The sequence below is a fragment of the Varanus komodoensis genome, unplaced genomic scaffold (assembly GCF_004798865.1).
Source record: "Varanus komodoensis strain SLA01 unplaced genomic scaffold, ASM479886v1 scaffold3, whole genome shotgun sequence".
NCBI classification, from domain to species: Eukaryota; Metazoa; Chordata; class Lepidosauria; order Squamata; family Varanidae; genus Varanus; species Varanus komodoensis.
Window position 1 is genome coordinate 20,365,092 of NW_025335761.1, and position 144,179 is coordinate 20,509,270.

Here is a 144,179-nt window from a genome sequence, read left to right on the forward strand (position 1 = left end):
CTTGCTTATTCCGGCACCAACGGAGTCAACTGGATAAAAGTGATCAGGATAGGATTTTGACCCTCTTTCCACTGGAGATACCACTTGAGCAACGCTCACCACTTTAAGTGCTAAACTGTATGTGAAAGAACTAGATTTTTAAAAACCAAACAAATGGGGTGGGGGTGTTCTTAAACCATAAACCTTGCCTCAGGGTGGTCTGCTCTTCCAAACGTACAATTAAGCATGAATGTTAATAGAATATTTGGTTCATTTGTGTGGCCTGCAGTGGCCAAATTGTTCTGTTTTGGTGTTTTTCCTCTTGCAGTTATTACTGGTTGCATCCTGTTGCTATGCATAATCAGTACAGAAACCTTCACTATGCTTCACTCAATACCTTCCCCTGATGCAGTGGGGACAGAAATAAATGGAAGTCTCTTGAGCCGCTTTGCAGCTTTTCTCAGTGGCCCTTTTGACACCCACCCTCAGTGTCCTGGGAATCACCTCTGTGTAGTGTGGTCCCATTTAGCAGTAGGATGCATGTGAAGACCAGAATCACATGGATGGGGCAAATTGCAAGGGCCCTTTTTCACCCCACGGCCACCTTGCCCAAAGGGAAGCCCGACTCTGCTTTGTGCTCTGATTCTGTGAAGGTGCAGCAGTCCAAAATAAAGGGACATGTAGCATTTGGTATCCCCCTTTTACAGTCTCTGAAGTTGCAGCACAGAGTCTGTTACTGGTAAATGGCAACTGAATGAGGAGATGTAAGTAACTTGGAAGCAGTACAACAGGGCCTGTCCTTGCAGAAATGACCCACTTAGGTAATGCTTGGAGGTTTTCTTGAAGTGCTTTTTATGGTGCCCACTTAAGATTCAGGATCACTAGCTTCCGCCTTATCAGTGTCTGCTCTTTCAAAAGAGATATTGCGGCAAGAAACTGCCTTCTGACTTGCACTGGACCTGAGCGAGTGGCCAAAATCGGGGACTTTGGAATGGCTCGAGATATCTACAGGTAAGAAAGAAAAGCAATAAGGGGAAGGGGGACTGAATGGAGTTCCATTCCATTCATATGGTGCAGGAAATGTATTGCTTAATTGGCCTGCATCTCTGAAAATGTAAATTAGAAATGGCATCAGGTAGACTTTGCAGTGAAAAATGCTGCAATGTAGGAAAGATGAGGCCTTGTATTTTCATACAACCTCCTTCTCGCAGACTTCTCTTGCTTCTGTTGGTGACATACAGGTATGTGAGGGGATGTCACATGGAGGTGGGTAGAGACCTGTTCTTCCCCGCAGAGGAAGGCAGGATGTGCTCCAACAGAGCAAAGCTCAGGGAGCCAAGGTTCCATTTAGATGCCAGGAAGCACTTCCTGACAGTTGGGACCCCGAGGGTATGGAATGGGCTTCCATGGTGAGGCCCCATCAGTGAGGGTGTTCAAGGCTAGGCTGGACATGTACATGGTGGGCATGTCGTGAGCAGAGTAGGCTGGAGCCTGCGGTCAGACTAGATGGCCTGGGAGACCCCTTCTGACTTGCTCTGTTTTTATGTTTCTACGTTAATTCTCCTCTCTCTTTGGCCCGAGCAGAGCAAGCTACTATCGCAAAGGAGGAAGAGCCATGCTCCCAGTCAAGTGGATGCCCCCAGAAGCTTTCCTGGAAGGAATCTTCACATCCAAAACTGACACCTGGTAAAAAAAAGTTAACAGCACAATCCTGTGTGCAACTACTCAGAAATAAGCCCCACTGAGTTCAGTAAGGCTCACTCCCAGACAAATGTGCATAGGATTTTTAGCTTAAGTCACAATTGTGGGTTGAACAATGCTTGTTTTAAAAATAGTGATTTTAAATTTGAACATAAGTACCTTTTTCTTAGGGATACAGGTGGCACAGTGGATTAAACCGCTGTGCTGCTGGGCTGGTTGATCGAAAGGTCACCGGTTCGAATCTGCACAACGGAGTGAGTTCCCGTTGCTCCGTCCCAGCTCCTGCCAACCTTGCAGTTCGAAAGCATGCAAATGCAAGTAGATAAAAAGGTACCACTTCGGTGGGCAGGTAACAGCGTTCCGTGCACTTCAGTGTTTAGTCATGCTGGCCACATGACCATGGAGACTGTCTGCAGACAAACGCTGTCTCCCTCGGCTAGGAAACGGAGATGAGCACCGCCCCCTAGAGTCAGGCATGACTGGACTTTAATGTCAAGGGGAAACCTTTACCTTTTTCACCTTTTCCTTTGAGTGCTTTTGGTAAATATTTTAATCTTGTTAAGTAGGCAAATGAGTGCAAATACTTGAAAACTCAGTTTTCAGTTTGAAATATTTGAAAACTCAGTAAAGTGGAAATAAGCGTGCTGCTAAAAAGGCACTGAGCAGATAGTCTTAATGAAGATGGGCCAAGCTGAAGAGGCGAGAAGGTTCCGCTGGCCCACATCAGCACCCTGCCTCTTCGAAGCGAGTGCTGAGCTGGTCTGCCCCTTGGGAAGGTGTTGTTGCTAGTCTAGTCTTTCTCAAGAAGTCATTTTGCGATGCACTCAGGGGAGCAGAAGCCGCACGGGGGGTGGGGGGCACATACTGGAACAGCAGCTTGAAAGCTGCATCATTTAGATCCTCAAAAGCAAAAACAAAGGGCACCCATTCTGGAGCAAACTGCAGTGCAGGAACACAGCCGAGCTTTCTAGGCAGGAAAAGGGGGCGTGTGGCCGCTTTCAGGGGACTGTCAGAACCGCACTCTGCTCCCCTGCTGCTTAAGGGAGGGCAATGGCTCGCCGGGACGGCACGAGCTTTGCACACCGGAGGACTTGGGTCCCGTGCTGTGCTTCTCCAGAGAACGTGACAAAAGCGGAAACCCGCCAGTCAGTGCAGACAGTTCTTGAGCTAGAAAGACCAGTGGTCAGCCAGAATGTGGAGCTAGTTAAGTACGTTAAAGCGTGCCCAGTGAGTTCCAACTGTTGCCAGCCTTAGTGAGAAGTGCCAGGTTGTTGCTGAGGAAACAGCATTTCACCAGCTGTCTTTCTGTGAACTCTGAGTTGGAATTTCAGAGAATTTCAGCAGCGCTTTGCAATCACTGGACCCAAGAAGAGCCCTCCTGAGTCAGACCAAAGGTCTGCCGAGTCCAGCCCTCTGTTCTGGAAGGGGCAAAACAGATGCCTCCAAAGGCCCACAGAAGGATACGGGTGCAAGTGCAGCCTCCCGGTAATGAGTCCTGAGGAGTGTGCAAGTCCTTAAGGCTAGTCGCCGTGGGCAGCCTTATGCTACATACATCTGTCTGTTCCCCTTCTGAAGCAATGCAGGGGGACAGCCAGCACCCCATCCTGAGGAAGCAAATGTCATAACTCAAGTTTTTGCCGGGTGAAGAAGCCTCTCTGGCCTTTGTCCTGAATCCCCCACTATTCAGCCTCTGGTTGTATGAGAACAGAAGAAACCCCTCTGCACATCTGCTTCCCCCACTGTGTGCGTCACAAGCCCCGAATCACCTGGCTGCGTATCCCCTTCAAGTGGTGCTCCCACAGGGTTTCTCTCCCTCGGGCTTCCACTGAGGGAGACCCAGCCCGGCCAGGGTGGTGGTCGCCGGAGCAGCAGCATGTGCCCATGGTTCTCCTTCAGTCACGCTACCAAGCAGGGGCTAATGGGTTCTCTTCGCTGGTTCCCTGCTAGGTCCTTTGGAGTGCTGCTCTGGGAGATCTTCTCCTTGGGCTACATGCCGTACCCTTGCAAAACCAACCAGGAAGTGCTAGAGTTTGTTACCAGTGGAGGGCGAATGGATCCACCAAAGAACTGCCCTGGGCCAGTGTGAGTATAGTTGCTTCTTAAAGAGAAGACAGAAATATTTGCAGAGACTTGGGGATGAGGACTGCACTGAGGAGACAACATCCACAGGCTTCAGACAGCCCACTCAGATTAGAAAAACCTGGTAACTGTTAAATGTTGCATTTACCACCTACATACATTGCAGAAATTGCAGATCATACTGATTTATGCCAGTTTGCAGAGTGTGAGGGAACGAAGACGAGCTTTGGTTTCTTTAATAGTGTTTCTCCTTTACAAGGACGCTAGCAAGGCAAAATAGGATAGACTGCCTTACAGGTGCTGTAATGAAATTGCTCCAACAGTTTTCTGCACCTCCCTTTTTTAATTAATGGCAAATATTTGGCATGTGAGTTGGCCACTTGACCACCAGCTGGGAATTTGTCTACCATAAAAGAGAGCCTCTGTGATTTCTGCCTCTTTGCACACAGGTCGCTCCAGACATCTCCACTGAGAAACAGATTCTGAGCAATCTGTACTCTCCTGAACCCATCGTGGTTCAAGTCATTGCTTTGAGGGGCAAACTCCAGCCTCCTGAGGGAAAGGGGAAATGCAACTTGGCCATTTTCCTCCCTCTTATTTTTGATGTTGAGTTGTTGCTTTAATTTCTTCTCCTAAGTTACCGGATCATGACACAGTGCTGGCAGCATAGTCCTGAGTACCGACCCAACTTCTCCACCATTCTGGAAAGAATCAAATACTGCACACAGGTGAGCTCTCTGCTTGTGAAATGCAGCCGCCTTTAAACGGGCCCATTGCTGGGCTCCCAAGGGTCTCATCAGCCATCCCTCATGTACACGTGGCATCTTGCCTTCTCCTGCCCCATAAGAATGTAGGAAGGTGACTAGAATCCCACAGATGAGCGTTCCCTAGAAGTGACTCTTCCTTGCTGCAGCCTGCTTTTCACCTGCCTGACATAGGTGGAGGTGAGCAGGAGGAAGCAGAGGTGTCTCTGCCTGCCTGTCTGGCAAGTGGCAGTGAGGAAGAGAAAGAGGCTGAGGAGTAAGAGCAGCTGGTGGTGGTGGTGGTGAGAAGGTCGGTAGCCTGAGGTCCTGGGCCCTGAGGGTGTCTTGCACTTAGAATCCTGGAGCTGGCACTGAGTGGCACTGCAGGTCAGCATTTGACAGCACAAGAGGTCTCGGCAGCATTCTGGGATTAATATCTCCTTTGGGCTTCTATATGTAAAACCATGTAATTCGTTAATATTGCCTGAGGAATCCAACACGCTTGCTTATCTTTCAGGATCCTGATGTGATCAATACAGAGCTGCCCATCGAATGCAGCCCAACAGCAGAGGATGAGGGAAACGCCGTGCTGCATGCAAGCGGTTCCACTGGGATGGTTCCTTTGCGCGGGAGCCCTTCCGTCACACCTCCAGCGAACCCCACGGCACTGGAAGGCTGTAATTCAGGGAACAAACCTGGGCAATGCCCGCAGGAGCTGCTGGTGGAGAACCTGGGTGACTGGGCCACCAAAGGACCAGGCGTGCCTTGCTGCAGCAACCCCAGCAGCGAAGCATGGGCTCAGCCAGCCCTAAGCCAGAAACTCGATTCCACCAGTCAGCCTGCACACAAGTTGAAGAATAAAACCAAAAACCTTTGGAACCCAACGTATGGGTCCTGGGTCCTAGAGAGCATTTGCCAGCCCAGTTCCAGCTCCAAACTTAACCCAGCACAAGAGCGAGAAGATTCGGGGTTTGATGGGACCTGCAGCTCCTCTCCTAGTTCTCGGGCGTCACCTTCATCTCCAAGCCAAAGCCATTCTCCTCACATCGATATTGCTGGGATTGAACTGGTGAAGCTACAGACTTTCCCCTGTGGCAATGTGAACTACGCTTACGATGATCTCTGCTACGAAACAGGTCAGCCTTTGCCTTTGGCAGCCGAGTCCGGCCCAGTCTTGAGGAGTGCCAGTCTGCACAGAAATGGCAAGCTTCCCTCTAAGCCAGAAAAAACCTCGAGAGAGAGAGACTCTGGCCTCTCTTTGTCCGATGACCTGAGCGTTACACCTGTATAACAGGAAATGCTCTTCCGAAGGGTCAGGCCTTCGCTCTGGGAGTGAGTATGTCCGCAAGAGCAATTAAAATGACCTTTGCTGTCTTCCTCCCACCCTCCACGCTCTAGAACAAAGGGATTCATGTTATCTTGCTCTGGCCTCCGGTAACAAGAGTGGTCTGGGAAGTACTTCAGAAGGATACAAGTGGTTTCAAACTCTTGAGCCGGTGCTTACAGGCTGCACTGGTGTCCTTGCTAGAATGTTCAGGGCCCGTGGAGAGAGTCACACCCATTTACCGCCAGTGAAAAGTTGTAATTGGGATTCACTAGGATAGGTCAGACATGGCAAAACTATGAGCTAGCACAGAGGCCAGTATCCTCTAAAATATTGTAGCTCCATCAATTAGGCTGGTGTATTGAGTAAAAAATCGACTCAGCTGGGTTTGTGTTGGACACGAGATCCAAAAACAAAAGGAAGACCAGTGTATTCCGAACAAAAAGGAGTCAAAGTTAAGGAAGGCACAAAGCATAAAAACCTCAGAAACTGATTCTCCTGCAAAAGAATTGGAAGGAGTAAATGGTATTTCTTTTAACTTTACTGAAAGCAGCAGGACAGTCCAGTTCACTTCCCAATGCCTGGCCCAGCGGTCTCAGGAATTGCACTGCATTATTCATAATGAACTGGACTTCTTGTAATGAACTTTACTTACATGGAACTGTTCTTAAAAGCACTCTTTATTCCACAGTAGGAATTCACACTCTGGTAATAGTACTTTTTAAACTGAAGATTTAGGATGCATTTTTTATATGTGTGTAACATGAGGGTACTTCTAAGGTGAGAAGTAACAACGGCTATTGCTTGGAGAAAGAATGACGCATTTTGATGTTTAGGGAGCTAAGAGGTGAAGAAAGATGTTTGTTCCAATTGCATTACCAGGTAGCTATTAGGAGTGGGTCTTGTGACATATACTTTCCACTGGCAAGTTGAGCTGTGGCACAGGACGTGAAAAGATACATTGACATCACGTTGATTTATTTCAGAGCCAGAGTAGAGCTCTCTGCAAGGATGCTTGCTAACTATCGCATCTTTTCCTCCTTTTTTTCTTTTTCTTGTGCAAAGAAAAAAAGGGATGGAAAAAATGGGACTGGGCAGATGTTATCATGCGGACCCCTTAAAACAGTCCATGAATCAGGCAGAGCCACTGCATGTTAGAAGCTCTGGCTAGTATCTAAAGTCAGTGGAACATGGAGACCCACTGAAATTAATGAGACATCTAGTCACAATTTGGAAGTGGTAGTTCTTTGCATGGCTATGGGACTAGTGTTGATACTGCCCTTTGCTTGGAAACAGCCTCGGATCTTAATGGAAAGCCTCATTGTTGCAGTATCCACTTATTGCAGGGACACTTCCTCATCTCTCCCCCCTCCCATTTACACAAGGAAAAAAACCTTCCTATGTCTCATTCATTTGAAGAGCAGGTGTTGTTGGTATTAGTTGCGAAGTCGTGTCCGACCCATCACAACCCCATGGACAACATTCCTCCAGGCCTTCCCGCCCTCCGTCATCCCCCGGAGTCTACTGAAGCTCACACCAACTGCTTCAGTGACTCCATCCAGCCACCTCATTCTCTGCCATCCCCTTCTTCTTTTGGCATCAATTGTTCCCAGCATTAGGCTCCTCTCCAGGGAGTCCTTCCTTCTCATTAGGTGGCCAGAGTATTTGAGTTTTCTAAAGAGCAGTCAGGGTTGATCTCCTCTAGGACTGACCGGTTTGATCGCCTTGCGGTCCAAGGGACTCACAGGAGTCTCCTCCAGCACCACAATTCAAAGGTCTCGATTCTTCGGTGCTCAGCCTTCCTTATGGTCCAGCTTTCACAGCCGTACATTGCAACTGGGAAAACCATAGCCTTGACTATACGCACTTTTGTTGGCAAGGTGATGTCTCTGCTTTTTAGTAGAAGAGCAGGTAGTGTTTTTCAAATGCAGAATGTTCTTTGACACAGATTACTAAAACACCTGTCCTGAATCCAGTGACTTGGAGACAAAGTTGCCTAAAGGTACAATCCTAGGCAAATAGCTGGTGCATGCTGAGAGTTGCAGGCCATTTTTCTGCCTAAACTTGCATAGGATTGTGCCCTGGCTACACCCTAAGTTTTCTTACCCACATAACAGAAGAACTGTAGCTTGTGTCTGTCAGTAAAAAGGTAGCCTCAGTGCGCAAGAGAAGCTCTGCTGTTTCTGCGGTGCCAGAATATGTTGGTGGGAATGTGGAGAACTGAAGAAATTGATGGGTCACACCGACAAAAAGCAAGTTCCATTGTGCCAGTTTCTCTACAGATGAAAAGGTATCTTTTATTAGCATCATTTGTTTTATGTATCTGCTTATTTGGTATCATCCAGTGGTACAGGAAGATCTCTTGCTTCAACGTGACTATTTGAATCCTCATTCAGTATAGTAGTTCCGCATCTGAAAAAGGAGTTTGTGTTGAGAGGTCACATACATACAAAGGATATATATGCATGCCATGACCATTATGTGGAACTAGATGCACTAGGGGGAAAGACAATTGAGGACTTCAGTCATGCAGTTTCCTAGCTACTACACGGTACTTTCTCCTGACCTTGGACTACCTTAACCTCCAGAAGAAGGCCATTACATTTTATAATGGTATTCCAGTTCATGCAAGCAGGGCTTGGAAGCAGGTAATTAAAGCCCATACAAAGCCCCTAGCATCACAATGCCTATTATCCTGCAGATCAGAATAGTCTATGTCTCCTTGACCTTCTCCCTCACGCTATATATAAGTTGCATTCCTGTTAAGCCAGACTCTGAATGGAAATACATTTAAGACAAATCCTGCAGTTCCTGGGAACCTGTCCCAGGGCCCCAGGACAGAGCAGATCTTTCCCTCTCTCTGCAGAAATCAAACCCAGTAGGGAAAGGACACTTGCTCTCACAAAGGATGCCAACATGCCCTCCTTCTCACTCCAGTGGCAGTAATAGTGAAAAGGGTGCATGCTATGTGCTGAGGAAATTTTGGATCCAAAGCCCTCTTGTTCCCCTCAACATGCCCCAAGAATGGCAGGAGAAAGGAATTGAGGGGGGGAGGGAACCTCAGACAAAAAATGCCACTCACCATGCCCAGAGGTGCAAGCCACTAGCCACCACTTTAAGTGTGGTGGTTCCTCTCCCTCAGATGTGCATGCTCGTGCTTGCTCTCTCTCTCTCTCTCACCCTCTCACCCCATAAGAAACACGATCCAGTAGAATCAAATGGATTGATTCTTGAAACTGTCAGCTTCTTACTGCAGTGATGTGACAGCTTTCCAAATCAGGAGACTTGCTTTTTTAAAAACAAAAGAGCTTTGCTATTTTGTATGAAGTTTCCTAAAACTACGGAAGACAGACTCTTTGCACAATGTTGCTTCAGAACCACACAAGGAAGAACTATCAGTTAAGAACCTTTGAGATCTCTATCCTCTTATAATTTGGTATAAAGTAGAATATTTGTGTGCCATTTTCATCATAGAAGAGTAGATCTTACATCACCCTTGTGAACTAATAAGCCTCTTTCTATTGGCTCTCAGAAGGAGATATATTGGGCCCAAATGCAATACATGAGTAAGATTGGTCATGTGTTGGTTCAGGGAAAGAGATGATAGAACAGAGAGTGCAAAAACAGTGGGATTCTTACAAATGTCTTTCTTTCCTAAGCTCAATTAAGGACCACTTTCCCACACTCTTGCTTTCATATTGTTGTTCTGGGAAAATAAGGCCTTGATATTTCACCATATTTTCCATATTCTGTTTGTGTAATTGAAGCTTTAAACTCTCTCTCTCCAAAGAAGGGGCTTTGTAACTACTAAGCTACTAAATACTAACCAAGACACACCAAGCTTTGCAGTTTTCTGTGCAATTCCTTCTAAAATTCCTGGTTGCACTTTGACTTCAGTACTTCTCATGCAAACCATTTCCTCTTTTCCCAATTTTCCCTTTCTACTATGTCCTGTACTGTTCTCTTTCACATTTACTTTATCTAGTCCCCATTTGATCTACCACCTTGATTCATCACTCTTCCAAGTTAAAAACACTTACCCCTCTGCTCAGTTCAGCTGCTGTCAGCCCCATTTCCCTTTCCCCCTTTTTTGTGCTAGCACAGAAACCTCAGAGCTTTTCTACATGAGGCAGATATTGATCATCTGTATCTACTAAAGGTTTTGACACAGAATTGAACATGAAAAAGTATGTCTTTTCCTGCTTTTCCCCTACATGGTACGTATGTAGGTGGCACTGTAGAATAGCAGGATAATGCAAAAGAAAGGTTTGCTTTCTTTCAGTTTCACAGTTAAATGCTACATCTTTCTGCTGCGATAGAAAATTGCTGAGAGTGCTGGTTAGAGAAAGAAGAAAAATTGGCATCTAGAGAACATGTAAACACTGAGTAGGGAATGACAAGGACACAAGAAAAGCCCCCAAACAACAGCATCCTGCGATGAAGCTGAGAGTGAGTCCACCCTCTTCACTTTTATACTTACATGAATTGCTTTTGATCTTAGAGGTGATTACCTCTAAGAATGGTAAGATGGCTTGTCATCTTGCCCTTTCGGGGTCATTGTAAATATGTGAGTAACAAGCCTGCTTCTATGCAATTTCAAATCAGATAAGATGTATACGTCTATATTTTGCAACACAGAAATAAAGACATCCTAACACAACTCTTTACTCTTCTCTGTTAACAATCAACTGCATAGAGTCAAGAAGAGGAATGTCATTTCTGAAAAGAAAGATTTCATCTCTGATTCAGCTGTAATGCTCAAACATAACATTTGTATTTAGCATTTAGGAAAATGCTTGTATTGTTCAACTACTGTTAATGTTCACATACTGCTGACCAATGTTTCTGTCACTTCAAATAAAAGGGAATAAGCCCAAAAGCATTACTAAACACCTTTACACGCTTAACTAGCAAAACCAATTCTCTGCATTCAGCTTGTCGTTATAAAACAGTAGCCAAGCCATTAATGTTCAACTGTTGAGGACACAATCCTATGCATGTTAGACAGAAAGACCTCTCCATCTAAACATGCATAAGACATAGAAACAGAGCAAGTCAGAAGGGGCCTCCCAGGCCATCTACTCTGACCCCTGGCTCAGCCAGCTCTGCTCACAACCTGTTCACCATGTGCATGTCCAGCCTATCCTTGAACACCCTCACCGATGGGGCCTCCACCACCTCCCATGGAAGCCCATTCCATACCCTCGGAGTCCCTAACTGTCAGGAAGTGCTTCCTGGAATCTTAATGGAACCTCGGTTCCCTGAGCTTTGCTCCGTTGGAGCGCATCCTGCCCTCCTCTGCAGGGGAGAACAGGTCTCTACCCACCTCCGTGTGACACTCCCTCACATACCTGTATGTCGCCAACAGATTCCCTCAGCGTATTCTCTTCCCCAGGCTGAAAAGACCCAGTTCCCTCAGTTTCGCCTCATACGGCTTTCCCTGCAAACCGGCCACCAACCTTGTGGCCCTGCGCTGCAGTGACTCTAACCTGGCTATATCCTTTCTGTAACGAGGGGCCCAAAACTGAGCACACTACTCCGGTTGCAGGCGCACTAGAGTCATGTAGAGTGGTAGTAATACCTCTCTCGATCTAGAAGCCACACTTCTGGCTATGCAACCAAGGGTGGCGTTTGCCCTCTTGACCACCACATCACACGGCTGACTCATGTTTAGCCTGCAGTCAACCAGCACCCCGAGATCCCTTTCACTGTATCCTTTAGATGCTGAACAGCAAGAGAAAGTAAGGTCAGTTTGGTATATTACGTTACAATTTTAAAAGTGAAAAGCTAGAACTGAAGGCTAGGACTAGGGATGAAAATGTGTCTTTGCATTAAAAATGTAAACATGCAGGATAAATGCCAATAGTATCTTCTGAATGGAATCCCAGGAGGTGAAGATTGGTGGTGGGGCTTGACCCATTGCCCGTCCTGCTGTGGACCCAAGGACAACCATCCTCTGAAGCTGCTCTTTTCACTAAAGGAAACCCCTGATTAGCACCAGGGCTGTGATCCCTAAAATTAGCAGTTGCCCAGCTCTTGGTGCTATTGTTAGAATGTGGATCCATTTCATGTTTCCTCTCACTTTGCCCTTAGCTGTCAATCCTCACAAAAATAAAAGGATTAAATGCATCAGACACAAAAGCCTCTGATAAACACAGAATGGGTGCGTTTTCAGTTAAATTTATTTCTTATAGCACATCTTGGAAATACTAAGGTTCTCAATCTATATAGTTAAGATGGCAGAATCAGTATATTGTTTGCACTTTAGTGTTCAGAGCAACATCCTCTATTGATGAAACAAGCTTTTTTTGTCTGGTTTGCAGTCAAAAGTAGAACTGTTGCCAAAATAAGGCACAATTCTATGCCTACTCAGTCAGAAAAAGTCCTAAGGCTTTTTCTGACTAGATGGGCACAGACCGGGCTCATGATCATTTGAAAAATGATCCCCCATCACTCAAGTCTACTCATGGAATTCAACAGAAGGAGAGGATCAGCCCTTTAGTAAAATTTTCTCACTGAATCTCAAAGGTACAACTGCCCTTTCTGGATCGAAGTTTCCACAATTTTAAATCCTTTAATGGCTCATGACCCCTTCTGTTTCATAGTTACACAAATTCCATACAGTTCTCTGTATTGCACTTTTCTTCCACAAATCTAAGTACATGCATTAAAAGAGCATATGGATCCTCACAACAACCCTGTGAGGTAGGCATGTCTCCATTTGCATTTTAAAGCGGCGGAAAAAGATGGATCCACAGACTGGGGGGCGCTGTTCTGCTCTTCCAGCTCCATACAATGTTCTATAGCACCTATTTTCTCCCTTCACCAGTTTCCAGCATACAATTTCCTTTTCCATTTGAAATAAAAGTACAAGTCACCAGCTCTCTTGATCAGGTCTTTTCAAGAGTCACCTTTGCCTTCTGCAGTTCCAAACATCAGCAACAGATGGGCAAGACTTTCCTGCCATTCCTGCTGCTGAGAACGGCAGAGGTGAAGAGCAGGAGTCTGGTGCTCTAGGCCAAGGCAAGGGACACGATCGTCAAGGCAACCAAAACCAGCTTGTAGACGTTGTGAAACCCAGGCCGGGCTGGCTGGCGTGATGGTGAGAAGGGAAGCAGAAGGCAGCACTGCAGCTGGGTAAACCACAGAGCTGGCAAAGATGGAAGAGGGGCTGCTGGGTGTGGAAGGCCAGTCCTCTCAACAGCTATGCTGAGGACACTGAAAGCTAGGGATCCCCATGCAAACAGCAGTTGAAAGGAAACTGGGGAAATGGCAGGAGCCCGCCTAGTCATATAATGGGGAGGGTGGGCAGGGCTCCCGCCAAAAATTCTAGGCTCAGCTAGAGCAATCTTCCCAAAAGTGGCACTGCGTGGGCGCAGCACCCATGTGTGTGATGCATGGTGACCACAGTGAGGAAGTGTTGTCTCCGCAGGGATAGAGAAGGGAGAGGGGTTTTTTTTAAATGTTGCTTGCAGTACTGTTGTAGTGTAATGCTGATTGCTTGTTTGCTTTTATACTGAACCCACCTTGAAACTTTGGGATAGGCCCAAATAAAGACTGTCAAGCAACAAGATCTCACCACGCACACCCCTCCGCAAAGACTCCCTTCCAAACCTGGGGGAGGGGGGCACAAGCTAGTGCTATCCAGGTAATTCTGGAGTGCAGCTCCCATGACCCTATGTGATTAGCCACATTAACTGTGGCTGATTGGGTATGTGGTACAAAACATGTGGAGGGCATCGGGCTGTCAGCTATCCCTTGCAAACCACCATCTGGAGACCACTACTGTAAAGCAGGCCCTCTAGTAGAGCAAAGGGACTATTTGGAAACAGGTTTGCTGCTCATACCAGCGTGCGGCTGGCCAGCCTCCTTTCCAACACTCACATGCACAAGCAGCAGCAGGGTATAGATATGCGAGTGGTTTCCCATTAAATAAGTAAAGGGCCTTTATAGATGAATGATGTTTTCAAAAAATAAAATGATGCTTTAGTAATCACTATTTTCAATCTTGTTTCTAATTAGCATTCAAAATCGTACTTCATCCACTCTGCTAGATGGCTTTTTAACCTTCTCCTATGTTTCTTCAACTATGGCCCATTAGCGACGAATTGCAATCTTCGTTTGCTTTAATAAATCACCAGTCAAGGGTTGCTACGAACAATTGAAACCTCTTGAGCATTGGGTTTGAATTCCAAAACAAATAAATGTTTTAAGCAATCTGTAACCTTTTGGTCAAGAATTTGGTAACACTTTTGTGTGCATTTCCTGAGAACAAGCATGAGCCAGAATAGCTGGAGTAGCTTCTTTCTGTTGCATGTGACAGCTTCGTATAGCTTGACATCAGCAAATCTTGACCAGGGAGAGCAACAAGCCCCATCAGGAAGTCTCAGCAGACCTTCTGCAGCCAGCAGGGACAGAGCTGCTGTTGCCACTGAAGCCAGTCTTGTGACAAGATTGCAATGGCAGAGGAAAGGAAGTCTCACTTTGTTAGCAAAGCGCACCAACTGAGAACAGGTGAACAAATGTGGGGTGCTCATGGCAAAAAAACCCCACACGCTTGAGGATAAATATTGGAAATATACATTTTAGCCATTCTGGCCACTGAAGTTTCGTGCATGGCTACATGATGACAATGTTAATCACACTAGGAGCCCACAGTCCCTGGGGGGGGGGGGTGGAATATGCAGCAGGCTTCATCATGCAGGATTCACCAGAACAGCCACACAGAGACCGCATGAGCTACAACATAAGAGCAACTAGTTTCCTTGCATCCTCTTATGGAATATGCATGGATGGAGCTCTGGAGTACAGTCTATAAGGAAGGAAGTGACTCATTAAGCATCACGGAATTTCTGGAACTGAATGGCTGGGCCAGTGAATACAGAAGAATGCATTCTCAGGGATCAGTCCACCATGAATTGTGGCTTTAAGCTCTGCTCTTCTTTCAGGAAGAAGGCATTTGTACGACAGCATTTCCCTATCACATAAACCATCATCTTCACAGTTGACATCAGGTTAACTGTTAAAATAACCAGTTGCTGTAGAGAGAGAGACTACTTTCAGTTTCTGTACAAATCTGGCATTTGAATCTTGGGCTTGTGGAGATTATCAGGTCTCAGGTCCAACTGTTCCTCATCTTGAGGGGACCTGTAGTCATTAAATGGACCATTTTGGCATTGCATGGTTTCAGACAAGAGAAGTCGAAGGCAAACTTTTTACAACTTCACCCCTATTCCAGAAAGACCTGCCTGGAATGGACCAATACCACAATCATTCGATAGCCGATCTTTAATAATCTGTCCCAGTGAAGTGTGTTACACCTCTCAGGTCCACAACACATTGCTCTCTGATGGGGATAACTTTTTTTAATGCTTGCAGAGTTCTGCTGATAAACTCAAGTAAAAGTGGCAGATCTGGAAGAATCAAGAAGTAGCACCATTTAGCAAGCAAAGCAACACAACTCAGGCTCTGACGCCTCGGATGTGGAGCACTTCAGTGTCAACAGCATTTGTTAGTACTTGTTTCACTTACTAACAAGCAATCCGCTTGCTAGTAAATTCAAGCCAGCTGGCAAGAGGTCAACTGGGCCATCACCAACCACCAAAGAGTGCCTAAACCGCCTTCAGAACACACAGGTGATCTTTCTCGGGAATGTGTAGTGATCTTAGCACAGTCTCAGGTGAAGATTAGAACATACTATGAATCATCAAGAGACACTAACGCAATACCAAAGGGAAATCAGAATCCCTCATTTTTAGCCTTTACTTCCTGAAGGTAGGACAGCTCCTCTCCAACAGGTAAAGTAAAAACCAGACAGCTCAGTAAGCACGGGAAGGACAGTCATTCAAACCAAATTCTGAGCTCATGCTGATTCATGTCTTTCACATGGATTTTTCTTAGAACTGCAATCCTGCCCACAATTATTTGAGTTTCAAAGATACTAAGTTCGTACTACATTTGTATCCACTTTTTGGGTGGGGTTTGTTTTTTGTGCTGGAAAGTTGCACAATGTTTTGGCAAGGACTGGCGTAGAAATGCAAATGATGGAAGAGGGAGAGCAAACATGGACTGGCAGAGAAGAGAGACGAGGAGGCACAAAAGGGTATAGAGCAAACAAGTAGCTGCACCGGGTGCAAAAGCCCTTTCATTGGTTCCTAGAAGCCCAAGGTAACCTTTGGATTCTGAAGTTACAGCAACACTTTGTGAGCACTATCAAACTTTCCTGCATCACCATGGCAACTAGATTTTATATTAAGAAAAAGAAGGCTGAGAGTCTATAAATTCTATATCAAGTTCCAAGCTGTATGGCACACAAGTGAATGCATGGAATGCGAACATCCCTGTCTATGCACTAGAGTGAATAAGGATGCATGTCGGTTATTTTTGAAGACGGCTCCTTTTAGAGGAGCCCTTTGATCTTTTCCATCTTACATCCTCCAAGCAACTTTTACTCTTGGTCACTAAAAGGCAACCCAGAATTACTTGGTTCACCAGTAAGCAGTTGGCCCAGTCCAATGTCTAAATGTTCAGGATTCATTCTGTTTGTTCCATTAATCTGAAGCTAGCATTGAGAACTCATTGCTAACCATGGATTGCTCAGGTCCCCCAGGGATCATCACAGACGGGTTCTCGGTTCCCATCTCTTTTGGCAGCCGGCACCTGTTTCCTGATGTCCCCTGAGTTCCTGATGTCCCCCAAACTCTGGCAAGGAGCTTCCCTCTGACTGAGGGATTGATTCTGGAAAAGTTACACTTTACGGAGCAGTCCTTCAGTGACCCTGAGTCAGTCTCTCTCATCTCTCCAAGATACTTTCTAAAATATTAATCAAATTGTCCAGTCCAAATAAGTAGCCATCCTCCCGGTTTCCTTCCTGCCAAGCGATCCTATGATCCAAGGTCTGTCCATCTGGGAGAAGCGTAGTCTTTCCAAAATCTATGAGCCATATATTGGCATGTCCTCTGTCATCATGCACAAACAGCAGTGAACTTCCAATTACCTGCACAGAAAAGAGAGAGAGACTAATAACCATTTTGCGAAAGCCCCTCAAACCTGCTGTTATTTGTAAGGTCATTTGCTGCTGTTGACGTCATCCTCCCTAAATTGAAGAGCAAATGCACCAGCAATATATAGTGATGGACATGCTATGCAGCACTAAAAGGATCAAAGTTAGCTTGTCTGAAAGCTAAATGCGACTGTTTTAATGCTCTGTTGCATTATGGAGTGCTAGAATGGCCAAAAACAGTGTGTTGGCATGCTCATACAATGCATGACACTCACCAGGATTATACACAGTTCAGGTTCAACTTCAGCACTGGAAAAATGCAATATGTGCCTCCTCCAAAGGCAGACGAGGACGAGGAAGACCAACTATGAAATCGGTCAATTCGATAAAGGGAGCCACAGCCCTGAGCTTACAAGAGCTGAGCAGGACGGGACACTGGAACGCCTTCACTCTTAGGGTCACCTTATGTTGGAGATGGCTTAGCAGAATGTAACGACAAGAATCCCTCCAAGTCCTTCAGCTGAATGTGAGTCACTTAGTTGAAAGTCACTGGGTTCAAGGCAATGAGAATCTTTTGTTTGTGATGTCTGATCTGAGACAGCTCATTTGGAGATCACATTCAACATGATCTTGGATGTGTGAAGTGACCCACAGAAGCCACTTCTAGGTCATCTATAAAGTTTTTCCTATAATGTGTGGCAAGACTCCACTGCCCACACCCCCTCAGAGCACCCCCACACCCGCTTGCTTTTGATTGCATAGCATCATCTGGGTTTGAACGGATGCATACACAGGGGACCATGGAACATCTTTCTACGCAAGGATCAATTCATTCTGGAGCAGCTCTCAACAGCTGCATTTTGGGGGAAGTGAGCCAAAAGGCGAAAGGGGTACAGCCAAGGAAATCACATATTTGGCATAAATTTCCTACCACCAGTAAGCAAGCCTTACAAGAGGCATTTAAGTTTTTAGAATGGGGGTAGAACTGCACAGAATCTGGAAACCACCAAACAACTGGTAATTGGGGGGGGGGACCCAGTGGGAACAGGGGAAGGGGGCTTGGCCGTCTGGTGAACAAGGAGGACCAGAATGAGATCACAGGTATGCTGGTTTTGGTCCCTGGGACTGATGTCCGACACCGCTAATATAAAGCATTTGAGAAGGTGGGAAAGTGCCTCGAGAACAGGGTTTGTACAAAGGAACCTTCAGATTTCTTCCAGGCACTCCACACACCCAGTATTTCCCATGGCTACCATATTATGGAAATGGATGTGATTCACTAAGATGTTCCATATGGTTCTGCGCTGGACTCTGGAGCAGTCTGCCAGCCACAACTCACCTCATGCCGTTTGAAGAAGTCTGAAGACTCAAGGACACCACGAATTTCATACAGACGCTTCAAATATTTTCTCTGTTCAAAAAAAAGTGGGAGGGGTGCAGTGAACCACTTGACAAGGGGATCAAAAACAGAAGAATGAAAAGCCAGGTGAATAATGACAAGGAAAAATTCTCAGCGGAAACTACCTTGCCAGTGAGCAATCTGAGACACAGTCTGGTGGGAACATCAGCACAACCCCTAAATCATCTTACAATGGGAGTTTCATAGGACCAACTATTGGTAGGTGATGCCCTACTGAAAAATTGCCATTCACATCTTGCAAAACAGGAAAGCTGCACAGTGCCAGAGCCAGCCACTGGTAATTTTTTTCCGAGGGGTTTCAATGGATCACTTCAGAGGAAGGAAAATGAAAGGCAGAGCATGAAAGCATGAAGCAGCTCCTTCTCACTCCTGGTACAATCTGACCTATGTGGCTTCATGTGAGAACAAGAAGATCCAAAATCTGCTGCCAAGGGAAGGCAGAACGGTTTTGATGCTTTATAGCAGCCCTGTTCAGAGGATCAAAAATATACGTAAGAGCCAGTCTGTGTCCCTGTTACAAGAAGGGTTTCATGGATGGGGAACGCTGGGAATTGTCAGGTTTTTCTTCTATCTAATAGAGCACAGGAGTAGTTTGCATTACCCTTAACAAGTACTTTGAACTTAACCTTAACTTCAAAAAGGCAGGAGGAATAATACGAGAGGAATGTCCTCTGACTAGTGCACACCGCAGCAGTCTGCACTGATGGTAGCTTCTGAAGACTCTTCAGTGGCGACTGCACAAAGAGCACATTGCACTAGTGCGGTCTGGGTGGGACCGATGCCCACGCAATGGTGGGCAGAGCGACTGCCCGGGCCCACATGACACAGCCACACGCGGCGAGCATCCAGCCACTGTGACTTGCCATTTGTTCAAGCCCAGACTGCTTCTTGCAATGCAGCTAGTTCGTTTGCTGACCAAGACATCCCATGGCAGCCCATGGATTATTTTCTGACCCACAACAGGGCCAAGGGGGTTTCTTTCAACCCCAACAGGGCAATTTCAGTGCCAGTTGTGGGGATCAGCTAGTGGACTGTTCAGAAAGAGCTGTGAAAATCCACTGCTGTTCTTTGCAACCCTGCCTGTGCTGCTGCCCACAAGAGCCCCTCCTCTGATGCCCAAGGAGTATTTGGAGCAAGGTCACTGGCTCACTACCTTTCATAAAAGGTAGTTCCAGAAATGTGTGCAAATATGGGGGCCTTCCCCCCACTTTCTTGGTTTCCCCACCTTTCCCAGCTGCGCAAATGTGCTCTTATGGCTTTCCAATACATGCAGCCTTGCCCGCTTGGTGCCCTTGGCACGGGAACTGGGCCTGCTTCTCCTAAAGTACAGCAGGCTAGAAATGTCAGGCTCTGAGTCTGAACAAGACAACGAGGCAGGAGTGGGACTGGAATGTGTTCCTGAAATGCCAGGGTTGATGAGCTCCGAGATTAGCTGAGCAGCCGGTGAGAACCACACCACCTCTGGGTCAGGGAGAAACACTGTAGAACAGGGAGGGTCAGAGGTGGAGGCGTGTGACTTCATCAGCCCGGAGGTCTGTCATCAAGTCAAACAGGCAATTCCATTAAGTAACATCCGGCATTCCCACCATCTGGCCCACAAGCAGCATGAACCTTCTGCGGAGGTTGGGGAGGGAGGGAATGCAGCTTGGAACCAGCTTCTGGTGTGGGCAAGAACTAACTCTGCAATCAGAGATTCATTAACTTGATAGACACTTCTTGTTCATTACGTTGATATTACTCACTCTGTATTACAAAGGCAGTCTAACTCAATAAAGGACTGAGGTTAGAATCTTTCTCCCTGATCTGCTGGAAGGGAAATGTGCGGAGGCTTGCTCACAACCACCCACTTCAGCTGCTGAATGCTAACAGATGAAGGGCACAAGACTACATACAGGCTAAACGGGGAACAGCTGGCAGTTGTGTAGCAATCCGATGAGAAGCACCGGCGAAAGGAAACAAGAGATGCACCAAAGTGGGGAGGGCTTGCGATGTAATCCTCTCGACTCCCAGGGCTGAGAGGATGCTTCTCAGTGCACTCCTGCTTCTCTGCACTTCCTCGAGTTTCCAAGTGGTCCAGAAAGGAAAGCTCTCGAGGCCACCCTCTTTTCACTCCTCCTTTTCAGAGCGGCTACTGCATTTCCCTGAGGCTGTCAAAAAATCCTGAGAAGGCACCCGAATGGGAGGAGTGCGTGGTCAATGGCCCTGACCAGGGATGCCCACACTTGCAGGAACGCTATGCACAAGTGTGAAAAGCCTGGCCCACCCTTCCTCCAAATTAAAAAAAAAAAACATGTAGATTCGCACACATTTCTGGGGTCAATGCCCCCACAAGCCCGACTAGTTTTGAAGCTCCAAAAACAAAACAAAAATAAAAGGGGCCAAATAAAAAGAGGTTGAATCAGAGCAGGAATGCGGGGGACAAGACAGGTTATGCCAGAAGGACTCGGGGTACCTGCTGGAGGACTGAGGAGAAAGGAGTGAGGAGCAACCTACAGCTAGCTAGATCACCTGTTGGGCTCAGCAGGGTCGTCCCATGAACAAGCCACGCTGTGTTGCTTACTCACCAGGCTGGCTGTTGTGGAAACTCTCTCACTTATCTGGAAAGGGCTGCCAAATGTATGCAAAAGCATTTCTAACCACAGCTGCTAACTGTTCACCCAGGGACATGGTTTGGTGTGGACTGCAAAGTTGTTGTTTTTTCAGATAGAGTGCTATTGCTAAACAGACTGAATCCCCAAAGCTGAGATCAGCTTTCTACCGACCACAAATACCTCTGCCTTGCCTGGATTAAGTCTCGGCTGGTTAACTCACACTCGGCCTATCACAAGCCCTGTATACAGACTCCAGATTTCTTTCCACTGCTTGCCTGGTATCAGGTGGAACATGGACAGAGTGAGTTTTGGTGCCACCAGCATCCTGGTGAACTTCGTTCCAAATTTCTGGACAACTTCTTCCTGTGGTTTCAAGTAGGTATGAAAGAGCAGGGAGGGTAAGACAGAATGCTGTGTAACTCCACAGGCTAATGGGCAAGAGGACAAGCAGTGACAACACAGCATGACCTTCTGAACAGTGCTCTCTGGCTAGGACTGGAACCAAACAAAACAGTGCCTTGCAGTCTCAACAGAACTATTTGAACCAGAAAGAGATCATGGCTGATGATACTGAAACCCACTGGAGTCCCCTTTGTAGCCCAGATTGTTCACAAAGTGACCAAGGAAGTCTCATCCAAACCTCAGCCAGAAGCCAGACAGAAATGGGTCTAGCTAATCCGTATTACTTAATAAAATGTGAAGGCCCAGAAAGTGTAAAAAAAATGCAAGCTTTCAAGTGTGGCTTACCAATATAACTGTATCTCCTTTAATGAATTCCACAAAAACCTGGAAAACTTGCTCCTGTGACTTGGTTGTCTTGAAGTTTGTGTTACAAGTCCCATCAGCCTTCTGTATATAAATGAAAAAGGGGAAAACAAAACAGGTCATTCTGCAAGCTGAGGGAAGAAAAAACAGAAGGCCACAGCACTAGAGAAAGAGAAGGGGAAGTCCCAGAAGAGGCACTAAAAACAGTGTATTCAAGGCCCAGTCATTTAGATCGGAAGGCTAGTCTTCAGATGCAGCTGAACTAGTTCCCTCAAGACAGCTAAACCAATGCTGCCTGCTCACTGCTAACACCTACACCAATAAATAGTGGTTAGGTCATGTTTAAGGCAGCCTCTCCCATGGAGGTGCCCTCCAGATGTGTTGAATTTGAACTGCCAACCTGCCTTGCCAGTATCTTTCCTGAAGGGAGATGGTGAGGGTGAGTCAACGTATCTGGAGGACACCTCATGGGGGAAGGCTGGGTTAAAGCATCAGTCAGGAACTGTCAGGTTCAAATCCCAGCTCAGTCAGGAAGCTCACTGGGTGACTTTGGGACAGTCACTCTGAACCTAACCTCACAGGATTTTTGTGAAGATAGCATGGAAAGGGGAGAAGAGAACCAGGAGGTTGTAAAATCAAAATAATGGCACCAAAATAATGAGCAATGCATATATATGCCTTTTAAGACATAATTTACTTTATGTTGGAGCTAGTCTTAGTCACAGTTAAGAACAGACCCAGTGAAATCAGCAGGACTGCAGTTAGTTATGACTAATTTAAGTCCTACCAGTTTCAGTCAGTCTACTCTTCAGTATAACTGTCTGGATCTAGCCCATTATAGATAAGGTAGGTAGGTGGGCAGGCGGGATATAATGAATGACTGTAAATACCTGTGAAAAGACCACTGTGTTAGGAAAGGATGCTTCTATCCATTAAAGGAAGCAAAGTAAAAGCCCTGTGCCCAGATAAAACTCAGCTCTGAGTTGGAGTAGAATGGCCAGCCAAATTTATTCATGCATACATCCATACTGACAAAAGTAGCTTTAAGGAGAATCAGTTAACTGCATGACAACCCTTTGTCCAACACCCTCTCAGTTCATAGCCTCTCCTTTGTTTTGCTTTGTTTTGTTTGACAGTGTGGGCCAGGCTCAGACACACATGGATGGCATCTGAAGAGACATGGGAAAGTTATACAACTGCAGTGGCACATTGTGGGAAGAGAAATCTAGGAGAACTCCAAAGCGATACCCTAAAGCAAACCTGTGCGTGCAGAGAAAGGATCCTTTTCTGTCTGCTTCCAGGAAGCTCATTAGCTGTGTACAACATGTTGCGACACCAGTGTGAGATCAAGGGGCACAGGCGGGGGGAGTGAGAGACTGACAGCATCCTCCATATTTTTGAGCTAAACATCAACGTCAGCCCATGACCTATGGCTGGAGGGGAAACACACCTTCTGTTCAAAAGGTTGCTTTAATTATTTATTTGTGTCTTTTGGAATGTTAGAACTAAGAGCAGCAAAATTTAAAACTCCACTCAGAGAAACACTGACATACAAGCTGACTGATGACATGGCTGCTTCCTTCAAGCAAACGTCCACCACTGGGGGAACTTTTCTCCAGCAGTGTGAAGGAAGCCAAACGGCAACACTCGTTCGGTTCATGGTTCCACTGAAGGGGCAGCCCCTCAGAAGTGCTGCCCGCTGGGCACTGCTGCTATCTGGGGGAGACTCCCCTCCTCCAATCAGAGAACTATGCTGGGTGGAGGTATTTAAGCGTGATGCTTTCCCCACTAGGTCACATTTAAGCATTTCTGGCTTGCTACTCCTCAGATGAAGACAGCACACCTGCAATTGCAGTGCTTCCAGCTTGGCTTTATAGTAAATTTAATTCAGTCTTTCTAGATGTGGTAAATTGCAGCTTCCAGCATGGTGTCCTCTAATATTTGGAAGGCATCTGGTTGGGGAAGACTAGGTTAACCAACCTAAGCAAAGGACTCCAGTTACAATCAGGGAGTACTGTGCTGAGTTTTTATGGTGGAACTATGTCCAGAATCGTCTTCCATTACAGATCAGAACTACAGACTTCAACATGGATTAATACAAGCTTGTAAACAGACAGCTGCTTCTGACAAGTTCAGGCAAGAGCCCTTAGAAAACATGTTTCTTTTAGGCTAGCCAAACACTGCAAACAACCAACAGGCACACGTGACCAGGTAGACTAATGAAAAATTTTGTGTGCTAGGAATTTAGGTTTGTGCTGACAGCTGTTTCTCATAATACAGAAGCAGAGTTTCCTCTTCCAAGCTGCAAATGAAATACTGAAGATCAATATGCCTTCTTATTTAAAAGAAAAACTAATGAAAAAGTGACACTTAGATTGTTGAGTGAGAGAGATCAAAATATGCAATTGAAAATATAAATTTACAGAAGCGTAAAGTCAAATTTAAAGCCAAATTTAAAAAGATATACTGTCTCTTGTCAAGAGTTTGAACTACTATACCCTGTTAATACTGAAACCCCTGTATGGATCAACAGTTTAAAATGGACAAGTGCCCTCGCCATTTTAATACCAAGTAGCAGTTGAAAAATATACTTCCAGTAGTTATCCAGAGGTCAAAAACACCAAATCTATCTATTAAACAAAAAGCTAAACATAGAGCCAAAGCAAGGAAGTGGTGAATACTATTTTTGGTGGGGGTAAGAAGAATCTTGAGTAACAAATCCAAACACCTTGCCTCTAACCTGATATTCTGAGTATACTGTATTGCACTGACTCTAGCAGAAGAAGAAGGAGGTTGTTATGGTTCAACAGGAACAGTTGTGAAGCTCCTCAGGGTCCAAAAGCCAAGATAGTTTGTTGAAGCCATGCCAAGAACTTAAAGGCCTTCAGCTTGTTAGGAAGGGCACTTGACCTAAATTCCCTTGCAGATAAGGCTGCTTCTGCTGGGATAATAAAATTGTCTTACTAAGGGAGCTTCACCTTACACCCTGCCCCACATACACCATTTCTCAAGGAGGGAGGAGTTAGAGCCTGCCTGCAAACCAAGAGGCTCTGCAACGGAGGGAGAGAGGGGTTTTATCAATTCTTCTCTTTTGTTCTTGCCTGGGGAGAAGAAGAATTAACACAACGCTTGTCCAGGCAACTTCGGAGTCGTAGAGCATCCCCTGGCCTATTCAGGAAATCAGTACAACCACAGGGAAGGGGACTGTAACCTCTCTTCCACTTGTTTATATTCTGCATCCTGATGTCACTGGATTTGGCATCTTAGATGAATGGTTTCATTTCTTCCTATGTGTCTTTGAATTTAAAATGAGGCTCCTTGGCTGAACTAGGCCAACGGGTTAACACATATGGTCGGTTGGGGAAGAACACTCAGCTTTCTGTGAAGTGATGATTTCATAGGTTACGGGGAGAACAAACTGTGGGTGGGCTACAACACTGAAGAACTGGGTTTTTTTAGGGCTAAAAAACCTGATAAAACACACAAGTTGGACCATTTCCAAAATGGCGTTCTGCTGTTTAAGTTCCCTTTTCCCCACCATTGTTGCTAAGAAGCAGAGCTGATATAACACAAGGCTTGTATAGATTTGGGAAAGTGTAGGCATTGCAGTTCATATGAGAAAAGCCGAATGCTCTTCAGAATTGATTTCTAGCTCAACAGGAAGAATCACTGACCAACCCCCTCTAACTACTTCCTCTTGCACACTTTTATATCCAGGCATTCTTCTTGTTGTTAAGTACCTGTAGGTGAGTTTGACTGGACTGCTTATGCTCCAAGACATCTTTCTTGCACTACGGAGGCATCTATAAACATGCTGGCCTGCTACATCTAGAAAATGCTTACAAAGGAGTGGAAGAGGCCCCACCTTTATCCCCTCAATCCTGAAACCCAAGTTGGCACTGGAGCTGATGGTCTCCCTCCACTGCATGTACCGGGGTTTGGTCACTGCATGCTGCGTGTTCTCCTCAGCAGTGGGCGCCAGGGGGTCCACATCGATCATTTTCTTATACATATCCTTGCGTAACTTTGGTTTCTCACGTGCTTTAGTCAACTCCTCCTCCAAATATGTCCTGCAAAAATAACCGGACATTGAGCCCATTTTTGATACTTGGAATTAAAGCAGAAATAAGTTTGCTTTTCATGCCATCTTTCACATTGGAGTTCAACATTTGCTAAAGAAAACTACAGTCATAACTCTCTTCCAGATGCTGACATTGTTTTTAAAGGGCAGTTGGATCAACCAAAGAAGGGACTTAAAGCTCTCAGCCAGAATCCTTCATAGCCATGGAAAGGAAGAAACATGCATAGGCAAAGAAGTTTTTCAAGTTTTATACCTGAATCAGTCACTTAACTGAACAAGCAAGCCAGTTCTAAATTAAAAGCAAAAGAAAAAACAGCACGACTGACTAACATTATATGGCTCTGCAAACTGACTGTGTATGCACCCTGACTTTTCCTGTGTACAGTCAATGTCACCCAAGATAGAAATAGCAGGATTTCCTTGTCTTGATAGTTTATCAGTTTATCTGAATAAATCCTACAGGACTGGGAGCCACCTAAACATCTGATATTTAAAAAGACTTTGCTGCTTTGAGAGCATAAAACCTGGAGAAAGATGGTGTTGCCAACTAAGCCTTTTAATGTGTAATCAACTCTTCCTTTAAATTTAGAATTTGATAAGAATTAAATAAAATGGAATATTCTCTTTCATTTATTACCCTCACTGTTCCTTCCATCTTTTTTTCTTACCACAATGAATCTATTAAGGAAAGAAAGTTAGAATACCTGCACAATTTATTTATCTAAACTTGCTAGGAGTGCTCTACCTGGAAACACTCACAGAACAAAGACACCATTCATTTAAAGGAAGAAATTTCAAACAAATTTTAAAAATATCAATACAATTTTAAATATTATTTCCAACAATACTTTGCTTAAGAGTTACTTAAAACTTCCATTTGTGGGAAAGGGGGAGATGACTGATTGCCACTTTCAACTTGTAGCATTGGACCTGAGGGGAAAAACCCTGAAATATGAAGAATGTTCTCTCAGGAATAATTGATGTGAGACTTCCTAAGCAATTCATTTCCATTTTTCACAGGAGAAAGAGAAGTTTCTATTTTTCCAGGCAACATTCTGCTTATTTGGAGTATAGCCATTTGAAACTTGATTTCTGGGCATGGTGACCTTGTAGAAAGCAAATGGCATGGGAGAGCGAGAGGGAGAGAGAGACACGTTTTCAGCAAGGATCATTACAATATTGATTCAGGACTTTTAGTTCAATGCATCTGGAGGGCACCATGTTGTAAACTACATGGAATTAAACCAGGCTTATCCAACAGCAAAAAGGCAACATCTGTGTCCCATCTCAGCTATATCACAAATAACAACCAACCCTCAAAGAGAGCAGGTGGTAGTTGCTTTTAAGGGCTCCCACCTGATTCCCATCTTACAGTCCATCACGCAAGGCCCTTCAAAATTAGCTAGAAGGTCATCCAGTTGTATATAGGACTCTCCGTCTCGCTCTACCACACCATGGAAGACAGGAACACAGGAACTCAGTGGATCTTTCATCAGCAGCTCAAAACACTTCTCCTCATTCTCAGAGTAGCGCTTCAGGATCGTCCCAGGATCAGCTGCCTTGAAACTCCCTGCAGTAAACAGAATCACCATGGAAAACAACTTTCAGTATGCTAAAAATGAAAGGCCTCTCCTCCCAGTTCAACTGCTACCTTCCATTTAACAGACTTCCCTGGAAAGATAACATATGCCTTATAAAAAGAATGCAAACAGTGTCCAGATATAAAAATTGGTTTGGATAGAATCCTGTGCTAAAATGTCTACAATGAACATATAGGCATGTTTAAGTCCAGATACAAAAGCCAGCACAGAAAGTTATCAGGCCAAACTATGCTATTGTTCTGATAGCTGGATTCAACGACTGTATTTATGCAAGACCCCACTGCTCTGAATTGAGATCCATGCTGTACCTACTCTTGGCACGCAAGAGAGAAGCAATCACTCAGTCATTGTTGTCCAGTACCCAAGTCAAGAAGCCAAGCCATCCACTTGGAGAACTTGCACGCACATGGCCATGTACGTACGCTCTCCTCTAGGTACTGTATCACACTCTTAGGACCTCCCAGCAACATAGTTTGACTACTCTGAGGTTCCAAAAGTATCCAGTATGAGCAACACTACTTTCGTTCCTTGAGCAGAGGCCCAGCAGAAGCTACTTTTAGAATTGTAGAGGTGACTTCAATGTCAGAGAGGAATCCTTTATCTAAGCTAGTAATCCATATCTCCTGAAATTAATCCATGCTCCAGAAGGCAGAAAGTGAGGCTGAATCTAATACGAAATAATGGCATTGTAAATTGGTCTAGTTTATTTACAATCTCAGAATTCTATGCAATTAGCACAAGGACTCATGGAGCTCTCTTGGAATAAGAGTAAGTCTAGCTGTGATCACATTAATCCACTTCCTAGTAAACACACAGACTATATCCAAGGAAATTCTTCCCAGTTCTCTTCTCCCTCCTCAGAAACCTGTGTATCATTCTGTTGACTTGTGCTTCCATCTTCCCATAGTTACTACAACAGAAAAGCATGAATTGCATGAAGCCAGAAAAAAACCTGGCCAAGAAAGAGTCAGGCAATTTCTATCTTAAACACAACCAGCTTGAACAGCTGCTTACTATCTTCCCAAACTTTGCTTTGAAGTTCTTTACAAAGCGTACCTACAGCATGTTCCAGCAGTGGCTTCTTGCTAATTTCAGAGTGTAAGTAAAAGGAACTATCATGTGGTAATAGAAAGATATGAGCAGGTGGACTGTAGCATGTAAATCCAAGAAAATCCAAGGGAAACATTATATCATGCGGATATACAATGCCAACTTAGGTCTGGACTCCAATTATAATGTATGTGTTTTGCTTTTGATTACATCTGTGGAGAAAATGCAGCTGTCAGGCTAGTGGGGTAGACAAATCTTACCTTGAATGCCGAATTTTCCACTCAGCTAGGTGAAAACACAACCATTTAAAGCATGGTTTATACTTTTAATGCATGGAGTGTCTTCTGAAAATCACAAAATGGACTATGATTACAAGTATTTTGTTTCTAAACTTCATGCTGGCTTTCATGATCAATCCTCTGCTGTTTGTGCCTGACAGAAACACTGAGCCCATGTCCAGGGCTGTGTGCATTGGCAAAGGTGGGGGAAAAACAAATGTCTTGTTATATAAAATCCACCATTTTCAAGATTCTCTTGGAAACTCAGAGGTTACACAGGGAGTTTATAATCTCTCTGCTGAACAAAAGGGTTGACCTATATCCATCTTTATTAATTTGATTATTTAAAGGTACATGCTGCCTAATCACGAAGCCCAGAGTGAGTGGCTTTCTAAAATCAGCTATAAACCACAGCTTTATGTTTGTTCTTGCTCACTCCCCAGAGACCATCTGAACACTTAGGGTGAAATATTAAGACACTTTCAGGTAGAGAGTACCATTTCTGCTCAACTGCAGGGTGCACATAAATTTGAGAACCCTTTCAGCCTTTCACTTTTACTAACAGTTTTGATTACAAACTTCCTACTTGCCAAGAAATAAAAGAAGATTCTCACCTGTGTGGCCAGCCAGCTGCACCCAAGAGTAGCGCTTCTTGAAGGGGCTGATGACTGGCAAACTGACAATTGTTTTTATTGTCTGCCAGGCTTTTTTCTGAAACACAGAAAAAAGAAGCAATTAGCACCCTCACATGCCAAAAACATTTGTGCACAGAGATGCCAGACCTGTTCGGTCAACTTCCAAGGCAGAGCAGCCACCATGGTGAGGAAGATCCCCCGTAAATGCCACTGAATATCCAAGAAAATCCTCCTTAACCTAGTGCCTTTCAGTTGCATTAGACCACAATTTCCATACTGGGCACTGTAATAGGCAACTATGTCCATACAGAGAGTGGACATTGTCCATACTGGGGAGAAATTATGGAAGCCGAGTCCAACACAACTGGGTGGAAGAAGCCTAGTTTGAAGGGAGTGTTGATCAAAGGCTACTTTGTGTTTGAGGCATCAGAATGTTCAACAAGGGACACACAATGCTGAAAAGCCTTGATTTGTAATAAAATTGACAAGCTCCACACCACAGCAGGCTGCCTAAACCTGGCATGAGTAGCAGGTTTAAAACTAGATAGAAAATATAGATCTCCTACAGATGGGTGGGCTGTCTTCCTTCCTGCCCTCCTTCCTTCCTAAATATCAGATTAGTCCAAATAATTCTAATTATTCAAATCCCTTGATATGCTTCTCAATACACAGTGAAAAAAGCTTACAGGGAAGGGGTGGCTCACACCAAAGATGGAATTGTCGTTAACAGAACTTGGCATAACCTAGGAAGTGGTATTCACCCTGATCTGGATGGAGTTGTCCTACTAAACGCACACACAGGCAGCTCACAATTGGATCCAGAGCTAACTCTCCCAAATTTCCCCCATCATGGCCAGAGTTTGTTGCCTTCCTACTGCTTGTCCTTCCCTGCTAGGCTGGGAGAAAGAGAAGACTGTTCTTCCAAGTCTGGCATGAAAGGGAAGTGAGCTGCTGGCAGGGAAGCAGGTTCTCCAGGTTGCCAAAACAGATTTCATATTAAATTCGGTGTTCAGCTGCTATGTGTTTACTTGGGGGAGGGGAGATGCTTTAAAAATATATTCCAAAGTAGAGACAGGGTACCCAATTCATATTGGCAGCCAAGCATGGGATACAGGGGGCTTTTAAGGTCTCATTGAGCCCATTACATCTACTGCAGAATAAAAGTGAACATAGGATGTAGCCGCTAGACTACATAATGCTTGTTTTAGTGATTAATTTCCCCACTTGCTGGCTATGCTAAGAGAAAGAATACCCTGTTTTTCCAAATCTGGCATGCAAGGAAAGTGAGCTGCTAACAAGGGTGGGGGTGGGGAATGAACAGAAGAGTTATAGATTGAAGAATGAAGGGCAGATAAAAAATGGCTGGAGCATCCCTTTTATTCTGACCACACCCTATTTTTGGATTAATCTCGAAGCACTACCAGAATGCATCCCTTAAGCATTTTCACCTGAGGGGATGCAGCCCTTGGTCCCAAAATGTTGCTTACTGGCTGAAGTTGTCAATCTGGGAAACACTAGTTGATCCAGTTTTGTTGCTGGAAAGTCAAATGGCCTCCATGGCACATCACACCTGCCACCAGCAGAAATTGGTTATGCCAACTTTTACAAATGGGCAGCCACATTCTGTAATCTGCATTTTAGTAATACAGACATTAGATTTTTAGCTATGCATTAAGTGGAGGCTACCTATGAGGAGGTCTCAGGTGTTTCAATTTTTCTGCATTGTGAACTGGGATCAGGCACGGGGAATATATTCCATGAGTTCTGAGTGACTTCAGTGCTGGTGTTCATGTTTGAAGCTTGCTGTAGCAGAGAACCTGAGTCCTTGGGGGAATGTCTTCTCTCACATCTGCCTCCCGTGTCTCTTGCATTAGAAGGGTTCGATAACCTTTTCTGGGTGCCCTGAAATTAGGTGGGTGACACCAGAAAGAAGGCCTTTTCAGCTACAGCATCTTGCTTTCAGGATCTTTTCTCCTGGGAAATTTGGCTTCTACTGCAATGTCCTTTCACCAACAGGCAAAGATCTTTTTTTCTCAGGCCCTTGTAAATAGATGTCAGCTGAATGTGGTCTTAATGCAATGCCATTTATTGACTTTTGCCAGTTTTAGCTCAATGTTGATTCTTTTATTGTTGTTTTCCCTGACAGCTGCCTTGAGATTATTCATTCATCAAGGCAAGATATAAAGTTTCCAACAAATTAATGTTTCCTTTTCCACTGTCCATCTTATTAACATTTTAAACAAGCCAGAAAGTACTGGCATGTCACCTCGCTAACACATTCTCGTTCTACTCTGACATATCTGAATTTACTTCTCTTAGCCAGAGGTGAAAGAATAAGAGAGTAGTGTCAGCAGAAGAAAATGACCTTTAGCAAAATCACCATTGCCATCACCACACACAGAAAGAGCGAGATAACTTTTCCTATGGAAATGGAATAATTAGTCTAACAGTATTTTTACTATCAATCATTTTCCAAAACATTTTTCTTCCCAATTGATCAACTCAATGTTTCCTTGAAAAATTATTTCACAAAAAAATTGGCAAGGACAACACATGCTGAACGAGAACAGATCCACTTGAGATAGAAAGCCCTCCACATTGATATTCTCACTCTCTTTCTGGGAATGAAGAGAGCTGCATTCCAACAAATTGTTCTATAAACACGCAGACATGCATGCACAGAGGAAAGCACAAATCTACCAGCTACAATGAAGAATCAAGATTGTGGAAGGCTAACTTCAGCTTGGCAAACATACCTAAGCAAGCTTGTGTGTATTTTATTGTTCAAATCAGGCTGCTGCCATAGGATCCTGAAATGGCAAATACACACAATTTCTGTGCACCATTGTTAAATGGAGTTTCTCTCCACTCCAGTTGACTTCCTACAGCAGAAGCCCATGGGAGCCTCACTGCAGTGGATCTGCATGGCTTGAAACCTGTTTCTACACGAGGGTCGTTCTTCCAAGATGCCTGCATGCTCACTCCACAAGCCCCACCACTGCACAGCCCTTTCACCCCATCCAGAAGGCTGAACTAATACTGGATATATGTGAGAGTGCAAAAGAATGGGAGAAAGAAAGTTACATTTTTTCAAGATAGTTCTGCTAATCACGCATTTCACCTAATGTAATTATAGGTTAAAATGTTTAAGAATTGGCACTGACAGGCTAAGTTAGAATACTGGTTGTTGTTGTTTTTTAAAAAATTGATTCCATTAGGCATGGAGGAGGAATCCTACTGCTTAGCCAGCCTACTCTGGTTAATTTTCATGACCCCTGCATCTTTCTCAAAGAAAAGCTCTGCTGGTGTTTTGAGCTAAATCATGCTGGAATTTTTCTCCCCTCTCTGAGCTCACGTGCTCAACAGTACAAGCCTACACAAGCCCACAAAGTGCTATTATGATAGCATGAAACAAAAGGAAGATTCTTTTTTATAGTCTGCACTTCTTGCCAATCCTCCTCCTCCTCTATTATTTCTTTCACTTTTTATGTCCTTTAAGCTAGATGGATAATGTGAAGGCTCAATGTATTATACCCAAATCCATGGGATAATGTGCCATGCTGCCTAGCCAAAGAGGGCATTGCTCTAAATCTGTCAGCTTTGTCTTCTTCACATTTCTACATACATGACACATAGGTATGGGAGGCAATAATATCTATTTTGACACAGAATTTTTTGCATACCTCCTACCAAGTCCCTCCTATCAAGCACTCCAACAGAGGCTGCCCAAATTACTCTGGGAAATTCAAAAGGTAGGCACAAAGGTAATAACATTCCTCTGCTTGCAGCCAGTATGATATGAGCTTTTACACAAGGCATTTGTTGTGTTCCCCATTCCTACTTGTAATTGTTTACAGGTTCCTTAGATGACACCCTGACCCTCCAGTTTCACTTCTGGTTATAAACAGCATTTCCTGTGAATCTTCTAGAGCAGGGAATATGGGAGGTAATTTCTGTTAGCAAAAGAAAGTATTATCTCTTCTAGTGTATTTGCACTATTTTGTTAACCCACAGTGCCACCTAGAGGTTATACAACTTAAAATCTGGAAAGGAGATGCTCTTCACATAGTGTGTGGACTACAATTTCGGCACAAAAATGAAACTAGAAGCAGAGGATTAACAGCCACCTGTAGAAAAGCGCTATAACTGAACAGGGAGATTCTATTGTTTACTCCTAAGAGCCCCAAATCAACCATTCTCTCACCTCTAACTTCCAATACAGATCAAGCTGTGCGATGCTCTGAATGTCAAGTACTTGTGTGTGCTTGAAGATAACCATGCTAGTGTCTGGCTATTAGGAGAGGGAGGGAGAGACAAAAAACTCCATTATGTAAATCAACATTAGGGAAAGTCTAATGAACTGGAACACTGGAGATCAGGGCTCTAGTCCTCGCTTGGCCATGAAGCTCACTGGGTGATTTTGGATCAGTCAGCCTAACCTACCTCAAAGGGGTTTTGTGGAGAAGAATGGTATAATCGATCCAGCATTCCTTGCAAGACGAGGAAAGGAAGGATATAAATGTAGTAAGAAAAAACATTGTTGTTAGTGTTGACATGGCATCACCTGCAATGGGGTGAGGCACAATTTGCTTAAAATGGACCTTCAGATGCCAAGGAAAAAATAATGAACAGTTCTGTTGACAAAGGAAAGGACGGTGCAAGATCAGCCACTGGAGCAAGTTAGTAATAAAGAAATTGATCTGTTACCAAAAAAAAAAAAAAAAATTAGCATAATTAGATCTGAGATTCTAGTATCTATAACACAACATATATCATGCTCTTATATATGTTTTTACACAGCCATACATTCACGCCTTCCTTTCTTGTATTTAGCACATTATTCTGTTTTCTAAATTAAAGTATAGACTGCATGCGCCCAATTCATTTGGTATATGTGCAAATCATCCCATCAAAAACAATAGATACATTCATGAAATATTCTTCACAGAAATAGCAGAACTTGACTCTATACTCTTCTGCTGTATTAAGTGTTCCACTTCAGAATTACACTGTTTTCAGGTATCAAAAATACCTGTCTTGCTAAACACAAGCAGAATTTAAATGGTGTGCTTGTAGACAGGAAAACACAGGCTTCTTCATTTTATAATGCCATGTAATTTTCTGCTGTACTTTTGTGTTCGTTTTATTAATGGGCACTGTACTGACTGGTCATTGCAGAAATGCCTAATTGATTCATGAACACCTCATTTGAGCAATGCTGCTGAGTTGATATGCCTCCTTCCCACTTTGCTGCTTGGACAATTGGGTGTGCTTTATTTGCCCTATGCTAAGGTGCAAGCAAAGAGGAGAAATTAGATTTTGGCATCTGATTTACTGCACGGCATTTTCATAGTGCAGAAAACAGGACTGTACTTCACGGAACAGCTGGGGAAGCAGAGCCTTTCAACCCAAGAACTATGATGCCACTTTTACTTTTTGCAAGAGAGGTGGCACCTTCAACTGCAATATCATTTATCTAATGTCTATACCACCCAATAGCCAAAGCTCTGTGGCCAGTTCTCAAAACTTAATATAAATCTTTAACATTTCCAATTTAAAACAAGTCACCTAAAGGCCTGGTTTGCCAGCTTGGAAAGTTTCATCATGCATTGTCATGTTGCATGAACCAGGATGGATTTTATTTAAATCAAATCAATTTAAATCACAATTTAAACTATTATTTAAATCAGTCCATAAGACTAGATTTAAACCATGGTTTTCTACATAACTTGCATGCCTGCTTCCCGTACCCATAGATAGAAGAACTTCATTAAGATATTCCTACTTAATGAGGTATTTTAATGAAGTATTAAATGAACTAGACCCAAAGATTTGTGGAGAATTCTACTCAAAAGGTTTCACTTCCATATTTACTGATTGCCCCTCCCTCCTCACACTTAGCTTCTTGTGCAGATCCATTCCACTCCCAATAATCTTCTTGTATTCATTGCATTTTTTGAAACTTAGCACTGAAGAGGTAAGGGGTTGATTCTGTGTACATAGTTTTGCAAAGGAACAATGGAATTAAGGTCTTGTACTCTGCTCTGTATGTTTATTTTATAACATTTTTGCTGTGAAGAAACATGTGATCTCTGCAGATACAAATCCACAGTTTTGAGAACTGTGAATCCAAGCACCTGTGATAAATATATTCTAGATAGAAAAACTGCCCAATAATCTTACAGAAACCTTTGCAAGAACACAACATTGTGAATGGATTAATAGAACTCATTTAGCAAAAAATTTAAACATTGCATGAGTATATAGCTTCATGCTACATAATTAAAAACTTATCCTTATTTCATGATGAACCACCTTTGGACTACAATGCATCTTAAATAGAAAACTATCTTTAGATAGCTCTTTCCTCATAAAGCACTTTATTTTAAAAACCCAATTTAAAAATCCATTTTATTTTTTAAATCTAATTGAACTGTAAAATTCCATTTATTTTTTTAAAGTGATTGTTATCTACCCTGGCATGAACTTAGCATAGAAGCTTAAGTGTGGATGGTTTATTTATTTATTTAGATCTCAGGATGGCTTACAATATTTAAAAAGACAATTAAAACAACAATTTCAATAAATAATAAAACAGAACAAAAAAATAAATCCCAAAACAGAGTGACTAACTTAAAAACTATTGAATTTTAAAATACTATTTAAATAAAAAGGTTTTGGCCTGGTGCCAAAAAGAGTATAAACCTGGTACATTCCAGAGTCTGGCGCCACAGCAGAGAAGGCCCTACTCCAAGTTGATGACTTTTTTACCTCTCTTAGAGAGGGTTCCCAGAGTAGGGCTTCTCCCGTAGATCTTAAGGGGCATGAGGGCATATAAGAAAGGAGATTGTTAACCATGGATAAACTTCGCTGGAACATAAAATGGCTTTTATGTGGCTTCCCCCACCCCCTCTCTGTGCACGCCAGTTATGAGCCACCTCATTGGCAGATTTTCCCCCACCAACCATGACAGGCTGTCAGGATAGCCAAACGCAGCAAGGTTGGCTGGGTGGGATGTTTTAAAAGCCACCCTAAAACCCTAGAACTAGCCATACATGGGTTTGTTTTTTTAATCAACCAACAAGGAAAACCATGTTCTAATATATAAGCATACCACATTTACCCCATTCTTTGATTCCCCATTTCTCTCGCTTATGATTTTTCTGACAATATCAAAGAGGGCCATTGCTTCATTTGCATCTTCACTGTCGGTATTAATACTACGGACAACAGTCCCACAGATATCAAGCACCTTGCAAAAAGCCAGTTATGCTGTACTTCAGTTTGCTCCATTTTAACAACAAAATGACCTAATTGTCTCATTCTCTGCTTATTATCGTTTCATTTAGTTTTAAACAACAGCACCTTAAAACAGTAATAAACAAGAATATTAAAAACATTAAGACATTAAACTTTAAAGCGGCATAATTTAAAAGGCTTAAACTGCAAACATGTGTCGCCACATCCTTTTTAGAAGTAAGAAAGCGAGGCCAATCTCCTTTCTTCAGGAAGCACATTCCACCGGTCAGGAGCAACAGTGGAGAAAGCCATTTCTCGTGGCCTGACAAAGACGCCTCCGTGAGCAATGGGACTTTCAAGAGGGTCCCTCCTGCACATCTGAGTCATGGTATGAGTACAGATGTGCAATACAGGGGCATCCAGTCACATGAGCGGAACAGATTTATGTCAGGCTTTTTCTAGAGGCATCTTTCCTGAAGATGGACTGCCCTTTTAACTGCTAAGGAAACTGGCTCAAATAAGCACCAAAATCTACCTGGCTCTAGTGTGATTTATGCAGAATCAGCCAATTTGTGCAAAGCATACTTTGTACCAACTGTGCCTGCTTTGCGTACATTGGCCGGATCTGCACAAATCACACTGGAGCCATGTGGTGTCTGGGTGCTCTTTGAGCAGATTTCGTTAGCAGTTTAAAAATCTGCAAATTGTAGCCCATCTTAGAGATGGAAGGAAGTCTGCAAGCTGGACTCAGATGATTCCTTATACTCTGGTTCCTTCCACTCTCCTAGGTATAGGCTCACAATGAGACAGGTGACCTCCTAGTTGTCCAGACCCTAATCTGCTTGAGAGTTTTAAAAGCTGTAGCAAACACCTCATGTTGAACCCAGTAAGCAACTGGCAAGCACGGCAGGCTGGTCAAAACAGCTGTTCCATGGTCCGTATGCCATACGTTGTTTACCAGCCCGGCCATCCCATTTTATAGCTGCTATGTAACTACACTTAATCCTTCTAATCTTACATAGTCAATGCCATAACATTAAGCACATCAGCCATGGGCATGACCTTTCTCCCAATTTCCTCTTAAGAAACCCAAACCAAATCAAATAATGTTGGCTTTGTAGATCCAGCTGTATTCAGTTTGCACAATAATTATCCAGGGAGATATCCCTTTAGGCAGCCACCCATTATTACAATAAACAGGTATCTAAGGGTCAAATGAGACAGGATATGAATTGAGTGAATACTTGCAGATCCACAGGAGAGAATTCCCCACTCACATCAACTTTTGTTCCATGGTCATTAAGGCATGGGATGTTTCTGTGACCCTTGGAATTCAGTTCATGTTCCTTCCCAAGTATCTAGTCACGGAGCTCACTTGGAGTGTCCGGATGAAGTTAACAATACCTGGATGTGGTCTCATCAAAACCTTTATCCGATAATAATTCCTTTTTATGTTGTGCTATTTGTTCTTCCTCTAATTGTTTCAAGGAGGGAAGCATATGTCCCCCAGGTGTCATTGCTACATGCTCCAGTATGTGTGGAATTATTTCCTCAAAGTACTACATTCAGGTGATTTGTATATTTTGTTTTTATAGGGAAAAGGGGCATTACCCAATGCTGTGGCACAATGGCTTTTAATGATGTTTATTTATTGGTGGGTGACATTCTGCACATGCCCAGAGGCAATCAACATTATGCACACATGTTTGCATGGCCAGAATTAAACACAGAGGTGGGTCAGATTAACTTTGAAATAAGGCAGGTTGTAACGAAGGTTGACAAGCATTTCCATTATGAAGAAACTGAGGAAGTATGTTGCCTTTTAAGCATGCCTTTTCTCTTAGATGTCTTAGGGTGGGTGGTTGACCTGCCCCAAGCCAGTTCATGTAGGCTACTTGCATTGAATCGGAATCTAGTAACATGAAGCAGCGTGAGCTTCTTTCAATATTTCTTTACAGTGAATCTCAATACTCAATACTGAACTTGCGTAGGTTTTGTTTGATGCACACTGGCAACTCATTAGGGCACACGGGGACCCTACCTAAGCACATCGCATGGGGGCCCTTCCTGGTTAACACAGCAACCATCATTCTGCAAAGCATGACCTGACAGGATGTCATCCAGTCAGGATTCCCAGGTCTGCCAATACATGTTCCCAGGCACATGAAAATGCCTTGGCAGCCTAGTTGTGTCTCACCCATTCCAACAATAATGGATAGCAGCAAGGGATGTGGGACACACAGCCTTCTTTCTATATGTAGCCAGGAATGGAACTGCGGATAAGAGGAAAAACACTAAGCCAGAATGAAGATCTGAATCAGTCCATTCCACCCAAAATTACGTAGCCACCAAGTGAGACACATCACAGCGTCAAAGCTAAATTTCAGAGGGCAACCAAGCCCCCTGCAATGTATTCTTTTTTTATATGTATAGACAAAATTATCATTATTGGCTGCTTAAGCTGAGAGGCTTAAGCAGGATTATACACATCAGTGTGTTCAAAGTGTGGAATGTGGTGAGCTGGCCAGAATTTGACATTTGGGAAGTCTCAGACCTTTGGGTTTTTGAAAGCTATGGATAAATCAGAGATGAAGGGAGAACTTTAAACTGTGCTCAGATCAAGGATCCATAAGAAGCATGAGACTGTATGCACAAGTGGAAATATTTTTTGTAAGAACTCCCCAATTTCAGTGGCAGCATTAATCTTGTGTATTTGCCCCAAAGGCTTTGGACCCAGCTTTGAGATCATGATTGAATTGTTTCATAAAACCAAGATCCCACACAGCTATTTCTGAACAGAAATGATCACACACAACATCTGTGGATTTCTCTTTTGTTTCTATCAAAGCACACCTTTGTTACTGGCCACAAGAGGCCTTTATCCATATATATGAATGTAGACACTATTGCAAACAGAATGGAGGGATGGGCAGAGCAAGAAAAGAACCACACTTCTTGCAAAGAATGGCTATTCTTCAGCACACACAGTAATAAATAAAAAGAAAAGCATGTATGTGTGCTGATTCTCTTCCGTTAGGCGACAAGTCTCTGCTTGGAAATAAGTTAGGAGCTGTTATTGAACCGATAATCTTACAAGCACAAGTCAGGCACATATTTTGGCCTGAGATACACCCTTTGCAAACAGGTATTTTTGGTTCAAAAAGATGGCAGGAACAATTCACAGTAGGGAAAATATTCCTTAGTTTGGCACCCATCTAGTATATTTTAATCACCAATGGCTTGTTTCCTGGCAAGCATTCAACCTTTGACCCAAATCAAACATGACTCATTGCTTGTCAGAAAGATATATCTGGGTGGGATGAAAAGATAAAAGCAGGAATGCTCTTAGAGCAGGCCCTGACAGGACAGGAACAATCACATACACAAGTAAAGAAAACAAGCATATCCTTCACTTCAAATAAAATCATCTGACACTCCAAAATCCACTAGGAAGGGTCACGAAACAAATGAAAATCATAAGTAAGGTTCTTAGCAGGTTAAAGATCAGCACAGTAATTTCAACATAAGTTTATGTACTGATTTGATTTGTACTTCATCTTTCTACCAAGACTTACACTGGAGCTAGCAGAGTAGCTGCAGTCTGCCAAGAAGCCAGCCCCAAGAATGGTCAAGTTATAAGAAACTGGATGGTACATAAAGGCTTTCCATTTCCATCTGGATGGTGGTAAACTGAGACACAATCTAGACAAGACAGAGGTATCCATACTGGGTGATTTATCTGTCCAGCTGAGTAGCATGTCAACTTCATCTGAAAGGAGCTGCAGTCCCTGCTAAAGGAGCAAGGCTTGCTGTTTAGCCGTGCTCCCAGATCCAGCTCTTAAAAGCAATATTCATCAAGCTTTATCTGATATGGGTAGAAGGGCACAACCTTTCAGTTCACATTTTAATGCAAACTTATTTTTCAATTTTGGGCCAATACCCAAACCAAAATGTCACTATCCTTTGATATCTGTACTTCTCCAAATTTTACAATCAAAAAAATTGCATGAAAAAAGTATAGTGTCCAAAATGCATTATATTAGGGTACGCTGCTTGCAAAAATACATATTAAACAAAAACTGTGTGCAAAATGCATATATTAAGATAAAGTTATAGGAATGTGCATAAGATATGCATATAAATCTTTGCATATTAATAAATGTGCATAACATAATAAATGTGCGTAACATACATATATAAATCTTTGTGCAGACTTTTACAAAAATTTGGAAGCTGGTGTGGAAGTAGGACAAAATGAACTTAAGGTAGGAAAACTGAGAAACTGAATGTAACCAAAATTGTCAGATTCATTCATCCTTGATTCTGATATAACTGATATGCCAGTCAAGACAGAGGTGGCCTTGTCATAATCATTCATGGTCTGGTAACCACTCAGTCTCCCACAGTGTGTTGTATATGAGGCTACATGAAGTCCAGAAACTTCTGTTAGTCCAAAATAGGGCAGCAAGACTGCTAATGGGGAAAGGATAGAATCATATGATGCCAATGCATACTATCTACACTAGCTCTCACACCATTTCTGATTTAAATCTTTGACCTTTGAAAACCTAATGGCTACACTGAGTGAAATTTATTTATTTATTCTCTATCCTGCCCAAAAGCTGAAGCTGGGTGATTTGGGGTTTGGGAGAACTTCTCTGCCATTATAGGCAGTGCTCTGCAGTACAAGCTGCCGTTGCAGTCGCATTCTCAAGAAACCTTTCAGAGCAGCCTGCAGAGAGGGAGATGAAATCAGTGCCGGGGATGCAAGCTATGCATTCCTTGACATTAATCACATGGTCGCTTTATTCAGGATAAAAATGCTTCCTCTGATCCTAACCTTTCCCCCAGCCATTAAAATAATAGATGCGACATAAGCAGTTACACCAAGTACAATTTGAGCTGGGGTAACCCCCTGTTTTGCTAGGAACTCCCTGATTTAGTGTGAGCAAAATAAGTTATCATGCCCATCTCTGTGCTGTACTAATAAGGTACAGGGTTGGCTATGCTACAAGGTGCATATTTGGTCCTGAAACTGAGCAGAATCGCACTACGCGTATCTAGGGCCCAGCAAGCGACCTACCCTGTGTAATGCCTTCGCCCTGCACTACTCAGGGCCAAATTGCCCATGCCCAAAATGGGAAGCCAAGAAGGAAAAAGGAACAGTTCCCTGGCACCTGGGACTTCTAATTGTTCCCTCTTTGCTTCCTATTTTACACATGTACTTTCCGCTCTCGTTTGATCATTCCAAAAACAACGATCATAGTGCAACTTGTTCAGCTCAATTACTTTAGAGAACTGCAGCACTCAGGATAGGGTTCAAAGTGACACAAAACGGGCTCGCTAAGCCTTCACACGAGACAATGCAGCACTACAGCCATTCAGGCCCAGGGCTAGATGAGCCGCTCACATCTGAACCAGCCCCAAACATACTTGCAGAGCTCGGTAATACAAAATCGCAAGGAACGACGTTTGTCTTTTGCAGGTCTCCACGTGTTACTTGATAGGAGACAGCCTAAGTTGGCCTTCAATATTTGAAGTCAGCAAACCAATATATATCAAGACAGATCGTACAAATTCATACGCATGACGACCCCTACAGAGGGAAAGAATCACATCTCTTCTGCAAATGTTGTATGCAGCTTACATACAACGGGCTTACATACAACGGGGCGGCTTACAACATGTCATCTATGTTGTAAGCCGCCCCGAGGCTTCGGCGAATGGGGTGGCATAAAAATGTTTTAATAAATAAATAATAAATAAATGACTCCACACAAAATGTCACAAACCCAACCAAGGAGCAGGGAAGAGGAGAGGCAGGCATTGACTACAAATAGTGGCTAATTATTAAACAAAATTGTACATTTTGGCATCCAAGAAGATGCATTGCTAAGAATACATTTTACCTTGGTTTTATCCAGTGCCACAAACCATACTGCAAGAAGTAAATACACTCAAGGCACGAGACCTAGACCCTTCAGCTGAATCCAAACACCCTCACGGCAGAAAAGCCCTGCAGCAATATCAACCCATTTCTACAAAATCACCGCAAGGCCTAGCAAACAACACCAGAAACTGGTTAACAGAAAACTGGGGCGGGAAGGTGAAGCCCTACTATTCACTAGATCAGTGTGCTGCCCTGACAAGCACCGGCCTTTCCTCCTATCACACAAGAAGGCAGCCAAGTAACCAAAGACCAATTTGCAGGCAACAATACCATCCCCCTGTGCAAGTCAAGTGTGTGTGTGGGAGAGGGAGAGGGGAGAGGAGGGGAATACGCCTAACTTACTTTTTTCATCCTGCAACCAAGCAAGTTGCCACAGGGATAGCGAATAAGACCCCCTTATTGCAGTATTAGGGCACTGGGGATGAAGGATGCTCTCTGTGAATGTGGTTGGATCATAATCATGCTTGTGGGAACCTTTGTATGAACACTCGCTGCTGCTCCTCCCATTCAGAATGACAATGCATGCTCTTCAAAGCAAGTGCAGTCATGCCTCTCTCTGTGACTCCACAACATACTGAGAGTCATGAATTAGAAGCGCACTCTAGGGCACAATGAGGTCGGCATCTTGCTGCCTTTCTTTTATTTCAATGACTATTTCTCCTCTCTCTGGAGACCTAACCCAGCCTGTCCTGTGCTATAAACAGGAAGTGTGAACCCCACAGAGGATACACCTGCTGAAGATTCGCGAGCAGCAGCTGTGACCCTTTGCCACATTGTGAGCATGAAAACCGGAATCACCCCAGGGTGGTTACAATTTAAGTATGTGGTTTATCAACATATTCATAATTGTGGGTGGAGAGAAAAAGGGTGAGTCCCACAACCTTATGTCAACGGACATGGGATGCTGAGCAGGGTGTTACTCAAGATAACAAAGCTGGATCTGTTTTGCCAAGTGATAAAGAAATTATCTTCTCAACTGGAAGGTTCTTTGAGAAGGCAGACAGCGCTGGCGCTACCTGATCGCTGGCACTACCTGATCCTACTTTAAACCAAAAAGTATTCATTTATTCACTGAAAAATGGTGGCAATTTCTTTGCAATTATATAACTTCCCCCAAACAATCAGTACAATCATTGTTCTTTCTTTACTACAATGGAGGGCTGATTAGATATTTCAAAGTGGGTGGAGGAGAGAGAACAAAAAATGGAGGAAGCTCCAAAACTGAGGGCCCTTTGACATTTCTAATCTTTATGCAGCACCACATCCAGTTCTGAAATTGCCTCCTGTCAACACCCTTGTTAGAAACTAAACTATATATGATGGGATCCATAATCAGATCTAACAACTCAAAAACAAACAGCTGTAGAGCAGGCATATCCAAGCCGGATTGGGACAGAAGCGCTGGATCAGGATGAGGACGAGGATGAGGAAGAGCTAGCCCTTCTTGGGATGTCACAGCAATCCACCCTGGGTATCAACACAGGGTGGGTTACTTTTATGTAGTACCCATGATGCATAGGCAACAGATGGTGAAGATCACTGTGGGTATTTCATTCCCTCCTTCTCCTTCATTCTTCCAGGCAGTATCCCAGGGAGGAGCTCACCTTCTCCCTCTGACAGCTGCAATCACAAGCTGCTTTCCGCTCACTGCAAAAGCCCCTTTATCCCCCCCCCCCACCCCAAGGGGCAGTCACAGAGCCGATTTCCATTTTCTCTTAGCAGGGGCGCATGGTGCCCCTTCACCATGGCCTGTGGTGGATCCTTGGAGAGGCTGCTTATGCTTGCCCACTATTTTTCTGTTAATTTCATTGTGCCTGCAAAGGGGTGTAGCAACCCTGGCCCCCGCCACCATGTGACTCAGCCCTGTAAATGGCTCATTCCCTGAAACACAACTTGGCTGGGGCAAGGTACAAAGGGATGCACATGTCACAGGAGCAGCAGGCAGCCCCTCCAGATGTTGTCCCAGATGAGGCTGAAGCTCCAATCCCTCCTTGCCATTCCTTCATAGAAGGCAAGCCACCCATGGAAAGCAAAGGTGCAAAGGATCTCTTGTGAGACAATACTGTGTAAAGTGCTTTACATTCTGCCCTTTGTCTTCACACCCTGGGGGCTCAGAAGAAGGCAAACATGCATTCTTACTCTTTTTAAAAAGAGGAATGGAGTTTAAAGGGGCATGGAGTGAATGAAAGCAAAAACACAAAGCATATTTTGCCAAGAAGGGCCTGTTTTCATAAATAGCACCCTGCCTGACAAGATCCCGACATCCCTGCTGAGCTTTAGCTCCCCATTGTCTAGCATGGGTGTCCGCTCCTCCTTGCCAAGGCAGTGCGCTGGCTTAGCAAGGAGGCAGCCATCTCTGGTATCCTTGCCAGCAGCTTCTCAAGCATCCAGCAACATTTGCTCAGCGCTGCCACCCCAAGTGAAGGCCAATCCTCAAGGTGGGGTAGGTGGATCCAGTCTGTACTCACATGATAAGACAACCCACCATGATTTTAAAAATGTGGGTTGTCATATTGTCTGAATCAGAGCAATGACAGGGCTTACATGACAGGGTAACTTCCTATAGCTAACTATAACGAGTGGCTGGGCTGCCTCAATCCTAAGCATTAAGCAGAACCCATGACTAGCCGTGCATTTTTCTTCCTCACAATTGATGATCCTGTCTTCTGATACCAGAAGATTTATTTTTTTATCAGAGATTGCCACAACCTGCAAAGTTGTTTGGCAAAAGAACTACAGCCCTTCTGCTCACTTGCCATCTCACTTAATGAATTTTGCTAGTGCCAAATTGCACCACAGCAGCCTTAACCCTCCCTCCTTCCTCAGCAGTCTCTGCTTCCCGTCTCCCATGGGCTTTCGCCACTCCACTTGTCCTCAAGGTAGTTTTTTGTTAACCCACGTGAGCCGGCTGAACATAATCAGCACAACACCCCTTAAAGAGTTCTTTACCCTGCCAACTTTGGTTTTGTCTTCAACATTCCTTCAGGTTTTCTGAAGGAGAGGAAGCCCCTAAATATTATAAAACATTAAAAATTACCCAAGCTTTCTTTTTACACTTGTTTATTGGACAAAAACCATGTAAGAGGGCATGTTAAGGCTTAAAGCTTTTGTTGGGGGGGGGGGGGAGCGCAGGCTGCTGCCAGCTGGCCTAAAGAGGGAGAAGGACAGGAAAACTTTCTATCAGGAGCTGGCAAAGGCAAAACCTGTCCTGAGCACACAGTGGCTAGACAGTAAAAAGACTGCTGATGTTGTGAAAGATGAAGGAATTGTGGGTTGCCAGTTCTGTTGCAAAGGCCCTTGGGATACATGCAAGGAGCACGTGGGAAGACTACCTTTCAACTAACAGCAGAGAGTCTGATCATCTGTTGGCACCATCACAGGTAAGGGAGCAAATGACCAATGCACTGACCATTATTTATAGGGGTAGCTTAGCATGACATACCCATTCATGCGGGTGAAAGAGGAGAGCACAAAAGTTGGCTTGAAACTCAACATTAAGAATCATGGCATCCAGTCCTATCACTTCCTGGCCAACAGATGGGGAAGAAATGGAGGTAGTGACAGATTTTATTTTCCTGGGCTCTAGGAGCTCCGCAGACGGGGACTGCAGCCAAGAAATTAAAAGACGCTTGCTCCTTGGGAGGAAAGCTATGTCAAATCTAAACAGCATACTAAAAAGCAGAGACATCACCCTGCCAACAGAGGTTTGTACAGTCAAGGCTATGGTTTTCCCAGTTGCAATGTATGGCTGTGAAAGCTGGACCATAAAGAAGGCTGAACGCCAAAGAATTGAGGCCTTTGAATTGTGGTGCTGGATAAGACTCCTACGAGTCCCTTGGACCGCAAGGAGACCAAACCAGTCTTGGAGGAGATCAAGCCTGACTGCTCTTTAGAAGGCCAGATATTGAAGATGAAACTCAAATACTTTGGCCACCTAATGAGAAGGAAGGACTCCCTGAAGAAGACCCTAATGCTGGGAACAATTGACGGCAAAAGAAGAAGGGACGGCAGATGATGAGGTGGCTAGATGGAGAGGCCGGCCTGGCACCGTCGTTATTTGTTTTTCGGCACCAGGCGAAGACCTTTTTATTCAAACACTATTTTAATTGTTAATATTATTTATTTATTTAATTTTTCGGGCCAGGTCGATGCATATAATATTGTTTTATTTTGTCTTTATTTATTCGGCGAATGGGGCGGCATAGAAGCCTTCTAGATAGATAGATAGATAGATAGATAGATAGATAGATAGATAGATAGATAGAGTCACTGAAGCAGTTGGTGTGACCTTAGGAGGACTCCGACAGATGGTGGAGGACAGGAGAGCCTGGAGGAATGTTGTCCATGGGGTCATGATGCGTCAGGCCCGACTTCACAACTAATGTAACAGCATGACATGCCAACCCCCTACTGTTCTCCCAATCCAAATCTTCTGAAATATGCTATGAACTACTGGAAGTGCCACCCAACGTAGCTGCCTGTAGCCTTCAGAACTTTAGCATTACGGCCATCTAGTCAAGTATGAAAGAAGAATGGAGGCAAAGACGAGCTCCACACTTTCCCCTCCCATCTATGCCTTGTGCCCCTGCTCGAGAGGATGAAGGACTAAGGCACCTCCAGGAGTCTGCATGTCCTGGATTTACTCCTTCACTCTGTACCACCAGCATCAAAGCTGCACTTGCAATGTTGGAGCTGCAGCAGGCATGGAAAGAACTGTGCCGTCTGTGAGGGTAGCCCCAACATCAGGGTCCTGGCTCTGACTCTGGAACCTATTTCTAAGGTCAGATCTGGGACTGCAATCTATTCCATGACCAATTAGACAGCATCTAGCAGCCATAGGATTGTGCCCTTACTGGCTAATCTACTTCTCCAAAAATGCCACTGTCCCAATCTATTTAAGCTCTTCTCTTGTAAGCATTCCAGGCACCCTTTTAAGTTCCAGTTAAGTTCTTCCCCTTTTAAGGGTTCTAAGGGTTCAATATCTAATCAGGGATCTCCCAACCACTTTTATTTTACCTGTAAAAAGCTAAAGAAAAATGCTGTGTTTGAAACATGGTGCTGGAGGAGAGTCTTGCATATACCTGTACATATACTGACAGAAAGACAAACAGGTAGATCAAAGCAAGCTAGAATTTTCCCTAGAGGCAAAGAAGAAGCTGTCATACTTTGGGCACACCATGAGAAGGCAAACATTCCTGGAGAAAGATAACCATGCTGGAGAAAGTAGAAGACAGAAGAAAAGAAAGGCCAAATATGAGATAAATTGACTCCATAAAGGAAGTATCACCTTGAATTTAGAAGAGCTCAACAAGGCTATGATGGACAGAACATTTTGGAGAACTTTCATGCATAGGGTCACCCTAGGAATCTACAAGTTCAGGTAGACTGCATTTAAAAAAATATTACAAACTGGACATGACAAGGTAAACATTACGCAAAATATATTTTAAAACTAATCTCAGCTTCTATTAAAAGGTTTCTATAAATCTACTGAGATGTCTATTCATTTACTTTCAGTAATTTCTATATTAAAGGCCAAATCCTATTGCCTGGGGAACCACAGGACTATTCAGAGTCTTAGCCTTCTTTCCTCCCTAAATGGCTGAAAATGGCCATCCAAATGAAATACACCCGGGAGACTGTTTCTGCCACACCTTGCGCTGTGCACTGGGTGCACAGAAGTCTTCAAGTTTGAAGGCTGGCATGCATATGAATCAGAGGGCTTTGGATTGCATCCTCAGTCAGTTGACATATTTGGGTAAAGCATGCATGTCAGGACTCGTGTACACAAAACAGAAGCTTTAAGTCTCAAGGAATACTACCAGCATGATGACTTCTGATTGTTGCATTACATGATCAAAGGACAGTAATAAACAAAAAGCTTTTGTAAAAGAGTAGAAGAAACTGTGCTCCCTGAAGAATCTGCACTGAATTAGAGCTATATAATTTATTCATAAATCATAGTTTAACAGTTGGATAGTCAAATTTGCAGGTGGACAATAAATTGTTCAGGATGGTGCAAAAAAGTCAATGTAAGTGCAACTTGATGCACAGCAGAATAAAGAATCTTAGTTTTGTATATATGCTGATGAGATTTAAATTGTATATAACCCACAGTCACAGTGGCTTAGCTGAAAACTCACTGAGAATGACAGCTCAATCAGCTGCTGCAGTGAAGAAAACAAAATTCTAGGAATGATTAGGGAAAGGATTAGATATAAAAGAGCAAGTTTAAATGGTCAAATATGTATTGATGGCGGTCCTCTCCTCTTCACCCCTCCCAAAGAGTAATAAAGCTGGAACAAGCCAGAAGCCTGGAAGGGATCAGACATGGTGCCTAGATCTCCAAGTGAAATGGATAGGTAGTCCATTTGGGACAAACCAATATGCGCCTTCTTTAGGACTTTTTCATTTTTCCCAACAGTGTTCTATTTCCCTCTTCCCCTTGTTTTATTTTATTTTTTCCTTAATCTCCAGCTGGATTTTAAAAAGTCAGAAGCTTGTGCATCTCTGTACAACTTCTTAGTTGGCACAATAAAGGTAATATTTATGCAACCACCTCTGCATTTTTTCCCTACAGGAGCAACATCGTTACTTGACCAGGGGATAATCCTTATAATGTAAATCAGGGGCAGACATGTTAGCCAAAAGCCTTGTTTTGTGAATGCTCAGTATTACATGCAAAGACAGTAAAGTCTAACTGAATTCATTGCAATGGATTGAGCACACAAGTAAACCAAACAATATTTCCAATAATACAGAGATAAACACCACAAGTCAGTCACCATTGCAACATACCAAACAACCAAAAAGCCAAATGAATCTGTTAACAATGCCTAAGCAAGTCTCTATGTAGGTAATTTTAAGACAGAATGCATTGTATTCCACAGCATCTACATAAAAATTGTGCTATATACATAAATAATGGATTAGAATTTCATGTAAATGGCAATTTAACAGTTTTATTTATTTATTTATGTCCCATCTTTTACTTTACAAGTTGCTCAAAGCGGCTTACATAATTCTCCTTCTCCTGCTCTCAATCTTATCTCCACAAGATGAACCCTGTCAGTTAGGTTGGGCTGAGAGTGTGTAACTGGCCCAAAGTCACCCAGGTGGCTCCATGGCTGAGCCACAACTAGAAGCCAGATTGCTGGAGTCCCAGTCCCACACTCTTAACCACCACACCGCACTGGCTGCCAGTCCTGGAACTGCAGGAACCATGGTCACGGGCTTTACAATTCTCAAGGGTTCAACTAGACTTTGTAGAAATAATCTGATGCACATCAAATGTGGGTGTTTTTTTTAATACTATCACATGTAAGAAATCTAACTACACAAACACTAACATGAAAGTGTGACTGCAACATTTTTAGCTTTGGAGAATGGCCAGTGAACTTGGGCAAGTCAAATACTTCGCTTCTCTCCCATCCACACCTTTCATCAGGTTAACATACAGATAATGCTACCTACTTCATTAATGCTTTAATTCAATAAAAGTCATAAAATGTTTGGGGATTCAGGTTTGATATATTTTCCATCTTAAAATGTATAAGCACTAGGACAAGAAATAATATGCAGGAAGAAATAGGAGAGTTCTCCATTGTTGTATCCATTGGAAAATCCAAGTCCAATATCATACCATAAACACAACCTTAGAAAGATCAGTTACTGTTTCATTTAGCAAATACTATGCTTCTATTTACAAATAAGAACTAGGCTCTGTAGTGCAATGCAAAAGCCAACAGTATGTGTAATCTAACAAGGAGTGGTGTTTGCGTACGGAAAAGCCACATCCTTCAGCAATTACTCGGCTTAATAATCTACAACTTTCACATCATCATTGGGGCTGTTCTAAACCATTTTATCCAAGGGTGTGTTTGGTCATTATCCTTGGTTGTAGAACAAATAAGAGCTGAAAAGTGTCTAGAGACCTCTAGCAGAGGAGGAGTCAAAAGAGGTAAAGCTGCCACAGGTACAAAGTGAGTCACCCTAAAAGGATCCCAATGCTTTTTTCATATATGCAGGCCATTAGGGGCTATTTTCGGCCGCTCCCACAAAGGGCAGGTTCTGATGATATTCTATGCCCCAGATGGTCATCTATTCCCTGCTGTGCCCAACTAACCATCAGACTAAGTGGGGCTCCTGAGGCACATCTTCCCCCCTCAGTCCTCCCATCAGTATCCCATGGGACACCTGGGAGGGACAGGGAGAGCAGCCACCATCCACTTCCCCACCACATGATCCTGCCCAGTGCCCAAAAGCACTGTAAGAAGCGGGGGCAGAGCAAGCGGCTGGGCCTCTTCCTTAAGGGAACCCTCTGAACTGGTCCCAGTCCCCTTGGCCTGCTCCAACCACAAGTGCAGCTGCGGGCCAAGCCAGTGTGCTTGGCTGCGTCTCCCCCACTCCCGGGGGGGGGGGGTTGAGGCGGCTGAATGCACTGTCCCTGCCACAACACACCTTCATCTGATTCAGCCCCCACAGGTGCCACACCACCCAAGGCCAGGAGGACAGCTAGTGTCCACCACCTGCTCTTCCCCAAGTTCCCAGCGTGAACTGGGGACCAGGCATTGGTGATGAAAAGGGACAACACCTCCCACACCATTCCAGCCTCCCCCCGTGGGGGGATGGACAGGGTGCCAAGCTGCCCTGCTCGGCTTCCTCAGAGGCCACGGGCAGGATCCAGGCACTCGCGTGGCAGTCAGGCCGAGTGGCGTGTGCACGGCCTCCTCAGACCCTGCGCAGGGTTTGAGTGGGAGGCAGCGGGCAGGCCCCAGCTGCTCCCCCCCCCCCAATGCTTCTGTCAATGCTGGGGGAGAGCACTACTGTTCAGGCGCCATCCAGCTCTTCCCCTGCAGCACCGCGAGGCCAGTGCTGGCAGGCTACTTTCTGCCAGCTGCCATTGGCTGGAGCCCCTTGGCCAGAGCAGCAGCCCTTTTTGTCTCTGTGGCCTCTGAGAGCTTTTCAGCTTGATCATGGCTTAGTATGTCATCCAGGCTCAGGCAAGGCAGTGAGCTATCAGGGAGCTCCTAAACCCCAGTATAAGCCATGGCTACTTGGGATTGTAAGACACACCCTGGGAGGTGGGAAGGGGGATTAGGCAGCATGCTAAACCACCCTCTCTCCTGTGGCTTGGCATGTCATGCAAACCCAGTCACTGATTTAGCCAATCTTGAGGCCCCTTTGGGAATCTCTGCGCCTGGAACATTCCTGAATGGTTAAGCTACACCGAGATACTTTACCTCCCAAAATAGCTAACATATTTTATTCAAATATGCATTTAATGGGAGGCAGAAAAAGGGGGGTGGACATGAAATATGTGCTCTGTTAAAGCAGATCATGGAACAATGATGAGGATTATGACAATAAGGGTTATTTATTTGGCACCATTAGCAGTGTTTTATGAAGTAGCATAAACAAAAAGATAGGTCTGTGCCCCCAAAAGCTTATACTCAGGGGGCTTTTATCCCTTGAGAGAAACAAGCAGAAGTGTACACACACACACACACACACACACACACACACACACACAGAATTGCATTTCCTTCATCTTGGTTTCAGAATGGAATGGAGACATGAAAAACACATTCGGAACTGGCAAGTCCTGATATTCCAGGATTATTTTATATCACAATATTCAAAAACTTGGGATAAACAACCTTTATTTTAGACAGTCCTATAGCATTTATAGACAATTGCATTAGACCTGAAGCTTTTTTTTTATTTGGGGAGGGGGAAGTATAATTGATTCTAGTTTAATACTTTGTCTTTGCTTTGTCCTATAAGGAAGTAAACCCACAGGCACATAGTCCTGGAGACTGGGGGGATAAGTTGGTCTTTCATTCAGTTCAAAGAATTCTAAATTAGAAGGATAATATTATCCAGCTAGGAAAATAAGCACCTTCTGTTTACTCACAAGTTACTAAGTGAGTAATGGATTAACCCTAAGCATGAATCAACACATGAGCCTTTGCATACCTCTTGTGGATGGGCATAAACTTTCCTCCAGAACAGGAGGAGGCAACTGGTGCCCTCCAGATATTTGGGACTGTCACCAGCCTAAGCCAGCATGGCCAACATCCAAACATGATGGGAATTTAGTCCACACAATCCGGAAGGCAGCAGGTTGCCTACCTCTGACCTAGAGACCTGACAAAGCAGCTGCCACCACATCTCAAGCAGCACAGGCAGCGGATTCTGCAAGCAACCTGCAACAATGCTCCCGAGGACTCTGCATATACCTTGGCTCACGAACTTAATCCGTTCCACCACTCTGGTCGTGAGCCAAATTGGTTGTGACCCAAGTCAAATTTCCCCATAAGGTTCAATGTAAATAAGGTTAATCCGTTCTGGCCCCTCCGAATATAGTTGTGAGCCAATTTTTGGTCACGAGCCAAGTCAAATTTCCCCATAAGGTTCAATGTAAATAAAGTTAATCCGTTCTGTAACTATTTTTTTAATCAGAAAAATTTGAAACAAAGTGACAAAGAACAACAAAGTACTGTACGGTACAGTGGAGAGCATTAACCTGGAGGGGGGGAGGTTATTGGTTTGAGGGAGAGTCCCCCTCTATAAGGACATTGGGGAGATCTCTTTCATGGGGTTCCTCTCTTCTTTGTCTCTTAGCTGCAGGGTCAATTTTGGTGAAAAATCTGTCTATAGTCAGTTTTTTTGTATAGTCAGTCAGCGGGGGCGAGGGGGGAGATGGCCACGAACGTGCTGGTTTGCCGGGGGGGGGGGGGAGATGGCCAAGATTGCACCCATCTTTCCTGCAGGAGAGCGCCCGTGATCATGCACGTCTTCCCTGCACAAACACAACTGCGATCATGGCCATCTCCCCACTTGGAGGGATGGGGAGATGGCCATGATCTTGCTTGCCACCCAATGTGGAGTTCGCAACCCAAGTCAACATTTTCATGAAATTTTTGTTCGCAACCTGATTTGGTCGTGAACCGAGGCGTTTGTGAGCCAAGGTACCACTGTGAGGACAGCTTGATGGGGACAAAATGCAGCTGAATAGGCAAGAGACAGAGAACAGTATCTCACACGCTAGGCATGCTTTCGTGAGGACTGCCACCACTCAAAGTGCGTCATGCAGCTATTCTGCATTTATCTATCTATCTATCTATCTATCTATCTATCTATCTATCTATTTATTTATTTAGAAAATTTCTAGGCCGCCCCATTCGCCGAAGCCTCGAGGCGGCTTACAAATAATTAAAATACATAAATAACAATATAAAATACACATAACTGTATAAAATAAGTCACCCTGGCCAAAAAACTTTGAAATAAAAATAACATTAACAATTAAAATGACGCTTGAATAAAAAGGTCTTTGCCTGGCAACGAAAAACAAATAACGACGGCACCTGGCGGACCTCTCTGGGGAGCGCATTCCATAGATTGGGCACCACCGCAGAGAAAGCCCTCCTCCGAGTACCTATTCTCCTAATTTCCTTCACGGAAGGTTCCCGGAGAAGGGCCTCTCCCGCTGATCTCAGGGGGCGGGTGGGCATATATGGACGTAAGCGCTCCTTCAGGTAGCTTTTCTCCCCTTAACAGGTTTACTGTGGTAGAAAATTGAAAGCACTGTCAGAACACAATGTGGAGGGGTTACAAATGATGTCTGGACCCTCGTACATGTGACACAGTGCTTGCTCAATGCAACCTCATCTAGAAGCACCTTTTGATTAATAACTTTATCTTGGCTAGGTGAAATCTCTCTCTTAACTTTCTGTTATAAACATACGAAAAACACTACTCTGACTCTATTCTTTGTTATGAATATTTGTTCTTATAGATGTAGTTACTTGTCAAGGAGCTCAGTGTAAAGGGAAATGACCTCATAGTATCACTGTGAAGCAGGGTCAGGTTGAGAAAAAGCAGCTTACCCAAAACTATGCAGTATCCTTCCCAGGCTCCAATCTTTGCTCAGTTGTTTTCCACATCCAAACATCCTAGCCACACACAATCATGAAAACTCAGCCAAGGTCACTGGAATACAGTGACCGTGAAAAGGGAAAAAAGGGGGGAACTGAAGGACTGCAAAAGAGGAATGACCTTAGTTCCATGGCTGGGACTGACGTTACAGATTTCTCTTATTTCTCCATTATAGTATTCTTCCAGTGTAATGTTATTCAGCTAATACAAGGAATGCTCCAATGGTGTCCAATATCTAGTGCTATTTACATTGTGCTAAAGAAACATCAGTACCACTGACTTAGCATGACAGAAAATTGACAGCACTAGCCAGCACTATTTGGCATTCATTTCTGCTAGTGACTGGACATCCTGGATTCTCTTACATCATTTGTTCTTACCACATAACTATAGGACGAAATTAACAGTCTTTCTCTCCTATGTTGTAGTTATACTGCACAAACCACTACATTCTTTCCCATAATCCTCCTAAAAATTATATAGCTAAAACTTCAGCATGCAACAGTTATAGGAAATAATTTATTTTTTCTGTGATCAAGCTGCCAGATTGGAAGATTAAGGTCATGTGTGGCATAATTTTCTCCCAATGTACAGACATTGTTTAAGGACTTTGGGGCATTCTTGGAACTGCTAAATCCTCATAGGAGAACAGATCTTGCTCCACTTTCCGGGGATTAATTAACACTTCACTTGCTGTGGGGTATGTCAGAGTTTGTTCCAATTCACAGGATGCTAATGAAGATAATTTCATAGGTTTTCCCATACCTGTAGATTATAATACTCTCCCAGCACATTACTACTTTTATAGTCATGACAGTTTAAAGGAAATCTGTTCGAGCAAAGTTTGGTGGTGATACATACTGCTATATTATACTCTTAGTCCAGATTAGTAACTCTTATTAAACTCTAAAGCCATGTCAAGAATCAAGCAAAGTACACCTTTGCCGCTGTTGCTGCTGCTGTTAGGAAACAGCATGGAATCAGAATGAATGTGAGCAACTCTATAGTTTCTAATTTTTGAGAAATGAAAATCAGAGAAAGCAATAAAGGTACATATGTATAAATGCATGACGGCAGGTGGCGCAGTGGTTTAAACCGCTATGCTGCTGGGCTGGTTGATTGAAAGGTCGCTGGTTTGAATCCGCACAACAGGGTGAGTTCCCGTTGCTCCATCCCAGCTCCTGCCAACCTTGCAGTTCGAAAGCATGCAAATGCAAGTAGATAAAAAGGTATCATTTCGGTGGGCAGGTAACAGCGTTCCGTGCACTTCAGTGTTTAGTCGTGCCGGCCACATGACCACGGAGACTGTCTGTGGACAAACACTGGCTCCCTCGGCTAGGAAATGGAGATGAGCACCACCCCCTAGAGTCAGGCATGACTGGACATAATGTCAAGGAGAAACCTTTACCTTTTATAAATGCACACCTGCTGTTCCAAACACCTTACTGGAAATATATGGCTCTAACCAGTGATATCATCCAAGAATGAATACCGGATCCATAATAAGCTGTGGTTTGGTGGCCAGAGTACACTTCCAGTAGAGCAGCAAGGGCAGTTCATAACAGCTGTGGGGTGGTGAAAAGAAGTTATGATGCCTCGTGCTGACAAGTTTTCAAGTTAGGAAGCAGACACAATTGCATCTGTGGGACCAGGTGAGTACAGCATTTCTAACACAGCAGGTGTATGGAGGGGAAATCCTGGTGCTTCGAGCAGCACCAATCTGCAATGCTCAGTGGTCTGATCATCAGTTCTATGAAAATTATGGGGAGGCTGTCTCCAGACAGAGGGCTTCCAGTCAAAAGACACGGTGCAACTGTTCTGTCTTTTCTTTTTGTTTCGTTTGTGCTAAGAACAATAGCAGAAGCAGCAATGAGAAAACACAAGAGGGTTACCAATGAAAGAAATTGTCATTGGAAACCACCACCACTAGTAAAATTCTGTGAATGATGCAGAACTAGCCTCATGGAAAGGGACGAGCCATAACACTTGTAACCTGGCACAGGTTAGCCTTCTGAAACTCCCAAACAAGAATATGGTCTAGCTGAGCAGTGATCCAAAAGTAGACTCTTCCAGCATTCTTGACCATACTGGAAGTTGCTTCTGGGAGTCCAAAAGATGTAGAGATCTATATTCCACCCACTCCCTGACCTACCTGCATGTCACCATCCTGTCTAACAGGGTTGAAAGGAACTCGGTAGTTAACCTCTGAAGGAATACATGGGGGCAAGTCTACGAACCTCTCTTTAATTTTGCTAAATGCAACAGAGAACATGTAGTCTGTATCCACCTGCGGTTCACAAATCAGTCATGGTTTCGTCCTATTCTCGTCATATGTAAATATTATGCCACTGCTAGGAATTAAGCTAAATTAAAAATCCCCCAGTGCCCCTGAGTTTGGAAACAATTATCTTAAGCTATCTTTGCTCTTGTCAGTTCTTACATCTGATCCTCATTTGTTTTCCTGCACTATTTAAGTTCCTGATAGTCACTGGACCATTCCAGAATTAAGAGAAGTGGACGATACATAATTCAGATATCACAGACTTAAGTCTTTGTTTTTAAGAAAGCAGAAAGAAGTGTACAATTATTCCCAGCAAATGCTTGTAACAAACCTTTACTGCTAATTTATTTAACCAAGCAGCGCACGTAGATTAGATTTTATAACATAGTGAGGAGTCAAGTGGAAAACAGACTAACGTGGGTAAACATAAAAGTCACTTTTTCTACTAAGAGTAAATGAAAAAATGCAGCAAGAGAATTACATGTTAACTCTACATCAGCTTTTGGTTCTGATAAAACTAGTAGTGTAGAGAAACCAGTATAGGAGTTCTCCAAACAATTAACAATAGTGTCTTCATTAGTTTATAGATGCAGCATAATTCACCAGTGCCCATAGCAGCTACTTTGTATGAAGCAGAAAGGTGGGAGGTTTTCCTGGCTTCCCCAAATAGGACAAGCTCTCCCCAAACAGAATCAGACCATTGTAACAGCAGAAAGTGTTGCCTTCCAGTGTCAGTGTGACTTGGAAAGACAGTCAAGGTTGCACTAGATCAGGAAGCAATAGCTCATTGCTAAGCAAAGCTATTCACCCCACTCAGCATCCAGGGGTGGGGGCTGGTGAACCAAGGACTTCTGCAAGCAAAACAGCTAATTTGCATGCTGAGAAGCTGTTTCCTCACACAAATGGTATCCTTTCCAAGCAATCCTCCTCACAAGTACACAAACGCAAGAGCAAGGTTTCACGGCAAGTTTTATTAGCAGTTCAAAATTATAGGTACACTAATTTTACCACCTCATCTAAAAGATACACAGTCATGTTTGGTCTAAGGATGTCTTGCTATTTTGTTCCCAGAAAAAAATTCCCCCCTTTTTCTGAGGGACAGTTTCACTAGAAAGTAGTATGAAAATGCAAGGACTGAACTATACCTGTTTTTCAAGCAACTGAGTTATTAGTGCAGATACTTCTAAAGAATTACCTAACACCATACTTTTCTTTCACCTCTTCAGGCATATGGGTTTTTGTTACAAGAGTGAGCTTTTGACTTCATGTGCTAGCCTCTCATTGAGTGCAGGGGGAAGAAATCTGAAGTCTTCATTTGGAGTTTATGATTAGTCATGGTTTGTCTTTGTACAAATGCTTGTTAAACCAGGATGGTTTGCATAAACCACAGTTTCCCACAGGCAAACAAAGCATGAAAGAACAATTGTTACAAATGATAAACAAGTTAATGCTTCTCTTGTCAAGTGTGAAGAAACATGAAAGAGGAAGGAGCATATAGACTCACTGCAGAATGATCTCATAACAGTGAAAAACAGCAAATCATGGTGTGTTAAGTGCAGCCAGCAGTGTTAATTTCCAGGTGTGTCTTGAAAAAAGATTGCCCATATTTATCTTTTAGAAAGGAGACAATAAAGCTGTCATTTTTCTATTTCATCTTTCTTTAGTCCCAGTCTGCTGCTGACCCTTCAAAAAGGGGACCCAGCTGTAAACGGCAGAAGAGAAACAGAGAAAAAATAGAAAGGTCAAGGAGAGCTATTAAAGGAATAGAGGATGACATGTAGCTAGAAATGCGAAGACCAAGGAAAAAAACAGGAATTTGGGAGGAAAAGGGTTCTTCCTTTATTTTTCCCAAAAGGTTGGAAAAAATGAACAGTTTTGGATCATGAAATATTCTCTTTTAAAATGATGGATAAAATGTGTCAGGTATTCATTTATTGCTCCTCAGTCGTTATGCTTCCAAAAATTACATAATAAGAAGACATTTGGAAAGAGTCAAGATGTAAAACTCTGAAGCCATGTGTGTTTGTAGATACAGAGCGGGGGGCAGTAACTCCTCTCTGAAAGATTTCCAGGGTAGTTATTTCTTCCATTCCTTATTAATGCTATTTAACTAATATATTTTAAATTCTAGACATGTCGGGATGTTTCAAGTCTTTTACAGTTTCTCAACATGCAGCTAAAGTAATAATACATTAAGAAATGTTGACATCTTACTTGCTTGGCCCTTGTTCTCTGGAGTCCTCTGTGTTGTGGTTCGCAGCCCTGCACTTCCAGGTTTAGCCCACTTAGATGCTGTAGCAGAGAGTGAATGGAGCCCAGCAAGGTGCCTACACCTGCACCGATCCTCCAGAGCAATGCAAGGGTCCCACCCCTTGTACAACAGAGACTTCACACTTCCCAGAGGAGCTTCTGAAAAGAGAAGAAATGCTTGCTTCTGGACTGATACTCCTCCGCTGGGCAACCTTATGTGAGCTCCACAGCCCTGTCCAATTCCAGAAATGAGCATTTTCACTCCTTTCTGGTTAACCATGGAACACTAGATCGGTTCTGTGAGTGGTGGGTGCTACTTGGGAATGGGAACTGACAGGGTTCAGGAGAACTGTGGGGGCATAATCCCACAAATGTAATTCTAGCATGAACACATGTAAGAGAAAGGTTGCAGCAGTTATCCCACCCCGATCTCCTTTCTATAGCTGCAAGTGCCTGATTTTGTCTTACGGGGTGAGGCCTGGCTGAAACCTGGATGGGTGACTTAAAATATTGTGAACCGCCCAGAGAGCTTTGGCTACAGGTGGTATAGAAATGTAATGCAATAAAAACAACATGTAACAGGACAACAAGCAGGTTATCCTCCCCTTTTTATTATTTTAAAAGAATCTTTGAGCTTTGGGTCCATGAATCTCACTGCCACAGTGTAAATAAAGTTCACAATTAGCCCTCACTGTTAGGAAATACTACTTCAGCTAAAAAAATAATTAACCCCTGCCACCAAAACAACCCCTGTATACCTAAATTATGTGTAGTTTCCACGCCATAGGTAAGGGATCGACACCAGCTCTAGAAACAACCACTCAAAATGAATGTTGAAATGTTTATTAATAGGAGTTGTTTACGAAAGAGAATAAAATGTCACTCTTCAAATAATAGGTTGAAACTGCTTAAAGGTCTCAACCTTTAAGATTGCTTAAAGGTCTCAACCTTAAAGGTTCTTAAATTAAATATGTTTATTTTTCCTAACAGGTAAGAGAGACTTTCAGTAGCATTTCCTTCACACCGAAGTTTCCTAAGCACCAGTCCCCAACAATTCCTTGCAAACAGGAGCGGCTGTGCAACAGAGGCCTTCCTTCACTTCCAGCTCTTGTCCGCCTTTTGGAAGATTCAAATGCATGAAATAGGAACTGAAAATAGGTGATGTATAAAGTTGATTGCTCACAACTATCATGTTGAGTATTATAAAATTAAAGTTTATTCAGTCATAATTGCAAATGTACTGAGTTATTTTTAAGGTGTTAAATCTTAATATTAGTGTTCTGAGCAAACTGAGTTATATATGTAGGAATATAAAAGTAACAAAATGATGCTCATTTTGTAAAGTATGCTAAAACTGCTGGAAAAAAGTAAAGTATATGGTGCTGTTTAGGAACTGCTGCAAACTTCCCAGAGAGCTTTGGCTATTGGGTAATACAGAAGCTAAGTAAATACATACATATTTGCCACCCTCCCCAATCCATAATTTTTCCATGTCCTCCAGTTTTTTCTATTTTTTCAAAAAAATTTCAGAAAGTTGTATCATTACTTATAGCACAATCCTACGCATGTCTAATCAATATTATGCCCTATTGTGCATCCTGAGACTTGTTCTCAGACAGGTGTTTTTAAGATTCCAGCCTTACTCAGTTTCTGCTGAGTAGTTACAGATCACTACAGCAAGATTGTCCTTCTCCACCTTCTTGGTAGAACTGGCCCTTCCTGATACTGGTGAGCCTGTGCCTTTTCCAGGAGTGATGCCAAATCCTGTAGCAAAAATCTAGACCATAACAACTTGGTATGGAATTAACAGATCATTCAAAAACCTAATTTTATAAGACATCATATCTGCTTGATTCCAAGAGAAACTTCCAGAATTTTCTTTGCTTATAAAAAGTCTGGCATATTCTTCAATTTCAGCTTCAATTCCTGAGCAGGAGTTAGAACTTGCTTTATTTTTTAAGAGGTATGTAACAATTGTACTGAAACCAAGAGCTGAAGCTGTGTTGAAGAACCCATCTGTCTAGGACCCTGAACAGGCAGCTAGAAGTAAACACAGAACTGATTGGATAAACAAACACATTCTATCCTTGACATTATACTAAGATAAAAACTGCCTGTTTGCTGCACACACAAATCCTTTCCCAGAATATGATATCATGGAATTATTATTACTGGGGCAGCCCCCACCTCTCCTGTTTGACATGATAATTATGTGAATCACTTAGAAATCTCAGGAGTGCTATAAAAACACTTATTGTCTGTTTGTCTGTTCATCTATATCTTGATCAGTAATCAAGCAAAAGGTTTGGAAGAAGGAAAGATGCACAGAAGCTAGAGAACAAGGAGACCAAATGGAGAAGTAAAAAAGGGAGATGAGGTCAGCCCTGAGCTAGGTGTAGAGGAAGGAGTTGGTGCAAGATTAGCTATTGTCATGAAGAAAGGAGACTGGTAAAATCCCCCTAAGGAGAGAAGTACAAGGAAACTGTTACCAGTTGGCGGGGGGGGGGGGGGGCAGTCACTGCATCCTATTGTAAGCTGACATGGGATAAGGTGGGTTTTTCTTGAACCAGTTGGATCTGTAGCTGTTGGTTTCCAGGACTCTTTTCAAAACTGCTCTGAAAATGGCCTCTTCGCTAAGACTGCTCTAGGAATGAAATAATTAGGATGGTCATCAGCACCTCCCCCATTCCCAACTGGGTTTGAGGTTCATGAGTTGATTAGTCAGACAAGAATGAGGCTGGGCTACAAATCAGGAACCCAATTATAAACTGTTGGACAGCCTGAGAGTGTCTGGACTCTGTACCCTGGCTCATATCCACCTTTAGCCTTCTCATCTACAGGAAGGCACTTTTTGTACCAACATCACAAAGTTCTATAATTAATTAAGCCTGACAAAGTCCTTCTGAAGTAAGTAATAAACGCTATTATTATGGCCTCATTTTATTATGTGGCTTGCTCACAGGTATAGAATGAGTCAGTGTACATTACAGTCTTCTTAATGAGCTAAGGATTGGGGGGTGGGGGGAGATAGCAATCTTTTTTACAGAGCTGGTGTTTGCCTTTCTTTCCTGGTTTTGTACAGTTCACTGTTCCCTCTCAGACATTCTCGTATGTGTACAGGTGGAGGGACCTTCCATGAGCAGAACCCTCCCTCTTGTGAAAGGCAGCTCCTGGATTCAAACCACTTTCTTTCACTTCTGTGCATGTCAGTCATGCGACTTCCTTTCAGCTTTGATCTAGCTGTGTCATTAGCGACAGCACTATTTCCACTTGTCCTTTGCTCTTCTCCAGCAGCTAGCTGAATTCCCTCAGACAGGGGGATGGGTGTCCTCCTCGTGTCTTCTTCTGCACTAACAAGAGTTGGCTTGAGCTTCACTGCCATCGTCTGTGAAAGATCTGCCAACACTGTCACCTTCAGCCGCTGCTGCTGCCCAGTAGCCTCCCTTCAGGAATTTCCCTGCCCCATCACCAGTGCCATTTCCCTTGAAGAGGACGGACATATCTGAGTCTGGTGTCTTAGCTTTGAGAGAGAGTCTGGCCTCCTGGCAGCATTGCTCCTGGCTTCTCCAGCACTCTCAAGCCCCCTCACCCTGTTAAGGTGTGCTTTGCGGTGAGGCGGGGGGGCTCTTTACCATACTTCAAAGAGCAGTGAACGGTATAAATCAGTTAAGATAACAGAGATCAACCGGAAAGGAATTTAATGCTTGTTTTTACACAAATCTGCAGTGTAGCCTCAAGGAACGCAATGTACTATTCTGGTTACCAGACCTCAAAAAAGGATATTGCAAAGCTGTAGAAAGTGCAGGAAAGAACAAGCAAAGTTATTAAGAGGCTAGAGCAACTCATATTGAGGAAATGAATACATGGGGCCATCTAGCTTAGAAAAAAGGCAAATAAAAGAGATTATAGAAGTGCATAAAATTATGTATGGTATGGAGAATATTTCCCCCTCCTACTGGCATAATGCCCCTGATGCTGGAAGTAATAATAAATCCATCGTAACCAGAATCCACCAACAGCATTAGCCTTCTATAATTTGTCTGATCTCCCTTCAAAGCAGGGGTGAGCAATTTCAAACATGTGGGAACCAATTTCCCCACCTCCCTCCTACAGGCCACACTCATCAGGCTAAACAAGCTAATTTCAAGCCAATTTGTGTGTTGTTCCTCAGTTGCAGCTTGTGAACAGATTTTAGCCACCCCGACCCCAGGATTCTTTGGTGGGGGTGACCTGGGGCAGAGACATTGCCACTGGCCAACAGCGCTGGAGTGGTGGCAAGGCCAGATGTGACTCTTCAAAGAATAGCCAGGGTACTAAATTAACAGCACAACTGCAACAAGATGGCAATCCAGAGAATCTGCTCCTACCAATGTAGGGTCATGCTCAGTTTGACTGGTGCAGTGGTAGGCAGGTCAGCAGACAAGGAGCTGGGGGCGAGGGGGGAGTGGTGACAGTGGGTGGAGCACTTTGAGTCCTCAACTGGCAGCAGCTCTTAAAGCACAAAGGAAAACATGCAAAGGAGCAGGTGCAGAAATCTCAGGCTTGCAACCAGCAGAAAGCACTACTGTGAATGCACTTTTCCTGTTCCAGCAACAACTCCCATCCTGCAGAGATTCAAGTGCTCCAAGATCTTAAATGCAAAGTGGGCAGGGAGAGCACACAAAACAAATATGTTGCCACTGCTAATTATTTTGTTGTTGGTGATTTGCAGTCAAGTTGTCTCCAGAATGACCTACCCGTGGCAGCCCTGCTCAGCTCTTGCAAATTCATGACTCTGGTTTCCTTTATGGAATCAATCCATTGCCTCATGATGGCACTCTATGATAATAACCTCAGAACAACCTGAACCTAGTTGTCTATAGTGAGCCTTTGCTATGCAATTTTGAATTCACATGTGACATTTTGTGCCACAGTCAAAAAGTATAATAATAATGTACAAATATTTTACTACATATTTGAGTGGAAATAATCTTCCATGCTTATCTGGAAACAAAAGACTATTATCCCTTCCATGGCACACAACACAAGCTTACCTTTTTATAGCATACACACACATAAAACTTAAACACACATCAAAGCGCTCTCCCTCTCATACACACAAACACACATGAAAAAGATCGAGGGCTTCTTTACACCAAGTATTTATTATGCCCTTGTGAACCCTCACTCATGGAAGTTTACAAGCCATCCTTCCCCAAGACCTCTCCTTATGTTTTGTAGCCTTTTTCATAGCTTTTCTTCAGGATGACAAAGGTCAGCTTGTTTTCCTGGATTCCACCACTATTTGCTACAAATGTCTAATGTAATTTCACATTCCATTCTATGCCACAGCACCACCTGGCACTGTGTAATGGATCACATGGGAACATGTGAAACAGCAGCGAGGAAAACCCCTGTGGAAAAAAAATCCTTCTGTGAAAGGTGCTCTCATCTAAGGCTCCTGCAAAGGAAGTGGAACAAGAAACTTCAGCAAAGTGCCAAGTTAAATGTCTCATGTAGAGAAGCACACAAACAGTCCTACTGACTTGTTTAGATACAGCAGCCCAACAGGGGACACAGAGAGCGAGCGAGCCAGGGCTGACCTGGGACATTTTGCAGCTAGAGAAGCTCCAGCTTCCCACTTCCCACTTCCCACCAGGTGATCTGGGCAGCCCAATCTTCCTCACAGGATCATTGCAAGGTAAATTCGGGGAGAGCATTAGCTCTTGGAGAACAGGCAACACACAACATAGCATAATACAGTAAATAATTATACACTAGAAGACCATATTTGCCTTACAATTAAGTCATAATCAGCCTCCCTAACATGCGAAATGATCAGCTGCGCATTGCATCACTTTGAGTGCTATTGACATGCATATGCAGCAGAGACAGGGTGCATCAAGTACCCTGCCTGGAAATGTGTTTTACTGAGACCCTGGGAGGGAGCCTGAAGGCTGTCCTATAACACCTACTTAGCTCAAAATCTGAAAAATATCCTCATGTTCCTCATATGCTCATCCACATACCTCCATCTTCTGCTCAAAAATTAACCCAGAGAAACTGTATTAACATCAAAAAGAAGAAAAAGTCTTGTGGCAGCTTAAAGATTAACACATTTATTCCGGCACAGCCTTTTTTGTGGATTGTAGCCTTGCTCAAGCTACAGATAGTTTGGCCCTGACTTCCTCCTGCATAGCGCATGTTGCTCCAATTTAGATTTAGGACCATAACAATTTGGGAGCAGGGATTAATACCTTCTGCACCCAACCTGTTTTCTGGGTCAAAATCCCATCCCACCACACCCAGCAGGTGGCTAAAAAAGAATAAAGGTCTCCAGTGAAATATGTTCCCTACTTCTTTCTGGAGGAAAGATTTCTGTGCAGGGGAGATTTCTGGAGAGGGGGAAAGTGAGTAAAACCCCCATCCCTGCTTCCTCGACTGCCATGGTCCCGATCCAAATCAGGCTTATATAAAAAAACTAGGCCTGTACAAATCTACTCCAAGGCTGCTCCAATACAGCAGCAGCTTCTCCTTCTGCCCTTCAGGAAGGCCTGCGTGAAGCTGCGGCTGTTGCCTTTCCCTCTCAATCTCTTTAGGCATTCTTTGTTTTGTTGTTTGTTTTTAACAAGGCTAACTGGTGAATTGGATAACCAGGGGGTGCCCTTCCCTTTATTCCCCCGATCTACAGAAAGAGCACACTCAGCAGCTCTTCTGGCTCTCAGAGGCGTGATCAAGGGACTGCCCAGTTGAAAGCCATTCCTCCCTCAGGCACGACATTTGCTGGAAAAACATTCTGAGCACATGTGAATATCACACATGGTCAGAATGTTACCTCTTGCCAGCAACAGGAAGCCTGAGAAACAGAAAGAGGAAGTCAGTGCCACCCTGCCACCAACTTCTGCAAGGCTCTGTTGCTGGCTCAGAGGGACTGGGGGAGGTGGAAAAGATGGGATACAAATGCAGTGTAACAATAAGGACAACCGCAAATAAAAGTAATAACAGCAGTTGCAGATAAAATGAGCTGGAGGTATGATGGCCGTTCTCACGTTGCAAGCTTAGGTGTAGGAAGAAACAAGGTGCAGCCATTATAAGCCAAGCCCACTGTGAGAAGGGGGAACTCCAAAATTCCCAAGTTATGAGTTGCAACGGCAATGTTTATCTCAATCTTCCACTGAACCTTGATCTCAGCGTTCCCTCCCTCATCACTGAAGTATTAATCTCAAAGGTGGTCCGTTTTCTGTGTGCAATCAAAGGGCTTTGGTATTTTTCTTTCTTTCTTTCAGTCTTAAGGTTAGAACAACTGCAGTGCAGGGTAAATAACCAATTATTTAAATCCTTGGTACTTGTTCCCTCAGTTCTTTAGACCATGAAGTCCTGCCATTTCACTATCTAATTGTCATCATAAAGTAAATAAAACAATATATTGCATTTATGCCAGACCACTTCATCAAATTGCCAGTGTTTCAAGGAGGCACAATTTTGTAATTATTGGGGGGGGGGGGTACTTCAATTTCCTTCATATCTGTTGGGAGACAAATCCTGCCAAACAGAACCCCTCCAAGAGATTCCAAACATAAGTTGCTGATATAACTTTCTCCAACAGAAGGTGGAGAAAGGAACAAGAGGAACAGCTATCCATGAACTGATACTAACAGGGAAGACCCAGTGGACAAAGTGGCAGCTATGGGAACTCTGGGGGAAAGTCACCATGCCATACTTGAATTACTGATACTAAACGAAACAAAAGTCAAATGTAGCCAAACCTGTACCCTGGAAAACCCATTTCCATAAACTCAGAACAATGATAAATAATTTGCCGTGAGAAAAGGAGTCCAAGATGGGTGAGAATTTTTGTAAAAAGGAAATTTGAAAGGCACAATTACAAACCATGCTAAAAAGGAAAACAGGTAGAAGACAACGGAAGAAGGCCATGTGGCTTCACAAAAAGCTTAAAGACAATCTGAAAACAAAGAGGACATGTACCAGAAGTGGAAAGGGCAGGCCACACAGGAAGAATACCGGCAGGTAGCACAGGGCAAGGAAGGCATCAGGAAGGCCATAGATAGGCATGAACTGCAGCTAGCAAGGGATGCTAAAAGCAACAACAAAGCCTTCTTCAGACATGTCCAAAGTAAAAGACAGAGGAAAGAAATGGGGGTTCAACTACTCAATGCAGACAGCAAAATGAGAACAAAGAAAAGGCAGAAGTGCCTACTTTGGCTCATTCTTCTCCCAAAAGAAGATCAATGACCTTCCTGATGAAAGAGAAGTACAAGCTGAAGAAGCAGGATGGCAGTTCAAGATTGATAGGCAAATGGTCAAACATCATCTAATTGAATTGAGTGAGTTTAAATCTTCACGGGTGAATGAATTCCATCCTAGAATCATAAAGGAGCTGGCAGGAGAACTCTCACGTCCACTGTATATTATCAGGCGGATACACAGTTGGCAAAAGAATTGGACTCAAAGAGAGTTCATCAAGGGCACCTTCTCGAAACTGGGGAGCTGTAACAAGTGGAGTGCCACAAGTTTCAGTCCTGGGCCCAGTGCTCTTCCACATTTTTATTAATGGTTTGGATGAGGAAGTGGAGGGAACAATTATCAGATTTGCACATGACACAAAACTGGGTGGGATAGCTAATGCCCTGGAAGACAGAAAAAAGATTCAAGGTGGTCTTGATAGGTTGAAATACTGGGCTGAAAACATCAGAATTAAATACAGTAGGGATAAATGCCAAGTTCTACACCTAGGAAAAAGAAACCAAATGCACTATTACAAGATGGGGAATACATGGCTCAACAGAAATGCAAGTGAGAAGGATCTTGGAATTGTACATTAATATGCTGAATATGGGGACTGCAGGTGGCGCAGTGGTTTAAACCACTGTGCTGCTGGGCTGGTTGATCGAAAGGTCGCCAGTTCGAATCTGCACAACGGGGTGAATTCCCGTTGCTCCATCCCAGCTCCTGCCAACCTTGCAGTTCGAAAGCATGCAAATGCAAGTAGATAAAAAGGTACCCCTTCGGTGGGCAGGTAACAGCGTTCCGTGCACTTTGGTGTTTAGTCATGCCGGTCACATGACCACGGAGACTGTCTGTGGACAAACGCCGACTCCCTCGGCTAGGAAACGGAGATGAGCGCCGCCCCTAGAGTCAGGCATGACTGGACGTAACGTCAAGGGGAAACCTTTACCTTTACGCTGAATATGGTCAACAATGTGATGTGACTGCAAAAAGGGCAAATGCCACTTAGGTTGCATTAGTAGCAGTATCACTAAGTACAAGTTCCCCTTTACTCAGCACTGTTAGGCCTCTGTTAGGTGTTGTGTCCAGTTCTAGAAAGTTTAAGAAAGCTGGAAAGGGTTCTGAGAAGAGCAACAAGGATGATCCAGGGACTGGAAACAAAACCCTATGAAGAGAGATTGAAAGAACTTGGCATGTTTAGCCTCAAGAAGAGAAGATTGGGAGCATAAATGATAGTACTCTTCAAGTACTTGAAAGGTTGTCACAAAGAGGAAGGCCAGGCTGTAAAGGGCAGGGTATTTTTAAAAATAGATAGATAGATAGATAGATAGATAGATAGATAGATAGATAGATAGATAGATCATATTGGAGTGCAGGACACAGAATAATGGGCTCAAGTTACAGGAAAGCAGATTCTAGATAGGTATCAGGAAGTTTTTCTGACTGTTAGAGCAGTATGACAAGGGAACCAATGATCTAAGGAGGCTGTGGGCTCTCCACACTAGAGGCATCCAAGATGCAACTGGAAAGCCGTCTGAGATGGGTGGTTTAACTTGAAGTCCTGAACTGAGCAGGGGGTTGGACCCAATGGCCTCTGGCCCCTTCCAGCTCTACTGTTCTATGATTCTATGATCAAACAAGCTTTAAGGGCTTTATGTGCACTAACTGATGTGGAGCAGCCTCCAAAAAGTATTTCAAAAGGGAAATCACCAAGAGTTGGTCTACATGTTAATTTAAACATCTGATAGGTGCTTGATCCTACCACATTATACACTGACGGTCCCAGCATTTGTCATAAAAGATACAACCATAAAACATGCTTCAAGTAGCTTTGTACATTATATGGTAGATTCATATATGCCACCAAATATTAATATCTGCTAATTTTAATTTAGCATATGAAGGAGATGGCCCTGACACAACCATATATGGATGTCAAATCAGATAACTGTCTAGTTTTCAGACAGACATTCTTGTGTTGGGTACAAGCCCATTTCTTTAAGTCTTACTAAAATGAACACAAGACATACAAAACTGAGTTTCTTCATTCCATGGAGCTGCTGGAAGACACATTCTCCATTAACAAGAAAAGGTCATGTTTAGGTCATGCCAGTACTGCTACTTAGCCCATGACTTCCATCTGGGGTGTTACTGTCTGCAGTGCTTATAGCACAATGGAAGCTGGTTCTTTGGTATTTTATGTGCTTCATTACTAGCACATCATGCTCAACTGTGTACACTCACAACACATCAAACAGGAAGAGGAAACTGAAATACTCTCAAGACATAAATGGATGAGACTTGATATTCATCATCCTCTTTTTTCTTTTCCTTTGCTTTATCTCAAGCCTGTGCCATTTTATAATCCAACATTTCTGTGCTCTTGGTGAGTGCCATAATACAGATTTACATACCTTATGTGTAGACATTGAATAAAACTTTTGAGTCAGAAAGAGTGGACAGTGGAGAGGGAAGAGAAAGAGTAAATGGGGATTATAACTGTGAGAAGTTTGGCCCAATGGCAATTTAGGCAAAATGTGACTGTTAATGAAGAAGAACATCCATGTTCAGTGTCAATGTATCTCCCCAATACTATATTTAGGGGCAAACAAGAGAAGATGCTAACCATCTCTTCTCTGCTTGCAATTTTCCACTAACACACAGAAGCACATGAAGTACCTTCTCACAAAATGAGAAAATGGACTCTTCCTCGGATTAGCATTTCATTGTTATATTGTAGACAACATTTCACTTATTGTGCAGAACCAAATCCCAGCATCCTTTCTCACATACGGAGACTCAATGATGTAGGCAAACCCATGCTCTCTTCATTCAACAGATACATCACATCTTACAAACAGGTTTCACTGCATTACACTCATGCTAGAGATACAAGAGGTTTCTAATTTAACCTTTCCACAAGCTACTTGACAAAAACATACTGGTTCCTCCCAGTTAAACCTGTTTGGTTGTTCCCTCTATGAGTGATCCTTGCACTGTGAAGTATTTCAGATAAGATTTGAATAAAAACATTATCATGCACATTTACTTGCACGGCAATGCTCTGAATTTACTGGGATCGGCTCTGAACAAACATCTGCAAGAACTAGGGATGGGTGAGAAACTTGTTTGGTTCATGTATAGGAAAAATGTGGTATGTGAAGGACCCCTCTGGCAGCTAGTAATGGCTTGAAAGACCCATGGGAGCCAATGGGCATTGAGTCTAATGAGACCCAATAAATAGGCAATTTATTGCACTGCTTTTTCACAATGGAGAACAGCAGGGTCTAGGGATATTATTGTCCATCAGGTATGAAAACCCACATATATTTTTTAAAACTACCATTTAAAAACCCATTAGAAACCTTTCCCTCAAATTTCAGTTTTAATATTTTAAAAAATGCCTTCTAAACTGTTCACTTATGTAATGAGCTTCTGAACTGAAATGAGTGGTACTTTTACTTCAGTTATGATAAATAGTTTGTGAAAGATGAAAACAGATAATAAATCCTAACAGCATTTAAGGTACTACAAGATTCTTTGTTATCTTTGCAGTCAAAACTTCCCACCAGAGTCAAAATCAAGCCAAGTCTAATAAAGTTCAATATAGATGGATACTCCTTCCCTAACCCCAAAATGTCATGCTTATCAGCACAGAAACAAGCAGGCCAACATCTGATTCTGCTGGGCATTTATTGGTGTTTTCAGTGTTCCCATTGGAGGCAATTATATTTTGAAATATAAACATAACATCCATTTTAATTCAGTAATTCTCATTCTACTATCAAAATGCTGAATACTTGTTGCATAAAGGATCACTTAGTCCAATAAACTGATTTCCCTCTGCAAGGCTGTGTGGATTCTGTAATCTGCTACTATGTGCAAAATTTAGCATCCTAAAAAACCTGATCTCCTTTTTTTTAAAGGGGAAAAAACAGTGTGAATGCACATGATGGGAGAAAACTATATGAGCATTGAGGGAGCAGTACTGCACAGATTAACAAACCAGTGTTCTCTGCAGTGGCTAGCAAAAGTATAATTAAGACAACTATGTGCATACACAAATGTGTTAATCACCTAATTGTGCAGGTGGCAGAATTATAGCCTTGAACATGGCTTAGAAATAATTTTAGATTATGTATACATGCATGTCTGTATTATATTTAGATATATTTGTGGCATATAATTCTACTGATGCCGATCTGAAAGCACAACTGAACATCTAGAAAATTAGCTCTCTCAATAGGAGCTGCTTTGCATAGGGCAAGCCAGTCATCTCAACTACAATGCCAGTCATGACATGCATATAAACTTTTGAATATGGTTCACTAGTTTTTCTGCCATGAATATGTGGTCTGGGAAGATTCACTAAGTGTAAATGACCTGAGATTTTTGCAACACAAACGCTAAACTTCCCCACAGCCATTTTCTTTGGAGTGAAACTATCAAAATACTGGGTCAGAACTAGCTCTCAACGAAACTGGGCCGCCTTTTGGCATTTTGATTTTCATAAGCCAGAGTTCAAAGGTGGTGTGGTTCTAATCCCACACAGCCATGGGAATCCCTTGGTGACTTTGAACCAGTCAGTCTCTCAGCCCAGTCTACCTACTATTGTTGTAAGGATAAGACTGAGAGGAAGGAAGAGACTTATGAAAGCCACTGGAGTGCCTTAAAAGGAAAAGGAAGGATATAATTAATTAATAGATGGCCAAGTGGACCAGCTTTCTTTGTTTGTGCTAATTAAGTGCTGCCAGTGAACTTCTACTATTCCTTGTAGTAGTCGCCAGAAGATATGTAAATACTCCAAAAATAAAAATCCAAATTGACACTAAACATCACATTCATTTACCAACAGAATGGCTGAAAGCAGTGAAAATAAGCATGTACATGATAAGCTTTTCAAATGCATAAAGCTGAGGCATAATGATGCTTAAGTTAATTCTTATATAAATGTAACTTCCTATATTTGTTTTGCTTTGTTGTTAGAATAAATTCTGGTTACATCCAGGCCAAGCTAAATATGATGTAGGATCTCATATAGTTTAATAACAATAAAAGCCCTGGGAGGGGGATTTCATTGCAGTCACAGACTGGGAAAGACTGAGCCTTGGGACACTAGTGTTTGCCCATATGAGAAAATACGTATGCATTATGCACAACAGAATCTGATTTGGATCCTCCTCTAGCTGCTATTTACCTATTATTTGTTACTTTTTCAATCAACAGGCATCTGTCTCATTTTCTGACACATATTCTTGACTGGGCACAAACCCATTTCCTTAAATCTCGTAAAATCCACAAGAGACAAACAGGACTGAGTGCTACTACATTCAGTGGAGCTGCCAGAACAAACACTTACAGTGGGCTGTGATGTTCAGGCCACCAGCACTGTTAGCCCACAACCTCCATCTGGGGTCTACAATGCTTAAAGCACCATGAAGCTGGTTCCTTGGTATTTCATGTGCTCCATTATTGACTCATCTTCAAGCACATGTGTGTCTATGTACAACACACTATGTGGGAAGAGGAAACTGAAATACTCTCAGAACATAAATGGATGAGGTTTTATATTTATCCTCCTTCCTTTGCTTTGCTTTATCACACACCCATGCCTTGTTATAATTCAACATTTGTGTCATACTCTGTTATTTGCCATAATACAAAGTGAAGCATATTATGTGCAGAATTGCACAATCACACTGAGCACACCTTTTGAACCAGGAGCAGTGGTTCAATCCACCCAATAACTAATGTTCACTGAGTAGATTACAACACCCTTAAAAGTTTAAATGCTGGAGGACAGTTGGAATTATAAATTATATATTTAAATGTCTAAAAATCATAAGCAAACCTATTCACAAGATCTCCCATATCACTTCTCATTTATTGAACACTCTTGTCAGTTTTACTAAAAGCTCATCCCAGCTTTCTCCATTCTGTTCAAAAAAAAAAAATTTTGAAAATATTTATTCCTTGTACCAAAAAGCACCTTTGTAACTATTTGGCCAAGAGCATAACAAGACACCATCATAAGAAATCTCCACTTTTCTGTGGTGGCAGATAAACAAACAACATGCAAAATAACTTTCGTAACAGCTAGATTTCCTACTCCTATGCCAGGAGGTAGTTCACACTGTGTGTATAACAGACATTGATTTAGCTGCTTCTTGTGAGTTTGTATCTACCGTGGCTTGGCATTTTTTTAAACTGTTTTAATTCATTATTGTTGTTTTCTGACTATTTTATTGTAAACCACTTTTGAGGGTCCTCAGACCAAAAGGCAGGACAAAAACACTTTAATAATAAATATGCCTGTTTTTAATAAGGAACATAAAGCATGAAGTCACCAGCAATTGTAACATCTCTACAAAAGGAAGCAATTTAAAGATCCCATTTTTTAAAAGCACATTAAAAAAATCAAAAATGTAAGAATGTGATTTTATGAACTAAAGAGACCAAAGATCATACAACGATTCTATTCTAATCACAACTGTTCTTTGAAAGCAATATATATATTACTCTGAGCTGTGGTATCTTGCATTCAGTTTATTTCAATTCCAGCATAAAGTAAGATGGGGCTCAGTACAAGAATCCAATTTAAAGCATCTCAGCATCTCTGCCAGATGGCTGTCCAGTCTCTTCTTGAATACCTCCAGTGATAAAAGAACACACCACCTCTCCCATCCCAGCAGTTTCCAAATATGTGTTGTTTCCCTTGGAAAAGACACTGTACCAGTTGCTCAAATGACTTGTCTATATATTAACCACTCTGTGAACACTCAACATGGTGACACAAGGGATTTTCTAAGAAAAACAGATTGCAGTTTGAACTCCTCCAGAACATAATCACAAGAAACAAGTTAAAAAGCGGCAGTAAACGGTATGAGAAACAGCTTGCTTTTTCTTTATAAAGTGACTTTATGTATATGAGCACCTGCCAAATTGCAGAACAGATTTACTGGCAAGAACATATTATTGCAAAAATTGACAAAAGCATGCATGTTAATCTTTCCAAATACCTCCCAATCACCAGTCACACTCACAGCAAGAAGTGGTTTTAAAATTGATATCCTGAGTCAGAAATTATGTGGAGACTGAATACCTGCTGGTTAATGCTTAGAAAAAATGTATTTTAATCTAATATTAATCATAATGTTAAGAATACCACCAATTCAAAATAGATAGTAAAGAAACAACGTCATAGTTTTAAGAAATCTGCTAGCAGCTGTTGTTTGGGTGTTAAGAGATTTACAAACCCTTAAATATTATTATATTTAGGAACAATAACATTGTTATTAGGAACAATAACAACAACAGTAATACCAGCCTCTACACTTCAGATACACAGAGGACTGTCACATGAAGCACTCTGATGTATGTCAGTCTTGTAGATATGATGCACGGAACACGCATCCTAATATGTCATACAACTAGGAATGAGGGATCTGTAGATTTTGCTAACTCTGATCTGTTTCACATATTATCAGGTGTCTCTCATTCCATCATCTGCCCACTGATACAATGAGGTTTTTAGGGAGGATTTGGTTCCACTTGCTCATTGGCACTAATGCAAATTCGCATAAATCCCCCCAACTATTTCTAAACAAGTAATGATTTGCGACAAAGAACAACTAGCAGTAGTCCGTGAAAGCACAGACCATAATAAAGGTGTTAGTCTTTATGGTACTACAGGACTCCCTGTTCCCACTAACAGAAAAACTGTACTTAGATGATAAAGCTTACATACAAGGAAAAGCTTCCAGTATTTTCCAGTTAACTCAAACCATTAAAAGGTGTTAGATGAACCTATTCATACACCTGTGCAACAAACAGTTTTTCAAGCCACATCTACACTGTAGCTTGTGCAGCTTCTAATACAAGAATACACACAATGACAAATTAAGCTCAGCTGGGCCTGCTAGTTAATTTTGGTATGTGTCTATACTATAAAGGAGGTAGACAGATATCAGCTAACAATCCAGTCATATACAAAGTAGGGCACACGTAAGACCACTGAAAACCATGAACTTCACACTACTTTTGTAATGAAGAGTCAAGTTAGTGCAAAATGTTAAGATAAAGCTAACAAAGCCATATTCTTTTATTGGAGATTTCACTAATAAGTTAAGTTTGACCATAGCCAGGGGTCTCAGACAGGTGCACACTTAGCTGGAGGAGATCACTACTGAAAGCTTCCTTGTCATAGCAGAGGAAACCTTCACTACCATTCTCTCTGCCACTGGTATTGTGAGAGCAGAAAGGAGGGAAAAAAGGAAATACCAGGAATAATCCATGTGTGGATCAAGAAAGGCAAGCCCCATGCATGGGAGAAACTAATAAAAGTTCATGATGTTGTTCTAAGCATGAAAATAAAACATGTAAACAGGTCAGTCATGGATAAGACTGGCAACAAAACCCTGCATCAAGGCATTTGAGGAAACTGTGTTTGTGATTACTGGAATTGCTGCCACTCATTCCTATGGCTGATTCCTGGTTTATCTTCATCCTTAGCATGTGTGTTGGCAACTGGTTATACTGAGAACAAACATTAAACAAACTGATTCAATGGCCTGTTTTACGTATTTCATTGTATTTCTGCTACTTGTGGGAAGAGACAAAGACAAGCAAAAGATACAACCTCCATGATCACTGGAATGATTATTCCTTGTCTCTAACCTCTCTAGTTGCAGAGATTTCATCAGTATATCGCATGCAACTTCAAGCCTCTCTGTAAAGCTTCCCCTCTGCACTATTACTAGGTTAATTTGCTTTTCAGGCAACAACACAAACAAACGTATTGAATTATGATCAGCAGATGAGCAATTCTGCTAAAAAAGTAACAGGGTTATAATACATATGTATACATATTTTCCTCATCTTAAAAGTCATGAGACTTAGAACTGGGCCTTTTTAAAAACTGAAAGCGGACCCTCATAAGATGTTGGCTTTATGCTCAGTACAGACTCTACACTTCAAAAGGAGCAATTGCACAACTGTAGCATACACCCACTCCTGTTTAAGCATCACAAGACCCAATGGACCATCTACTGCAGTCCCCGTGTTTTCTTGCAAGCACTGCCAAGTAATCATGCTAACGTGAAATGCTCAAGAATCATTAAGCTAATTGTTTTGTTGTTTCCCCTCTTCCCTTATCTCTGACATGTTGTGATTCTTTTAGACACCTAGTTTGTAAGACATGCTGAACCTGATGGGTTGGCATTAAGCTATTCAGAGGATTATAGGCATCCAATGAAGGGCAGGAGCAGCACAGAGCCAAGGATTGCCTCTGTACTTCTCATGCCCTTCAAAACACATAAGCAGCCAATTTCACCACAGCTGGGCTATTTCTGGCTTCTCTGCCCCCCAAAAGCTCCCCCCCCCATACACACGCCAGTTCTGAAGTCACACTTGCACCTCTAAAGCCACCCGCAATGGCAGAGGGAGGGTGCTCAATGGCTGGAATGCATTTCTGAAGCTGGAGCAGAGGCTCTGACCTATCCTATGGCCATCTAGACAGTGTTTAGATGGCTATGGGACTGCACCCTTCCATCTTTTATAGAAGCTCTCAAATGAGTGAGCTCTGTTCAAGCAGTCCACTGAAAGACTGGCAACAGTACTTGGGAATCTGTGCTTTGCCCTGTACTTGACTTATTTTTCCCAATGAGAGGTTGGGTTGAGTCCATTTCTTCAAATCAGAGCTGGATTATCCAATATAGTAACAAGGCTCTGATCTAGGGACCCTGATTTTCAGAATACAACGTTGCAGTTGTTTACCAATTTGCCCCTAAAATTTTAAAGCAGCCCTTCACAGATGCCCAGTAAAGAAGATGGATTTAACAATGTCAGCTGAAGAAAAAGTGCTCGGTAAGGGGCGGCATAGAAATGTAATAATAATAATAATAATAATAATAATAATAATAATAATAATAATAATTTCTTATCTAAACATATCCTTGCCCTACAAAGTTGGACAAAAATGTTTATTAAGTGCTTCCTTTAAAAAGCATTTTTAAACAGTGGAACAATAGGTTATAATTCATATAATGAGTCTTGAACATTTCATGGTGGCATGATTACTTGTCAATGTTTGCACAAAAACATTTGGTGTGCAGAAGAACGTTGAAGAGCTGCTGCTTGAACAAGTTTGAGTCAATAAAAGAAACCACATGTGAGAGGTTCACCATGCTATCCACTCACAAATGTCACAACCAGTCCTAGATTCTACCACTCCTGCAAGGTAGGACAACAGGCGAGATAATCACAGTTGCCCCGTGTCCTCTACCCTTTTTAATGCTCCCCAAGTTAATAAATCCTCAAATTATTATCTGGTCATCATCAGAGTCAGAAGGTAGCTTATGTGTACCTCTCAAATGATATAGGTTGCTTTAGTATTCTCCCTCCTGGGAACTGGATACAAAATAAAAGAACAGAAGAGGTAATTTCTGTCTGTGAAACAACACAATGCAAAATCTATGCCTCACAAAGGTCTTCCTCAAGCTGGAGAGCAACTATTTAAATCTTAGCTTACACACATGACTCCATCCGTATGTGGGGGAAGATGGGGTGAGGAGAGAAGGATTGCAGAAATCTAGGACACTGAAGATGTAAACATACATGAATATCATACACTGCACATTATGCTACATCTAACAGTAGGACTTAACACACGCTGGCCAACAGTTTTTTGCTTACATAAACTTCTTCAGAGAAATGTAAATAATCAGACTGACTTTTGTGTCCATCACAAATTATTCCTATCCAGAAGATATTTATTTGTTTGTTTATTAGCTTTCTATCCAGCCTCATTAGCCTCAGCACCCCTTTGCTGCCTCGCGGGTATTCCTACTAATCCCTGCACTTTACACTTACACAACACTTCCCTTAAGTATGCATACACTGTATGCATAATGTGGCACATGTGAAAATGAAGATACAGCTCTCCCCGTAAGCACTGAAAAGCTGCTGTCACGGCAAGTCAACGTGGAGAAAAATGAACAACCTTCTACACAGTGTTCACAATATTTTGCACCTGTGAGATGCTTTTCTTTAACTACCCAAAACATCGACTTTGCAGTAAGGCTGCCATAGATAAACAAGGCTGCTATACATGCTCAATGAACACATAATACAGGCACACTTACCTGGAAGTAAGCCTTACCGAACACAGATATAAGTAGGCTTACTTCCACGTAGGCATGCGTCAGGCGGCGGTGTAAGCGGCGCAATCCCGCAGCGCGTGAAGGACCCTCGTCTCAGCCGACAGAAGGCAGCCGCCGGTTTATTAGTTCTGCCAAACTCGCCGCACTTTTTCGGAGAAGGGCCGCTCCGGCCGGCAGCGCAGAGCGCAAGCCTCTGCAGGCGGCATGTGGCCGAGACGCAGCCCGAGGCCGCCGCTCGGTGCGGCCGTGGCGAGCCGTACCTGGTGCGTCTCCTCGCCGTGCTCCAGATGCACGATGCCCTGGCTCCTGCCTTCCGTGTCGCTCAGCAGGTCATCCTCGGAGTCCTCGAAGGGCGACGACGAGCCGGTGGAGGAGAGCGACGACGTGGAGAGGCGCCGCGAGGACTGCAGCAAGTGCAGCGAGCTCTCCGTCGTCAGCCAAGCGCCGTCCGGCTCTGCGCGGGGGAGTCCGACGGGGCTGCGCTGCGCCTCCTGGCCGTCCTCCTCCGCAGTGACGGTCAGCTGCGGGATGACCGGCTGCAGCACCCCGTTGCGCGGCCGGCAGCTCTTCTTGGCCGGCTCGGGCAGCTGCCCGCTCGTCGTCGCACAGCGAGCCTCGAAGAGCGAGCGCAGCTCCCCCACGCTCAGCCGCTTGGCCCGGCCCAGCTCCGGGCTGCCGTCGCGGGCTCCCCTGCGATCCATGGAGCGGGAGGAGACGGGAGCGAAGACGGAGCTGCTGGCGCCCGGCGCCTGTCGAAGAGCGCCGCGAAAACTGCGAGCCGAGGGGGCGCGGAGGAGGAGGAGGCGGCGGCGAGTCCGGTGCGGCGGCGGCGACAAGCTGCAGTTGCTGCCTCGCGGGGAAGCTCGAGCAGTCGCCTTCGCCGCCCGGCGAGCATGGCCAACTCGCGTCCCGTCAGGCGGACCCCAGCCTGCTCTGACTCATCCCTGGGGAGCCGCTCGGATTGCCCAACCGGCCCGCATCCCGCCCCATATGGCTTACTCGCGGCTCTCGCTCCACGCTGCCGCCAGGCCCCCGCAGGCAACGGGAGCGCTGGAGGCGGAGCCAGCGCCACAAGCGCCAGCCCCGCCCTCCGGCGCCCGCACGGGTGTTCCTCCTGTTTACTTTGGGCTGGCACCGCCCCCGCCGGCTCGCCCTCCCGCCTGGTTTCTCTTTCAATGAAACCTGCCCATTCCTCTTCGAACTAGACGGCGAAAGGGGCGGAGCGCAGCGCCGCTAGGCCAACCGCGAGCGCGCTCTCAGTGGCCCGCAACTTGCTGGCTCCGCCTTGTCGTAACCGCCTAGTACGGGACAAAGTTCAGCTCGTTTCGCGCCTAGTGTGACTTCGGCGCGGGGTGCGCTGCCGAGTGCGGAGCGCGCAGTGGCCTCCAAATGGCTTTCGGGTAGGTACAGTCCAAACCATCCGGAGGGCACAAGGGGGTAGCGGTATAAAAGGACTGGCCCTAGGTGCACCGCGCTTGCTGGGACAAGCCAGGAAATGGCACAAGGACAACAGGGAACCCCACGCAGTAAACACCACGGAGCAGTGTACGTATTGTAGGGAGGTGTACAAGAGTGTCGCCCAGCATATGGAAAGAAATGTCACAACTGTGACAAGCTTGACAAGCGTTCAAGTGTCTATCAAAATCGGAAAAGCCCAAAGCTGGATGCTCACTAAATATGGAGAGGTGGTGGTGAATGTGAAGACATGGGTAGCTGATCCAATAGTAAACATACTACAGGAAAAGACAGCAGGATGGCATAGACAAGAGTGTGCAACTATATATATGGAGGGACTCAAGCATTATGATTTGAGTTCAACTATGGTGCCAGTTGCAACATTTTTGCCCTTGCTCTAGTGAAACCCAACATTCTCTTGGAAGAAACTAATCTTTTAAGAACCTATAATCACATTACATCAAAATCAACCAGAAAGTGCTAACTCAACATATTTAGGCCAAAGACAAGGAATGTAGGCTAGAGTTTGTAGTTGTAGATTATAAGAAAGTTAGGGATTACCTCTTCTTGGGATTTAAAGCAGTCCAGGCTAGCAAACTAATAAAGGTACAGTTTCAGAACATAATGACAGTGAATTGTGGATTGATGGAAAATTCAGATAAAACTGGAAGCTAATAATCAAGAAAGGATTCAAAGGGAATTCAGGAAAATGTTTCAAGGAGCTAGATATGTCGATGGAGTTTACAAACACAGATAGTACAAGTCTGAAACAAATTACCCTAAAGGAAAGTGGCAGTAGTTTTAATACAACCTCTGAAAGAATTGCTGCAATGTCATCAGTGGTGGGGAATTATTCAACCCATAGAGAAAAGTAAAGACTGAGTGAATGAGCATTGCTTATTGAAAGCCATCGGGTGAAACTCAGGGTATACTTAAATAAATACATACACAAAGCACTGAGAGGTCATTTCCCATTTACCTGTCAAAAGCAAAGTCTCACTATTCTCTGTGATGACAAAAATGGATTCCATCATTTTGAACTGGATGAAAAATCTAGCTATTTGAGAACATTTGCTACACCCTTTGGAAGATGTCGCTAATTAAAAATGCCAATAGTCATATCCCCAGGGTATTTCAAAACACAGGCCTTGGATAGTCTGGAAAGAATTTGGGTAATCGCTGAAAAGTGTGCTAATAGCAGCTGATGACCTACAGCAAGAACAGTGTGATACATATTTGTGGCAAAAAGAGCATACTGACGAGCATTCAATAGCAAAAGGTTAATATACTCACATGCCATTGGTAACAGCAGTTGCTGAACAAACTCTCAAAATCACCCAGACCATTTGAACCTACAAGCTGTTGTTCAAAAGCCCTGAATATCTAGGACAAGGTAGGGGCCATGGCCCCCACAGGCAATAAGGTGCCCCGAGACAAAATCCTTTGTGTCCATCAAGACACTCTACTCCTCCCTAAGTTGATTTGAAAAATAGACTTAAGGGATTGCGTCATAGTGATGCCATCGGAATTTGCCCTGATTTTTTCTGAGCTGGTTACTTGTCCTTTCTGACAGCTATTTCATAGCTGTGCTCAGGACAGTTTCTCAAATTTCTCCATGTGCCATTGCCTAAGGGGCTGCCTACTGCCCACCTTGGTACTACTTAACAAGGGTTCATTTGATCAAATGCGCTCTTGACACTGCTGCTGAAATGCCCGAATGCCCAGTTGTCTGTGTGACTGCAGCCACCTAAGCCTCAACACAACTCCCTGCCTCATTGCGTTCTCGGAGTAGGTGCAGGGTCTGAGCTCGATCAGAGCCTCAGCCTGAGGGAAGGGATTACAAAGGCCTTTCCCTTTCCCCCCGTTATGATCCCAATTCATATTTATTTTTAAACTTTTATATACCATCCACTACCAAGGCCTTGGGAAGGTCTTTCAATAAAACAAAGTGGAGCACAGCATCCACATTGATTTTCTATACCCCACATTATACCCCACATTAAAATCAGATTCAAATCTTAACATAATGGGAAAATAGAAAGGTTTTAGCCTGGTGCCAAAAGGAATAAAGTGTCAGCACCAGGTGAACCTCTCTGGGATGTGTATTCCATAACTGTGGTACCACTGCAGAGAAGGCCCTTCTCCGGGTAGCCACCCTCCTAATCAGTTTTAAGGAGGGATCCCGAAGAAGGACCTCCACCCAAATCTTAAGGGGTGGGTAGGCACACTGAGAAGGAGACCCTTCTTCAGGTATGCAGGTCCTAAGCCATTTGGGGCTTTATAGTCAGCACCAGCACCTTAAATTGGACCCAGACATCAATTGGTAGCCGGTATAGATGGTAGAGGACCAGCATTATATGTGCATACCTGTCAGTCCCTGTTAACATCCTGGCAGCTCTATTCTGAACCAACTGAAGTATCTGGACCATCTTCAAGAGCAGCCCCACATAGAAGGTATTAGAATAGTCCGATTGGGAAGTTACCAGTGCATGGGTCACTGTTGCTAGGCTCTGCTCATCCAGGTAAGGGCGCAGTTGATAGGTCAGCCGAAGCTGAAGGAACGCGCTCCTCACCTCAGCTGCCAACTGAGACTCCAGGGACAGCTCTGTATTGAAGAATACTCCCAAACTGTGCACCCTGTCATTTGGGGGGAGTGCAACTCCATCCAGAACAGGGCTAAAATTACTTACCCAGAAGGCTTAACCTCATACCAACATGACCTCTGTCTTGTCTGGATTAAGCCTCAGTTTGTTGGCCTTTAGCCAGCCCATCACCCTGGCCAGACACTGGTTAAGCACAACCACTTCCTCACCTGGACTAGAATTCCATGGCAAAGCTGCCATGGCCCAGAGCCACAATGCCCCAGCATCACCTTCTGGAATCGAATGGCCAAGTAAGAGTGGAACCACCACAAAGCAGCCCCCAACTTGGCCAGCCCATCCAGAAAGATACCATGGTTGATGGTATCGAAAGCTGCTGAGAGGTCCAGGAGAACCAACATGGACACACTCCCCCTGTCCCTTTCCCTGCACGGGTCATCATACAGGGTGACCAAGGCAATTTCAGTCCCATAGCCAGGCCTGAAACCAGACTGGAATGGGTTCAGATGGTCAAGTTTTCTCCAAGGGAGCCTGGAGTTGGCTGGCTACCACCCACTCAAGCACCTTGCCCAAGAATGGGATGCTAGCCACTAATCTATAGCTGGTGGCCATTGCTGGGTCCAGGTTCACCCTCTTCAGGATGGGCCTGATCACCGCCTCCTTCAAGGGGACGGGGACCTGACCCTCTCTCAGAGAAGCATTAACCACCTCCTGGACCCAGGTACACATCCCATCCTTGGCTTTGGTGAGTAGGCATGAAGGGCAAGAGTCAAGTCAACAGGTGGTGGATTGGACTAGTCTGGGGTCGGCAACCCGCGGCTCTGGAGCCACATGCGGCTCTTCAATCCCTCTGCTGCGGCTCCGTCACTCAAAACACACGCCGGCACAGCTGCCGATCTGCAACCGAGACTCCGCTCAGGAACAGGAACGCTGTGCTAGCTGGTTAAGTAAATCTCTACATTCCTCTGCTATTGTGCAGGGAAAGAGTGGAACAAGCGTCCTGCGGGCTCTCATGTTACACTGAAAAGTGCTGAAAAGATTCTCTTTGTCCAAATGTAATCTCCTTCATCTGAATGTTAAAGCTGTGCTTAGGACCTGTCACAATTCACATCGCTTGACTGTTTATCTGCTAATCCGTCACTAAACACACCTATATCTCAGACACAGACCTATATCTCCGCCCCCCGCCCCCGGCACTGATTTACTGAGCTCCCCCCCACCCCCAGTAGACCAACCATGGATAAATCGAAGAAAAGTTTCTGAAGAAAACCAAACGTTTCATGATACGTGAGTAGATTCAGTTGCTTTTACTGCTGATGAACTTATGGGGTTTGCTGTTTAATGCATGCAGCCCTTTAGCACTGACTTTGACTCTTCAGGAAGCTGTTCTCCTATTCAAAATATATGAAAGGAGCCCTACTAGTTTATAATGTAAGATTAAAAATAACAGTTTTTAGTGACTGAACAAGAGCTGCAGCTAAATCATAATGAAGATATAGATCTACTTCCTTGTTTTAAGAAGATTCTTATAAAAATTCCAGCAACATTATCACACTGGGAGAGGGATGTTTGTTCAATATTTCACCAGACTATTATTTATTTTTGTTGTATTGCAGAAACTCTATTTACTGTATGAAAGTATCAATTAGTCCTTTTTTTATTCAGGTTGACAGCTGACTGCACCCTCCAGTACACATGATAAAAGGATGAGGGCACACAGAAGCAGAAGGCATTTTTGGTTTGCTGCAGATGGATAATTTAAGTTCAGCTTTTTATTTTATAAATATGAGGAGGACTCAAATAGACATTGAGTATTTTATTTGAAAGTGACCTTCAACCCAGCGTCTTTTTTTTTTTTTTTCGGAGTTCAAAATGTTTTTGCATGCAGAAATAAAAATTTGTTTTCTCTGTAGCAGTTCATTGATTTCATAAATGCAACACACTACAGTTTTTTTATACATAGCATAAAGGTAGAAAATGATATATGCAGTGTTATCTTCATTTTAGATGTCAAAGGGGTTTTGCAGCTCCCAGTGTTTTCTGTGGGAAATGGGTCCAAATGGCTCTTTGAGTGTTAAAGGTTGACGACCCCTGGACTAGTTCAAGCACTTTGTCCACATCCTCAGGCTGCAGCAATTGAAACTCATCCAATAAAGATGGACCAGACGGCACTCTGGCCCTTCCCGTTCTGGGACCACATCAACTGTGGGGTCCAGCTCATGGCAAATCTGAGCAATTTTATCCCTGAAGTGCTGGGCAAACTCATCACAGCAAGCTGCTGATGGTGCGATAGGGTCATTTTTTGGCCCAGAGTGTAACAGGCCCTGCACCACCCAGAAAAGTTAAGCTAGACAGCACTGTAAGGGTGCAATGGAAGCGGAGAAGAATTCCTTCAACACCCTCGCTGCCAAAGCATAGGCTTGATAATGAGCTCTAAGAAGTGTTTGGTCAGATTCGGCATGGGATTCCCTCCACCTACGCTCTAGTCGTCTCCCAGCCTGCTTCATCACCCACAACTCAGGTGTGTACCAAAGCACCACGGGGGTTATGTGTGGCGGGAGAGGACACTTGGGTTCAATTGTGTCAATCGCCCAGCTCATTTCCCCATTCCACAAATCAACCAGGACTTCAACAGGAGCACCAGACATTCCCCCAGAGCCCTCGGGGATCCATCAGGATCCATAAGATTCCAGGGCATATTGGACCTGGCATTTACTTCTGAGTAAGGGGAAAAAACAGGTGTAATAGTGCACTATGCATTAAAGGTAAGATGTGGTTGGGTGAGAAGCAAATGGTCTTTTTTCCATCAAGGAACTCGGGGCAGCTTGCATAATTCTCTGTCCTCTCAGTCTTATCCTCACGACAACCTTGTGAAATGGGTTAGGCTGAGAGTCAGTGACTTGCCCAAAGTCACCTGGCAAGTTTCATGCCTGAGTGAGGACTAGAACCCAGGTCTCCTGTCCCAGTCCAGCACTCTTACAGCTATTCCACACTGGGTCTTGCTACTGTTATATAGGTTTCTCAGTCACTTTAAAAAATGTCACAAAGCAGATTAGATTATCCCTGAAAATAAAAGCTAAGTCAACCATAAAAGTGCTAAATGATACTAAATATATCAATCATTCTTTGTGTTGTTAATTTGATTTCTATACTGCCCAATAGCTGAAGTTCTCAGTAGATCAACCACAGGACCCCAAAATCAACCCCATGCAGACTGAAATCAATGAGTCTTTAAAAGTATCCAAAAAGCTGTCCAAAAGGGGCCATGCACAGTTCCTGGGAGGAGCCACCCCAAAGTGGTGAGCTCCTTACAAAAACGGTTATGGTTCTTATAATCACTCACACCACAGCAGGTCCGCAGGTGCTGATCTGCAAGTATGGGCAAGATGGTCAATGTGCAGGTATCCCTTCAGGTAGCCTGGTCCTAAACCATTTAGGATTTTGAAAGCTGATGCCGGTCCCAAAAAGCAGGCACAGGAGTCAATAAGCTGCAGTGTCGCTGGTGCAGAACAGGTGTAGCCTGGCCCAGATGCTCAAGTCTAACCTCTGCATTGTGTGCCAGCTGTAGTTTCCAGACCACCTTCAAGGAGAGTGCTATAATTGCCTTAATGCACTTCATAATACAATAATCAGTCTTGGGTGTAATTAGTGCTTGTATTACTGAGATGGGTCAGCTTTCTGTAGGTATGGGCACAGCTCACAACAGCCACATGAGCAAAAGTATGCCTCAGACACAGAAGAATATTAGTGACTCTGCGTCACGATGCTTTCAGCAGTACTATCACAAGGGAGTTATAGATCTTTTGCAAAGCAATAACGTGTTTAACAGGTTAAAATAATGAAGAAATGTGTTTGCAATGCATGAATTAATTAACAAATGAATATGTGTCTCTCCTAGTCTTCAGCTCTAAGGGCATCCAGATTGGCTAACAATTAAAGCAATAAATTAATATCACAGTCAGTCATAACAGACCACCCACAGAACAGGTTCTCAAAAATATGATGTGGCCATAGCATTGTGTATTTTTTCCTTTCTCAAGACATTAATTTTTTCCTGCATATAATTAGATGCAAAAGCTTTATCTTTTTTTAACAGTGTGGGGAGTAAATCAGTAGCAGTTTGGAAAATCTTTTTCATACTGCTTTCATTTCACCTTATTTTCCTAGTAATTCTTAACACAATTTATAAAAACATGTATCATTTATATATCTTCTATGGACACATACACAAGTGTAACCCTTTTTATTATTCATTGATCAATCTGAAATTACTACCTATGAAAGAATTACTTAACTAGTATAATTTAGACTCACACTGCAAACAAAGGTGTGCACTGAAAGAACACAGAGATCCAGTTTGCGTTTAAGAGTAAACAAGAATTTAGGATTCTTCAAATTCAGCCTTATCAGAATGTTGGCAGATACTGCCCAATAACTCCCATTTGGCTCCTCTTTCCAGCAGGGGTGACTAAATGAACCAGGAAATCTCCATCTGTGGTTAGTTTAATGTTCAGCCCAAATGGTCTTCCTTGACTCTCCGTACCAAGCAAGAATTATCTGGCAGAAACAAGCCCTGATCTATGATTTTGAGCATTCTTATTCATATATTGCTTATATCTGTGAAGCCAGTCCTCAAAGTCCACCTTTCAAAGACTCTTAATCCTGATACAGAGTAGAAAAGTGAGGTTCAAGAGCTTTGGGTAATTATTACAATGGCTCATCATAGGGACACAAACAATCTTTCTGCAGTGCTGATTATTTGCTAACAGAAGAAAAACCTAGAAAACTGAAGAGGAATGGGGAATCCTGGAAGAAAATATGGTAGCTTGACTGGAGCGCTGAACAGAAACACAGCACTGGAACATTTTGCAGCTGCACGTTCCACTTGTGATGCTGAGCATGCATTCTTACACAGCTTATGACAGTGGAGGAGGTAGATCAGCTTCCTCCTTTTTCTTTCAGAAAACACCCACATACATTTTTATTAGATCAGTAACTGTCTCACGGTTCAGTTCTGCAAGTTTCGGCAGGGTCTCTGATCAAACAGCAAACATGATTCTCTGAAGATTACAACAACCTCGTAAGAGCCAAGGGCACTTAACAAGTTTGTGTTCTTTCCAGTACTCAAAACATTTTGCTGTGAATTGCATAGTTTAGACAATACAGAAAGGGGTGCTTTCCTTTCTAACAAGGAAAGAAGCAAAACAAAGATTAAAAACTGCATTCCGGGCATAGCCTTCTTCTTGCTTGGGTTGGCAGGGTTATTTGTCTTGAGAATTCCTTTTCTTTTTGCTGGATCCAGGCAGGCACTGCTCCTGTTGACTTTTTCCCTGTGGAAACAAGAAACACATTTGTTCACCTGCAGAGTACATTTTCCGGTTATTCCAAAGCAAAAGTATTTTTATAAGCAAAAATATTAGTCCAAAGTAATCTGTTTTCAGATTACAGGAAATACCTAATGGTATATTGAGTGCATTTACTTTTGCAAATGTTCAGCCAGGATTCTTGCAGTTTGAAAAAATTAATGCACAAATGGGAGGGTTCCAATTTGCCATATATAATCGGCGTGATGGCAATTGTTGAATAGTGAAGAGGCATTTAATCCGCTGGGTTATTTGAAATGTAGCTGAATTAGTAGTGGTTTTGCTTTCATAGCTATGTCATTTATTAAAACGAAATGGAAGACAGGTGGCATTTTCCCCCTGTTTGCCAGTCAAACTGTATTGCTAGCTGGATTTTGGGAGCTTTGGGGAATATTCCTATCCCTTGATTGGATCTCCTGTATCAGGGCTTCCTCTGCCAGGTCCTTTCCAGACACTCCTGGGCACTTCTAGGTTAGTTGGTTCAAGATGACACTGAACAATCTTCTATTAAGGTAAAGGTTTCCCCTTGACATTAAGTCCAGTCATGCCTGACTCTAGGGGGTGGTGCTCCTCTCCTTTTCCTGGCCAAGGGAGCCAGCGTTTGTCTGCAGACAGTCTTCATGGTCATGTGGCCGGCATGACTAAACACCGAGGTGCATGGAATGCCTTCCCACAGAAGTGGTACCTTTTTATCTACTTGCATTTGCATGCTTTCGAACTGCAAGGATGGCAGGAGCTGGGACTGAGCGACTGGGACGGAGGAACTCACCCGTTGTGCAGATTTGAACCAGTGACCTTTCGATCAACCAGCACAGCAGCACAGCAGGAGTCACGCCAAATTCAAACCACAGATTCACTGTTCATGGAATTGCAGATAACCATTTTGTCTTGGTTAGTGAGGCAGCAAATACACCACAGTGCCATTCAACTGGTACAATCATGTCTCACAGACTTGTAAAGAAATAGCTAAACGTGTCATGAGGTAAGAAGGAAAAGAAAGAACATTTCCCTTGAAAGAGTGTATGCCTATTCATGCATGGATTCTTCCATGTGGCATTTCTTTGAAATAATCTATGAAATCACCAGTGCAGGTGAGTTTTAACTTACTGGGGTCCATCACTGATGTGCTGTTGGCTCCTATGTGTTGGCTCATCTGAACAAGCACCACTGCCATTTTCTAAGGTGTCTGCAGAGACATGGAGATCCACAGCCTAACCAAAGACCAAGGCAGGATGCAGAATTCTTCTTCCTTGCTTTTCTCCAGTCATCAGATCACATTCCTACATACTAGAAGTTTCAGTTTCAATTCAATAGCCTTACATTTTCTGCATTAACCTTATTGTGGAAGTGACATGTTTTTTGCTAATGCAGCAAGTCCCCTTCTAAATTGAGAAAAGACTTTTATTCCAGCTGAGTCCACATGCTGAAACCCTTTCTGAGCATTGTTGCTTTGGAATGGCTGTTGCTTTCTTTTGGCTCCTTAAATGTGAGCTTTGCTGAACAAGGTTGTTGATCTGTTATATCTATCTGTTGTATTAGCTTCATCACAAAATTGAGATCTGAGCTCTACACTGAAAGCATTTACGTTCCTCTGTTTCCACTATATAAACTCTATGTAGCACTGTGAAATAGGATATATACATAAGTGATATAAGCAGTTTCTTCCACTTTCACATTTTCCCTGCTCTTAAAAAATGTTGTAGATGCTGTTTACAAACAAAAGCAACATTGCCTGTAACCAACCATAAGCAGGTAATGATAAAGGCACAGTAAATGCCTTGTGTAGGAAAGACAGACTGACTTTGCTTCTCTTCTTAAGTAAAGAAGAGAAGTGCAAACCTTCCTTAAATCAGAGCATAAAGAAACTTATAAATACACCCCGAATTTCAGGGTGCTCGTTCAGAACCCTTACGATGATATTAGAACATACTTGCATGAATCAGGATTCTTCCAGCGGTGGGATGCTATTTTCAGGTAATTCATACACAATTTGCTGCAGTTAGGAATTTGCATATTGTTCTGTGGATATTTTATCCTCATTAACTTGTGAAACACCACCCTTAGAACTGGTGAGAGGGGTGAGAAGCTTGACCCCATACACTGCAGGGACCAGGGAAAGTACTATGCAGCTTTTTGTGTGTTGCGCAAAGGCTGCTATCTCACTCTCCCCAAGATAACAGATCTCATATTTTAAACAACAACAACAACAACAACCTGACTTAAATGCCCGAATTGTCTTCCTAGGAGCCAGTGACTCAGCAGCAGAGGAGGTGCTTTGCATGCAGAAAGTCCTGGGTTCCTTTCCTGGCAGGATCACTTGGACAGCGGATGATGCGGAAGATCCACCCAGAGCCCAGAAAGCCACTGGCAGCCAAAGCAGAAAGCAGTGCTGGACGCGGTATCACTGATCTGCAGTCAATTTAGGAGAGCAGGGCAGAAACACCCCTGGAGAAAAGATTAAGCTTCAAGGGAATGGTTACAGTTCTAAGGAAGGGGCAGCTAACTTTCAAATGCAACCTGACTGAGGGGTTCATTTGTTTTTATGAGGGGAAAATGACACGCCATGGCCGCTTTGCACAGCCTGGCTGCTTCAGCGTCATTCCCGGGGCATTCATGGAGGAAGGCTGGCTACTCCCCAGGTCATCAAAGAGCCCCTCTACACTTTTGCAGGAAGCAAATGTTTCTGTGAGCTGAGGCAGCGTATTCGGCCAGCCCTGATGGAAAGTACTGGGCTGGATCTTGCTGGGGAACATAAGAGGGAGGTGCTGCTGCATTCGTCTGCTGGTGGAGTCCCTGTCCTGATTCAGCTTGGCTCCTCGCATCTTCTCAGGACATGAAATACCCTGAGGCAGCAGTCTTAAATTCTAATTTGAGATAGTCTAAGACTGACCTCTGGTGGCTGACAGTACAAACAGAAAGGAAAACATTTTAGTATGCTTCAACTTACCTGTTGGGTTGGATGCACTGGTTGGCATCTGCAATTATTTTACTTCCATGGTTAAAAGATAATCCCATGAAGGGAAGAGTCTGGATTCTGATTTGGTTCCTCTCACGGGACTGGCTTTAATTAAGTTGCTGAGTAGCACTTTCTTATTAAAGACATCCAGGCATATACTTCTTGGGAAAAACCCCAGTTATCCTGTGACAATGCAGTGTCAGAACTACTCTCAAGGATTATAGACCTAAGAAGATGTGCTAAGAAGTCCCAAAACCCGGGGGCATCCAGTCATCCAATGAGGGACAGGAGGAGCAGTGGAGGCCATTTTTGCCTCCCCATCTTCCTTCCAGACAAATTTTCTAGATGGGCTTCTCAGAGGTTTCCCATTCCCGCATTACTAGAAAAGGTAAAAAGTCAGCTCACAAGACATGGAACATTTCCAGATGTCACAGATGTATTTCTGCCACTGGCTGATATCCCGGCACACACGCCTCCTTGAGCGAGGGCACGGTGCTGGACCACCTAGATCACTCCATTCAGATTCTGATCGTGCCCTGAGCATCCCTCTGTCAGCCACTCAATCCCACCATGGTCAGGCAAAGTGCTGGAGCACGTTGTGGCCCTAACTTCAAAATGGACCAAAGTTCTGACAAACTATAATTTGTTGTTCATCCTGCCCTGCCTTTCCATTTACTAACTCTGTCCGACCAGCCAAGTTTGCTCTTTTCAGTTTGAAATAAAGCCAGGCTGAAGTGCTTGGCCCAGTCTTTCTGGCCAGTTTTTCAGAGGATTAAACCACCTCCAAATGTTTGCCAGGTCCCCTTCAAGAGGGCTAGTTTGCAAGGATTTTGAAAAACCTTATAAGGACCATTGGCTGCCATTTCAAGCCATGATGGACCAGCCCACCAATACTTAGAGTTTAAGAGAATGTCCCAGTGGAAATGACACTGTATCATGGCCTGAAACCATTCCCAAGGGCATTCTCGAGAAACCAGAGAGCTGCCCCCATGGGTGACAAAGTGTTTCTTTAGGTAAAACAAAGAAGTTGCATTAATGCAACCTTTAAAGTGTGAAAACTATTTTACACTTCTAGAAGAATTGTTTGCCCTCACATGAAGCCTCTGGGGCTATTAACTCTTCTTCTCAATATGTAGGTTGGGGAGCTGAGATTTTGTGACTAACTTACCTAAAGTCATCCAATGAGCCTTTGGACATAAGTAAGTGGTCTGCAGAGTCTTGGAGTAATGCTGTCTGGCTCATTATTCTTTAAACAATTCAAATTAACTTTCACTTTCTGATGTGATCATGCAACAGCTTGAATGATTGCAGGTTTGTAAGAACAATAGTCTGAGAGACTAACAATAGATGGAGAAGAAAAACAACAAAAATTCTAATACATTTAAATGAAGACTTTCCTGACTTTTGACCTTAGCAAGTTTGATGAAGGCATTCAGCAGGAGGTTGGACTGGAAGGCCTTATACACCCCTTCCAACTCTACTATTCCATGACTCTGACATACCTCAACTGATATTTGCACTTTGGACCAGAGCAACTGAATATACATGAATCAGAACTCATTGTACATTCCCACACTCAATCATTCATTAGCACTCGTGCCTAATGTCTTCGTTGTTTTTCCAGGAACAGAGAAGACTGGGAAAGTGTGTGCCTTCTTTAACCTTCTTGTGTTTGGGCTGCAAAGAAGTCTCAGCCTGGCTTGCCCTCTGGCTTCTTCCTTAACTCTCAGAGTCTTGTTGTTGTTGTTAGTCTCAAAGTCGTGTCCGACCCATTGTGACCCCATGGACAACATTCCTCCAGGCCTTCCTGTCCTCCACCATCTCCCGGAGTCCACCCAAGCTCACACCAACTGCTTCAGTGACTCCATCTAACCACCTCATCCTCTGCCGTCCCCTTCTTCTTTTGCCATCTATTGTTCCCAGCATTAGGCTCCTCTCCAGGGAGTCCTTCCTTCTCATTAGGTGGCCAAAGTATTTGAGTTTCATCTTCAGTATCTGGCCTTCTAAAGAGCACTCAGGGTTGATCTCCTCTGGGACTGACTGGTATGATTGCCTTGTGGTCCAAGGGACTCACTCGCAGGAGTCTCCTCCAGCACCACAATGCAAAGGCCTCAGTCCTTTTGCACTCAGCCTTCCTTATGGTCCAACTTTCACAGCCATACATTGCAACTGGGAAAACCATAGCCTTGACTATACGCACTTTTGTTGGCAAGGTGATGTCTCTGCTTTTTAGTATGCTGTCTAGATTTGCCATAGCTTTCCTTCCCAGGAGCAAGCATCTTTTAATTTCTTGGCTGCAATTTCCTTTTATTTATATATGCAGAATTTGCATAATTGGACCAGTTCACCGTAAATATGTTGCTACTTTCTATTTTGAACCATTTATTTTAGTGGAAATTAAATGGAGCAACCTCACAGTGCTGGAATCCCATCACTTCATGTCTTATCTGTCACTTCTGTTTTTTACTTAGAGAATATATAAAGAAGAAAGATTCCAAGCAGAGTACAGAGAAGGAGGAAAATGATTAACTTTTCAAGTAATGTCTTCTTGTAGTATTGTTTCCCCAGCAAACCAAATGTTGTAGCCTTATGGATAACAGTCTCTAGACTCAGAAATGTAGATATAAGCAGGTTATAAACAACCCTCTAAAATTTCGCATCAGGCACAAACATTTTGAAGGGCTGAAATGCCTTTCCTAAGGCTAATGTACTGCAAATAAGGATTTTTGGATAAAATATGTTGGTACTTGTGTTGTTTTCCCCCCACTCCCATGCCTTCTATCCTCACCACCTCTGGAATACAGCCCCAAACCCTTCTCCTAATAGCAATTCAGTCCACTGGCTGAAAAATGCTCCACACCACTTTATTAGGGACTTCTTGTTAGTCTGATCCAGCAAAAGAGTCCACATGCACAGCCCTGGATGCTAACTATTTTTTCCTCTAATTTTTTTTTCAGCCACATCAGCAAGGAAATGTCCATGCACAAGCCTCTTACCATACCTAGTTCATGGTGTGGTATCAAGGCAATTGTGCTTATGTAATGAAGGCCCTTGTATGGAGGGGGGGGTAGAGTGGGGAGGGGTGAGGCACCCATTTGACAGTCTGCCAGAAATGTCTACATGTCACAAAGCATAAGAGAAAAGCATAACTGAGCACACAGTAATTTTCCAAGTTATTCATTCTGTATTTTTTTATACACAAGCCTTGTCACTAACAGCAACATTTCACACTTGCAGTAGCATTTTACTTATGTCAAAAGTCGAGGTTAAAAGCCGAGAGGCAATCCAGAACTTCCTGCCTCTGTTCTCTGTTTTCTTCTGCACTATTACACAGTTTGTGTCACTCTGGCCAAATGCCTTTCCTTTCCCTGATTCCTGACAGCATGAAAGTTGGTGCCATTGGCCATGGGTGCAGTCTCTCCCTCCCAGCATTCACTAGGTGAACTGGCCTTGATGATTGATGGAGAGGATGGAGCCTGCATCTGTCTCCTCTCTTCTAGAAAGCTTCACACCACCTTTTGTTAAGCTGAAATGCAGCTCCGTAAGGCCCATCCTGAACAGTACTAGGAGCTTTAACACCTTTGCAAGGTATCCGTGCAGTTTTAGGTTGTCTTATCATCCTTTACATGAGCAGGGCTGCCATTCATTTTCTGGTTTCCTGAGTTTGCTCTAATTCCTTTCCTCCCACAGCCTGAATTCAAGATGGTGGAAGCACCTCGGCATTCTATCATGATCAGGACAGTACAACAGGGCAGTGTAAGTCCTTGCTTAAGGACACCATTCTTTCTACTGGAAACTCAACAGCCATTGTGGAGTTGCCAGGTACCCTTTTGTTAGGGAGACCACTAGGTAAATGGCTAAAAAATCTCTGGTAGATCCTGAAAGAGGGTGGCCCCCACTCCTTGTACAGGCTCGGTCTCTGGGGAAAGGGAGCAAAGTTCTGCAGTTCTGAAGTGGAACACAGGCACAGAGAGTTGACTCTGGGCTGTTCCAGCATTTGGAGTCCTGGCTGCCTCTCTGGGGACCTGTGGTGGGATTGTGGAGCGGGGAGAGGGAAGCACCAGCAGCCACCAGGCAGCAGCCCATTGCCTGTGCTTTGCTTGGCAGCATTGCTGCTCTGAACTGCAGCCAATTCCCCTATGCTATGGTTACTTAGCGCATCATGTGAACCTGTGATGCTTTCATCCGGGTGGCTTAAGTTTTGCTTCTAAGTCAGCCTGATAACCCAAGTCTTGCAGGGTTCGCTCATAGAATGATAGAATACTAGAGTTGGGAGGGGCCACGAAGGTTATCAGGTCTAACCCCCTGCTGTTGCAGGACACCACGTTACACCATCCCACTCAGATGGCTGTCCAGTTTCTTTTTGAATGTCTCTAGTGTGGGAGAGCCCACCACCCCTCTAAGCAGCTGGTTCCACTGTCATATTGCTCTGACAGTCAGGAAGCTTCTTCTCATATCTAGCCTGAATCTGGGTTGCCACAGTTCGAATTGATCATTCCATGCCCCACATTCATATCAGCAAGAAGAGATCTTGACCTTCCTCTTTGTGACAGCCTTTGAGGGACTTCTAGAGTGTTATCATGTTTCCCTTCAGTCTTCTCAAGGCTGAACATGCCCAGTTCTCTCAGTCTCTTCTCAAAGGGCAGTGTTTCCAAACCCTGGATCATTTTTGTTGCATTCCTCTAGACTCTTTCTAATTGTTCTGCATCTTTCTTAAATCTTGGTGCCCTGAACTGGACACAGTATTCCAGATGAGGTCTGACTAGTGAGGAGTATTGAGGAAGAACTACTTCTCGAAAATGGGAAGTAATACTTCTGTTAATGCATCTCAAAATAGCATTTGCCCTTTTGGTGGTTGCATCATATTTAGCCTATCGTCCACAATTAGAGATCTTTTTCAGTTCTGTTGAGTCATGTATTCCCCATCTTGTATCAATGCATTTGGTATCTTTTTCCTAGGTGGAGGACCTGACACCTGTCCTTATTAATTCTCATTCTGTTGCTTTCAACCCAGTGTTCAAGTTTATCAGGATTGCCCTGGATCTTCATTCTGTCTTCTAGGGTGTTTGCTATTCCACCCAGTTTTAAATTGTCTGCAAATGTGATAATCTTGATGACAGGAGTAGATTTATGGTTGTAACCAAAATATCAAAATTAGTGCACACAAAATACAACCAAAGTGTAAATACTTAATAGCTTTTAACTCAATTAAAATGGCAATAGATAATGAAATGCCAAAAAAGAGAAGTTTAAAATACTATTTTGACAAATGTCTAACTGGGTTAGTGGTAAATTATTCTTTCTAATTTAAAATAACATGTAAAAATGGCTACTTGATGACTAACATGGAGGCATACACCCACCAACAGAAAATTAATACATTCCACTTCTGAACATAAGAAGTTTTCAGTAATCTTACCCAGCAAATCTTATTTTGTTGTTATATGCCATCATCTCCAACTTATGGAGACCCTATAAATGGATGCAGCTAGTCTGTGGGAGTGTCAGCTTCCTCGGGTCTCCCTCCACCGCTGTTGCTGCCACTGTTGCTGCAGATCCAACCCGAGGCTGGTCCAAACACTTTCCATGCAGATCAATAGCTTCCCCACCCAGGTGGGTACCCATTTGTCTACACACACTTTTACTCACTTTTGAGCTTCTGGGTTTGTGGGAGCTGGAACAGGGAGCCAGCGTTCACCCCCCTGCGTGGATCTGAACTGCCGGTTTTCTCATCAGCAAGTTCAGTGGCTTGGTGGTTTACTCTGCAATGCCACCTTGTGACAGGAAGGTGTGGCTGAGGGAGGCATTTTCAGTGCTACAGCACCCTAATTCTGGTTACCTCACTCTTAGCTGACACACAAGCATGAGCTGCTTTGGGACGGCCTGTGCTCTGCTGCGGCCAGATTCCTCCCTTCAGTCACCAGAAGGCAACTTGGCCCTTGACCAAGAAGACTGTGCTCCATTCTTTCACAAGTTCTTCTTAGACATCACACAGTATAGATCCCCTGCCTCAGGACACAGTTGTGGAAAATAAAACAGATAAGTGCGCTGACCAATTCTTATACCTCATGAAACCTGAAGAAGGAAAACAATATCTCAGGTTTAATCATTGTCACTTTAGGAGAGCCAAAGCAAAGTTCATAGTAGTAATCTATGGTTCATCACCAAGGAAATCTGTGACTGCTTATGTTCAGTTGTGTCTGGATGAAGGTGAAGTGTCACTGATGAGACATGTATAAGCCCATCCCTGACTTTGTCCTTTGGAAACTTTGGGCATGTTCACACGTCATGGCAACACATCCCGGCAACAAGCCACAGCAGGTTGGTTGTCCTGCAATTGGGCTCACTGTGAGTTGTTCACGTCCTCCCTTCCCCTTGGTCCTTCTAGGGGTATCCATGGGGAACCCTATAGCAGGACCGACTTGTCTCCCACTTTCAGCTGTAATTCTGAGCCATTTCTCTTTCCCTCCGCTTTGATAGTCACTTTGATAGTTAGAGTGTTTGAACAGCCCCTTGGAGAAGCTGTTAGTGGTTAGGTTTTATTTTTAATTTCTTTTTGTACAAAGCATTTCATTTGGTTTTGCTAAACCTTTAGCCACACTTACACAAGTACAGATATTGGGACCTTCCATAGGGCAGAGTTGGGGATGAATGTACCTGCTGTCAGAATGCAACAGGAACCTCCTAAGCATTGTCCCAAGAAAGGTCCAAATTCTTTTGCTTTCCCTTAATGGCTGTCAAAAGATAAACTCTCAAGAGAATGCAACAGCCCTGAGTGATTTTACTTGTAAAAAACTGGGAGTGATGAGATTTACACTCTCTTTGTGGTGAGATCCTTATCTATCAAGCTATCCATCCATCCTATAGTCCTCAGGGTAATGCACATTTTGCACTTTTTTCTGCAACTCTAGCTGCTCAGGAAATCGCTGGCCAATAAAGGGAGAGGGAGAGGGAGAGGGAGAGGGAGAGGGAGCACAGCCTTTTTAATTATTGAAAGGTTTGCCCCATTCCCTATAGCCACTAGACTTCATAAGAAGGCTGCTTGATCTTTTGACAAGCCATAAGAACATGTCAGCTCTCTAGTTTTCCACTGGACTTGCTTCCTTGCATAGCATGCATGGTACAAAAACAATTAAACAGTTCCACCCATAAAGCAAATGCAACCTTTAAGAAGGAAATGTGCCCTATAGCTGGAAAACCTGGCAAACCAAATTGCCACTTCCTGGTACCAGTCACTTAACATTTTTATTATGGTTAAAAACAAAAGATGGCTTGAACAAGAGAAGCAATTTCAGGAGCAGTTTTCCACCTCCATATAAACATGCATGATTCTTTTTCTTTCTGCATTCTTGGTAGCAGAGTTCCATCCAGGTGGCAATGAAAAAAGTGTATCAGAACTCTTTCTCTTGAGAGATGTGGAGGCTCATCCATTTACCCAGTTTCCGCAAGACTCAAGGCCACCCAAGCTCGGATCAGAATGTATTTCTCAGAAACACCATAAATATATTTCCTGGAAAATGAATTCATCAACACTTAAAGTGCAATCTGCTGAAGTGGTTTTAGCAGAAAGCTGTAGTTTATCAGTGGTATTTTGTCACTCTTTCTTCTAGGTTTGTCCTGTAGGTGGTAATTCCTGGGTATCACTCTGACCTTGAGTTGCTTTTTAATTCCATTGGCTGGGCAATAAGAAATGCTTGATGGAAAGCTTTCATAAGTGAGTCTATGACCCATGAATCAGAACAAATGGAGGGCTTGATTGAGGTCTTGATTGTATTAGAGGGCTTGATTGTAGACCTTGGATTTTGTTGTGTATTCTTGATGGAAACATGTAAATACGTTTCTAATATAAAGTTCTTATACATCCCTGTTGAGAATTTGTTTCTTTGTTGGAGCCATCCCACTGCTACTAACAGCAAAATGGAGAAAACCCATTTAGTATAAAGTGTGTGTGTGTGTGTGTGTGTGTGTGTGTGTGTTTGCCATGTATGTATCTTCAAAGTATAATAAAAACAGGAAAAGTGAAAATATTTTATTAAAAAGGAATAGAAGATTGTAATTTATGGTTACTTTAAAAATAGGACTTTTACATTGTTACTGTTACCACCAACCAGTCTAAAATAAGCTACAGTTCCTAATCCTTAAGTAAATTCCCCTATCAAGTTGTATCCCAGTTAATAAATAGACCTGGCAATGAAGGTTTGACTTCAAGAAACTTCCAGTGACAACTGACCAGCCTTCTTTTGAAGATTTCAATCTGCTCCAGCAGCTTGCTGCCCTCAGACCACAGCAAACGCCGAAGCGTCAAGCTCTTTTTGAGGGCCGCTGATACTTGCTTTCTCCTGCCTTGTTCCCTCCAGTATCACTTCCCAGTCTAGCTACTGCCGTCTTCCTCAGGCTCTCAGCTTCTCCTGAAGACTCTTCCATTGCCACTCTTCCTTGGTGGCCATCTCAAACACCCTCAGTTGGATCTCTCCAGAAAAAAACTCTCCAGAAAAGCTTTGCTCAGCTGCCTCTCAACAGCTCTTTATATTCACTCCTGGCAAGCTGTCCAGCCAGTCAGCTTTGATATGGCCAACTTTCCTTCTTATATTGGAAATTTAAGGATGAGCAGGCCTCTTAAGGATGTTTAAGCTATCCTCCAATCAGATGGTACCTATTTAATTTTTTCCATATTATATATGACAAACTTAACCTCCTATTTGCCTCCCAAGCGTAATAGTAACTGTCAGGCCATCAGAACACTGTATTTACATTCTGTCACTCCTGACAAACAATCTTCTAATGAAAGGCACACATTTCCCCTCTCTACGGTTAATTCCACCTTCGGTTCTCATAGAACAGATGGACGTATTTTTTTTGCCTCCTAGAAAGTTTCTTCTCAGTCTTATCACAGTAGTACTCAGAAGAGGAATATTTTGCATGGAATACAGAGGAGTTTCCTACAAGTGTGAAATGCCAGATTGGTATGATCACTCCTGTTGTTGAATGGTGAAGGCCTGTTTAAACTTCAATGTAATTACTACAGTCTGTGCTGTTTGCATTTATTTTCCCCTCTATCCAGTTTATAGCCTTACAATCATACACCTGCCAACTTCATCCTACATAAATGTATTATAGTATAACCTTTATGTCTTTGAGATGGTGCAAGAGTCTATGATTTTCACAAGCATTTTCAGTGAGACTACAGCATTTTCAGCATTTAGCAAATAGTGGCTTTTGGACCCACTACTGCTACATATATGTTGTTAGTTGTAAGCTGCCTAGGAAGGCCTTTGACAGTTATAGGTGGCATATAAATATGTGAATAAAGTTTCCAATAAATACAAACCTGGAACGGAAACCAACTTCACCTTCCTGAAAGTTTGAACAGTTTGTTTTCTGCAGCAAAGTTGTTGTGTTTCTGGACCTATTCTGGACAATGGTAATCACTAAATATTTATTAGGTGCCTGGAAAACAGCAGAAGTCAAAGCATACTTGCTTTATGGCCAGTTATACCAGCCTGCCTCAATCTGGTACCCTCCCAATACATCAGAGTCCAACTCTAACTATCCCTGGCCAATATGGCATCAGGCTGGGGTAGGCTGAATAATATTCCCCAGTGAAAGAAACACATTAACAAGTATGAGAGCTAATTATTCACTCTGCTGGGAAGGAATATTCCTTGTTTAGTTTCTACTCATTTATACGTAAGAAGCATGACTGAGCTGCAAGCATGCATTTCTACCTTACCTTTGACATGTTGAGAAATGTCACATAACCTTGGAAATATACAGATAATTTCCTTTTATCTCATGTGATGAGTACATCCAAAGTGGATTTAAAAACGTTGATTTATTTATTTTTCGGTTTATATTCTGTCTTTTTCCTGCAAAGGGCTCAAGGCAGCTTACATCTCCTCCTCCATCTTATCCCCACACAACAACCCTGTGAGGTAGGTTGGGCTGAGAGTCTGTGACTGGCCCGAAGTCCCCCAGTTGGCTCCATGGCTGAGCGGGGACTAGAACCCAGATCGTCTGAGTTCCAGTCCCATGCTCTTAGCCACTGCACCACACCGGCTCTCTAGTTGATTACAACTAGTTGAATGATGCAACTGAATGACAAGCCATTTGGACTAAATACAAGTATGTATTTTATTGTGTATTTGTAATTTTAGTTGTTTTAATACTGTTTATGTGCTGCACTGTTTTTACATGTTAACTACGCCTGGACACCTTGTGAGTGGGATAAAAAGAAATGGATAGCAAGTTGGGTTGTGCAAATTCAAATACTTCGCTTGAACATTTTTAATGCCTAGAATACCCTTTAGCAAAGGATTAAACATGAGCAGCTTTATTAAAACCAACCAAAGTTTATTTATAGAAGTCTATACATTTGTAACGAATGCTGCTGAGACATCAATGAATTAAAGCAAATAAACCCAACCCTCCCAATGCGCCTGTGCTGTCATCACTCACTGTCACATGCACTTAAAGAGGAGAAAACATTACACCTTCATACACAATTAGTTCCATAGCTATCTGAGAAAAATTACTTCCCCAACGTATTATTCTCAGTGAAAAAAAAACCCAGATGGTGCATAAGGACATGTCTGTTACCTCTGTGAAAAGCAAAACCTCTCATTTCTACATTTGGTAAATAGGGGATATATGAGGACAGTGACTTCATTCATTTGTGTCCTAAATAAGCACCCCACTCTGTTTTGTATCAATTCCTCTAAACAAATTGGAAAGGGGAAAATTGATGCATTATTTACAACTTAAGGAAGTGTTCAGTACTTTGATTATAAAGCCCAATGTCAGGAAATGTACCATTGTTGCAAATGTCTGTTGTGCACTACCATGATATCATTATGTGGTACTGGAAGAACAGGAATTTAACGTTTGCTTGCTCTTTTCTTGCTCCTATGTGAAGAAACTGTAGAAACTGGTGGGCAGCCAAACCTTTGCAAGAATTTTGCACTTATATTTTTCTACATTAGACATACTGGTACTGGAGAGACTGGTTACAAATTATGTTGCTGGCAAAAATCAAGTGAAAGAGATGCATATCTACATAGTATATCATGATAGCTCCCAAACAGCTCTACACTGGCAGATTCTAGAAATCCACTTTTGCGGGGGGGGGGGGAGTTAGAAGCACATATGTAAATAAGAGTCCACAAGAGCTTAAGAGAAATAGCTAGAAAAAAGGCAGAAACAGAATGATTACATATTTACAGAATAGTCCGCAAAGCTATGGACTATCTAGTAAATAAAGCCGCACAAGGTTACATCACTTGACAAGAACCCACTTCAGGAGGATTGTGTTTTTTCCCTCTTCATTTTATCAGGTGTTACACAGTTTTGTGTTGCCCTAGTCTTAAATAATGAATTAAAGAATAGAATTAAAGCCTCAAGAAGGATCCCACAATTAACAGCCACAAGACTCAAACTTTTATTCCAATATAAGCAAAGTTTTTCTGGGCCTGCTTAATAATGCTTCATATATTGCAGGATTTTTTTCCTTTTAATCTAAACTGGAAAGCATCCTTTGTGGAGGGCATACTCCAGTACTGGTGCTAACATGACCTGTCAGATCACTGGTGTGTTATCAATGTATGGAGTTCTTAGTTCAGTATAATTCATTGTAATTCATTTTGAAGAGTTCTTTGATAAAATGTCATTTATTTACACTTTGATTTTACACCTGAGTGATTATCAAGCAGTCATCTTGTTCCTATTCAAACATTCCATACATACAATCCATGTGCTAAAGTTCCACTGCACATGTTGTACCAGTTACATATAGGTCAAATAACTGCCCCTTTACATTTTATTATTTCTCTGCAACTTTCCCATTTTGCAAAAAAAAATAAAAATAAAAAATAAAAATAAAAAGCAGGAGGCAAATGAAAAAGATTTCAGGCCTGGAAAGATGAGCTGGCAATGAGGAATAACAAATACTGCATGATGACGTAGTTTTGTTCAGCCAGGGTGTGAGTGTGTGTGGGGGGCAAACCAAGTGGCAAGGATGAGCTGTTCCACCTACCTGTGAGCAGGGAATTCAAGGACACATGTATTACTGCTGTACAAAACAAGACACTGGCGGGAGAGGAGGGAAAGGAATTTTATAAGAGTAAACAGAGAAATGTGAAGTTACACAGTTATCATCAGCCAGGCTTTCTTGTTTGTTTAAAAAAAATCTACTAAATAGCCCCTGCTGTTTTGGATGCTCAAGTGTAGCTGGTAGAAATTCAAGACAGCTTTAAAGTATTGTGACAGACAGATACAAATTTACTGCAGGTTAAAAATGATAAAAAAAACTATCTGGAAAAAATCCACACAACCCACCCACCCCCACAAAAATGTACACTTTCAACCTAAACCAGTTTGTAAAGATGCCCTTCTCCAAAGCTAGGAGCTGGGGGAAGAAGAGGAAAAAAGTGCAGGCGACCTTCACAAGAGGTCTTGTGCCACTGTTGAACTTTCCTTGCCTGTGGAGGTAAGACAGCCAAGTGCTAACACACTGCTTCTGCCACTAATAGATTCCTGCAGAAATCCAGACTTCAGGTTAACACTGAATGCATACAGCCAACTGCAAAGAGCTGTATTTAAACAAAAAACAAAAACCACCCCCATCCCCACCCCCCCTAAAAATAGCACAGATCAATATTTGTGGGTGGCAGGAGGAAAGGGCAAGAAGGGAGGTCTATACAGTAAAGAGTCAATGGTTTATATTACAGATGGCTGGCAATTTTGAAGAGTCTTTTCCCAGCTCTGTTGCTGCTCCAACCCAGAAGGGCAAACTGAAGAGGGAGGGAAGAAAATAAAGGGTGGGGCATCATGTAGCATGCAGGATCAGAAGCAGCAGAGAGTGGGTACGCTCAAATTAACCCTCGCCTTTTCTTGTAGTCCTCAAGGTTCAGTGATCGCCGAGGGGCACCATCTTTTGCTGGGGGAGCCTTAGAGGTGATGGCCAGTGTTTTGGACTCTGTTGGAAGACAAGGCAACACACACACCTGTAACTCAGCACATTCACTGCTCTCTTCTAACCAAGCTTACAGGTAACATATTCCCTTCTGAAAGTGTGATCATCATAATCTATCTTTTATCATCAGGAGAATATAAACAAAAGACAAGGCTCCTGTTCCAAGGGATTAAGCAGAAGACAATCCTAGAAGCCTGCAGTATGGTTGCTTTCTCTGCAGGTGAAATCACAAGGGAAGGCAATAAAACATGGAACACTACAGAATCAACTACCCAGGGCAATGGTGAAATCTTCTCAACTCAAGGACAAAGCAAGAGTAGCTTCTGTGAACCATGAAGCAGATGGGTTTAGAAGCTGCACTGTTCTTTCATTTCCAGTTCCTTAAAACCAAGGGTGGGCAACTTGTGGCTCTCCAGATGTTCTGGGCTATGACTCCCATGAGCCCTCAACTATTAGCTACACTGACCTAAGCAAATGGAGAACCACAAGTTGCTCACCCATTTATTCCAAATTTAACCAGCAAAAGGGCAGACCTAGTAGTTCAGTCTTGACTTGAATGGATAAGCACAAATAACCATTTGTTGAAGACACAAACAACCACAAATCATATTTGCATTGAATTTGCTTATCTTCCATCCACAGGCTTTAGAGCTGCACAGACTCAGGGCATCTTCTTCCTTTTTGTCACATTCATATTTCGTTCCTCCAGAAGCAGCACCTACCTGAGCTGGGGACCTGGAGATCAATTTTCACATCAAAGTCATGCACTTTGAAAAGATCCTCTGAAAGGTCACTGGCTGATTTTGAATTCATATCTTTGTCTTTTCCCTGACTCTGAAAGAAGAGAAACCTTTCAATAACAAAGCGTACAGAAGGTACGTACATGCTGTAAGCCGTCCAGAGACGCAAGTAATTGGACGGCATACAAATTTTTAAAAGAAAGAAGAAAAGAAAGAAGGTAAGCCAGGTGGCATCAAATCCCAATAACGCTTTTGGGATGGAATCTTCCTTTCATACATCAATTTTTATAGAAACATACCACACATAGGTGAGCAAGTTGTGGCCCTCCAGATGTTCTGGGCTACAAATTCCCTCAACCTAAACCAGAGTCGTTAATGGTGAGGGATGACAGAAGTTGTAGGCAAAGACATCTGCAGGGCTATAAGTTGCCTATTGTGGTCAAAGGTCAAAATTCAAGAACTGCATATGCTTATAGTTCTGCATACTGGTCAGTCACTTAGGATTACAGGATAGAAGCAGATAGAACAGCAAATACTTGGTAGCACTTGCCTTAGTCATGTCCTTTGGAGCATCTGGCAATACACCAGATCCATACTTTGCATTCAGTTGGGCAAGGATAGCAGCTTGGACAGCAGGATCTCTAGACTGTAGCAAAAGAAAGAGATTAACAGCAACCTGACCACCTTCTAGTTTTAAAATTCTCTCTTCATACAGGATGTGCATGTATTCCACAAACAAAGAAATCCATAGTTAGAACTGTACAGGTTGTCTCTCCAACAGAATGACATCTTTAATGATTTTCAATGGGGGCATATATATTCTACTTCAACTAGGTAACCCGAAATTACAGCCAATATGACATTCTGTTGTAACAGAACATGAATGCACTGTTTCTCCTCTGTCGCAAAATCATAGTGTCATGCATATTATGGTTCTTATTCAGTTAACTCTTGCATCATCTGGATCGCTCTTTATATGTAGCCTACCATATTTGCCGGGTCTCGCATTCTTTGCATTTTACTTACATTGGAGACTATTGTGGGTTTACACTGCCGCCTAGTGAAGGGATCCATCTGCTGGTTTTTCATACTGTGGCTTTCAGCCTGCAGAGATAAATATGCATTGTGTCATTTTTTGCTTATTTATTTTTCCCAGCTTAGTTTGACACAGCACCATAGGATTAGCACCACCTCTAGGATCAGAGGCTGCCTCTCAGCAAATACCAGGTGCTGGGGAAAAACAACAGGAGAGTGCTGTCATGCATATGTCCTGCTTTTGTAGTTTTCCAGAGGCATCCAGTTAGCTGCTGTGGGAAACTGGCTGCTAGACTGGGTAGGCCTTTAAGATTTGATCCAGCATGGCTGTTTCCACATTCTGAATGAGAATGTTCATCCATTTCTACAAAAGTGCTTTCATTTTTGTTCCTTAAACCATTACAGCTTCATGTCATTCAGAGCTTCAGACAGCATTTCCCTTCCATTCCCCCCTGCAACCTTGCCCTTGCTCTCATATCTGTTCAGGAGTGTTCTCCAACCCTCTGAAGCAGATCTGTGGGACAGCAGAAGAAAGGAAGAAATCATTCTGCATCTATTGTACCAGTGGACAAACACCAATGAATAAAGTCCACTGATGCAGTCAGAATTTCTTTAAAAAAGATTCAAAACAGGGTGGCCTGGATCCAGAAAAACAATGAGCATGAAGAAAAACTCATGCAAGAGTTCGTGCACTGCTCTAGCAGGAGTTCTACAATATGACGACTATGGATGGTTCTCTCGCTGCTCACCAGACTCCCTTTCCCTCCTGATTTTAAATATAAAATTAAAGTGGGAGAGGGTGAGCACTGTCCAAAACAAAGTAAAACATCTTTTACTGCTGTCTTTATTTCCAAGAATGGCTTCAGCCCCCAGAGGCATTCTTAGAAATTAAGAACTGTGGCTAGCTGTGGCCCAGTACTTTTTTCTGAAGTGTACTCAACCACCTAGCGAAAGGTAAACTGAGGGGAGGTAGGAAGCACTGGGATCATCAACTGGGGATCATTATCCTCATAATGACCCTGAGAGGTAGGTCAGGATGAAAGTTCATAACTGGCCGAAAGTCATCCAGTGAACTTCATGGTTGAGTGGGCACCAGATCTCCCAGGTCCCAGGTCCAACACTCTAACCACTGTGCCACACTGGCTACTTATGCAGACTGAATCTCCTCTTTCGAAACAGTAACAGAATTACAAATACAATTTCCCACAAGTCAGAAAGTGATACTGCTTGGCATATCTGCAGTTGCACTTCATATTTAATAGCCCAGAAAATGCTATTTTGCAGTCAAAAGCAGAAAATCTGTCTACATATGGTAAAAAAAATTAGTTGCTTAATTCAAATAGCTACCATCTCTTTGGATGGCTCCATTGTCAATATGACTTACCACTAAAGCCTTTTCAGACTCCACAATGTTCCATTCCCTATTCCTTTGATTAATATAACTGAAAAAAGAAAAGAGAAAGTGCCAAGATTTATTGCTGACCTGAGAAGTAAACAACTCCCTTACATTGATAATCTAAGTAAGCCATTTCTCCAATTTGCAATCCAAACAAGTTATTTTTCCAGAGGTCACTTCCTGAAAAGCTGAAAAATGTCATTCTTTCCAGATGAAGAGAACTAGCAAGATTGCTTTGAATATGACCCTATGATAACAAGAGAGTCATAGATCAAGATGCTAACTTTTTGTTGTCGGTGGTGGTGCTTTTTCAATCATTGTTAGCTACCAACCTTATGGCTGAAATATTTTTTGTTCGCTGGCGATCCAAGGCCTCTGCTCTCTCCTCCAATTCATTAAGCTGATCTTGAATCTGTTTTGCCCTGTCCTGATCTCCCATGTCTTCTGCCATGGCCTTCAATAAAGATTTATTTGTTAGACCTTAACTGTCACCAGAGCAGCCATTATATCAGTTGGAGTTCATTTTTTTAAAAGCTGAAACATACAAGCTACCATCAAGAACACAATCAAACCATATGGCAAGAGGAGTAACTATTAGTACATTTATGAATTTTATCGTAACAGAACAGCAATTCTCACTACTATACCATAGTACAATATTTGATGTAAGGGGGGACCTGTTAAGCCACTTACTAGCAGTAAAAATTTCCTACAACTCGCAGCCTGTAAAAACTGAACAAGTTGTAACCTTCTTCGCCCCCAACAAAAATGGACTCTATAAAGCAATAGTTGAGTGCTTAATCTAAAGTATTATTTGCATTGTGTGATTAAATTTTTTATGTTGACATGACAACATTTTCATTTACAAGAATTGTATGGTAAGAGACTTACAACAAGGAAAAGTGCTACTATTCTTTTTCAGGAAAGAACCCAAGTGACCTTACCAAAAGGCAGTCAGAAACACTAACACCCAAAGCAGCCGTAACTCTCCAGCAAGAGCTATTTGCAGGACCATTTACCATTGCTATTGCCTTTTACCTTCTCTTTCAGTAGCTGTGTTTTCTTCATGGCATAGTTTGGAGGTGCTTTCCGGAACCTCTCCTTCTCCTTTACTATCTATAAATGGGGAACACAAAATTACTCTGGCTGACATCCTAACGGTACTTAAGATGCCAGGGTGACTACAGACAACACTTATTGTAACATGATTACAGGCAGAAGCTGCAAAGCAAATTTTTTGAGTGGAGGGACGCTGCAAGGGCCCCTCCTACAGTCCTGTCCCAAATCTAGTCCTCAGTGCCTTACCCATCTGTATGAGAGAACTGGTCCATTTTTAAATGGAATCTAACTTCTGTAAATCTGAATGGGGGTGGGAGGTGAAAACTAAAGCAGGGTTATCAGAGCGAGTGTAAACAGTCCAACTATGTCTTTTCCTTCACAGAAATAGGGTCTTTATGAACCTAATCCTATCAATTATGCCCTTGATACTTGCAAGTATCCTGAATTCAGAGGCTCACAAGCATGCAGTGTGGAGCGGAAGGAGCAGCAGAGGGAATCATGGCCTTCCCACATCACCTGCTCTGCATTTCAGTTTGACAGCTGTTTTCAGCCATCCAACTGAGGCATTTTTGAAGGGGGAGGGAAGGAGGCTGGTCTGCCAATAGGATACATCATATCCTGAGAGACCTACTCTCATTCTTTCCACACCAACTCAGCCTCTCTCTGGAGCTGATTTCCTGACCTTAGAGGGGCCACCAGTGCAGTTCTTTCTGTGCTGGTTGTGGGGTGGAGGCTGGAGTGTGGATCCTTAGCTCTGAGGTCTGGGAATCTGAATTATCCTAGGAAGCCCTAAATGTTGTCTATGGGCCATAGGATCACTTTCAAATCCACCTTTACAGAAGAAGAATTTGGCATCTGAGAACATTTTTTAAAAGACCTCACCTACCTTTCCATTATGAACCTTCAACTGAATGGTTCCAGCTCAAAAGTACATTTTCTTCATTTACCTCTTCAATGTCCTGGTCATTAAATTTATAGTTGAGGGCTTCTTTAATGGACACTTCCTTCTTGTTTATCTCATCTAATGTAGGTAGCTGCATCCCAGCAGAGAACATCTAATTTCAAAAATAAGAAAGGGAAGAAAGACTTCATTTGCTCTTCAATACTATATTCTTGTCAAATCTTTTAAGAATATTCTAGCAAACTTACGGCTTCCTTCCACTTCATGAACTCGCTCTCTGTAAATTCTTGATTGGAGACAAACTCTAAACGAAACACACGCTGGTCACTACCATGCCTGTACAGAGAAAAAACAGTTCTTGGGAACCTATGTATAAACAACAGCGATTCCCACCTCCCAGTCTCTGGGGACGGGGACAGAGGTCGAGCATTTATAACTGGCTACTAGCCATTCTTCTATATATTGGCCCACTTCTACCTTTGCTATAGGAAGATACATTTTGAACATAATATCACTGGTGAACAAAAATGTCTGCTGTGCTATTTTTACCCACATGTGCTGCCTTATAAACGCCAATGTTTGTTTGGCCATCTTTAGCAAAAATGCTGGCAAAGATATCCTAAGGAAAAATTTAAGAAATACAACTTCCTATCAAAGAGAAAAGATTGCGGCATTCCAGTCTTTCACTCCTTCATTATCATACCCCCAAAGTGATGCAATATGAATTCCAAATGTCTTACCTTAACTGCAGCCCTTTGTTTGTCCTGGTACCCCCAAGCTGGTAAACCTTTGCAGTTTCTACGACACCAGTTATTTCTGCGACCTATAGAAGTAAAGATGAGCAAACAAAACAGGCAAGAACTTTTATATAGCTTTTCTAACAAAATGGGAAAAATGACTCAAGAGGAGACAGACTCAATAAGAACACAGAAAGAACAGGACCAAATCCTCAAGCCTACTGATAAACTCAGAACATTATGATTATAATTTACTTTGAAGCAGGAAGCGCTTAGCTCAAAAAGCAGAATGTAGTAACAGCATGTTAAATACTTATGGCAGGATCTAGTTTTTGCAGTCTGTGAATAGCAGGGCTCCTTCCGTCCACAGAAAACATCAGGTAAGGCAAATTTCCATGCCTCCCTGCAGCATAATTTGCACTTTCCTGCTTGCTGAAGTGAGACAAAGAAGCAACCTATCCAAGGCTAACCTCCTCCAGTGAAGGGAAAGTTTTGTCAATTTCCCCTCCATCTGCAGCTACTTCTACCATTTGAAAAATCTACTCTACATAACTGGAGAGGCCTCCAGAGCGGATTTCAGAGAATGCAGGTCAAGGTATGGGAAAGGAAAGAGCAAACTGGCAAAAATTTCCTCATGTCACTTTCCTCTTCTGGTGGTGAGTGGGAAATATGGACACCAACCCCTTATTATTTAACAAACAGGAAATGATATAGATCTTTCATGTATGAAAAAGACAGCATGGCAGGACAAGTAGGACAGGGCTCACAACCAGTACTGCATTGTGTAATGACTTGCTTTCCCTTCACTATGTTTTTCATAATTTCACGCTTCCGAGGGCTTATGAACAAATGGCCAGTAGGGAATGTGGGTTGTTCTAAATATCAGTAGGAATTAGGTTCACTTGAAGATATATTCACCCTGTAAACTGGTTTGCTATTGTGGTTTCCTATTCCAATGCGCACAAAACAGCCAGTGACTGTCTTGGCAAAGAAAGGCATGTGACACCACCGCTCCAGTTTATGTCGAGATAACCGAACCCGATTCAGTTCTTCGGGCAAGGACACCGGTTGCGATTTTGGAGGAATTTCTTCTTTCCTAGTGTGACACAGAAGAACAAAAGGAAGGCCATTCATACTTTGAAGCAGAATAAAAATCCACAGTAGTTGCTGCTTCTTTAGCCTAAAGAGCACTTTTACTAGTTCTGGTCTCTCTGCCGCTGTTTGTTGTGATCTTTGCTGCATTGTTCAGCATTATTGCAAGTGAAACAGATACCAGAATACCAAATCTAGACACTATGGAAAAATAATTTCATACTTCTAAAAAAGCACTAATTTTTTGTTAGTCAACTGAACAGGACTACATAGTCCCATGTTAGATTGATCTGCCTTTATCCAAACTGCTATATCTGATTACATTTTTAGCTTACTTTGTTCCTGGGCCTCAGTGTAGATGAATCTTTTGTTCTCCATTTTAATCTTAGAAACCTCTTGTGAGGTAGGCTAGGCTGAGCTAATGTCTGGCAGAAAGTCACAGAGTGCAGTTTGGAAAGGGGACTGCCCAGTCCTAGTCTAAAACTGACAATTACACCATACTTGCTCTTAGGAATAAAACCTGTCTATTTAAGTGGGAAGAACCATTATATAATGCACACCAGGAACATGTGAGAAATCCATTGGATTTCCTGGGCTTAACTCCCCAGAACCTCACCTGTTTTGGTGTGATCGTGAGCTCAAGTTCCTAGTGAGCATGCCCAGCATTCACAAGTGGTTAACCAGAAGTCAAGCCCTGCATGAATGTGCACAAGCCATGTCCCTTTTCTGTGTCACATGCAGCAGTCTTTGTTGGTGTTGCAAAAGAAGGTTACTTGTGCAACTTCTGCTCCATGAGCATTCGTGGACTTCTCAGCTTGACTTATTTTCTAGGACAGGGCCAAGCATGAGAGGAAGTCTGTGGACACTAAAGGGACAGGTTCCACAGAGCTTCATCAAAACACTAATGAATGCATTCCCTAGTGAGCACAAAACTAGCACTAGAAACAGGACTATGTTCAGCTGTACCTTTTGCCCTCAATTATAAGTAGACACTTACTCTTCCTCCTCATCAGACGATGAAGACCTGGATGAATGATCAGTTTTCTCACTTGATTTATCATCTTCTTCTTCCTCTTCATCATCTGAGTATACTTCACTTGTTTTTAATGGCTGTTTCTTTGCAAGTAACTCAGCTACGAAGGAAAAAAGAAACAACTTCTGTTTTCTGTTCAGTTTCTCTCTGCCTAGGGTCCTCTTTAAAAATAAGCAGAAACCAGAGAGATATCCCAATACAACCTGGAAGCCAAATTTCTGTCAAAGATTTTTGATGAAGTTTAAAGAGCCAAAAATAAGATTCCCCCTAAATCTTAAAAGTATGCCCACAGTTAAAAGGAATTTGTAAGTGAGTCCATGTGCCCTAGAGAGCTTTCAAAACAGCATTCATTCATGTCCTATGCCAAACCACTCTGAAACAGAGTCTGGCAACAACTTAGTGACATAGCAGGGTAGTCTGCTATACAATGGAAATACATAAAACTGAGAGTAGGCAATCCTTGCTTACAAAGGGAGTGATACACAACTTGAGGAATGCCAGCTCAACTACCAAATAGTCTAAGTCCACTGAGAATGTCATTGATGCATATGACAAATCTAGCATCTTGGTCACTGGAGTTAAGGGGGAAAAAACACAAGCATGGTGATGGCCACCAGCTACAGCTTTAAAGGGGGCTTAGGCAAATTCCTGGAGAATAAGACTACCAACAGCTACTAGCCTAGTTAGATTACCTCCACAACTGGAGGCACCATGCCTCTGAATGCCAATTGCTAGGGAACAGTAAGAGACTGCTTTTTCTGCTTCTGGGTTCTTCAGAGGCAACCAGCTGGTCACAGTGGGAAACAGGATAGTGGAATGGTCTGGCTGGACTCTTATATTTAATAAAGTGAGTATTAGAAAATGAACATGATTTCCTTTTTGGAAGAGGATTCTACCCTTAAAGGTGGTCTAAACCCTTAAAGATTTAAACCCTATTTTAAATCTTAAACAACAAATAAGATTTATTTCAAACAAGCTACCCTGAATACTGTCTTTGTATTATACTATATTAATTGGTGGATGCAACTACCTATTCAGAAAAATACAATGAATTAAAAAAAAACCAAACCTCAGGAAAGAAAAAGGATGAAAAATAGGTTGTTTAGACTTGATGCAGTCAAAGTCGGTTTGGTAACACAACATTGAAGCAGCTCACATGTTCAGACTAATGCCATAGCTCCATCATTAACTCTGAATATATGAGTTTACTGCATTTAAAGCTATGTTATATCACTGGATAAAAACTAGACAAGAAAACATAAGCTAAATTAAAATACTGATCCATGTTTCTCTTCCTGTCATACAAGTGATTTTATATAAAGAGTGCAGTCTCGGGCAGCAATTGGTGCCTACATTGTAAGAACTGGAAATGTACTTCATAGTGAATCTTTATGAACTTAGTCCAAGGGTTTTGAATTAACCTGTTCTGTTCTTCCTTTTCTCCCTTTCTGCTTTCAGTTCTTCCATAGCTTGGGATTTCTTATCCAATTTTTCATCCCTCTTTGACCGTCGCTCTTTATTGTGTGACATTACCTGAAGAAACAAATAGCAATCTCTTCAATACCTAGCTATAGGTCAGGCTGGAAAACAACTCCACATACATATGCTCATGTCCACCAATCATTTCTCCCTTCTGTTCGGTACTCATCTAGGCAATTCTTGGAGGAAGCTGAATTTCTGGATCTATTACAATCAGGCTTTAGGCCTGGTGTTCCAACAGACCTTGAAAGTCTGATGGGTGGCCTGTGCTGGAGAAGACAGAAGGATTGTGGCAGATTCTCCTGGACCTTTGAACATAGAATAATTCCATCATTCTATGCTCCTACATAGGCTTGTCATGGTTTGCAACTGGAGACACCAATTTATGGTGGCTCCATTCCTGCATAACCAGAAGATTCTACAAGGTCATGCTGTGGCAGGGGCACTTCTGCTAGGGAAACCCACAGAGCTCAGTGTATCTGCTATACTTTTTAAAATATCCACATGGAACTGCTATGCAAAATCACCCAGATATTTTGATGTGAAGTGTCATCAATATTCAGATGATACTCAGCAAGATTGCTTTTTTCATTCTACTGAGTGAGAGAACACAAGTTTGAAATTTCACTAAATTTCCATTACACAAACAACCTGGCCTCAGTTATTCATGTACTAACTTCCAGGTAAGAATACTGTAATGGGTTATAAACAGCACTACATCTGAAAGATATTTGAAAGATGCAGCTAGGCCAAAATACAGCTGCTACACTGCCAATTGAGACCTGGCATTATTATCACACGACGTCTTAGATTTGCCATTTGCAGTGGCTCTCAATCCATTTCTAGACCCAATTAAACTAGTAATATTGATCTTCAAAGCTCTTCACAGTTTGGAGGGAGGGTACCTAAATAATTGTTTATCTCCCCCTGTGCTACTCATACTTTAGGATAACAAGATTCTCTGGGTTCTTCAACTATTGGAGGTTTGGCAGAGTGTTACAGAATAAAGAACTTCTCAGAGATGGTGCCCTGAAAGGCACTCCTCAGAGAGGATTGTCTGGTACCAGGCCAAGAACTTATTTCACCAGGCTTTTAAACTTTTCTAACCTGCCTACAATGGCTGATGGTTTTATTCCAACTGCTATATTATTTTTATGCTGCTTTTATGGATTTGTTGCTTTTAATTTATTGTTATATACCATCTATTTTACTGTGTTTACAAAAATATTTTCCTTTTAAGCAATCCTGATAACCTATTTGAAAGACAGGATATAAATGTTAAAGATAAAATCTTTTTTTTTTTTTTTTTTGGCAAAACATCTTTTTAGCACCAAACCTAAACATTTGTAAATACTGAACCTAAATGTTTGTAAACAGTGTAAGAGAAAGTAGGTAAAAGACAAATTTGTCAAGCAAATGTGCTGATTACTTGCTGCTCTGCCACTGGCAACACAAGAGCAGCAGAAAATTGGGCATATGCTTTGAAAGTCCAGCAGCAGGAAAGAAAAACTGGTTCCAGCAATGCATTCTGTGGTTTCTGCCACAGAAGCCCCTTCTTAAGGTTGCCAGTGCTCGGCAGCAGGTCACACTTTAGGAACCCATGCGGTAAAATGAACTTTCTCACCTGGGATTCCTGGATCTGTGTGAGCTTTTTCTTCTCCTGTTCTTCTTCTTGCTTTTTCTTTTTTTCTTTCTTTTCTTTCTTTTTTGCTGTCTTTAATTTCTTTTTTATTTCAAACCTGGACTCAGAATGAGATTAAGAAAAGATTAGATGGAGGCTATAATCAGTTTCAAATCGCATTGGAAATCAGTAGAGGACTAAAATATTAGGGATGATTAAACATGTTAAGCAAGAGAACTATAAACAGGAATGAACCTAAGCCCCTTTGTTATAGTAACAGTGAATTAGATAAAAATGTGTCCACTACTACCAAAAATCTATGCAAACTATTAGCAAAATTAGGTATTTACTGCTCAGTTTTAGAGGAAAGTGCATCTAGAAGTGAGGAGGTAAATCAGTTCAAGTGGGGATGGTAGTTTTAGTTTAGTCAATGATGACTAATTTTTATCTACCTCTGCAGCAAGCAGAGTCCAGAAAAATGAAAAGATCCAGGCAACAAAGAAATTAAGTTAGGATTTACTGAAAGTGGACTGCAGCATTCCCCAATGTGCAGCTCAGCACAACAGTGCAGCCCAAGGCTGAGGAAGTCTGCTTTTCTGTATACATGAGAAGCCCAAATAATCTTTACAAGCAGATTTAGTAACATCAGAATGAAACAGCAAACACTTAGTCATTTAGTTACACCAGGAAATGAAGAGCTTTACCTGACCAAGTTCATTTTAGAAATCTACAATTCAAACAGCTGCAGATGAAAGTCTACCATGATTTATACTGCAGAAAACAATCAAAATTTGCCACCCTATTTCAGCCCAAATTAGATTGCACGCTCCTGGAAGCAGCAGAAGGGACCTATTGTAATGGACTGCCTGTGGAGGCTGATGTGGTTCAATAGACTCCAGAAAGCCCTGGGGGATTCTCCTGCTGGTGTGGCTGGTGCTCCTATTGAAGCACAGGTCACTCTGTGGAATGCAAGGATGAGTTTGGCAACTGACACAAGCACACTGAAGTGCCTTCTCCCTCTAAGCAGAGTGCAGCCATGTCCTTGGCATACTCCTGCGCTGAAAGCAGTGAAGCAGAATGGCCAGAATGCAGGTGGAGGACAACTCAGGCCAATTGTGATCAAACACATTATTGAGCCTAACTTGTGTAGTGATGTGGGCAAAAGAAAGCAGAGTTCTTTTTCACCACCATTGCCTTTTCTCAGCACTGGTAACGCTTCTCTGAGTAGTTCATGGCCTGCTACAATCTGGGCAGGAGAAATAATGGAGGAATCCTTGGTAACACGCTGTGACAAGTTTATGCAGCTTTTTGAAGATACAATCACTTAAATCTAACATGAACTGGACAACAGAATTAATGCAGTTCCAGCACTGTCTGGTTCAGTTTTATTGGATGTATTTCCATTGTTGACACTCACGGATGCAGACAAGCTGCTTGGTTGAGTACAGCTGACTACCTGTGTGCCTAAGTCTTGCCTTTCATATCTCATTACCACTAATAAGAAGGTATCCACCTGGTTGCAAATTCCTCCTTGAGAAAAGGAGTGGTGTCAGCCTTATGTGGTGCTCTTCTCAGTGCCAAGTATTTTCACAGGCATTTTAGTCTTTCAGTCCTTTGTTTTTAAAAAATGCTGTATTTTAAATCTTTTGCATTGCTAGGTTTTATTCTTAACTTATATTGTAGTTTTACATTTTTCTGTTGTATTCTATCATAGTCTCTTTTGTGGTTTTAATTGCTGTGACACACTTTGAGAGCTTTGGCTATTGGTTGGTAAATGGTGGGGGAGGGAGGTGGGGGGGGAGGGATTAAATATATACCTGAGCCTTTAAGAGCTCTGCAGCCAAAAATGGGTCTGAAAGTGGTACAAGAAATTACTTTTTCCAGTATGTGTTGTGTTTGGTGGCTAATACTGGAGCAATTACAGTATAACACAAAACTAACATAGGCTGCTAATTTCATATACCCTGAGGAAGTGTAGTTATTTTATACATTGACATTTAAGGATTTTTTAAAACCTAACAACCCAAAAAGCAACTAGGAATCAATTTGCAGATAACCTTCCATGTTAAAAGGAAAGTAGGCATGATGGCAAATAGGCAAAAAAGTCTAAAATGGGGGTGAGGGGAGGGGAGTTTCCTAAAATGGTTGCATAGGTCACCTTCTCTTCAGAACTTCTCTCTTCTCTATCCGGTTAAACAATTCCTGTTCTCGCTCCTTTTCTGTCATCTGTTCTAGACGAGCTCTGTCTTCTTCATCACCCATGAGGTCCTCCCCATAGCCATCAGTGAACTCATCTTCAGAAGAGGAATCTGAGTCTGAGCTGGAACAAGAGCTGTTACTTTCAGAGTCAGATACTTCACCTGAAACAATCAGAAAAAGTTTGTTATGAAAGGGAGCCTAGAAACTCCAGGACAAGCCCAAAGACATCATATAACTGTGCTTGCTGATGCCCATTCCTTATTACCCTTTTCTTTCCTTAGCCACCTCACTCCTGTATCCTCTAAATTTGGATTCTAAGCTTCTCAGGCAAGGACCTGCACTATGCTTATGCTGTTTCAGAATGTGTCATGTACACGAATGGCAAGAAAATGCAAATATAATGTGAGAAAGTTACAAGTATCACTGACAAACTCTTACTATGCTAGGAGATAATAAATAGGGATGTGTGAGGAATCTGTTCAGGAGTGGGAATCCATCAGATTTCCTGGACTGGGCTCCCAGAAATCTAGTCTGCACGGCAGCCATCCTGCGATTGACTTGCTGGTGAGCATGCCCAACATTTGTGGGGTGCTTGCCAGGAACTGAATCTTACACACTCCTCAAGCTGCATCGCTCTCCCACTCTAGGTGCAGCTGCTGTTTGGGCAGCTGCATCTGATGGTGAAGAAGTTGCTGGTGGCACAACCAGGACTCCGTAAGTGCTTGTGGACCTCCTCCTGGTTTGGCGCACTTTGGAAGACTGGGCCAAGCACAAGAGGAAGCCTGCAAATACTAGGCAGGATGGATTCTGATAGGGCTTGTCCCAACCTTAATAATTAACATTAATACATCCCTTGTTATCCCTTAATAAATTGACATCAAGACACTGAGGTGGGCATAACTCTGCATAGTACTCAGTTGCAAGACTCAAACTTTGCCTAAAAATAACTTTAGGCAAAACAGACAAGACACAGGCCAAAGGTCCAATAATGTCAAGAAGATTACAAAAATTTCAAATACTTGAAGTTACGTTTATTTGGATGATTCATTCTATTCTGAGGGCATGTTCCTGCAAAGAATGTTACAGCAAGGACACAGATGAAACACATTCCTGAAGGTTTAACCCTCCCCCCGCCCACTAAGGCTTATTAAAGAGAAAAGTTAAGAAATCTAATGCTTCAACTAACCTATGCCTTTTTGCTCTCAGTCTCCCTCACCCAGCTAATATTTATTATTATTCTTATAGCTAAGCACACGTACTATTCTGTCTCACTCTCAGAACACAGAGATTTATGCTCACATATGCCAATCAGAGGGACTTGTGCTTCAGTATACAAGCTGAATGCTAATAACTATGGGTAAAGATGATGTTTTAGTGTACAAGTTATTGGTATTCCTCAATGTTTCACACACTTTTCCCAGCAACAGTTGTAAAGCCCTGTATAAGCCAAGAGAGCTGAACAAGAGAGATCAAGGCTTATGGCAGGAGGGCACTTTCTGAAAACTTTGTTGTGACATTTATTCATTATTTCTTTGTAATATTTTTATATTAGATAAGCCAGGATATGACTTTTCTTCTACATAACAATGTGTAAAGACGAGCTTGATATAGTTTACAGAATAAAGAAACATCATACATCAGAAACACCATTTCTATATAGCTAAGAGAGTTACAGGGTTAATTCCAAGATACTGAATTTGCATATTGAGCAATAAAGGCCTAAGCAATAAAGGCCTAAGAACAAAACAGGCAAATAAAATCCCTGGTATTTTATTAAGGAAGACTTAAAGTGCCTTCCTTTCCCCCATTCATTTCTGCATCTAAAAGCAAGGACAGAAGCAGGCTTAAAATAATATAATTTAGTATATCAGCCCAGCCCATTGCAGGAAAAAATAACACTATTTAGAGAAAAATCCGTGACCTCCAAGTCCAAAGAAAGTGAGTACCCCAATGAAATCCTTCACATTGTCACATCCATTCTTACCTTCTTCAGGTGCTGAGCTCTCTGGAGAGCTGTCTTTATCAGAGCTGCCTGATGAGGCTGCTTTGTTTGTTGGTTTCTTCATGGCACCTTTCTTCTCTGCTTTCCCAGCTTTTCCTTTCTTTTTGTTTTTAGAACCTCCAACTGTCCACTGTAGCATAAGAAGAATGAAATCAGGGCTGAAGTCACTACCCAAATATATCACAAGTTTAAACACCAATGGGAAGTTAGTTCAGAGTTGTACCCGCATGCAACTCCAACCATTCAGCATTTGAAGGTATGTCTAGTCAATATCCATGAACATAGAGATTCATGGACACTCACAAAGCTAGGCTTCAAAGACTGTAGACTGTAGGTGTCATTTGAAAGCTACCATGCAGTAAGCCATCAAGTGAAAGCAAAGGCACAACCAGATTCTTCCTTGCGAAAAAGCGTGTTGCAGCCACATCACCACTTTGCACTGAGAAATTCTCTATTTCTCAGTGTCCATGGAAAAACAACAGGGAAAGGCACATACATTAAAAAATATGAGAGATTATAAAGGAATCTTGTGCACTTATAGAAAGCCCCAGGCAACCCTCTTTTTACTCTCACATTGTTTTTTCTTCTTCAGTTCTCAGTGTTCTTAACTTTCTGTTAATAGAGTGCAGCCCACTCTATTAACAGTAGCACTTTTGTCAGATGTAAGAGAGTTTTTTTTTTTCAAAACAGGTTTTTTTTGGACAGTTAAATGGGGTTTATTTGACAGGGATGCATGTAGCCATGCAATCTGTATACTGCCCTTTGAAAGAAGTCAGGTAATAAAGTAAGCCGTCCTGAGCCGTTCGTTGGAAAGGACAGGATATAAATGTTTGTTTACATTAAACTAAAATTAAAGTAATATATTTGAAACCTGGGTTTGTCATTTCTGGATAGTGAGAAGTGCACACTTGTGCAATTCTGAATGACTACTCTCTCACATCAGAAAACACATTTGTACACATTCTTGGTGCAAGAATAGATAAATAAGGTGATGAACCAATGATGGCTGTTCCAGTGTGCCACTTGGGGCACTTTAAAGTGACAATTACTTTGGAGATCACAAAAAATGGTGGGTGGCAGTGACTGACTGTCAAAGGGATTATGCAGAGGGGAGACAAAATTGATTTTGCCATACTGGTATACTAGGTTCCCGACGTACCTGCAGGAAGACCATGGGGGAAGGCAGTGGCAGAGGGAAAAACCCCTGATCCACTGTGGGTTGTGGGGATCAGCTAGTGAACCATTCAACAGGAGTGGCAAAAAACCCAAACCCTGCCAACCCATTACCTCATTAATAGTTGCATCACTCCTTTTTGGTTCACCTACTTTCACTGGTTTTTCCCCTTGACTTTTTAATTGACAGCTAGGCAATTGACTGCTGGCAGCTGTGCACAAATCTGCCTACTCGCCTTGTCAGTCTGTTTCCTACTATACTTCACCACTTTCTTCAACAGCTGAAGCAGACAAGGAAACTGACCAGGCAAAGTTTGGGACAGCCAAAAGTATGCACTTGTGCACGTGGAAAAAGCCAATGTACATAATAAAAAATGATGAACACAGCAGCACAATTTTCAGGTACTGGAAAAAAATGGCTCCAACTGTATCTCCTGTATTTTTAAAATCTCTTGAAGTTAAAAAATGGCAGTGAATGACAAGGGGTAGTAATCACTCATTCCTCCCTGTGCATCTATTCAAAATTAGGTACGTAAAGCCCATTTGCCATTGGTGAAAGATGGGTTCTTGCATAATCCAATTTAATACTATTTATATTCTTATTTATATATAAATAGATATCAGGCACATCAATTCAGAAGGAAAAAAGAATATAGTGTTACTTTCAGTCAATAAAATTTTAAAAAATACATTAAGTTAAGAATACCCTTCAGGAAGAGTTACATTTATTTTTTATATATATATATATATATATATATATATATATATATATATATATAAATAAATAACATTTTTATGCTGCACCCATCACAGAAAGCCTCAGGGTGGCTTACAAGGCAGATAAAACATAGAATAGGATAACATTAAACATTGGGAGTATCTCAGCCATAATTTAAAACCAATAAATAAGAACAACAAATTTATAATTAAAATATTGTTTAAACAAAAAGGTCTTGGCCTGGTGCTGAAAAACAAGTAACGACCTCTCTGGGGAGCACATTCCATAGGTGGGGCGCCACTGCAGAGAAGGGCCTCCTCCGGGTACTCACCCTTCTAATATCCTTCACAAACGGCTCCCAGAGAAGGGCCTCCTTAGCCGATCTTAAGGGGCGGGAGGGCATATATGGACGCAAGCGCTCCTTTAGATAACCAGGTCCCAAGCGGTTGAGGGCTTTATAGGTGACAACCAACACCTTGAATTGGGCCCGGCTTCAATGGGGAGCCAGTGAAGCTGATGGAGGACTGGGGTTATATGAGAACAATGCCCAGTCCCCGTCAGCAACCTGGCAGCTCTATTTTGCACCAATTGAAGTATCCGGACCGTCTTCAAAGGCAGCCTCACGTAGATCACGTTACAGAAATCTAATCGGGAAGTTACCAATGCATGCGTCACAGTTGCCAGGCAGTCGTTCTCCAGGTAGGGACAAAGCTGATGGATCAGCCAAAGCTGAAGGAAGGCGCTCCTCGCCACTGCTGTTACTTGAGCTTCTAATGACAGCTCTGGGTCAAAAAGCACTCCCAAGCTGCAAACCCTGTCTCTAAGAGGAAGTGCAACCCCGTTCAGGACAAGGTCCAGGTCCCCCATCCCGAAGCCCATCCCACCTACCAAAAGGACCTCCATCTTGTCTGGATTGAGCCTCAGTTTATTGGCCCTCAACCAGCCCATTACCTCGGCCAGGCACCAGTTCAGTACAGCCACTGCCTCACCTGGATTAGTTGAGAACAAGAGGTAGAGCTGGGTATCATCAGTGTACTGATGATTCCACAGCCCACACCTCCTAATGACCTCACCCAGCGGTTTCATGTAGATGTTAAATAGCAAGGGGGACAAAATGGATCCCTGTGGAACTCCATGGCATAGCTGCCATGGCACACAGCCATAGTCCCCCAGCACCATCTTCTGGAATCGGCCATTGAGATAGGAGCGGAACCACTGCCAAGCTGTGCCTCCAACTCCCAATCCCGCTAGCCTATCCAGGATACCATGGTTGATGGTATCGAAAGCCACTGAGAGGTCCAGGAGAACCAACAGGGACGCACTCCCCATCTCTCTCCCTGCACAGGTCATCATACAGGGCGACCAAGGCAGATTCAGTACCGTACCCGGGTCTGAAGCCGGACTGCAATGGGTCCAGATAATCAGTCTCATCCAAGAGTGCTTGGAGTTGTCCCGCCACCACCCGCTCTAACACCTTGCCCAAGAACGGGATGTTGGCCACCGGTCTGTAATTGGCGGCCGTCTCTGGATCCAGGGATGCCTTCTTTAGAACTGGCCGGACTACCGCCTCCTTTAAACAGGCAGGTACCCGGCTGTCCCTTAGAGAGGCGTTGACTACCTCTAGGATGCAGGTCCCTATCCTGTCCTTGGCTTTCTTGAGTAGCCAAGATAGGCAAGGGTCCAGTAAGCAAGTGGTAGGACGTACTTGTCCAAGCACCTTGTCCACATCATCAGGCCGCAACAAATGGAACTCATCCTTCAATTGTGGACCAGACGGTAACATTGGCACCTCCCCAGTAGAATCTGATTCACTAGTAGAGTCCAGCTTGTGACGAATCTGAGCGATTTTCTCTCTAAAATGCTTGGCAAAGTCGTCACAGCAGGCCTTCGAAGGTGGTACGAGATCTTTCTTTGGGCCCGGGTGTACCAGCCCCTGTACCACCCAAAAGAGCTCCACCAGGCAGCATTGTGAGGAGGCAATGGAAGCGGAGAAGAATTTCTTCTTCGCCGCCCTCACCACCACAGCATAGGCCCGATAATGGGCTCTCAAGTGTGTTCGGTCAGATTCATCCAGTGATTTCCTCCACCTATGCTCTAGATGTCTCCCAACCTGCTTCATTGCCCGTAATTCAGGAGTATACCAAGGGGATGAATGGGCTCTGCCAGGTGGGAGAGGACGCTTAGGAGCGATCATGTCAATAGTCCTGGTCATTTCCCCATTTCATAGTTCAACCAAGGCATCAACAGGAGCACCAGCCTTATCAACCGGGAAATCCCCCAGGGCCTTCAGGAATCCATCCGGATCCAACCGGCTCCAAGGGCGGACCAGCACAATCGGGTATGCACCCTTGCAGAGGAAAAGGCCACTCTCCAGCTCAAACCTCACGAGGAAGTGATCTGACCATGACAGGGGTGTCAGACACAAGTTCCTCACCCTCCGATCCCCCTCTTCCTGCCCTGTCAATAAAACCAGGTCCAGAGCGTGTCCACGTTCATGGGTCGGGCCTGTGACATGTTGAGACAGCCCCATGGCCGCCATGGAGGCCATGAAGTCCTGAGCCGCCCCGGTCAGAACCATCTCGGCATGGAGATTGAAGTCCCCCAGAACCAACATCCTGGGAGTCTTGAACACCAAATCCGAGACGATCTCCATCAGCTCAGGCAGGGAGTCTGTTGGGCAGAAGGGTGCACGGTACACCAACAGAATCCCCAATCTGTCTCGGTTGTCCAACAGCAAGTAGAGGCAGTCTAGACCCAGCCTCGAGGGGACAGGAAGCCCCGTAAGGGAAAAAGAGGCTCGATAAACCAAAGCGAGCCCCCCTCCCCTTCCCTCCAGGTGCGGTCAGTGCTGGATCAGATACCCGGGTGGGCACAGTTGAGAGAGGGAGACATCCCCCTCCTCACCCACCCAGGTCTCTGCAAAGCAAACCAGGTCAGCCCCCTCATCCACAATCAAGTCAAGGATGAGGGAAGATTTATTGTGGACCGACCTGGCATTAAGCAGCAGCACCGACAGGCCTAGGGGGCGGTTGACAGGACCACCTGGAACCCTCAGGCTGGGGGAATAACCAGAAGGGGGAACAGGTGCTAGCCATCTGTCCCTCCTTCTTCTACGCAGACATGTTAGACCCTCAACGCCATAATGTCCATTGCCCGTAACCACCCCAATTACATAGCAAATACCTTCTGACTTCAACTATATCATTTGAAGCAAACACAAAATAGTTAGGCTGCAATTGCAAGCAAAATTTTACTGATTATATTAACCACAATTTTCAAATATTGTACAGCCCCTATTAGATCACCACCAAATATATAAAATCCTTTCTAGATGTTTCATGGCATCAATAATTTTTATAGATTTTATATATTTCCCACAGGTGCCATTAAGACTGTTTTCTTTAGCAGTACAACTGAATATAGAACTCTATTTAAAACTCTTTGCCACATGGTTCACCTGCAAGATAACCCTTGCAACAGTTATTCATGCTCTGGTAACTTCCTGTTTGGATTACTGCAAAATATTATACAAGGGGCTGCCTTTAAAATGGTCCACAAACTTGAGTTCATTGAAAATATGGTGTCTAAACTGCTAACTAAACTGCTAATTGGGACAAGCCAATATGATAATATTATGCCAGTACTTCTGCCTGCACTGGTTGCCAGGGAGACAGGTATTTGTCCAAACTGAAGTAAGTAGATTGCCTTCTCACAGTTCCCTTCTTGTGTAGAGAGAGGTATAAAGGGTAAAACCCAGAGAGAAGGTCTCTTTGGTGGCCCATTTGTGGAATGACATGTGGAATGACATTCCCAGAAAGGTGTTCCAGGGATGACTATTATATTCTTTTCAGGCATTATGCAAATCCATGTTTATTCTCTCATACTTTGGCATTTTAAGTCTTTGCTAATTACTCTTAATTTGCTAGCTAGTTTTATTACGTAGTATATTGCTTGTGTTGTTTTAATCCTGTGAACAATCCAGAAACCAGCTTTGGTGAAGAACCATATATACATATTTTAAATAGATATAAATGGGAGACATGTTAACTGAATATTATCTCCATGTTAGTCCGTTAAAACAAAAAACAATCTCATGGTGCTTTAAACAGTAACACATTTGTTATGGCATAAGCTGGTGTTCTCCAACCTACCACCTGTCAAAAGTGTTGTACTACATTTCCCATCATCACCTGACAAAATGACCGTAATGGGAGTTGTATCTCAGCACATTTATAGATAGGAAAGGCTGGTATAACTTTCAGACCTAGAATACAAAGGTTATGCAGCTGCAGGTAGAGAAAAATGTAAACAGTGCGATCAGGTGGAAATGAAGTGATTTTTTGTAGTTAAACCAGAAGCAACAGCTGAACTTGTTAAATTGTAATTTCAGCAATTTTCTACTGGAATATTCTTCTGAAGTTTTGTTTCTTTTGTTCAAGTAAGGCCACTTTCAGGTCATCATCTATGGAAAGCAGAGTGCAAACACTGTTTTTGAAATATAGACATATTCCATACAAGCAGGCAACACCAAGTATACCAGGCGTTTGTAGGTGGCGCCCCGCCTATGGAATGCGCTCCCCAGAGAGGTCCGCCTGGCACTGTCATTATTTGTTTTTCAGTGCCAGGCTAAGACCTTTTTATTTAAACAATATTTTAATAACTTTTAATATCATCTATAAGGTTTTAATTTGCAGCCAGGGTGAATCTGGATTTTATTTGTATTATTTGTATTATGTTTGTTTATTTTATGTAAGCCATCCCGAGGCTATGCGATGGGACGGCATACAAAAATTCTAAATAAATAAATAATAAATATACAAATACTTCTATGTTCTTGTTATTTATATCTCTCTCACTAGTAAGATAGTAATTCACAGTAGCTTCTTTGATACCATCTATGTTTGTACGAGAACTTACCTCAACATCACTGTCTGAAGTCTCAGAGTCTGAAGACGCTGTAGGTTTGCTTGCAGGTGCTTCCTTTTCCTCAGAGTCACCACGTTTCCGTTTGGCCAATGACAGGAGCTCCTGGTGGAAGCAGAAGTACAGAGTTAACTCGAAAATGAACAGACTCTTCCAAATCTGAGAGAAACAATTTCCAATAGTGTACTTCTCCTTCTACTACTCCCATTTAAGCTTTCTAAGCAATCTCCCTTAGGATAAGGTAACAATGGTATGCCATTTATTGCTCAATAAGGTAAAAACTAAAATATAAACTAGATGAAAATAAGCAGGGCTTTTTCTTTCACAACCCTACTCCTTTGAACTCCTCCTAAGGAATGTTCACAAGCACCTGACCTTACAAGCTTCCAGTAGATGTATCAAGTGTATACCAAATACCTTTAAAAATCTTATTTTTGTTATGTTGAGAGCAGACTGACCCTATGGCCCTCTACATAGCATCTACATGGCCACAGGATGCACTGGATTGCCACATCTGACCTTGGAAAAAAGCTCCAACTTCTGAGCTGGGGATTCATGTTCAGTCTGTCATCTCTATAATTTGCAAGTTGAAAAAACTGAGCCAGGTGCTTCTCTGATATCAGAACAGTGATCTCAGAGAAGGAATAAAATGGGTCTTCTGGGAGAAGGGATAGAGAAGCCAGGGTCTGCCCATAAACAATGTATTATGAAAATACTACAGCCTCCCCCCCCCTTTTAAAACTCTGTAATGTCTATCTGGCCAGGGCGACTTCTTTTCTTTTATAACTTCTTTTATATCTTTTATATTTTTATTTATTATATATTGTTAATTTTAATTTTATATTGTTATTTTTGTATTGTATTGTATTTTATTGTGTTGTAAGCCGCCCCGAGGCTTTGGCAAGGGGTAGCACAGAAATGTTCTAATAAATAAATAAATAAATAAATGAGAGTGCTGAAATTGGTCATCTAGTTGGTTGGCAGGGTGGGAGGAACAAGGACACTATGAATGCCTTCATGCTCCTCATACCCAGCACAGAATGACCATAACTCTCTGACTTCAGAAGCTTATGAGTAGGGTGGATAAAAATCAGTGATGTTTAATATTTAATTAGATTTTAAAAATTTAAATTGGATTTTTTTTTAAAAAAATGCTTTTTGAGGAAAAGAATCTATCTAAAGACAGTTTTCTATTTAAGACACAGTGGTACCTTGGCTCACGAATGCCTTGGTTCACGACCAGATTGGGTCAAGAACAAAAATTTCATGAACACTTTGACGTGGGTCGTGAACTCCACACTGGATGGCGACCAAGATCGCAGCCATCTCCTCCCCTCGCCCGAATGGGGAAATGGCCACGATCGCAGTTGTGTTTGTGCAGGGAAGACGTGCGTAATCTCAGCAATCTCCCCCCTCCCCACACGATCGCGGCCATCTCCCCACCAGTGGGGTGATGGCCGAGATTGTGCCCGTCTCTCCCTCCCCCAGCACATCCCATTTGCACCCATCTCTCCATCCCCCAGCGTGCCGGAATGACAGGCATGTGCAGGGATGATGGGTGTGATCTCGGTCATGCTTGGGGAGGGGGGAGAGATGGCCATGCCTGTGCTCAGACAGGGTGGGGGGAGATGGCCGCGATCTTTGTTGTTCTTTGTCACTTTGCTTTACATTTTTCTGATTTAAAAAGAAGTTACAGAACGGATTAACCTTATTTACATTGAACCTTATGGGGAAATTTAACTTGGCTCATGATCATTTTGGGTCACGACCAGGGTCCTGGAACGGATTCAGTTCGTGAGCCAAGGTACCACTGTACATTGTAGTCCAAAGGTTCTTCATAATGAAATAAGGATTAGTTTTTAATTATGTAGCATAAAGCTATATACTCATGCAATGTTTAATTTTTTTGCTAAATGCATTCCATTCACAATGTCATGCTCTTCCAGAGGTTTCTGTAACATTATTACCCAATTTTTCTAGATTATCACAGATACTTGATTTTACAGTTCTCAAGGCTGTGAATTTCCACCTGCTGAGATCACATGCTTCTTCACAGCAAAAATGTTATAAAATAAACATATAGACTTGAAAACAAGACCATAATTCCATTGTTCCTTTACAAATCTATGTACACAGAATCAACCCCTTACCTCTTCAGTGCTAAGTTTCAAAAAATGCAATGAATACAAGAAGATTGTTGGGTGCGGAACAGAAGCTAAGTGTGAGGAGGGAGGAGCTAGCAGTAGAAATGAAAGTGAAACCTTTTGAGCAGAATACTCTGCGAGTCTTTGGAGTCTTTGGATCTTTTCGTATATAGCCTGAGGTTTATCATATTATCCTTTCCCTGGAGGAGAGAACCTATAATGCTGGCAGCAAGTTGTTAGAGACCTAGATTGGGAATATTTTAATGAAGTTCCTCTTCCTACAAACAAGGCAGGCATGTGTGCAAATTATTTTGAAAACCATTATTTAAAACTAGTCTTACTGACTAGAGATTTCAAATGATTTGATTTAAATCAAATCCACCTACTTAAGGGTATCTCTGCTGAATCACACTTTAAGTGGCTTGGGGTTTTTAATAGGTAATTGAGTGTAATTTGATTTTGAATAAATATTGCAATTTATTATTTATGCAAGAAAGGCAATGTAAAATGAAGACAATGGCTGGCCACATTACAAAATGGTACCTTAGACATTTTCTGAGCCAGATACTACATGTTAAAAAAAACATACTTCTCAATGAATTTCCTACCATACAACATCACAGGATTGACCAGTTGAAAAATGCAGGCAGCCTGCCACATTAAACATTTGCTTATGGGAGTGCTCCCATAACTTATCACCTTAACTAAAATTGCTCCCAGGGCAAAAAGGAAAGGGGTGTCCTACATTTGCCTTGATCAGTCAAACACCTATGTAGATCCACTGCAGAATTCTATGCCACCTAGTGTCTGACAATCAGGAAGTCATGGATATAAAGGAAACCTCCACTTATCCCAAAGTCCACTTATCCCAAGCGTTACCACAGGGAGCAGGTGTCAATTGATTCCTAAATGTCAGCAAGTATGTTAAGCACTCCGGAAATGAAAGCACTATAAAACTCAGCAAAATCTGCAAGGGAAGAGGTAAGTGTTAACTACAAAGGATTACAACAGTGGTCTTCTCCAGATATAATGCTATCTAATATCCAAGTTTGTTAGGTCATCAGGATGTTCATTTACTCCTCGCTCCTTTTTCTAGTTAGTAAGAACTATGCTTTCCATGACACCTTGAACCATAGCTACAATAACCCCATTAATTGCTTCCAAATCAGTGGCACAGGTTAGGATAGTCTCATCGACTGGGCCTTTGCCTGCAAAACTGAACCTCAGCAGAGGTTTGCCAGTCTGTTAGGTGGAAAATGTTGCAAATCCTAGCAAGTGTTTAGTAGTAATCTGACTAATAACTTTGAAACATGTCAAAAGTTGGCACCTCACAAAGTACTGAAGATGCACTTGCACTTTCTTCTGTCCTAGCATTCTCTCCCAACCCATCAGCGTCTTTTACTTGAACTATTCTACGTCTAAAATTCTGATTCTGATGAACCAGTACTATCTACAATTTTCAAGCAATCAGAAAAGATGGCAATATAAAATTGACCAGAGATAGAGAAGATGCAGCCCTCCAGATGTTCTTGGATGACAACCCTCATCAGTTTCAGCCAACATGACCAATCAGAGAAAGGTCACTAGAGTTACCATCCAACAATAATTGGAAGACTGTGTGTTCTGCATCCTAATTCCATAAATCATAGATCCTTCTTATTTTAAATACTGAACTATAAGTAACTCCCAAACCCAATATTCTCACAGATATGTTGGTTTATATTAGCTTACCATTTGAAAGGATAACAGCACAACAATTAAAAGTTTGTTTACTCATTTTGCCAAATAGAAATATTACAGAGATTTGCAATTTAAACAGGCAAAAAAGGGCTTTCTACTGATATATTTCCAGATTTACCAACAGGTAATAATGTGCATCACTGGTACGCCTACTTTATACCTTCAGATTACATAACCAGACAATGGCATATAAAGTAAATTAAAGCTCACATTTACATCAGATAAGCAAGTATCAATTTTTTACTTTTCCCTGTTCCCATGTAACCTACCAATCTAATATTAAAGATATGTATAAGAATTTAAACTGACAGGCAATGCTCTTATTTTTAAATTTTTAAACGAATTCAGTGAGACATACTTGAAGTGCACATGTTTAAAAAGTAGGTGTTAGTTACATTGTTGTTAATTGCCTTATCTATATAACCAGGCTGCTAAGTTTTGAAACCACCCCTCTAGCAGAGGTACTCCGTAGCACCCAGTCATCCCAACTGTCTAATCTTAGAAGGATAATGGAAAAGGCAGCAAGTCAAGGCTGAAAACCAGGATCCCCAGATCTGGGAAACTCTATTGAAGGGTACTTCAACCACTGTGAGTTATTTAATCTTCTAAAGCTATATGAATGTCTAAGTGCTAGCCTAAATGCCTGTGCAAGAGATGTCCATAAAAGAAACATGTGTACTGGAGCAAAGATAATGTTGACACCTCAGTGACATCAGGCTCAATGCACTGACTTTTTACCACTTTTAGAGCACCATCAACCAGACTACCTTGCTGGTAGAAGACTAATAGGAGACTAGAATTGTAAGAACCATCATCTGACAGTTCCAAGTCTAGGAGCTGTTGCTATTCCATTTCCAAGATGTATAGTCTGAGCACCACTTGTGCTTTAGATGGAGCACTGACATTGTGATCAAAAACACCAATAAGAACTTCTGCCTTTTGTGTTTCAACTTGCACAGGGTTCTTATTAGCTGTGGAAAGGCACAATGAAAGTCTCAGGGAGAGGGCATTAGACTGATAGGGGATCTGCAGTTCTGCCTTGAGTTTTGGAACCCTGAGCAGGAATTGGTGGTAGACTGATTGACAGCCTTCTCTAAAGGTCAACAACCAGTTGAACTATCTCAATATCCCTCAACTAGTTCTGAAATACTCCACCATGAGTAGGTAAAGATCTTCCTGATCAGGAATTGTTGGAACAAGTGCTTCCCTCATGCTTTATGAGGGCCTCCATGACCATATTGTCTGTCTAAATCTGCACCTGACTGTGTGAAACCTTATTTGAGAAGGTTGAGCAAGCTGGACTGTTCATAGCTCTAGATGGGGTAGGAAGCTTCCATAGTCACCCTTAGGCCTTACGTAATGGGTCTCCTACAGTATTATTCTATTAACATTAGAAGAAGAGACTATGTTGATGCAGAATTCTCCTTTTACTGTCATCTCCCTCTTTAGGTGGATTAGATTCAGTCATGTCTGAAAGAGGTGACATACATTCTGAGGAATCCTGAGCCCCAATAATACATTGTAAGTGACCTAGCATTAATAATAGCATATATTAATGAGCCATAGCTCAGCAGAAATGTACATGCTTTGCATGCTTTGTCTCAAGTTCAATCGCCAGCATCTCCAGATAAGGCTAAGAAAGAATTACACCAGAAACCCAGGAAGGTCTCTGCTATTCAGCATCAACAATACTAAGCCAGTCTGACCCAGGAAAGGGGGCATCTTACATTCCTATAAGAAACCATTGCAGGATCTAAGAGTGAAATTGGATGATGAGAACAATGAAAAAGTCCTGTAGTAAGGTCAGAAACATGCACAGCAAAACCATGTGATAAATGACAAAAAACTTTGAGAAAGATTTGTATTATGCACCACAAGATACAACTGGTAAGTTGTTTGCGTGACAGTGGATATGGAACCTTCAGGTTGGTAATAGGCCACCAGAACTTCCTGAATGGCTTCTCCAACCTGAATTCATGCCAGAAATGGGCTTAAACTTATTCTTAAGCAAGGACTCAGGAGAAGCAATCATATCTTACTTTTCAGTGAAACACAAAGTCTACTTTTCCAAGAAGTAAATACTATTTTCTAATTTGGAACTTTCTTTTACAAAGGAAGAAAAAGAAGAGGAATCCTTTTGCTAGCTGTCCTACTGCTCTACTGACCAAGCCAAAATAACAACAACAACAATTTGTTCACATACCACATTTATATCTTACATACACAGAGGCAAAGAGAGAAGAGAAGCAAGCACATTAAAGGCACAGGTGCCAGACAAGTATCTAGACTGCAACACAGACCTCACTATTCAAAACCAAACACGAATGACTGCTCTCTGTAAAGAACCAAGAGTGGCTTGAAAACTGTTGTAGCAAGAAAAGGATCAGTAAAACGTTAAGAGTAGAGTATATGCTGAGAGGAGGAGAAAAGCTAAAGGAGGCACCACCTAAAGCTATGGCGTTTGGGACACTAAGCAATTCAACAATACAAAGCTTGGAAAGAACGGCAGTGTGGAGGGGGGACACTTCCATCCACCTGGCGGCAACACAGAAGTTGCCCACATCAATGGGAACCTAAATCAGACATCACATGGGGAAACTCCTCTTAGTGAAGAAACGCTAACACCTGAAGTATTTGTTACAAGGGTTCCAAGAACTATAAGACTAACTACGTTTCCATCCCAACCACCAAGTACCATTAAGACAGGAGTTCAGGTGAACCCCAGCTACATGACTATTCACAGCACAAAAATACACCTTGCCTACCCATCCTGCCACTTGCTATAGTGGACTCTGTTAGCGCATCACTACTAATTCTCTCTATCCGCTAGTGCATTGCCTAACATTGTATCTCCAAAGCCTCACCACTTTCGAGGTACGTTGCACCTACTCCTCCCACACGCCCCTTCCATGCCCTCAATTCGCATTTGTTTCCAGGAGACCTTCTTCCCCCATGCCCCCCCACCAATTGCACTCACACACTCTCTTTGAGATGCCAAGGCACTCAGCCCGCTTCTCCACAAGCTCAGAGGGAGAGGGGAAGTGGGGAAAACATATACTAGGCTCGAGGGCTCCTTCAAGCACCCATGCAGAGCGATGCTGACGGAAACGAGAACGGAGTTCTGGGCCCAGTTCGGCGGCGGCGCTGCTACCCACCTGGTCCAGGTTCTCCTCGCTGCCACTGTCCTCGGTGTCTGAGTCAATGAGGACCCGGCCTTTCCGCTTCTTCACCATGGCGGAGCTGGCCCGCCGCCGCTCCTCGCCTCAAAGCGGGCCCCGCAGACGGTGCGGCACTCGGAGCTGCCAGGCCTTCGCCGAGCCAGCCGCCCGCCAGCCAACCAGCCCGGGACACAAAGGGCACCGAGCATGCGCCGTGTGCCGACCCGCCTGCCGAGGCGGGGCCAAGACGCTAGCGTCGTTCGTGGGCGGGGCCAGCGGAGGAGCGCCACTGGCCGGTTAGAACTGGATGGGGGGAGAAATAAGTCTCGTTTCTAGTCTTCCAAGGCGTCTTGGCGGGAGGGAAAAGGTGGGGCAGTGTTAATGACTGTTTCTCCTAGGTGATTGTCAATGGTTAATGTGTTGTCTAGCCAGTGGAATACAAGAGCCATCACTCTTACTGTCAAAACATTCCTGAAGCAGAGGCCTTTCTAAGAGACCGTGTGAACGGCAGGGCCTGTTAACCTCTCCAAGCCCGTTGTCATCGCTAGTCGCCTTTCAGCCGTTAGGTTGATCTACGACGGTTTCTTGTTACCAAGAGAAACGCGGTAGCACCCTTCTCCTTTCAAGAGGGCCGTGGAAGGCCGAATCGCTTCCACTCGGAGGAGGCAGCGCTTTTGTTTTGGCGACCTGAAGAAGGGAGGCTCCCGTGTGCGGAGCGGAACCTTTGGCGTCCAGCTCTTGTTTCCTAGCAGAGCAGAGATTGAAGCTAGACTCGGTGTGGGGGAACGTCAGGACGGTTTTAAACGTGGGACTCTAAAGAAGAACTTAGTCTGGAAACTTCGCAGAAGACAAGTGAAGGTAATCGGGAGCGCGGGTACGGTGGGATGGGGAAATGACGGGTCTATGAGAGGTAACTTTGCGCCCAGATCCATGCACTGTGTCTTTCCTACCTGGCCCCTTTAGTCAATCTACTTGTTAGTAACCGCGTGTTACTAACGCGGTTTAAGATCCCGTTAAATGAGCACTCAGAAAACACCCTAAAATCGTTCTGAAACAGAGTGCTGACGGGTTCTCCCCTGGCAGCTTTTTCTCGTCTGATGCCCTGGAACAGATGGCAGCTAGCGAACAAACTGTCCCAGTCAAATGAAATTCAGGCTGGCTTAAGCCCTTGTACCTTTTTTCATTAATCAGCTTGAAAATTTGACAGTGCCAATAGCTCTCATCCTGCTGCTCTCAAGCTTATCCCCACAACAACCACCCTATGTTGTACCTTTGTAGAGAGTCTGTGACTAGTCCAAAGTCACCCAGCTGGCTACATGACTGAGCAGGTAATAGAAACCAGATTGTTCAAGTGCAGCCCTGTGGTATCTTACGCTAGGTGATAAATACAGTGAAGGACTCTGTCTTAATGCTAAGGCTGTTCTGGATTAATTCTAGCATAAGAGTGCTACCACCTAGGAAAGCCTTGGCAGTTATAGGCAGCTTATAAATACTTGTATAAATAAGTAAATTTAACTTTTGCTTAGGCTGCATTCTCTTGCTGTTGTTCACTATATTAAATTTACTCAACTGGCTGAACTGATCTAATCTTGTAATGGTTGTACCTAAATTACTATTTGCATGGAGGACGCGATGGATAGGATGCGGCTTCGCTAAACAACAACAAATTACTACTTGATTTTTAAAAAGAGCAATCCTGATTTGGTCCATTGGGGAGTAATGGGACAGGTGGGAGTTTAATCACCTGCCTTGGTGGCAGGCGTTATAGTGGTAATGCAGTTTTGCGGGGCTGTTCTCCACCAACAGCTTGTTTATATCAGTAGAATTGGACATACTAGCTCCACTAGACACTTACATTGCTTTTGCACCCCTCTGTAGCAAAAAGGCAGTTCCTCTCCACCCATACTCTAGTGCAGATCATCAAGTGAGCACATAAGTTTGTTGCTCTTTTGCCATTTTTTATCGAGCTTCCATCTCCCTCACGGGGCTTCTGGTCTCTCGAGGCCGGGTCCAGAGTGCCTCTATTTGGTGTTGGGCGACCGAGACAGACTGGGGATTCTGTTGGTGTACCGTGCACCCTTCTGCCCAACAGACTCCGTGCCTGAACTGACAGAGATTGTCTCGGACCTGGTGTTGAAGACCCCCAGGATGTTGGTCCTGGGGGACTTCAATCTCCATGCCGAGACAGTTCTGACCGGGGCAGTTCAGGACTTCATGGCCTCCATGATGGCCGTGGGGCTGTCTCAACATGTCATCGGCCCGACCCATGAACGTGGACACACTCTGGACCTGGTTTTCTCAACGGGGCAGGAAGAGGGGGATCGGAGGGTGAGGAATCTATGTCTGACTCCCCTGTCATGGTCAGATCACTTCCTCGTGAGGTTTGAGCTCGAGAGTGGCCTTTCCCTTTGTAAGGGTTCAGACTCAATTGTGTTGGTCTGCCCCTGGAGCTGGATGGATCCGGATGGATTCCTGAAGGCTCTGGGGGAATTTCTGGTTGATAAGGCTGGTGCTCCTGTCGATGCTCTGGTCAAACTGTGGAATGGGGAAATGACCAGGACTATTGACATGATTGCTCCTAAGCGTCCTCTCCCGCCTGGCAGAGCCCATTCATCCCCTTGGTATACACCTGAATTACAGGCGATGAAGCGGGTTGGGAGATGCCTAGAGCGTAGGTGGAGGAAATCATGGGATGAATTTGACCAATCACACTTGAGAACTCATTATCGAGCCTATGCTGTGGCAGTGAGGGCGGCGAAGAAGAAATTCTTCTCTGCTTCCATTGCCTCCTCACAATGCTGTCCAGCGGAGCTTTTTCGGGTGGTACATGGGCTGGTTCATCTGGGCCCCAAGAAAGGTCCTGTACCGCCCTCGTTGGCCCGCTGTGATGACCATTTTAAGGAGAAAATAGCTCAGATTCGTCATGAGCTGGACTGCACTAGTGACCTAGAGCCTTCAGGGGAGGAACCAATGTTGCCGTCTGGTCCACAATTGATGTATGAGTTCCAGTTATTGTGGCCTGATGATGTGGACAAGGTGCTTGGACAAGTATGTCCCACCACATGCTTATTGGACCCTTGCCCTTCTTGGCTACTCAAGAAAGCCAAGGACGGGATATGGACCCGGATCCTGGAGGTTGTCAATGCCTCTCTAAGGGACGGCCGGGTACCTGCCCCTCGAAAGGAGCTGGTAGTCTGGCCAGTCCTAAAGAAGGCATCCTTGGATCCAGAGACGGCCACCAGTTATACACTGGTGGCCAATATCCCGTTCTTGGGCAAGGTGTTAGAGCGGGTGGTGGCGGGACAACTCCAAGCACTCTTGGATGAAACTGATTATCTGGACCCATTTCAGTCCGGCTTCACACCCGGGTATGGTACTGAATCTGCCTTGGTCGCCCTGTATGATGACCTGTGCAGGGAGAGAGACGGGGAGTGCGTCCCTGTTGGTTCTCCTGGACCTCTCAGCGGCTTTCGATACCATCGACCATGGTATCCTTCTGGATAGGCTAGTGGGATTGGGGGTTGGAGGCACTGCTTTGCAGTGTTTCTGCTCCTATCTCAATGGCCGATTCCAGAAGGTGGTGCTGGGGGACTATGGCTCTGCGCCATGGCAGTTATGCCATGGAGTTCCACAGGGGTCCATTTTGTCCCCGTTGCTATTCAACATCTACATGAAACCGCTGGGAGAGGTCATTAGGAGTTGTGGGCTGCGGAATCATCAGTACACTGATGATACCCAGCTCTACCTCTCTTTTTCAACCAATCCAGGTGAGGCAGTGGCTGTACTGAACCGGTGCCTGGCCGAGGTAATGGCCTGGATGAGGGCCAAGAAACTGAAGCTCAATCCAGACAAGACAGAGGTCCTGTTGGTAGGCGGTTCAGGCTTCGGGAGGGGGGACCTGGACCTTGTCCTGAATGGGGTAGCACTCCCTATGAAGGACAGGGTCCGCAGCTTGGGAGTGCTCCTCGACCCAAAGCTGACTTTGGAAGCTCAAGTGTCGGCGGTGGCAAGGAGCGCTTTCCATCAGCTTCGGCTAATCCATCAGCTGCGTCCTACCTGGAGGACGACTGCCTGGCAACAATGATGCATGCATTGGTTACTTCCCGACTAGACTTCTGTAACGTGCTCTACCTGGGGCTGCCCTTGAAGACAGTCCAGATACTTCAGTTGGTGCAAAATAGAGCTGCCAGGTTGCTGACGGGGACTGGGCGTTGTTCTCATATAACCCCAGTCCTCCGTCAACTTCACTGGCTCCCCATTGAAGTCCGGGCTCAATTCAAGGTGTTAGTTATCACCTATAAAGCCCTCAACGGCTTGGAACCTGGTTACCTAAAGGAGCGCTTGCGTCCATACTTGCCCTCCCGCCCCCTGAGATCAGCGGCAGAGGCCCTTCTCCAGGAACCCTCTGTGAAGGATATTAGAAGGGTGAGTACCCGGAGGAGGGCCTTCTCTGTGGTGGCGCCCCACTTATGGAATGCGCTCCCCAGAGAGGTCTGCCTGGTGCCGTCGTTATTTGTTTTTCGGTGCCAGGCCAAGACCTTTTTATTTAAACGTTATTTTAATTAATTGCTAATTTATTTATTGTTTTAACTTATTGCCTGGATGTTTCTAGTTTTTACATATTTGTATTGTTATTTATTTGATGGAAGCCACCCCTAGGCTTGTGCGAATGGGGCAGCATATAAGAATCTCAAATAAATAGATAGATAGATAGATAGATAGATAGATAGAACAGATATGATTGCCATTGTTACATGTCATCATGCTTTTTAAGCAGCTGTGGGAAATGGTTAAAGTGCAAGTCCTATGTGTACATGCTTAAAAGTAAGTACCTCTGAATTAATTGGGCCTGCCAAGTAAAATGTGAATAGAATTACAGCTTGCACACAATTAGAGGTTGGGAATTGAATTATTACTACATTGCATTTATATCTCAAGGCAGGTTATAAGGCACTTCACTTTATCCTCACAACAGAGAAGTAGGATAGGCTGAGACTCTGACTAGCTCAAAGTTACCCAGTGGGCCTCATGGACAAGTGAGAACTAGAACCCAGTTTTCCCGAGGCTCAGTGTAGCATGCTTAATCACTACACCACTGTAGCAGTTTGGAGCATGGGCCCCCAGATAACCAGTAAACACAACAGGATCAAGGCAAGCTGGTACAAGGCCAGAGTTCAATCACCAGTACAGGTTACAATACCAAACAGGCCAGGGTCAAAACTAGGAGTCAGTTGAAGAGCCAGACAAGGTACAGTCCAGCAGACAGGAACATGGTCAAACTGAGCCAAGGTTAGGAACCAGGAAGATAGTAGTAAGGAGCTGCTACCTTGGAAGAGTTGATTCCTCTTTCCCTCAACCTTCAGCATCCCAAAAACCAGCATAACTGAAGCAGTTTTAGGAAAGATGAGCCTGTTCATAAATAGCTGGTCCCCCAGGGCTCCCAGTTGGTGCTCATGAATGCCCTGGCAGCTGCAGTAGAGTCTGGGACAAATCCTGCAACTATCAAGGCTGTTCTGGATTCTGACAATCACACTTACTCTCCACACTGGAATTGCAAGACCTTTTTCTGTCTAAGCATGCATAGGATTGTGCCATTAGAGACTTTCCATGATACTGCATGTGTATGCTTATGTGACATTTTTCTCTACAAATGTAAATGTCTCTGATTTCTCTCCATAATGATAAAATAAGCACTAGTGAATATATTAGTAAACTAGTATATTAGTAAACTAGCACTAGTAAATAAAACAATTTAATCAACTTATTGTTTATGTTTGAGAATATTTAGCTAGGGCAAGATGCATGTTATTAGGCAACCATTGCACTCATGCTGTGATGTTAATAATGTGATTTGCAGTATTGATATCTTGGCAAAACTTGGGAAAACAAATCAATCCTGTTTTAAAACAGATTTATCTCAAAAATCTACCTCATTTCTATTGTTACAGATGGAGAGAAACAACATTAATTAGAAACAGATGACAGTTCCTTTATTTGGATAAGACAAGTGTGTCGGAAACTGTTCATCAGAGCACAGTTCAGTTTTCTGTGAATATTGTTATGGCTCTACCTCTTAAAGTACTGGATGGTGTCTTCCTTCTAAATCGATGTCATGGGCAAAATTGCTTATATCCTTTGATTAGGCCTCTTGTTTGCCATCCAAAATTGTACAGTAGCTATAAGAGACCAGGCACACCTCCTGACAGGATCCCACCATGGAAAAAGATTAACTTCAGTTTCCAGAAGGGAGTGGAAGGGATCAAGACACATTTTGGACTTTTAGGAAAAGAGATGACTGACCATGTAAAGGGGCCTGAGGGACGTCCTTTGATGGACTACATGCTGGAACAGGTTCGTGTGGCTTGGGAGTTTCGTAGTGAAGAAGATTTGAAAAAATGGGTAATCTCTTCTGATGTTGAAATCGGAGGTAAAAGTGAAGTCTACCTAAAATTAGGTAGGAATAATCAATCTGCTGTGCTATATGGGAACCTTGATACTACAGTACCTCAGGATGGAGAGACAAAATACAGTGGCTATTGTTCCATGAGATCAAAACCACGACTGGTAAGTACAGAATATTATCATTGTAATACTTCTAATTGAAGTGAGAACTGCACTAAAATTTCAGATTGTAATCATGGTCTGTCTTTTGGTACTAATTTTGTGTAATACAGTGGTACCTTAGCTCATGAATTTGATCCGTTCCAGGACTCTGGTCGTGACCCAAATTGGTTGTGAGCCAAGTCAAATTTCCCCATAAGGTTCAATGTAAATAAGGTTAATCTGTTCTGTAAATATTTTTTTTAATCACAGGAAAGACGGGCACAATCGCGGGTGCACTGGGGGGGGGGAGGAGATGGGCGCGATCGCGGTCGCACTCATGCAGAGAAGTCGGGTGCAATTGCGGCCATCTCCCCCCCACCCCCAAGCACAGGCACAATCGCAATCGTCACCCGATGTGAAGTTTGTGACCTGAGGAAATTTTTTTCTGAAATTTCTGTTCACGACCCAATTTGGTCGTGAACTGAGGTGTTTGTGAGCCACGGTACCACTGTACAAACATAACATTTTCCCATAACTTTTTTATTCTTGGGTGACGTTATTTTGAAAGTAGGATATGAAATGATGCCAGTGCTGAATTTCTAGGGCTATAGGCAATTAGCTCCTCCCACTGATCAAATGATTTCCATCAGCAGAATGGGAAGGTGGGTGATAGGTTTTCTGCTACACCACTGCAAGTCTATTTCAGACGGTTGGAAGGCAGAAGGGGAGGGGGAGGGCTGTTGCATGGACTCTTGGGGGGGATGGATTCGGTAAAGGATATATTTCAATTTGTTCTTTTCTCTCAGACTTATTTTAATTAGTTTTTAAAGCAACAAAAATAATTTGTATGGTCCATTGTTGTATGAAAATGTACTTAGGGATCAAGCCCATGCATGTTTAGACAGGAAAAAAGTCCTGTAATTCTTGGCATCCCTCCAACCAACCATGCTGACTGGGGCAGGCTGCGAATTGTAGGACATTTGTTCTATCTGAATATGTATACAATCCTATCTTACTGCCCAGTCTTGCACATGTTTACTCTAAAGAAAATCCTCTGCATTTACTGGGGCTTGTTACTTTAACATATACAAAAATATATTCCTTACTGTTTCTCCAGAAAACTGGATGTTGAAAATTTTGCAGTATCTGGACTTTCTTTGTACATTGAAAGAACTGAAGATCTCCAGCAAATTATGAGATCTATAGAACTGGAACGTTCATGTTGCTAGTTCTAGTTTAGTGCTAGAAAGCACATGATTTGAAGTTGTTTTTCTAAGACTTGACTGTTTCACAGTTACAGAAGCCTTGGTTTGTAGACCAAGTGTCTATTGTACTGTTAGCCAGAAAATACTTTAGAACAGGGAGAGGGTGATTCTCTCTTTCTGTTGTACCCCCTTCTGCTCTAGAAGGCTGAGTGGTCCTCTGGAGCAAATTTGAAGTGTGTATGGGTGTGTGTCTAGCTCTGGTTAGATAAGATGAAGAACTGCAGGGGGAAACCATCTTCTTAAATGTGACACAGTATAAGCTGCATCGTGAGATGTTAGTCACTGAGCTCAATCATCTGTTATGCTCATTGTGGCTGCTTGGTACTTCAGCACAACTCATCATGGTAGGGAAGTTGAGCTTGACTGAAACTAGTAATTGGTGAAACACTGAAAGCATTATCATGTTTTGCTAGGTTGCTTTTAATCGAAAGAGCCCTTATGATTGGACAAGTTTCAATAGCCTGTTCCTACGTGTTCGTGGTGATGGCAGACCATGGATGATAAACATCTATACAGATCCATACTTCTCTCATCACAGGGATGACCTCTATCACTACTTCATGTTCACAAGAGGAGGACCATATTGGGAGGAAATCAGGGTAATCTCATGCATATTCCAATAAGGTTGTAGAAAATATATGAATTTGCTATTGGAAGCTAAGCAAATTTGAGGATTCCTGGTTTGCCAGAAATAATTCAGCAAAATACAGTAGATATTGGACATGTCTGCATGGCACAACAAGCCTTTTCTTATGTAGGATGGTTTGTCATGTCATCTGAACCTTGTTGTGGTATCACATGATACATTTGTTTCTTTAGAAACCATGATAAGCAGTGGTCTGTTCTATGGTTTCCATGCTTCATGGTTTCTCTGATTGCTTGAACCCAGCATGGTGATTACCATGGTCCTGGTATGGAACTACCAGAGTCTCCTGGAAAGAGCAGCAGCTAGTGCAGGAGCTGCTGTAGTGTGGAATTAAATTTCAGGCATGACAGCTGATGGGATGGGTGCCAGTGGCAGGACTGAACAAGGAGAGTGCAAACCACTTAATTATCTGTCAGGCATCACCAGACCAAAACACACATGCCATGCAAACCGCTCAGGGTTGTTTGTCATGACATATGAACCCAGCCAATGTCATGGATGGAAGATGAAACTACTTGTTTAAATGAAATAACTGTTTAGCAAATAGCAAACATAAGTCCAATTTGATGTTTTTTGAGCCTCTCAAACTTTCATACTTAAAAGTAGTTAATTCAAAGGAACAATTTTTCAAAACCGAAAAATATTGGATTATTTTATGGGTGGCTTTCTAGCTCTTTTAGAAGTATTAACCATCTATGAAGTGAAAGTCATTGACTTAGAGACTACTGCTAGAGAAATAGCATTGTAGAGTGCCTTAATGCACTTGTTCATAATAACCTGTAATGTTGTACTTGCAGATTCCGTTTTCTAAATTTATTTTTTCTACACGTGGGAGAGTCCAAGATAATCAACATGAACTTTGGTTAGATAAGGTAAAATTTTCTGCATGTAATTTTCTGTTTGAAACTGCAAGATTTAAACTTACTTGATCAAAACCAAAAAGGGAAATGTGCCCACACCATTGGTAACTTTCTGGTTGATTTCTGCCCTTGAATATTCAGCACAAAGAGCCTTCTTTTTTCCTGATGCCATTGAGTTGCAGAGCATTCTGGTACACCTCCCCACTCAGACATAAAAGCCAAGACACATTGGAAGATTTCTGCATGCACAGAGGGCTTTTTTGCTGAAGTTTAGAGAAACAAAGTGTGCTTCCAGCTCATTGCTTCTCTGAATCCCAGTGCGAAATGAATATTGGCCCCTTCCAAAGTTTTCTGAATGTGCCAGATGACCTCAGGGATTTGTGGCAGCATTTAAGCCAAAGTGTGTGTGTGTCTCACCCCTTTTTGTGTCCTGGAGTCATATGGCAGATTGTGCAAGTAGGCATATAGGTAGGCATGTGTATGAGCTTTCAGATTAGCTTTTGTACACAAAGGCATGAGACTCTTATTTTCCGTTGTAGGAAGTAATCATGGGAGACATCTAACATTTGAGTAGTGGGCTTCTGTTTTCACGTCATGCCTTTTCCTTTTCCATCTCATCTTCCTCTACAGCCCCCCAGCAATAGGTTTGGAGCAGGCTCAAGGTGGTGTGCTGGGAAGATCTGTTATGCTAATATAATTGTGGGCAGACATTATGTTCTAATTTCTTTCAGTGGAAACTCTAGGTCCACCAACTGAAGTCAATTGCAAAATAGTGACTCAAGAAGGTGTATACAGAATTGTAGAACAGTGCCCATCTGAGCACACACTCAGCCTAGGCATTTTTCAGTTTTAAAACTGGAGCTGGTAGCAAATCCTTTTACACACAAAGCTACTTGTATTCTCTTCCAAGCTTTCTTGATTTCAGTAGCTTAAATTAGGAGGAAAAATAGACCTTTACTGTAATTACTCTTAAAAGATTTGGAGCTGTGTTTTGATTTAGGACCAACTTGTTTGCTTTTCTGTCATTCCAGAGTATTAACAAATATAGAAACAGAACAAGTCAGAAGGGGCCTCCTGGGCCATCTAGTCTGATCCCTCAGCTCCAGCCACTCATGACATCCCTACCTCCATGTTTCAAATGCATAATTTCTTTCCCATCAGCTTTCTTCACCGTCTAGCTTTTACACTCATATATGATTGTTTTTACACATCCTCTTGTAACAGTATAACTTCCTTTTCTGCACTAATGGAACTTTCATGGTACCTTAAAATGATTTTAGACCCAGAGTAGCCTCTTTCAGCTTTGTTTGCTGGTAAACATTAATCAGTGCTCAAAACTAATTCTAAAAAAAGAAGCAAATAGTAATGAATTTGGAAAGAATTGACAGAAGGCAGGCCAGTCTCCACACATATTTAAGTGAACTACCACAGTGATCTGGTACACATGCATAGGAGTAAGTCCCACTGAATTTGGTGGGACTTTGGAATGCACATGCAAGCACTGCACTGTTATAAGGCCCAGATTCCTTGTGCTATGAGTATACCAGCACATAATCGACAAAGAAAACAAAATATAAGTACTAAAACTTGGGAAGTGACCCTGTGGTCCCTAGAAAGTGATTGTGAGGTAATAGAGTTGGGAATGGAACTCGGTCCCCCATCATGGTGGATATGGAAAGAGCCACATTAGCTGCTTTCCCAAGGTTGGAAAAATACCTTTGGGGAAGAAAGGGGACATTTTTGAGAAGGGAGAAGACTGAAGAGCGTAGGATATGAGCTGTGCTGAGGCTTCTCCACCCTCTTCCATTCCTCCTGGAAGTGCTTTGACTAGAGAGGCAGAAAAGGCCATCAAATGAAAGTGTGTGGTGGTAGATCACTTCCACTGTTCCTCCTATCCTTGCGTAAGAAATCCATACAGCTCCAAGCTCAAGAGTGTAGATCCCAGGTTTGCACCCTTTGAACTTTCTCCTCTTTTGGAGTAATAGTGGTATATATTATGCTATGTTTTGCTTCCTTTAATATTTGGTTTTGCCAGAACTAAATCTACAAATTAAGATATGAAATTTGATATAATTGC

General features: G+C 43.1%; 4 protein-coding genes across 5 annotated transcripts in view; 2 read left to right on the forward strand and 2 right to left on the reverse strand.

The window, feature by feature from the left end:
- The window catches only part of LTK (leukocyte receptor tyrosine kinase), a gene marked incomplete at its 5' end in the record, with an annotated part of 72,227 nt that extends 66,434 nt beyond the window's left edge, over positions 1-5,793 (forward strand). The window contains 5 exons of the mRNA XM_044436537.1: positions 898-990; positions 1,564-1,665; positions 3,628-3,762; positions 4,397-4,487; positions 5,020-5,793. Coding sequence (XP_044292472.1) covers positions 898-990; positions 1,564-1,665; positions 3,628-3,762; positions 4,397-4,487; positions 5,020-5,793 — 1,195 coding nt within the window. The remainder of the gene's footprint in view (positions 1-897; positions 991-1,563; positions 1,666-3,627; positions 3,763-4,396; positions 4,488-5,019) is intronic.
- A 6,197-nt stretch (positions 5,794-11,990) lies between these two features.
- Positions 11,991-79,330, reverse strand: ITPKA (inositol-trisphosphate 3-kinase A). Its single transcript, XM_044436440.1, has 7 exons — positions 78,558-79,330; positions 29,229-29,325; positions 27,042-27,255; positions 25,470-25,674; positions 21,587-21,688; positions 18,168-18,239; positions 11,991-16,822 (listed from the first exon to the last, which is right to left on the reverse strand). The coding sequence occupies exons 1-7, from the start codon at positions 78,996-78,998 to the stop codon at positions 16,619-16,621; spliced, it is 1,335 nt and encodes a 444-aa protein (XP_044292375.1). The 5' UTR covers positions 78,999-79,330; the 3' UTR covers positions 11,991-16,618.
- A 21,670-nt stretch (positions 79,331-101,000) lies between these two features.
- On the reverse strand, positions 101,001-132,982 carry RTF1 (RTF1 homolog, Paf1/RNA polymerase II complex component). The gene is made up of 18 exons (XM_044436432.1): positions 132,786-132,982; positions 125,741-125,851; positions 118,915-119,062; positions 116,890-117,091; positions 114,735-114,849; positions 113,053-113,164; positions 111,596-111,731; positions 110,425-110,602; positions 109,510-109,592; positions 109,018-109,105; positions 108,816-108,923; positions 107,848-107,925; positions 107,142-107,263; positions 106,798-106,855; positions 105,405-105,482; positions 104,929-105,024; positions 104,361-104,472; positions 101,001-103,641 (listed from the first exon to the last, which is right to left on the reverse strand). The coding sequence occupies exons 1-18, from the start codon at positions 132,861-132,863 to the stop codon at positions 103,535-103,537; spliced, it is 2,010 nt and encodes a 669-aa protein (XP_044292367.1). The 5' UTR covers positions 132,864-132,982; the 3' UTR covers positions 101,001-103,534.
- A 107-nt stretch (positions 132,983-133,089) lies between these two features.
- Positions 133,090-144,179, forward strand: part of NDUFAF1 (NADH:ubiquinone oxidoreductase complex assembly factor 1) — a 13,339-nt gene continuing 2,249 nt past the window's right edge. Inside the window, exons 1-4 of one of the 2 annotated variants that reach the window (XM_044436116.1) lie at positions 133,090-133,646; positions 138,737-139,352; positions 141,010-141,195; positions 142,040-142,114. In XM_044436116.1, coding sequence (XP_044292051.1) covers positions 138,849-139,352; positions 141,010-141,195; positions 142,040-142,114 — 765 coding nt within the window. In that variant the 5' untranslated portion in view covers positions 133,090-133,646; positions 138,737-138,848. The other variant, XM_044436117.1, reaches the window with a different exon arrangement.

Excerpts from the sequence above, each read along its gene's own strand:
- RTF1 (XM_044436432.1), bottom strand. The coding sequence starts at position 132,863 with ATGGTGAAGAAGCGGAAAGGCCGGGTCCTCATTGACTCAGACACCGAG. Across the intron at positions 117,092-118,914 it reads GAGCTCAGCACCTGAAGAAG|GTGAAGTATCTGACTCTGAA; the intron begins GTAAGAATGGAT and ends TGATTGTTTCAG. Across the intron at positions 113,165-114,734 it reads CACAGATCCAGGAATCCCAG|GTAATGTCACACAATAAAGA; the intron begins GTGAGAAAGTTC and ends TTGTTTCTTCAG.
- ITPKA (XM_044436440.1), bottom strand. The coding sequence starts at position 78,998 with ATGGATCGCAGGGGAGCCCGCGACGGCAGCCCGGAGCTGGGCCGGGCC. Across the intron at positions 21,689-25,469 it reads TCAGGATTGAGGGGATAAAG|AAGGCTGATGGGACTTGTAA; the intron begins GTGGGGCCTCTT and ends ATTTATATACAG. Across the intron at positions 16,823-18,167 it reads ACTTCTTCAAACGGCATGAG|GTAATTGGAAGTTCACTGCT; the intron begins GTGAGTTGTGGC and ends TTTTCTGTGCAG.